General features: G+C 34.5%; 26 protein-coding genes and 2 long non-coding RNA genes across 44 annotated transcripts; 14 read left to right on the top strand and 14 right to left on the bottom strand.

The window, feature by feature from the left end:
* Positions 1-634: 634 nt before the first annotated feature.
* Positions 635-4548, bottom strand: LOC143428728 (uncharacterized). The gene is made up of 2 exons (XM_076903791.1): positions 4083-4548; positions 635-4049 (listed from the first exon to the last, which is right to left on the bottom strand). Exon 2 carries the CDS (start codon positions 3746-3748, stop codon positions 1043-1045), a length of 2706 nt encoding a protein of 901 aa, XP_076759906.1. The 5' UTR covers positions 3749-4049; positions 4083-4548; the 3' UTR covers positions 635-1042.
* A 925-nt stretch (positions 4549-5473) lies between these two features.
* LOC143429266 (uncharacterized) lies at positions 5474-17569 on the bottom strand. Its single transcript, XM_076904796.1, has 4 exons — positions 17427-17569; positions 17308-17348; positions 6501-6647; positions 5474-5873 (listed from the first exon to the last, which is right to left on the bottom strand). The coding sequence occupies exons 1-4, from the start codon at positions 17567-17569 to the stop codon at positions 5542-5544; spliced, it is 663 nt and encodes a 220-aa protein (XP_076760911.1). The 3' UTR covers positions 5474-5541.
* Positions 5884-6876, bottom strand: LOC143428912 (uncharacterized). The gene is made up of 4 exons (XM_076904189.1): positions 6634-6876; positions 6161-6473; positions 6038-6096; positions 5884-5962 (listed from the first exon to the last, which is right to left on the bottom strand). Exons 2-4 carry the CDS (start codon positions 6458-6460, stop codon positions 5884-5886), a joined length of 438 nt encoding a protein of 145 aa, XP_076760304.1. The 5' UTR covers positions 6461-6473; positions 6634-6876.
* Positions 13801-22361, top strand: Ntan1 (N-terminal amidohydrolase 1). Of its 2 annotated transcripts, none has more exons than XM_076904268.1 (7): positions 13801-13929; positions 20691-20878; positions 21012-21077; positions 21239-21421; positions 21508-21716; positions 21915-22076; positions 22193-22361. In XM_076904268.1, exons 2-7 carry the CDS (start codon positions 20692-20694, stop codon positions 22316-22318), a joined length of 933 nt encoding a protein of 310 aa, XP_076760383.1. In that variant the 5' UTR covers positions 13801-13929; position 20691; the 3' UTR covers positions 22319-22361. The 2 variants fall into 2 exon arrangements, with proteins under 2 accessions (XP_076760383.1, XP_076760384.1); XM_076904269.1 differs by lacking the exon at positions 13801-13929 and adding an exon at positions 19680-19958.
* Positions 22362-31709: 9348 nt separating this feature from the next.
* On the top strand, positions 31710-33617 carry LOC143428944 (GTP-binding protein Di-Ras2). The gene is made up of 4 exons (XM_076904240.1): positions 31710-32017; positions 32264-32409; positions 32507-32772; positions 33356-33617. Exons 1-4 carry the CDS (start codon positions 31831-31833, stop codon positions 33576-33578), a joined length of 822 nt encoding a protein of 273 aa, XP_076760355.1. The 5' UTR covers positions 31710-31830; the 3' UTR covers positions 33579-33617.
* Positions 33618-35263: 1646 nt separating this feature from the next.
* On the bottom strand, positions 35264-39054 carry Bulli (regulator of MON1-CCZ1 complex protein bulli). Of its 2 annotated transcripts, none has more exons than XM_076904253.1 (11): positions 38830-39054; positions 38111-38416; positions 37848-38022; positions 37600-37759; positions 37390-37498; positions 37099-37252; positions 36947-37010; positions 36569-36788; positions 36313-36482; positions 35868-36143; positions 35264-35733 (listed from the first exon to the last, which is right to left on the bottom strand). In XM_076904253.1, the coding sequence occupies exons 1-11, from the start codon at positions 38947-38949 to the stop codon at positions 35412-35414; spliced, it is 2076 nt and encodes a 691-aa protein (XP_076760368.1). In that variant the 5' UTR covers positions 38950-39054; the 3' UTR covers positions 35264-35411. The 2 variants fall into 2 exon arrangements, with proteins under 2 accessions (XP_076760368.1, XP_076760369.1); XM_076904254.1 differs by having other exon boundaries at positions 37390-37495.
* Positions 39055-40398: 1344 nt separating this feature from the next.
* Mcph1 (Microcephalin) lies at positions 40399-43427 on the top strand. Of its 2 annotated transcripts, none has more exons than XM_076904423.1 (3): positions 40399-42520; positions 42661-42898; positions 43030-43427. In XM_076904423.1, the coding sequence occupies exons 1-3, from the start codon at positions 40464-40466 to the stop codon at positions 43291-43293; spliced, it is 2559 nt and encodes an 852-aa protein (XP_076760538.1). In that variant the 5' UTR covers positions 40399-40463; the 3' UTR covers positions 43294-43427. The 2 variants fall into 2 exon arrangements, with proteins under 2 accessions (XP_076760538.1, XP_076760539.1); XM_076904424.1 differs by having other exon boundaries at positions 42661-42849; positions 43030-43201.
* A 1265-nt stretch (positions 43428-44692) lies between these two features.
* Tmem63 (transmembrane protein 63) lies at positions 44693-49281 on the top strand. Its single transcript, XM_076904995.1, has 12 exons — positions 44693-44872; positions 45261-45387; positions 45579-45796; positions 45904-46180; positions 46243-46346; positions 46429-46621; positions 46686-46800; positions 46919-47119; positions 47209-47531; positions 47648-47923; positions 48021-48254; positions 48330-49281. The coding sequence occupies exons 1-12, from the start codon at positions 44853-44855 to the stop codon at positions 48528-48530; spliced, it is 2289 nt and encodes a 762-aa protein (XP_076761110.1). The 5' UTR covers positions 44693-44852; the 3' UTR covers positions 48531-49281.
* A 989-nt stretch (positions 49282-50270) lies between these two features.
* Positions 50271-57772, bottom strand: Nsd (Nuclear receptor binding SET domain protein). 5 transcript variants are annotated; one of them, XM_076904992.1, is made up of 14 exons: positions 57290-57771; positions 56519-56795; positions 55750-56159; positions 54916-55669; positions 54675-54841; positions 54265-54583; positions 53882-54104; positions 53577-53769; positions 52907-53336; positions 52760-52822; positions 52549-52699; positions 52145-52365; positions 51844-52067; positions 50271-50709 (listed from the first exon to the last, which is right to left on the bottom strand). In XM_076904992.1, exons 1-14 carry the CDS (start codon positions 57320-57322, stop codon positions 50482-50484), a joined length of 3693 nt encoding a protein of 1230 aa, XP_076761107.1. In that variant the 5' UTR covers positions 57323-57771; the 3' UTR covers positions 50271-50481. The 5 variants fall into 5 exon arrangements, with proteins under 5 accessions (XP_076761107.1, XP_076761105.1, XP_076761108.1 ...); XM_076904994.1 differs by adding an exon at positions 51052-51126 and having other exon boundaries at positions 50573-50709; positions 52549-52822; positions 57290-57772; XM_076904990.1 differs by having other exon boundaries at positions 52549-52822.
* Positions 57773-60222: 2450 nt separating this feature from the next.
* On the bottom strand, positions 60223-62040 carry Dnaaf3 (Dynein axonemal assembly factor 3). Its single transcript, XM_076903855.1, has 6 exons — positions 61793-62040; positions 61481-61670; positions 61208-61378; positions 60936-61118; positions 60605-60842; positions 60223-60539 (listed from the first exon to the last, which is right to left on the bottom strand). The coding sequence occupies exons 1-6, from the start codon at positions 62037-62039 to the stop codon at positions 60243-60245; spliced, it is 1326 nt and encodes a 441-aa protein (XP_076759970.1). The 5' UTR covers position 62040; the 3' UTR covers positions 60223-60242.
* Positions 62041-62391: 351 nt separating this feature from the next.
* LOC143428747 (uncharacterized) lies at positions 62392-66556 on the bottom strand. Its single transcript, XM_076903854.1, has 10 exons — positions 66423-66556; positions 65720-66029; positions 65382-65626; positions 64895-65246; positions 64534-64740; positions 63976-64441; positions 63772-63909; positions 63222-63659; positions 62949-63142; positions 62392-62773 (listed from the first exon to the last, which is right to left on the bottom strand). Exons 2-10 carry the CDS (start codon positions 66017-66019, stop codon positions 62525-62527), a joined length of 2589 nt encoding a protein of 862 aa, XP_076759969.1. The 5' UTR covers positions 66020-66029; positions 66423-66556; the 3' UTR covers positions 62392-62524.
* Positions 66557-68585: 2029 nt separating this feature from the next.
* Positions 68586-72343, bottom strand: LOC143428942 (myotubularin-related protein 9). Of its 5 annotated transcripts, none has more exons than XM_076904232.1 (8): positions 71301-71355; positions 70882-70982; positions 70619-70784; positions 70227-70519; positions 70034-70137; positions 69665-69969; positions 69223-69546; positions 68586-69141 (listed from the first exon to the last, which is right to left on the bottom strand). In XM_076904232.1, exons 1-8 carry the CDS (start codon positions 71338-71340, stop codon positions 68750-68752), a joined length of 1725 nt encoding a protein of 574 aa, XP_076760347.1. In that variant the 5' UTR covers positions 71341-71355; the 3' UTR covers positions 68586-68749. The 5 variants fall into 5 exon arrangements, with proteins under 5 accessions (XP_076760347.1, XP_076760349.1, XP_076760351.1 ...); XM_076904234.1 differs by lacking the exon at positions 71301-71355 and having other exon boundaries at positions 69665-69779; positions 69873-69969; positions 70882-71185; XM_076904236.1 differs by lacking the exons at positions 70619-70784; positions 71301-71355 and adding an exon at positions 72295-72343 and having other exon boundaries at positions 70227-70488.
* Zmynd8 (Zinc finger MYND-type containing 8) lies at positions 72332-78420 on the top strand. Its single transcript, XM_076904244.1, has 8 exons — positions 72332-72538; positions 73195-73660; positions 73761-74082; positions 74163-74343; positions 74490-75902; positions 76713-77297; positions 77393-77685; positions 78226-78420. Exons 2-8 carry the CDS (start codon positions 73233-73235, stop codon positions 78346-78348), a joined length of 3345 nt encoding a protein of 1114 aa, XP_076760359.1. The 5' UTR covers positions 72332-72538; positions 73195-73232; the 3' UTR covers positions 78349-78420.
* A 662-nt stretch (positions 78421-79082) lies between these two features.
* Positions 79083-81167, bottom strand: Rps8 (ribosomal protein S8). The gene is made up of 5 exons (XM_076904243.1): positions 81058-81167; positions 80508-80638; positions 79731-79982; positions 79502-79631; positions 79083-79242 (listed from the first exon to the last, which is right to left on the bottom strand). The coding sequence occupies exons 1-5, from the start codon at positions 81059-81061 to the stop codon at positions 79133-79135; spliced, it is 627 nt and encodes a 208-aa protein (XP_076760358.1). The 5' UTR covers positions 81062-81167; the 3' UTR covers positions 79083-79132.
* Positions 81168-82013: 846 nt separating this feature from the next.
* On the top strand, positions 82014-82419 carry LOC143428948 (uncharacterized). Its single transcript, XR_013102489.1, has 2 exons — positions 82014-82153; positions 82228-82419. It is a non-coding gene; the product is annotated as an uncharacterized LOC143428948 (long non-coding RNA).
* On the top strand, positions 82356-84534 carry LOC143428945 (N-alpha-acetyltransferase 30). 2 transcript variants are annotated; one of them, XM_076904242.1, is made up of 3 exons: positions 82356-82787; positions 82919-83094; positions 83604-84534. In XM_076904242.1, exons 1-3 carry the CDS (start codon positions 82511-82513, stop codon positions 83919-83921), a joined length of 771 nt encoding a protein of 256 aa, XP_076760357.1. In that variant the 5' UTR covers positions 82356-82510; the 3' UTR covers positions 83922-84534. The 2 variants fall into 2 exon arrangements, with proteins under 2 accessions (XP_076760357.1, XP_076760356.1); XM_076904241.1 differs by having other exon boundaries at positions 82913-83094.
* Positions 84535-86355: 1821 nt separating this feature from the next.
* E(z) (histone-lysine N-methyltransferase E(z)) lies at positions 86356-90239 on the top strand. Of its 2 annotated transcripts, XM_076903870.1 has the most exons (12): positions 86356-86584; positions 86658-86971; positions 87068-87304; positions 87386-87602; positions 87795-87818; positions 88038-88138; positions 88217-88394; positions 88520-88894; positions 88966-89256; positions 89350-89532; positions 89610-89775; positions 89841-90239. In XM_076903870.1, exons 1-12 carry the CDS (start codon positions 86449-86451, stop codon positions 89899-89901), a joined length of 2283 nt encoding a protein of 760 aa, XP_076759985.1. In that variant the 5' UTR covers positions 86356-86448; the 3' UTR covers positions 89902-90239. The 2 variants fall into 2 exon arrangements, with proteins under 2 accessions (XP_076759985.1, XP_076759986.1); XM_076903871.1 differs by lacking the exon at positions 87795-87818.
* Positions 90240-90975: 736 nt separating this feature from the next.
* Adcy2 (adenylate cyclase type 2 Ac76E) lies at positions 90976-100759 on the top strand. Of its 3 annotated transcripts, XR_013102481.1 has the most exons (20): positions 90976-91136; positions 92007-92173; positions 92842-93171; positions 93260-93454; positions 93564-93670; positions 93752-93863; positions 94124-94251; positions 94405-94563; positions 94657-94789; positions 95137-95207; positions 95736-95841; positions 96046-96110; positions 96223-96393; positions 96703-96937; positions 97175-97338; positions 98655-98895; positions 98997-99257; positions 99339-99456; positions 100088-100495; positions 100589-100759. XR_013102481.1 is itself a non-coding variant. In XM_076904137.1 (19 exons), the coding sequence occupies exons 1-19, from the start codon at positions 91124-91126 to the stop codon at positions 100351-100353; spliced, it is 3042 nt and encodes a 1013-aa protein (XP_076760252.1). In that variant the 5' UTR covers positions 90976-91123; the 3' UTR covers positions 100354-100759. The 3 variants fall into 3 exon arrangements, 2 of the variants coding, with proteins under 2 accessions (XP_076760252.1, XP_076760253.1); XM_076904137.1 differs by having other exon boundaries at positions 100088-100759; XM_076904138.1 differs by lacking the exon at positions 92842-93171 and having other exon boundaries at positions 100088-100759.
* A 57-nt stretch (positions 100760-100816) lies between these two features.
* On the bottom strand, positions 100817-105162 carry Hexo1 (beta-hexosaminidase 1). The gene is made up of 6 exons (XM_076904910.1): positions 105025-105162; positions 102892-103300; positions 102350-102796; positions 101752-102263; positions 101547-101677; positions 100817-101063 (listed from the first exon to the last, which is right to left on the bottom strand). The coding sequence occupies exons 1-6, from the start codon at positions 105093-105095 to the stop codon at positions 100831-100833; spliced, it is 1803 nt and encodes a 600-aa protein (XP_076761025.1). The 5' UTR covers positions 105096-105162; the 3' UTR covers positions 100817-100830.
* A 369-nt stretch (positions 105163-105531) lies between these two features.
* Positions 105532-106643, bottom strand: Med10 (mediator complex subunit 10). Its single transcript, XM_076904916.1, has 3 exons — positions 106492-106643; positions 106101-106184; positions 105532-105824 (listed from the first exon to the last, which is right to left on the bottom strand). The coding sequence occupies exons 1-3, from the start codon at positions 106611-106613 to the stop codon at positions 105635-105637; spliced, it is 396 nt and encodes a 131-aa protein (XP_076761031.1). The 5' UTR covers positions 106614-106643; the 3' UTR covers positions 105532-105634.
* Positions 106644-106857: 214 nt separating this feature from the next.
* On the top strand, positions 106858-108477 carry LOC143429348 (epimerase family protein SDR39U1). Of its 2 annotated transcripts, none has more exons than XM_076904914.1 (6): positions 106858-107001; positions 107183-107324; positions 107397-107667; positions 107751-108016; positions 108098-108211; positions 108280-108477. In XM_076904914.1, exons 2-6 carry the CDS (start codon positions 107298-107300, stop codon positions 108391-108393), a joined length of 792 nt encoding a protein of 263 aa, XP_076761029.1. In that variant the 5' UTR covers positions 106858-107001; positions 107183-107297; the 3' UTR covers positions 108394-108477. The 2 variants fall into 2 exon arrangements, with proteins under 2 accessions (XP_076761029.1, XP_076761028.1); XM_076904913.1 differs by having other exon boundaries at positions 106858-107121; positions 107218-107324.
* An 883-nt stretch (positions 108478-109360) lies between these two features.
* Positions 109361-111835, top strand: Atg101 (autophagy-related protein 101). The gene is made up of 2 exons (XM_076904915.1): positions 109361-110149; positions 110372-111835. Exon 2 carries the CDS (start codon positions 110380-110382, stop codon positions 111034-111036), a length of 657 nt encoding a protein of 218 aa, XP_076761030.1. The 5' UTR covers positions 109361-110149; positions 110372-110379; the 3' UTR covers positions 111037-111835.
* Positions 111836-112982: 1147 nt separating this feature from the next.
* On the top strand, positions 112983-113498 carry LOC143429351 (uncharacterized). Its single transcript, XR_013102518.1, has 2 exons — positions 112983-113202; positions 113334-113498. It is a non-coding gene; the product is annotated as an uncharacterized LOC143429351 (long non-coding RNA).
* A 448-nt stretch (positions 113499-113946) lies between these two features.
* On the top strand, positions 113947-116136 carry LOC143429347 (prolactin-releasing peptide receptor). Its single transcript, XM_076904912.1, has 2 exons — positions 113947-114982; positions 115865-116136. Exons 1-2 carry the CDS (start codon positions 114014-114016, stop codon positions 116084-116086), a joined length of 1191 nt encoding a protein of 396 aa, XP_076761027.1. The 5' UTR covers positions 113947-114013; the 3' UTR covers positions 116087-116136.
* A 4455-nt stretch (positions 116137-120591) lies between these two features.
* Positions 120592-122604, top strand: LOC143429090 (leucine-rich repeat-containing protein 59). Its single transcript, XM_076904494.1, has 6 exons — positions 120592-121066; positions 121403-121462; positions 121531-121653; positions 121731-121941; positions 122026-122217; positions 122327-122604. The coding sequence occupies exons 1-6, from the start codon at positions 120977-120979 to the stop codon at positions 122602-122604; spliced, it is 954 nt and encodes a 317-aa protein (XP_076760609.1). The 5' UTR covers positions 120592-120976.
* Positions 121348-126476, bottom strand: LOC143429093 (uncharacterized). Its single transcript, XM_076904502.1, has 7 exons — positions 126030-126476; positions 125445-125945; positions 125185-125357; positions 124721-125102; positions 124230-124627; positions 123661-124101; positions 121348-123552 (listed from the first exon to the last, which is right to left on the bottom strand). The coding sequence occupies exons 1-7, from the start codon at positions 126100-126102 to the stop codon at positions 123025-123027; spliced, it is 2496 nt and encodes an 831-aa protein (XP_076760617.1). The 5' UTR covers positions 126103-126476; the 3' UTR covers positions 121348-123024.
* Positions 126477-127417: 941 nt separating this feature from the next.
* On the bottom strand, positions 127418-128558 carry LOC143429265 (pyruvate dehydrogenase E1 component subunit alpha, somatic form, mitochondrial). The gene is made up of 4 exons (XM_076904794.1): positions 128337-128558; positions 127965-128213; positions 127650-127895; positions 127418-127567 (listed from the first exon to the last, which is right to left on the bottom strand). Exons 1-4 carry the CDS (start codon positions 128529-128531, stop codon positions 127418-127420), a joined length of 840 nt encoding a protein of 279 aa, XP_076760909.1. The 5' UTR covers positions 128532-128558.
* A 1115-nt stretch (positions 128559-129673) lies between these two features.
* On the bottom strand, positions 129674-134024 carry LOC143429264 (uncharacterized). Its single transcript, XM_076904793.1, has 14 exons — positions 133847-134024; positions 133101-133406; positions 132850-133022; positions 132669-132771; positions 132272-132561; positions 131947-132194; positions 131478-131859; positions 131257-131349; positions 130903-131175; positions 130702-130821; positions 130328-130430; positions 130114-130243; positions 129788-130022; positions 129674-129757 (listed from the first exon to the last, which is right to left on the bottom strand). Exons 1-14 carry the CDS (start codon positions 134022-134024, stop codon positions 129674-129676), a joined length of 2718 nt encoding a protein of 905 aa, XP_076760908.1.
* Positions 134025-134693: the final 669 nt, after the last annotated feature.

The raw sequence follows: 134693 nt of genomic DNA, 5'->3' as shown, positions 1-134693 counted from the left end.
TAAAAACAAATTTTCAGAGATGTTGATCATCGATTATAAAAAAAAATACGCGACTCGAAAATTTATTCATGTTTCGACAATGTTGTTCGCCGTACATTACGGATGATTTTTAATCATCGTAATGTCCACAATTACAGTACGTTCTTCTGAAGATCACAAACAATATACTTCTTTAAATAACAGTACAAATTAGAAAATCATTAGTATTCTAATGGGGCAAGAAGTTACGCATGGCACGCTAAAGGAAACGTAGCACGTTAATTATTATAAATATTTAAATGATTGCAAGTGTACTTAAACGTGTCTAGACGAGAACGAACTCGTGAAATTAAAGCGTTACTTAAAATTACGTAAATCACAATGTAAATTCCGCCCACATTGCCGCTTTATAATTTGCACAGAACCTTTAAACGTCTATGCATTATATTATATTTATATAGATTTGTTCGTACGAACAACATGGCACTCGATGCAAAACTAATTTATCATACAGAAAATTCGAGACTGATCTTTTTTGAGTTCTACGTCGCAATGTTCATTCTTCTTTCGCGAGGACCGTGTAATAGAAAACTCAAGATTTTATACTGTTCGAAAATATTTCGTAGGGAAAGTGAAACGAAGTAATATGGCGAATAATTTACTGCATTGTTTTTGCAATTACTGTGTTTGCATTTTAGTCTAGCAATTGCAAACATTTATACTAAACGAGAAAACACCGTGCGTCACGCAAGTGCGCGCATTTTTTTCAAAAACACTTACTACTGGGTTTATCATGAACAATAATTGAAATAGTCTACTTTCTCTCTCTCACTCTTTCCCACGCGCACTTTAAACAACTTCGCACAAGGATTGTTCGTTTTACAAAAGTTGGGCAGTCTTGAATATTTAAAAAGCCTCTTTTTTATCGAATTTGATCGTAATATCGCAAGAGCTTGAAGGAAACTTGTTTTTCTGTTAATCTTTGGTATTCGTATAGGCAGATATACGTAGTGCAATGGTAATTGCCAGTTAATTGGTATTATTAAAAAGGTCGGAGTTTCGTCTAAGTAGTGGTAAGCGTTTCGAGAATATCTTGGGGACTCTTATTTAATCTGCGGAAATTCTCCCAATGTTCTTTGGGTACAGTCCATTTTAGAAATATTTCTAGATTCTTGGTGAGAATTTCGAGTTCAGAAAGACCGTTGCTCGTGACGGGATCCTTGCCGGCAGATATTAACGAATCGTGGAGGACCTCGTCGATCAGTCGTTTACCAAAACCTAATTCGTCAAGCCGTTCTTGTTTACTAATCCTCTTAAGGAGTACAGCAAGTAACAACCTCATCCTTTCAACGGTCATTACCTTGAATTTGGAGGGTGATTGCACAGATTTGTCGGCAAAGGCAGCATGTTCGCCGGCAAGCAACGGCACCGTTGTCTGCTGTAGGGTCCTTGAAATCGACGCCGGCATCACCGTGCCCGGCATCGAGTCCAAACTCTGGATATTCGAAACGTCTAGCTCGTTTTCGAGTTCTGGATGACAAGTTTTCTCGTGACACTCGAGATCGTTTTTAATCCTGAAAAAGCTCTTGCACTTTTTGCAAGCATACGGTTCGTTCCTTCCATGTATACATTTCATGTGCTTCTTCCAATGGGGTAGCTGAGTGAAACCAGCATTGCATTCGGCGCACTTGAACGGCCTTTCGCCGGTGTGTCTTCTCGTGTGAAGCTTCAATGCTGTTGAATGCGCGAATGCCTGCCAGCAGACCAAACATCTGAACGGTCTCTGTCCCGAGTGTGTTCTTTGATGAACAGTCAGCTGAGATTTTTGAGCAAACCTTTGGCCACACGTAGCACAACCGTGCGGCCGATCACGCGCGTGCGTCCTCATGTGCTGAGGTAAATGACCTTTGAACGTTTTGTTACAGATCACACAGAGAAACGATTTCACGTCCTTGTGGAGACATTCGAGATGCTTCTTTAGCGCGTCTCGTCGAACGAACGCGCGGCCACAAATTTCGCATTTGTGATCTTTTTGGCCGTTGTGCCGTTTTACATGCAACGTTAGATTAGCAGCACAGGTGAAAGTACCGGAACACAGGCCACAACGATATGGCTTTACCTGAGTGTGCGTATGCCGATGCTGCACGAGTTGCCCTCCTCTGGCAAAAGTCTTATCGCACTCTGGACACTTGTACGGCTTGAAGCCGGTGTGAGTTCTCACGTGCAGTTTCAACCTTTCCTTTAGCGGGAATTCCTTCCCGCACTCGTTGCACTTGAAAAGCGGCCCAGCTCCGTGTACGACCTTGTAATGATTACGAAGACCACCGCTACCTTTAAATCTCGCTTCGCACACTACGCAACAATACTTCTTTTGTTGGTTCTTTTGCTCGGTTTCGAGATCGTGCACAATAATACTACTTTCCTCGTCTTCTCGTCCATCTTCGCTACCACTCACGGTTTCTTTCCTCGAGCAGGACGATAACGAGGTCGTTGATAACGATGTCGTCGACGACGACGACGACGACGATGATGATGATGATGACAATGACGATGATGATGAGGATGTTGACGATGACGATGATGATGAGGATGATGACGACAGCAACGACGACGGCAACGACGGTAACGATGACGAAGGTGAAGTTGAAGATGATGGCGATGACGATGACGATAATGATAACAGCGACGATGATTCAACGACTACGACCATGTTATCAGAAATTTCTGGTCCTAACAAAGGATTCGTATGGTTCTCTCCGATTTTGTATCGATTCGAGCCCATCGAATTGTTGTTCTCGCTGTCAATGAGATAATTCATGGTTCGGATGTTCACCTTTGACTCCTTTATCGAATTCTCGAGCATAGATCTCGAGTTTACCAGTCTTGCATCGAATACGTAGTTTTCTTCGATGACAACAGTGGTAAGTTGTTTATCCGCCTCGTCGATATCACTTCCGTTCGCCATTCCGGAAGAAATCGCCATCTGCTCAAACAACGCGCCATCGGTATTCTTTGAGTAACCTTCGTTTCCATAAGTCTCCTCTGCGTTCTCCGCGATTGTATTTCGTCTTTGTTCCTCATCTATTATCTCACGACGAAATACATAAATTTCATCATTCAAATGATTACTTTTATCCAAATCGAAATAAATCATCGGCTCTACCTGTTCGTTATACTCCGACAAGTAATTTCTTTTATCATCTCCGAGGTAGGTATTTTGTCTAATCTTTGGCTGATACTTCGACTCTACATCCTCGATATTGTCCTGTCCTCCTATCATATCAAGAACCGTTCTTTGCTTCAGTGATTTCGCTCCGCAACTGATTATCGATTTAGCATCAACGAGTTTCTGTTTTCTAACTTCTGTCCTCGACCCGATGAATTTACTATCACCGCTCTTCTTATTCCCCTCCACATGTTTCTTGGACACGTGGATCCTCTCCTCTCTCCTCTTTCGTACTTTATCATTCCGCCAATGTTTGCCATTGTTCTGCTTCTCCTGGCCGCCACTCTGCTCGTCGACTTTTTTACAAAAAGACAAATTTCGCGAGCAAAGTTGAGGCTCGTCATCGTTACAGTTATCAACAGTAGTGAAACTTTGGAGTATTTTTAAAGCATCGGTTGTGTCAGCGTTTTTTAAAATACCATTTTCCCTAATTTGCGATTGCTTTACTGGCAACAACTCTGTCAATTGAACTTCTTCCTGTTGTAATTGTTCGCTTCCAACTACTTGACTTAAGATGGTCTGTTGCATATCGACCGTGGTCATTTAACTCTTACTTTTCAGTATTCCCGCTTCTCTTTTAACTTGTGAGAGACTTCAATGCTCGGTGTCGTATGTCGAATATCGTATATACAGTGAGCTTGAAACCGTTAGCGGAAAGTTTTTGACTTATTTTTTGTGGGAACGGCTCGGAACTAGAGAAGCAAGGAAGCATACGCGTGCGTTCGTTAAGTAACTACAGTCAGTTATCGCATCCTTATCGTTTCGATATTCCCTCTCCTCTACCTCCGCTTTCCTCTTTTGCTTACGTCTTTCTTTCCCTCCTTCTCGCTCCTTTTCTCTCTCTCTCTCTCTCTCTCTCTCTCTCTCTCTTCTCTACTCCTCCGTTTTCCCTTCTTTATAGAGTCTACGTCATTAATTTTTAATCGCCGCTTCAAACTTTAAACAAGTTGTTCTCAATCTTGCTTAAAGTACGGATCGTGATAACTGTTGCAATCGTCGTTTCCCAACCGCAATCTTTATCGAAATAAAGAGAACAAAAGAATCGATGAACGAAATAAAGACAGTTGAACGCATACATTCCTCTTTGTGACTTGCAATTTCAATACACGTTTATCGTTACCAACTTCCCTTTGTGCGTGCGTTAGCTTTTTATAAATACGCGTTTAGTTGGTGCGCGCATTGGAATCACCAAGATGGTAAGTGTTTGGAAGAACACTGGGAAAAGTATAACGAAGCTAAAAGCAGTGGATAAAGGGAAGCGGTTCCAAGTCAGTCGCCGACCAAAAGAACTTAAGCAAGAAAGTCGGTCAGAGTATGTAGAATACGTGGATACACGGAGCATTTACTTTTGATCGACGAAACGATCCAACGATTCGTACAGAAAGGAATAGTCAGTTACGAAATAACCACAGCGGCCATGCAAGGAAACGACGATGAAACGACAGGGTTGTTACTCGTCGATGCTAGTCGCCGCGACGATCGACTGACTGGCTCTTCCTCGCGGTGATACGCTGCTTCTACGACGGCGATTGCGCGCCTTTTTCCACGCAAGCGCAATTAGTGTTCGGTCGATATCCGTCTGAATTTTACTCCTCCGCCCATCTAAACACCCTCTCCGCCCTGCTTCAAAGTTTCCATATTTCTATCGTTCTTCCAAGCAATTCTCCTTCGATTCTTTCCGAATTGTTTGATGAAATATTTTTTCTTGCTTTCCTGCCACTCGATTAGTCGCCAATACAGCTTTCCTTTCGGTAACTGCCATTATCTCTGCCTCTTCCTCAATTTGTTCCTTTCCTCTCCACGAGTTTGTTATTTATCAGAAGACATACACCTTTAAATTCACTTGTAAAAAATTCACAACAATTGCTTCTTCTTTCAACATTAATTACGGAAACACTGCCTATTACAAGTCGTCACAACGATACCGGTCATTACCTCTTTACTTTTCTTTCAAGAGATCAGTCCAGTATCGTTTACCGAACGTTACTATTCTCTTCGATAACGACACAACTACGATTAAAGTACTAATAGGATTGATCGTGCGCGTTTGCACACATTCCGTCGTCTCGTTACAATTTTAATAAGATATTCGATCAACGATTTCTTTGGTAACGCGATTCCCTTTGGCAATCAATTTTAACGGGAACAATCGAAAGCTTATCATTACTTTATTTTGTTCAAATTACCTGTGATCGATCCACGGTTTTCCAGAAACACGATTCTCCTTCTTGCGAAATCTCGAAGGCGAGATCACGATCAAATTCGTGACTCGATCTGCATTATCCTGTTTTTACATTTACACTTGCAGTTTCTTGGATTGATTACATGATCTTTTCTTATCTCGCGCCATAAATTTCTCTTTGAGGAATGAGTCTTCCTTTTTTGACTAGATTGTGTGTGCAGTAGTTTCCCGCGAATAAAAATACCATTGGGTTATCCCCAATTTCATAGCTGCTTACTTCTTTTGTCGCCGTTGTGTAGATACATATATATACATATATATACATATATATACATATATATGTATGTATATGTATGTACGTACATATGCGTAAATTAATATGGAATTCAGTTCCGTCTCTATTAGTAAATGGTGTTAGTAGTTTTAGGCCTCTCCCGTTGAAATTGTTTCCATGGTTAGAGCGAAAAGCGAAGAACCCACCACCATCTGAAAGAAATCAAGAGAAATACCGCGGGTATTTCTTTGCCACCTTTAATCTACTGACATTATCGCCATTTGAAACAAACTTAGTTATTCTAGTTATCTAATCGAAACATTTCGAACGATAGAACTTGTGATTCGATCGTAACTCCATGCGTACATTGGCTTACAAACGATAGTTACATATGTACAATCTATCACCTGCTACGTGTTGTACGTCAACTGTGCGCTGATCATCATTTGCGATTTAAATAAAAGAATCGACAGGCAATAGCTCAGATTATAAACGGCACAATAAATTCACGGATCGTAAATCCCTTTTGTCGGGAAACAAGTAATCGCGTATGTTTAACGAGAGTACTGATTGGGTAAAGAGATAGAAAGAGTTGGTCTTGCATATTAAATCGAAAGTGAGTCGAACCTAGTTTACGTTTGTGTCTCTTACTTAGATTAAGCTTGCAATCTCTCGCAAGCATACAAACACTAGTTTTCGCATGCGTTTGTCCATGAATATTCCCGCCTATATAGAGACGCCCGGTATAGAACTCGTGCTCTTGTTTCATCGCTATGTGACACACGTTTGTGCGCCGCATTGAACTTCCCAGTCTGGAAAGAGAGATGGTTCGTACTTACGTACGTATCGCGTGATTTCGTCGCTCGGCCAGCACGAATTACTAACTAGTTTAAGCCATACCCTGGCGATTGGATCTCCAAGTGTGTTCGAAATTTCGTTCAATTCCTCGTAACTACAATGGTTTTTACTCACCAAGAACAACGAGGCTTATAATTTCAGCTATCACGGCAAAAAAGAGGCTTCTTCACGAAGCGTCCGCTCAACCCTATCCTTATATCGCCATCTTCGAATCACGTTCGACTCTGTCGATGAAATTCACAAGAGTCGAGTAGAGGGGCGAAACAATTCTATTAAAATGCTGCATCACATTTTCCCGACAGATGGCGCGCAAAACTTGAGTAAATTCGTATAAATGTCCGAATTTAAATGCGTGAATACGTACATAACTCGTGCGTACGCATAATTAACATTATTATTATTAGTTTCTGTGAATAAGAATTCCAGTATACACGTTTGTGTGTGTATGCGTGTTATGCACGCGCGCGCGCGCGCGCGTGTGTGTGTGTGTTTCACGTATGGGTCAATACGAAATAAAATCATAAATATTGATAGCAAATGAATTTGTAGCAAATTACGATAACGAGAGACAGAAAGAAAAATTAAAATACCTTCTAAATTGTACTAAATAGAATGATATTTGCATTTGAGTATACTTTGATATTTTTATACTTTTTATGAGCATTGCTGTTTCTACAAAATTTCACTTATTTTAAAACAGTATTTTTTCAGATATAAACAAAATGGTACATCTTATACATGATGTACATGTTATACATTCCTTATACATGATCGAACGAATCACGTGGAAGGAATATTAGTGCCGTCAGTCGACATGGTAGGTTTCTCCCTACATGCCTAAAACCATATCGTAAATGCATACCTATGTACACGTATTACACGTTACACGTGCACATTCGATATCGTACAATAAAATATATTGTACACGTGCCTACGAAATGTTAACAGTGATATAAATTTGTTGGCCTATAGAACAGCATTCGTGGCCATTTTTATAAAATTTTAGTTCTATTATCAAATCACTGATTATGCAGAGTCAGTGATTTCAATGCTTTTAAAATTCCATAATAAAGAGTAACAACGTCTTGTATCTATCGATGAATATCGTGGAGGTATTTCATAACTGTATTTATACGATTTTTCATGATTATATTTTTAATTTAAACGCAATACAGTAATAAGTATAATATGTATATAAAATCAATATTATTCAAAAACCAATAGTACATAAGGCAGTCTTATTTCTTAATCATTAAACGAACTAAAGTATGAGTAATAACTATTAGTTGTAATAAAATAATGTAATGCGTATTTTTATTATGCGATTCGATTTGTTTTGAGGTGAATATATATAATTTATAAAGAGGAATTTGAAACAGCAACGGGCGCCATTGTTGTGCGCGAAAGCCGAAGGATGACGGAAACAGCCGAAGTTAAATTGTAGGAGATGACGAGGTCGAATGCGAACGCGAGTGCCAGTGCGGACGATACAGACGGAATGTGAGCAAGTGTAATGAGAGAGAGAACGTGGTGAACACGACGTATCGCTGATCCTGCTGAATTTTTACATAACTGTCAATCGAAGCGTCCTACACACTCTCTCTCTCTCTTTCTCTCTCTCTCTTCCTTTCTCTTTCTCTCTCCCTCTCTCCCTCTCCCTTTCTCTCTCTCTCTCTCTCTCTATCTCTCTCTTTGTTGAAAAAGTTCAACTATGCTGAAGCGATGATTTGTGAGTGACGCGCCTACTAGGATCATCACATCTTTTCTATCTGTATCTTTAAGCTTCTTTTGTCGCCATTCTTTCGTTTCGTTCGGTTTGCTACTCTCGCCGAGCCGCCGTTGGCCAGGGTCGTAGTTACACCGTGTGTGCTCCAATATATCGCGTGTTTCCTCACGTGAACGACGATAACGACGTTGACTTTGACGATTTTCGCGACGTCGACAACGTCGATGGTGACAATGCGACCACTGACATTTCATTTCTGATCGACTGTGTCGCGTGTGTATACCACCAGTTGCGTATTGCGTAACTACGATTTTACGACTACCGCCACCGTCATCCGATTCAATACAGGTTTCGCATTCGGAGATTGGACACCTCGTATTCACCAATTATTCGTGAAATTGGACGCGATTCAGCCAATCAGCCACTGCAAACGGTAAGTGTTGCCACGATTTTCATGGCGATCATCGCATCAATTTTATATTCTCGTTTAACCTTTTCGAATATGATTATCTAACCGCGCAATCATGTTGTCTTATAAATTATCCATTATTAGATATCTGACGGAAACTACGTGTTCTTTATCCACCTAGACGTCAAATCCCGGACGACAGTCTTCCATCTACCAACATTTCTACTAATGTACTTTTCTACGTGTCCCGATGCGAACTGCACACGAAGTAAATATATTTGAAAATTAATTTTGACATTTTATTACGATACAGACGTGCGAGAGAGATATTTCGTCATTAAATCGCGCGTGTATACATTATTTTAAATCAAAGAAGAGTGGAGTTTATAATTTTACGTTTAATTTATTTACCTTTTACTAACCGGTAAGCAGAATTCGTATAAAATGGAATAAGCCGCGTAAAAATTATTCCCTTGATTTTTCATACTCATTGCAAAGTATGCAAAGATAACATCAAGGAAAAAGTTATACGTACATGTATATAGGAAAATTGCGTCGTAGAACAACTTGCACAATTTACAAGCGTCAACGTGTATCATCAAACTTGGAGTAAACGGAGCTGCGACTATAATATATCCAGTAATTAAGTGTACAACGTTTAGCGATTTCGTTCACGCGAAACTATTTATCGATAAATCTGTTTTCATTCTTTAGATGGTTCTTTAGTACGACGTGGTTTTTTGAGCATACATGAGAATGGATAGTAAAGTTAATTGACACCAAAGTAGCGAGCATGCTTGTAAGGCTTAGACATTCAAGGAAAATAATGTGCGAATCTTAATGATAGCGACTTCATGGGATTATTGATTCGTTCAAAAAACTATCGCACCAGCCAAACATAAATGATCGATTTTTGCTCATAACTTAAATTCGATCTAGATCGATCAAAAAAGGAGAGCTCTGTGTCTAATTTAATTTGGAAAACATGATTGAACTCAATCGGCTTCTCTCTTTGAACGTCTTGTTGACATTTTAGTTAGAGCGCATTCAGTCATGTCAATCCGTTAACGATGCCCTCAACTTATTTGTTTTATAAACAGAAATAAGAATGCTCGTTTAATCGTGCCATTTACGTTTCGAGCCGTCCGGCGAGGATGCTGAAAAAATGACAAATTTTACTGTTTTCCTTCCGGTTCTCTCGTCAAACATAAAATCAAATTGGCTTGTTAAATGGCTCGATGATCGAACTTGAACGTTCGTAAATTACTGATTACGCAATAATATTGTGCGTGTATACGAATCTCTATTCGTCTAATTTTACTATATACTATAACGGAACATGCTTAAAAAGGATAATAATTAAATTTATCAATTGGATTATATCAATTGCCATTGTTAAAAAATCAACGTTCTCGTCAATAATTTTTTAGCGATTGTAATATTAACTGTATCTCGATGTGATTATAGCTTTATATAAATATTTACGATACAGGTAGCATAGAATTATGCAATTCCAGGAGATGTCGATTAACGATTGAGAGTCACTGTTTGTTTGAGCTTCATTAATCTGAACACGGTTCAAGCTTGAGGGCTGTATCTTGTCTACGTGTATCCGGTGTGTATCGCACCCTTTTTTGCACCACACGTGTATTGTACATAAGTGCATTTGGATAAGAGTGCACGACCGCGCATCTGTTAACGAGGACCACCGACTCATCCCGTTCCAATTCGTTACATGTCTGTTTTGAATTATTTATACCATCGATTGTATTTTTTATTCCATCTTCTCACTCTCATCTACCTTGGTCACATCTTTTACGTATTCTTTTTGCAGTTTCCACTCTTATTTTTCTTTTCGGAAAACCCTATCTTCTTAAAGACGTCATTGCAACAGTATAACGTAACTGACAAACGAATTCGTGCAATAAACAGATCTATATCGGATAGAAAATGGATTTACTTTAAATAATGGTCTTAACTATCTTTAATCACACGTTGGTCGTGCCGATTTTGTACATTCAGTATGAAAATTACAATTTCTCATAATTACGTTCAATCAAGGAGTCATTGTACAGCATTATTACTAGAGTTAAGATTATGAATTCAATTTCCTACGTTTATTCCATATAAATATGTATGCACGTTATATTTAAAGGAGAAAGAAATAGATGACATAAGGTATACATGGTGAGATGTACAATTCTTTCAACACTTTCACCACCCTCTTATGTCAAGAACTAAATTGACTTAAAGCACTCTTAAGGCTAGTAGAGGGTGTTAACCTTTTGCCCTCCCGCTAGTTCACCTGTAACTAGCGAGGGGTCTGTGAGTATCTAGACTTAACGTAACGTTTGAATAGATGCGAACGGCGCTCGAGCTCGGTCAAGCTTTCGAACGGACGACAAAACTCGTCGTTAAACACGAGCAACTCAAGACAACATGATCGAGCTTTTAAAACTTCCGAGTATCCGCGCGATTACGATAGCCATTGGTATAAAAATCGGTAAGGGACGGGGAAGTAACCTCGATCAGTGAGAGTTGCGTAACGTAAAGGGACAGCGTAGATAATCGTCTCACAAGATTGTAAACTTTGAACGTGTTCGAGTGTTTTAGAAACATTCGAGTTCTGTCCTGCACGAGTTTATGAAAATTTGTTCGAACGTAGTGTTACTCGTAAAAGTCCGAACAGATTTGAACCGGACGTTGGCTTATTACTATTTATTATAGCTACAACGGGCCAGTTAATGATACATAATTTCATATAATTCTAATCTATTGATATCTACGTGTGTAATTTCTTTCCACTTTAAAAATACTCGCTTAGAGAATTATATTGATAGCATCGACGTGACAATATTCGATGTCTATGATTACGTTATATGTATCACATTACAAACGGCACGCAATCCAATTTGCGTACGTTTCGTGCATATTCCGTTAATGCGACATTGCTAGTACATGCACCCAAATAAACTTGTTCGCACATGTAACATATATTTGCCGTGCTTCTATGCACATACACATTGTTCGAGTGTCTGCGTTTATGTTCTGTAACGCGTTAGATATTCACGTATGCGCTTAATAGGATACGTGTATCACGGAAATCAGACAATTTGGTTCAAGTTTGTAAATTAACTCGAAGCGGAATACTAAACATTTTTCAGACCACGCGCACAGCTTGTGATACAATTTCCTCGCCTTGCAAAGTGGTTCGTGGGGGTAAAATATTTAAAGAACAATGAATGTTACCGCAACGTTGTTACATACAACGAACACAGACTACTCTGAAGATACTGCTGATCTCAGTACAACGATATTTACTTACGCAAACGTGTATGTATGTATGCATTTTTAGGTGCAGGAATAAAGGAGCATAACCGTAGCCTATCGCTCTGTCAAATGACTTGTTATCGATTCGTAGAGATTACGCAATGCGTATACAGAATCCCGGATAGATACGTACAGTTAATTGTATTGAAAGAAGAATGGGTTCTGTTGGAACGAAGCGATCTGTACTTGGAGTTGGTCGAAGCCTCGTAACGGGACGGAAGAGCGTGTCGTTTCGTAAAAATCGAGGGGAAAAGGAAAGAAGGAAAGAAACGGCGGTAACGGATAGCCGCGTGTCATTTTTCTTTCGTTTTGCCGTGGGACTTTCAATTTCGGTCGATCGGTAAGCAGGTTCATATGAAAGTGACGAGAGAAGACGAGAAAACTGAAGAAAAAGAGGAAAGAGAGAGTACACCCGGGTGAGACTAAAAGCGATGTAAATGAAAAAAGAAGGATGGAAGGGTAGAGCTCACTTTCCGCGAATCCATCGGGGGGACTGACTCTCGTCCTCTGTTGCATAACGATTCCACCCCGTTCGAATACATCTTCGAGAGATGCGACTTGAGAGTCACTGGACCGCGTACCGGTTGTTCCACTCGTGGAATGCGGGCTAGCTTGTGTACGTGGTGCACGTGCATACGACGTTCACGTCCGCGTCCGCGTTCGTATCCGCATCCTAGCGATATTCCTTCCAACCTATAGATACACTTGCGTGGTGCATCCAGAGAGTAGATGCTCGCGACTACGCATCTCCTCGATGTTGCTACCATTTCGATAAACTGCCCGGGGAAAATATAGCCTTTGGAAGCCTTGCCCCGTTATTTAGTTCAGAAGCAGCCCGGGAATCGGCGAGGCTGTTGTTTCGCATCGGAGTTGAATGACGTCGTCAAAGTATTCCGATCAAAGTGCGCTTATGCGTATACAATACCGTACAAATATATCTATACAAGTCGGCTGCATAATTTGCGGCCGATAAGTGTACGTGGAAAAGAAATGCGCGAGTTCGTCGCGTCGGGTAACGAATATACGAGAACACATTTATAAACAATCGGAGGAAGTCGTAGCGCATAAATATGTAAAAAGTCTGTTGGTTGCAGGCTTGCCGGGCGACTTGTATGTAAATTCAACCTACCGGTTCTACGTATAAAGTTATACATTGGGTATATATTTTACCGTGCGAGAGCACACGGTGTCGTATACGTTTTATTTTTTCCCTTCTTTCTCTTCTTCAAAGTCACCAGAAAAGAAAGGGAAATAGAAGAGACCGAGAAGGGGGGAAAGACAGGAGAGAAAGACGGGGCAAGAATCGACAGGACGAGGCTTCCTCGACTTAACGGGGGCATAAAACGAGATTAATGCCGCTGCGATTTGCTATCATATCCAGAAAAACGTGCTCTCGTACTTTCTCTATTTTAAATAACCGCCGCGACAAACTTTTCCGTCTCTCGACGATGGTGTCTATTTAAATCCCAATGTATTCGAATAACAATCGAAGTGATCCGCGCGTCGACGCGATGCTAAATCTTCTCTAAGGTGCTTCATAATGCCGAGGCTAGAACGAACATACAATTTACCGTTATTCGCAATGAGTCATTCAAACTGTTTGAACTTTTCGTCGAAAGCGGTAGTAAGAACGAGACAAAAGTCTATTCCGAATTAAACGTTGTACTCCGTTTTATTTGGATCGTTGTTACCGAACTAGCTCCGGTATTAAACAATAACGGGAAAGAGGAAAAAAGACGAAGGCAAAGCAAATTTAGGTCTTAAAATTACAATTCGATTCTTCTTCGTACGTCCTAATACGATATTCTTATTTGTTACAGAAATACTGCTGCAAGCGGTTTAAGGAGGAAGAGAGTGAAACAAAGTCGAAAGCAAAATATTCGTGGAAAATGGCGGCGGGAACGAGTCAATTTGCCTGAAGGGAAATCCAAAGAAACGCAAGGAGGTAAGTGCCACAGCACACTTTTCTTCTCCGCTACAAACTAAACTAGTTGACTGAATTTAAAACTAAATGGATCGTATTTAATTCGATTAGCTGTTCGTGATTCGTATGTTCCCGATCTGGCAAATGTGTTAAACTCTTTCTAATATATCCGGTCACCATTTATCGGATTTCAGTAACTTACACTCGTGTCACCCGTTATCTAACCACGGTTATTATACGCGTTATCATCTCCCGCTTCGACGAGGGAAAAAGCTATAAATTTAATAGCCCTCGCTATAAAGAACGTACAAGCTGCTAGCTATCCTTATTTCAATATGAGTATCTAATTCAATTCGATTCTAGCAGCGAGTATAGGTAGTGGAAATACTAACCGGTGGTTTACGTGATTGCTTAAACTTGTCCCCTTTAGTCTCTTAATTGCACATTTTGTTTGCTCCCTTTCTACATCTATACATACGTAACCATTCTGAACAAATACGAGCATCGTATATTCTAATTTGAACGGTTATAGTCGGCCCCCTTTATCTCTGTTTTGTTCTACAAATCACTGTCGATATTTCTCAGTCGTAACTAGGATACTCGCGTTTTTTCTACGCTAACCTTATCGTTTCTACGATAAGTTTAAGTTTAGTTGTTTATGCGGCGAAGATAGTTGTACGTTGCGTCGGACGGGGAAAAAAACCGAACCCATAGAATCGTTCCAAATCTCCTCTCCACTGGGCTAGCAATTATTTATGTCTGCCATGCTTAGATAAAAACAAGCAAATCGATGAGCTAGAATGTCCTTTGCTCGCTTTCCCTCGATAACCTTTCCGATAAATTCTTTTTACGTATCTCGGATTCTACATACAATACATATACGTACATGTGTACATACGTACCATGCACAGGCACGTTTACCAAAAATTTAGATCCATCGACTCGCCGGTTATCGGTAGAGATCTGGAATTTAAAAAATGCTACGCTAAATGTATGTCACACGTAAACGTACATATAAATTAGACAAAAGAACAGACCTTAGCCGTTGATTCTGACGCCACGTGTATCTTAAGCCACAGCCACATATATAGCCATAACCGTAGCCGTGGCCATTGTGGTAATGCTGGTGTAGAATGTTCATGAATGGAGTAAATAAAACGGGCGCCTATTGACAAACGTAGAATATGAACGGGTATGAGAAGGGACGCAAGAAAGACGTATGCGTATTACATACGACAGAATAAACGAAAAAGCTTGCCTCCAAGTTGGCAGAAACGAATAAAAGCATTACTGTCGTTGACTGTTCTTTCATACCAAACCGTTGGTGATCGTAGCGTTTAGTATTCTATAATAAGCGGGGAATTTCATCGCACTTATCAGCTCTCGATGTACGCTCCAGTATGTCACTTATTTACTACTTTTACCAATCGGAATTTCCCCGAATCAATTAACATTTAATATCCAAATACGTACGAGATTTCGCCTCGTAACGAGGAGGAAGATTTTTTTGTTTCGATTCAAATTACAACAGACAAAAAGGCGCGCAAAAGACAAGGGTACATTTTTATCGAATCGTTGTCGCAACGCAAATATTTGGCCGTGGTTCTATTTTGCTAGAAATAGATAGAATCACTTTCAACTGGACGCCTGTTCATGTTAGTACGGATTATGTAGTAGAGCCTGGATTGCACTGGTCTCATCCGTGCATATGCAAGCACTGTCCACTGAACGATACGTTTCTGTTTCACGATTTCTCCTTTTGTTTCCTTTCCATTCCGCGCAAATAATTCCCCGGTGGATAATTTATCATTCGATTCCGTGACATGTGGAATCGAACTGACGGGATCGACAACGACGCGGAACTTTCCACTGGTCTCGCGCTGTTCTCGCTTGTCGAATCTCAAATACTACCCGCTGTTGGATAATCCATTATGCTACACCTGAATCACGATCTTTCTTATTATGCATCTGTACCATTCAAAATGGAGAGACGTGCCCGTGGAATTGCGTTTGGGCGAATCAATCAATCAATTTTTACGCTTCTGATTACGCTACTGAATACCGGCGAAAATAATGAAACTCTGGAGCTGGTTGCCGCAAACTTATATATCGTTTAACGCGAAGATAAAAATAACAAAATTTGATGACGTTGCCAGAATTCATAACAGAAATTGCAGGACGTGAATTCATGCTAGCGGTAACCAGGAATAGAATTTTAAACGACGTGAATCCACGTCAGTGGTCGCGAATGTGTTAACTGATCTAGCGGACAATATCCATCTTTATGGAGGTCATGGATCTTGGAAGTTATCAACTACGATACCCATATTGTTACGTATCTTGATCTTTGAGGGCCGATTATTCAACGAGATGATGAAACCGATAACAATAATTGGCCGTGTAATTAAATCAGTTAATTAATCGTTAGACCCACATCCTCATATGTCTGTTTGCACGTGTAAATACACGTGTACGTCGCAAGTGTATTGCGTTCGCGAGGAAAACTCGGGGGAAGAACGTACCTGCAAGATTTTCTAGAGAAAGTGGTTTAGGGTGTGAGGGGTCGTAGGGAGGAGGGAAGACACTGTTCGACTGAAAATTCTCGTTTCGCTTGGGCAAATTCGCGTAGTCATTTAGAATGTTCACGGATATCCCCGGTGGTATCACTGGTCATTAGAATACCGGCCTCGGAGAAGACGGTGATTCGAGGAAAGGCACCCGTTAATGACTACGGCCCTTTTGCACGCTTAAATAAATAACTGCGCGGCCGCATCCTAACTGTGTAATTACGTCCCCGCGTATAGCACACTCGTGCACGTACACACGCGTGGATATATGCGTGCGTAGGTACACGTAGCGCGATCGATATACGTGTACTGCGTAGTTGGCGTGCATTCTACGAGTAATCGGTGCAGAAAAGAAGGGAGGAAGAACGGATACGCAGTCCCTGGTATGCTATTTCTAAATTATACCCTCGAAAAGAGCAAGGATCATGGATAAAGAGGGTTTCGATCGGCAGAGATTCGCGCATCAGTTTTCTCACGTACTACCTATTATTGAAGCCTCTCGTGTCTCTTTTCTTTCTTAAAACAACCTGTCCAAACGCGTAATCTCAATTTTGATTTGTCGACATACCACGCGCGCGTAATTCATACACGGTTTCCTTTATTGATTCACGTATGCTTTTTTACGCATTCCCATTTCGAGTGCCTTTCTTACGCTGTTAGTAGCTCTCAATAGTTCTGGAGACCGTAAAATATATCCGGTTACAATACAGAATTAACGTTGCCACTCTTTACAGCTACTTCTTCCTCGAATCTGCAAACTCGATGATAAACGATAAAACGTTGCGAATGGAAAATCTTAGACGATTGCAAAAGGATAGGCGAGTTGACTGACATGTTATACCACGTTCTCTGGCCAACATGCGCATAGCCTCCCTAAGAAAGACCAATAATTAAGGTAATGGCTACTTTTCAAGTGGATTTCCGTGTGGCTCGATCTGCGCGGCCAGTTACCCAGGCATCCAACCTCTCCACCGATTACAGTCACGAACAGCCACGATGTTTTGCTCCATTCTCTCCCTCTTCCTTCTCCTGCTCCTCCACCCTTCTTCCTCCTCCTGTTCTTCCTCTTCCTTCTCCCCTACCGAACTCTCCATCAATCTTTCTTCTTCCCCTTTTCCTTTTCCTCGTAGTTATACATACATGCGTGTATAGAGCTAAATTCAGTACCAAATAGTGTGTGTGTTTGCATTCGGTATTTTCTTGTTAATCATGGTTCGGTATACACCTTCGTGCCTCGAGCCACGTGTAGATCATAGGAAAGAAACGATTTTCTTACGCGAATCGATGAAGTACAAGAAGTTCTGGAAGAAAAGTGTGAGAAGGAACGAAATCGTCGACAAGAACGGGGGGAAAATGTATGCAACCGGCAATTCGATAGTACAATGGGTTTAAAAAAGTATAATTTTCATTGGTAACAATAACTATGTACACCGTAGCGTGTCTTGTGGCGTGCTTTATCGTCATTGAGGTCCCAATTTTGTATGCGGTATGAGAATTCTTGTAAATGTTGTCAAAGAATGCACGCGCAACCGAGGATCGATGAAATCTAAAACATCGCTGATCGGTCAGAATGATACCGTCAGCTGTTACAAGCTGTATTGTACAGATTGTTATTTACTACACTTTGTACGTGTTATACGACGTATTTCCATATACACCTAAACTGAAATGAAAAAAAAAGAAATATATATATATATATATATATATATATATATATATATATATATATATATATATGTATATATATTCCAAGAAATTTTGCTGTTCTCTTTTTCGATTATATTCAAAAGATCTGATTTTTTATCGATTCATTTTATTTGCTACTCATCGTCCAAGAATCCTTCAGGAAATAAACAGATTTTTCATAAAAGATAACAAGGATGTTAAACGTATCAGTTATATCAGGATACGTTATGTGAACCGATCGAGATAAAGGTCATTAAAATACAGTTTGTGTAACTGGGCAGAATCTGACCGTAGCATCCCTATATTCTGATGTTTATCTTCCATTTAAAATTCTTGCCCTTTTTCTCTCTTAACCCATCGCGTGTTTGTAATTTACGTCGCGTCATTAATATCATCAAAGTATCGACAATTAATTCCGGCGGTACGTTTACCTTTCTATCAAACCCTCAGATCATTTTATCGATTGCTAATTTTTATTTCAAACTGTCAAGTACATGACAATATGAATCGACAACTTAATCTTTTCCTTGAAATAGTTAAAGTGCTGTTCTTCTAGACCCAGTTTGAATGTCTGTGCACAGCTTTCACTGTTCAATAATTGTCAAGTTAGAATCGTCGTTAAATCAGAGGTATAATCAGTTACATAGTTGTCGTATCGAAGTCTTTAAACGTGTTCGGACACTTATTAGCAAATCAAGAAACAATAACGCAATTAAACACTACGAACATAGTTGTCATCGATCGATTTAATATATCTGCGAAAACTGCAATGAAATACCTCAGAAACCTACCAAATCACGCGTCTACCTAAAAATCAATGCTGCCATCACAACTGTATTCCTTTCACTCCGTTAACAACTGCGGATGTCACTTGCCCGGAACTTTGCCCCGGATTCTGACTATGGGCAACGGCAGACTGTCGCAGCAACCCTGTTCTAAACGATACGATGCGCTATAAAGTAAAGAAAAAAAATCGTACTGTAAAGAAGATTTCGATTTTAAAAACTTCGAGAAGGGAGGGAGGAGCGGAGGAGAGGATCGAAACGAAACAAACATGTTATTTTCTCATTCGTGTTGGTAGTGGCGGCGACGGCGGCGGCGACGGCGATATCTGATCGGTACCACCCGCTTCGATTGGTCCTGCCTGGATTTTAACCCGTCCCACTAACAGAACATGGATCGCACCGATCAACCAATCGGCATTTTAACCGATAATAGCGCGCCATAATTAACGCGATTTGTTAATAAATCCAACCGAACCTCGGCTACGATTGAATGAAACATCGTCGTGGATGTTTAGTCGTAGTCGTGTATTCGATTTCGGATTGATCTTCTCACGAACGTCTCATCACGATCGAATCGCAATTGATTTTTCTGCCACGTAGGCATCGCGCATTTCTCGGGATCGAAGAAGACACGCATGTATATCGAGCTGGAAATATACCTGGATTGTAAACGCAGTACCGTGCACTGGATCTAAACGTTATTTTTAAACAGGGGAATCACACTTTCCTCTGACATCGTGTGCCTGTGCTCCTTAGACCAAATTTATAACAATAAGACGCTTATGTTACTCGTTTCGACTACGAAACTTTGTTCAAACTGCAGCTCAATAGTTCTCCGATATTATGCCACCGGTCTGGATGCTATAGGATAGAAACGGATGTATCTTTTTTCATTTCTACCAACTAGTACACCATCGAATAAGTTCGTTTTCGACATTTTCTACTTGCTCTCTTCCGTCGTTTCGAGTTTCGAGGACCACGATTCGTCTGTCTTGTAGCATACTCGCAGAAGGTAAGCTTTACACGGGAAAATGTCCGGGTGGGCGAATCATTTACGATGCGATACTCGATGCGAACCTCGTGGTGAAGTAGATTTTAGATGCCGATTAGACGAAGGGAGGACGGTGTAAAGGAACGATAGAATAGAATTGATAAAAAACGTGTTACAGATTGATGAACAGTGGGCTACGCACCACGAGAAAGCTCGCACCAGTCTCATTTCTTGGTTCGTTAGTAATCTCGTTAAACAAACGAAAGGTTAAACGCAGAATGTCATTCGAGGCAAATGACCTTAACCTTTCGAGTAAGTTAGGAGGAGAAGCTGACTAGCTGGTTGACTGGTTGACTAGCACGACTGTTCCGAGGTTTTATCGTTAACACGATTAACGTACGCAGTATAGTCCGAGACAATGCCTGCCGCTGATCTTCGATCTCTCGATCTTGTCGCTAGCTTTATTTTAACTTTGTCCCCTTAGATCACGGACCCGGATAATCAACGGAATAGTACTATCGGAAACGTAGAGTAATGGTAGCGACTTTGAGAATGTTAACAAAATCGCGTCGCTTCTCAAAAAAGGGGTCTCTTTTTTTGTTCGCTTTTATTGCAGTGTATCGCGAACTTGCTATACATTGATGACGCATCGCTTTTGCCCTTTTTTTTATCCTTAACAAAATTTAATCTTATTATAGAACGGACTGTTGGAATAAATTAGAAGGCATCTCTGTTTGTTTGTTCGCTGAACAGGATGGTGCTCGTGGTGAACGGGGTCCTGCAAGAGGACATCCCAGCAGACAGCAGATCCCTGTACGCAGCCCACCCGGTATATCGTGAAACTGCGGCACAACTTCATTCGATGCCAGCGAAATTGGTGGGTCCGATGGGTCTACTTTATGTACGCCAACGGGAGATGGCCGCTACTTTGCCACACGATAGTAAGCATAAGCTGTTCTGAATGTATCTTAATATTCTCGAACGGAGGTGTACGTTGTGTACAACCCCTATGCACGACTGGCGATATTGTAACCAACGATGAATCTAGATTCGTTCTCCGGTTTTCTTTTTCAGAAAACGTGAGCATTATCGGCTCGGATGATATGACTACCTGCATAATTGTCGTTGTGAGGCATTCCGGTAAGCCGTAGAATAAGGATTCGTGTTAGCGGTTAGTTGTGTCATGATTGCATTTACTTACACGTATAGAGAGCTATTTTGCTGGCGTGATGATCTAAAAGTAGACAACGTACGATCGAATAATTGTCTGGGGATTGAACGGTTTTATTTGCGATACGTAGGATCGGGTGCCGCGGCGTTGGCGCATCTAGATGGGGCAGGTACAGAGGACGCAGCGGCAGCGATGATCCAAAGGGTAACCGAGCTTGCTCTTGGATTTCCAGAGGGTCGTTTAGAGCTGCAGCTCGTCGGTGGTTACTCCGATCCCAGAAATTATTCCGAGGAACTGTTCTGTAATATTCTTTGTAAGTCCATCTCCTTCCCCCGTGTCGCCTTCTTTCTGGCTGTTGATAAATTTCAAACAAAAACCACTTTACGTGTTTCGATTTAGCGGCATTTCACAAGCAGCCAGTGGAAATCGATCTGACATTGTGCTGCGTGGGCGAGTTGAACACTACTGTAAGAGGTGGCATTCATTGGCCGGTAATATATGGTATCGGTTTGAACGTTAAAACAGGCGAGATTTTCCCTGCAACCTTTCCCGATAAAGGGCCGGACCAGGCGTTAAGGTGTGCTAGACATTTAACAGGAGGTCAACAGGTGCGTATGCTCTTAAATTGTATGTGATTGAAATTTAGATTGTTGATAGTACGCAGTCCACAAACTTTTGATATTATTTGAATAATTCTAAGCAATAGTAATATATATGCATGTACACGAATAGGATTTCTTTTCCTACTATTTCTCAGATGTATCTCATCATTACATATCTCATGATAATACTCTTTTATTGAATAGGTTCTGGATATTTACGACTGCACGCTTGGATTACTTAGAATTGGTCCGTTCAACTATGATCCTCTGAGAGGGGTTGATCTTTGGCTCGCCCAATCGGATCAATTTATTTTGCAACATCTTTCTACTGCACCAGAAGTAGAACTTCCACATTTTGTATCACAGGTAACGCAATGGAATAAATGCACGTAAGGTGGAACCGTTGGCGCTTAAACAGAATCAATATCTCGCTCTAATATCTAATTGATTTTATTCACGTTTGTTGAACCGATCTGCTTTAGGTGCGGGCAACGCTCAAGTATATTCAAGACAATCAATTTCCAGCTGTCACCGTTTTCCGGGATAACAGACCTCATTATTACCGCCGGGACGAAGCTACCGGTGTGTGGCAACCCATACGGTATTAATACTAAATAAATTTGAGATTTTGCTTGAAAGAAAATATGACATCGCGTGGCGATTCTCAAAATCTTACCAGTGACACGAGATCCAAAAATGAACCAATATCGACGAGAAATTACCGTAATAAAGCAGGCATATGATATGATGTACGAACAAGGTGATTACACCTTATACTTCTTGTCTTACTTGGTATCGTTCATGATCTTTTCGTGAAGTTCAACAACAAAGTATCAATGGCGATACAAGGCAAACATAAGCACGCGCTTATAATTTGTTGTACAAGTTTCCTTCCGATGTGTAACTTTGTTACAATATTTGATTGTTGTCACGTGTAACGATGAGACAAGCAATGACAAATTTGGTGATATTCAAGATTGATTTTAAAACATAATGATGCTAAAATGTTTAAACATTTCTTTATTAGAATAATACCTATTTCGAACGAGCATATACATATATATATACACATTATAATTAAAAGCCGTAGCACAACAATTGTACTCCTCAACGGTTGTTAACTTTTATTTTTTCAACATTTTACTTTTTCGTTGAGAACATTTTCGTGTTAGATATACGAATCGTGATTCCAAAAGTTTAAGTTAGAGGCGCTTTCGCATACCTTTCCTTTATTACTTTTTCCTTCTTTTAGCGAACTTAATGGCAGTTTCAATTCTGAAAACAACAGTTTATCGTTGAAATTAAAATATTCTGAAACAATTTATTCATACCCACGACTTGTACACAATTTTTCCCTTCTTTCTTTTCTCTTCTCCGTAACATAACAAAATTTGCGTATTGAACGCACAGACACGCACATTCCGTATTTGCCATGAAAGAAAGGAAAATTAGAAAAATTGGTCATCGTTATAAATAACTATATCATGATAACATACGAACTTTGCAAGGAAAGAGAAAACTTTGTTAGAAACAATTAAATAAATAGAAGCGGTAAATAAAAGTAAAAAATAACGAAAGGAAGGACAAAAAGAATAGAGAAAAATATGTATCACATTTTATCACTCAACTGAGCCAATTTTTCCTATTATTATTATTATTATTATTATTATTATTATTATTATTATTATTATTATTAATATCATCATCATCATTATTATCATCATCATACTTCATCGTCATCGTCGTCATTACCATCATTATCACCATCATCATCGTCATCATTGCCATCATTATCACCATCATCATCATCATCATCATCACCATCATCATCATCAACAACACTATTATTATTATTACTTTTATTATTAGTAGTAGTACTAGTTTACTGTTACTATTATGAATATTATTATTATTACTATTATTATTATTATTACTATTGTTGTTATTATTATTATTATTATTACTATTATTATTATTATTATTATTACTATTATTATTATTATTATTATTACTACTACTACTATTACTATTGTTATTATTATTATTATTATTATTATTATTATTATTATTATTATTGTCATTGACTTCATCAAAAAATCCCAAAAATTTATACATAGTAAGAATGTGAAATAAAATTCGAACAACACGTTGTTCAAATAATTTTGTTACGAATGCTCTTGGAAATCGGAGCAATTTAAAATATAGAGATTGTTAGTTATATATTGAACAGAAAATAAATGAAAACATTACGCTTATCCTTAGCCGTGGTGTGTTGTTATAACTGAGTAAGAAGATGATACGTTTTAATAAGAAGGAAACGAAACGATCATCGTCATTTTCTATTGTTCTAGTGATAGCGCAATATTAATTGTAAAAAAATTTTAATGAAGTCAGAAAGGTATATTTTTTACTATGTCATACAAACAGCGGCAAGAAGCATTTGTTACAATAATATAACATTAATGGTACCGTTAATGTAATTAATGTTGATGTCAGTTACAATGTATAGCGAAAAATCGTCTGGTACTTGATAAAGAGAACTATGTATGTAAGGGCTAATTCAGACGTTGCGGTTTCTGACCGTGTCGATAATTTCGTCGAATTCAGTATCAATTGTACGTATCATGTAAATGATTGCACACAAAATATACGCATCACCGTAGAAGGCAACAACGAACTGATCTCACAAAATTACCTTTACGATCAAGAAACCACACCGTCAGAAGTGACTCTAACAGCTCACTATCGTTTCATATATTTTATTCATCGCAGTACAGTTCACCGCTTCCACGCCTAGATCCGAAAACATTTTTGATGGTACAGTTACAAGCTTCTACGTTTGTATCCTGCCTCTGGTTATGATTACTTCGCTTTCCTTTCTTCTCGTTGCTAGTACATCTCATTCAGTCTCATTCGCTCTTTTTTCATTTATTACGTAACAACAATTTTTAATTAACATTTTATGGTGATATATTTATACAAATAAAAGGTGAATTGAACATTTCCGTAATAATTCCACCTATCATTCCACTGGGAAACGATCGATTCCGAATGTCCGTTCTTCGAGTGTATAGGCCCTTTCGTATATATATATATATATATACAGTGACTCTTAAATATTCAAGATTTCAAGACACTACGATACTTTAGTCATTATTGCTCTATATATCTCGTCGTCGGTACAATTAAGTTGATGTATTTATTGTTTTGTGATATATTGAAACATATATTCTACTACGTAGAAATGCAAGTTATATTTATTGAAAACGTTTAATTTTTAATCGAACAAATCGTGTGTTAGACAATGTTACTCTTGTGATGGAAAAATACATCTCGATCTATATTCAAACATCTACACGTTCAGCCGATTGTAAGTGAAATAAGCGTCTGCATCCGCGCTTTCATTTCGTCTCAAAATGTGATTACAATCCTTTCTATCTATATCTATGCGTTTACTTAGGATTATACTTTATACACTTATAAATGGATTTTTCGATAAATGTAATCGTTCAACAAACTAAATCACCCGCTAAGTTCCGAATGACGCGTTAAAGTTAATTGATTCGTCATTAGTTGTTTATAACGTTTCTCAAAAGTAATTAATATAATGTATAAGAATAATCCGTGAAACAGAAAATACGAGATTTTGTATAATAGTTTCACTTGAATATGTACATATATATAGTACTTGTGATAACAAAATTGAAAAGTGATAAAATCGCATTTTTATTCCTCAATGCAACCATCAATTTACACCCAACAGTTAGGTATATACAACTTGTATACAACGGCCATTACTCGGTGAATCTACTCGTCGCAAGAATCGAATGGTAACGTTTAGAAGTTTACTTACTTACTTCGGCCGAAGAGTAGAATAAAGTTACGTGATTAATCAAGAAGAAACATATATTTTAACAGAAATCGATTAACAAAATGAATGACAAAGTAGTAATTATGCTACAAATTAGTTGATAAATGAATCCTGTGCTTTTTGTATGTTCTGTGTGTGAGAAAGTGTGATTGGAGGATGCGTCGATATTGTACCACATGATTGATGGAAGTATGAAAAATTTGTGTTACTGAAATTGTGGAATAAAACATGAATGAACTAGGACCAGGGTATGGATCGCTAGAGAAGGTGATTAGTCGGTTTGTGATGTATCTGTGATCCATGCTGTCTGAAGAATTTCAAACATTATGTTGAACTAATCGAACATTTTCGGTAAAGTCATATCCGTTGATTACATAAATTTATTCTAGTTATGCATGCACGTGTTGCAGAGTGAAGGTTTCTCGGTTTACGAAAGTTGTACATGATCTGCGAATAGGTGTATTACTGTGCAATTTGTGGTTACGGTCCGTGTAAAATAAACACGTAGCCTAACTAACGAATTCACACATTAAATTTGTTAACAATTTTGTACATTGTTTGTACTTTTGCTTTTAATTAATCGAGTTCGTAATTTGTTCGATTAATTTCCACTAACACTGCTAACCAAAATAATAAACAAGCTTTAGCCATTTTGATGAATAATGATTTAACGTAGCGCTGCTGTTCGATTAAAACTACCATATATTATCCACTTTTCTCCATCAAGCTAAAAGGTATTACACAATACAATACCGTGTACTATATCTTTTACTTTTTACAAATTGGTAGAATCACATAATAAAAAGGAGAAAAAAATTAATATCCCGTTCTTTAGGCTCGGTCGAGCGCATTATCAGAAAATAAATATTGCTGCGCATACTCCTTGAAGGGAAGCTGGGTTTCGGTAGCATGTACTCGGCGGCTAACGCAAGTCATAACGGAATACGCCGAAGAGGGTTGCTCAGTGTCGTCCCGACAGCGATCGAGATCGGAGTTGGGTATGTCCTTCTTGGTATTATTCTGTCGTGCATGCTGTCCAACAAACGGTCTATTACATTACATCGTAAACCAAGACCTACAACCGATCGTACCTGTGTCCTGGTAAGCTCTCCTTCTTCCATATTTTTCGACTAATCTGCGAAAATAATGCACGATGTATCTTCAAAGCGATCGTTCTCGGCGCACATATGTAGTTTTACAATTCTGCATACAATTCAAGTTCGAGTCGAGTTCACGGTAGCAATTTCGTGCTGCAAATTCGATTCTCGTTTTTCACTTAATTTCAAAGTTTCATGCACCACCGTGACTGTCCAATAATTTTATTCTTAATACGTGAAAAAAAGAAAAGGGAAAATTGGGATTGGTTCAGAGAATAAGATTTCGTATAATTTCGTTTCAACGTTAAAGGCACTCATTATCATCAACCGGTAAATTATTTTGTGACACTCCAGTATATAAATAGTATTTAATGATAGTAACGACAAGTGAAAGAACTGGAAGTGTTGGTACGTCTTCGTTTAGGTTTGCGCAGCTTCCGGTTTTTTCCGTGTACTTTTGTATCATAAAATAAGCATATCGTAATAATTTTTGTACCATTTTACCGACTTTTTGTATAATATATACACTTTGAATAACATGCAAATAACATCGCTGGTTCTTATTTTTTTCTTCCATTTCTGTTTCGAAATACGGAAGCATATGTTTGATTTCTGTATCAATAATAACTTGAAACTTTTGAGGTTATGTATATTTTTCCAATTGCATTATTTATTTATTTATTTATTCATTCATTCATTCATATGTAAATTGTAGAATTTACATGGTTGCGTGCATGTATACTTGTCAACAACGTATCGTTATAGCAAAACAAATATAAAATGATAAATTTATTAAAATTTACTATTTTTACAATATAAATATTGAGTAACATCAGGCAACATTATCCATTAATTGGTAATAATTAATGGTAAATAATTAGTATGTTTGTGCAAATAATCAGTGTAACGTATAATAACGATTGTTAGTACAGTAATTGCTTAATCGACTGGCACATGTACAACTGTTCAGAATCAAAATACTCTCGTACACGTAGGTAACGAAATTTCTTCTTATGAAAGGAGTAGATCAATGAGATACAAGAGTTAGCTACACATGATATCCATCCATTATAATATTTTTGTCTTTCACGTGATGGGATCTATAATCGGTATCGAGTATCAGCTTTTAAATAAGCAAAATCTAATTGTTCTAGAATAAGTTTAACAAATTGTTAATAATAAGTTCCCTGATTATACAGAGTTTTTATTAAATATTGCTTGTTGTTCGATAATTATTATTTCCTTACATTCTTTGAACAATGAATGACAATTAACCGGCTTTAAATATAAATGCCTAATAATTGCAATTTTTACGATTATTTTTCATTCGAAAATACGTTTTACAGCATCTTTTCTCGTAACATATTGGCGTCGACCTTAATCTCGAAGGTTTATCGCTGTTGGTTGATCGACCGCTTTTAACAGCTGCCGCCTTTTTCTATCATACCGTCTTACGTTTCTTCGAGATCTTCTTTTTCTTGAAAGAATCCGCAGAGCTTCTCGACATATGTATCGCACTTTCCTTAGTAGAAGCATTAACTCATGAACGTATTCCGTAGTAATTATATTATGTACATTCGTGGAAAATAAAAAGCGTGCTAAGCCAGCGCGATCTATGCCATTAACGTCGCACATTTGCGCGGCACTAACGAGATAACGCGTACTAAATAATTTTACCCGAAGCATTTTGAAAACATATTTTAATTACCCTGTCACCCGAGTGAGATGAGGACCGACCTTTGACATTAACGAAGAACCGATAATTATTTCCGGTTGCCTTGCGCAGAAGTTAATATCGAAAAGATGGACGAAGGTAATCGGTAAAAAGAACAGGAGAAATATCGTTGGTAACCAAATAAACCCTCGGTATCGTTACAAATCTTGGGATATTTAAGGTCGTTCGCGAGAATGCTGGCCAAGGTTTTCACTTTACCATAAGATCACGTTTGTGGTTCTATATAGGAGGAAGGAAAGGAAGATACATAATCTTGTAAAATGGAATTGATAGTGGTGAATAGAACAACTCTGGCATGTGACAACGCGACAGTATAGGCAAATATTTCAATCTCCGATGTGGTTATAAAAACAGCATTCCATTTTTGCGACGAAGCTTGCCCACAATGTATTACTACATGTGTACACATACGTATACGTGTACGTATATCACCTGCATACATCAAATAAAAGCGGCTCGTTGTTAAAGTCAAAAAAAATTCGACAATAATAAAGCTGCGAAGTCATATGAATGGAACCAAATCCGGGAGAATTTAAACAATATTGCCAATATTGAAAGAATAAGAAAAAAACAGGGCTAGACTTTCGGGAATAGAAATATGGTCGAGGGTAAACTAATCGATCGTGAGGATCGAGCGGAAAATTCGACGTGACACACAACAAGGTTTTCCAATAAATGGGCATTAGGATCGTTTTCGAAGCGACAAAGAGAAAGGAGAGGAGCGATGAAAAAGAGAACAGCTGAGCCATCCGCGATGGGATGAAGGGGAAGCTGCTCGACGTAGAAATAGATCGGCGCCTAGCGGCGCGCGTGTCCTGCCTTTGATCGTTTCACGCTAGATCAGCTTCTACGCTTCCAACGAAGAGTTGTTCGCGCTCCTCTCATCCCAGTGTGCCCTTAAATCATTGTCATACGCGTGTATCTTTAGCATGTCCATTTCTCTATACTTCGAAGCATGACACTCGGTTTACATGGGTGTAAACGTAAAATTGAAATCGGTAGAAACGCAAAAGGAACCAAGCATACTCCTGTTAAATTCTCCGAACTCCTATAACTGATAGAACGCGAAAACATTAGGCAGCTGGTTCGAGGGAGATAAAACCGCTATCAGTTTTCTCAGCAGTCGCAGCGTAGCGTTTCGGTTGCCTTACGTTGCGTGCGAATAAAAGCTTCACACCGCTCGCGCATCGCGTTGTTCTCACCATTCGATCATCGTGCATCGCATGGTAGGACCTGAATCACGAATTTTAGCTAACCGAAAACCGCATCGGCATATACACGTGCATATTTTTACGTCCCATGCACTTGATTGCTCCCAAACAATTTACGAATCGGGTCACTCTTAAAGGAACATCCTGTCGCTTCTTTTTCTTTTCGTATACCTGCCCACGCTTTTTATTTAAATCGTACCCGTATAATTATATCCGTGTTGTATCGGATACGTGTAATATTCAGTAACACGATAATAAGAGGCTGTGATAACTGTTCAATAGCTCACTTCGAAGTGAGCCGTTTATACGGAAATGAGGTTCAATCTATTTCGAGGCTGAGATATTAGGATACCTGCTGGGTTTATCGGGAACATTCCGCAAGACTTGTTTGTTCTTGAATCGAGAGCGACGTACAAATAAGAAAAGAGCGCATCGAACGGAAACGAGATGCATCTGGTCCACAAAGTTGTTTTACGCGCGTAAACAACTCGGTAACTCGGGGATTCGCTCATGTAAATATGTATCTATGGCCACGACACAAAACGGGATGTACAGGTAGTAGATACAGAAATGAATGCAGCCACCAGCTATCAGCCAACAGCCGCCTTTTTCTTTTTTCTTTACTCTTTGTTTGCTTGATTTCATAAATTAGTTTACAATCTCCACGGAACTGGCATTTAATACCAAAGTATAAAATATCGTTAGTCTATAGCTTTTCTTTTCTTTAATATAATATGCTAGTATAACATTGAGATATTATTATATTAATATATCAGTTTATTTTTCGTCGCACAGCCAGTGCATACGTTACGCCGGTATGCGCTTTATATTTTTAATGATTGATGTGTTAATTAATTCTGGTAACTTCGCCGATGGATAATAACGAGTCGAAACAGTTAACGACAGTACGAAACTCGTTCCTACACTACTTTCCACTGCGTTACTGAAACAAATCAATTTTATCGCAGTACCGTTCATGCGTATGTACGTATAATCAAATATACATATAACTAACGCGAAATGGAAATTGTGAAGACGAAGAATAGTCGAGCGCCCTATTTATTTTATGAGAGACGTAAATACAATTTGGAATAGAGAGGAAGGGGAGAGAGGAGAGAAATTAACCGCAGAACGCTGGTTTCACATTGGATGGTACGCATAGCGCATTAACCGCAAACCACGATCCACGAATGATGGAAAGTTTTAGCATCGATAGCCAGAGTGACCGAACACGATGACATTAATGCGATCCCGTCGAAACCACGGTTCCTCGATATATACATAACCGAAGAAATGAAAGAAGGTGAATCGCGAGGGATCATATTGTTACCAACTCTGAAGAACTCGAAGCGAGAGGACTCGCGCGATCGCTTTTAATTGATACGAAAGTGAGCATTGTATGAAACTTTCAATTTCTTAACCCAGATCCTTGTTACCGTATAGTCCGCTTTAATTCCCTGGCGTTGCGTTGGGTGAAACGCGTTTCGATCGATCATAGAGTTTGCGAGACGCTTTCAACCAGTCTCTTTTGTCTACTGTTCAACTTCGTACCGTTGCGGCTCAAATAGAGACTCCATCGAAAAGGTATAATAAGAAATAATTGAACGTAATATCCAGGGGAACGTATCGGTAGCCGCGAGAGAATCCACAACCAAAAGGCGAATCTATCGTTCCGTTTAGTCGAGAACCCGGAATTGTTATCGTGACATTAGCAGAAGTCGATATTTGTCGTTGCTTACCTATTTGCACGCTTTGCCGCTGCAAGCCCGTTTGCGATCGATCGTGTACAATATACGATCACATTTGACACGTTACGATTTAACGTTTATTGCGGTTTCATTTAGTCATTAATCGTTCTCTCTATTGAAGGCGATAGTTACGATATCGCTAATAGTACGGTAAATTTCTTTTCAGGTGAACTCCGGAAACTGGAGGAAGGGATACGATTTGCAATCGTCTCAAGGATCGTCGCTACTTCGATGATTGACGGTGCCAGAACAAAGAAGATCGTTTTGAAATCGTATTTATCGTAACGCTACTTTTTATTCTAATCAAAAGATTGGAAAAGCCAGCGATCGATCTGTTGTGAACAGAACTTTTTCATGCTTTTGCGGATTAAGACTCGTCTACTTGTACTCGTGCTCCGCCCTTGCTCTACCCTGCCTTACAATTGGAAAGCAATCACAAGTCGAAAGAACAGCGCGAGATGGCTGATCACGAAAGGATCAGATTGGTGGTATTGGGCGGTGCTGGTGTTGGGAAGAGCGCAATTATACGTCGTTTACTGGGCCAAGGATTCAGCGAAAGATACAGGCCTACCGTTGAAGATCTCTATTCTAGAGAGTGCATTCTTGGTACACTCACCCTCAAAGTCGATCTGTTGGATACCGCTGGTAAACATGTCCCTTCTTCTTCGTTAGAATCGTTCCATAAGACATGGGTCACTAATAGCTTAGATTCGAAAAATCTATCATAAAACCGAATATTTTTATCACAAACTTCCAACGCGTTCAATAAGGCGAAACTATATCAGCATTCGATTTCCGATTTATAATTAGGGAATTCCTTGTTTCGTGCGTTTATCCTCGAATTACTTTACGTGAAATAAAAAGATACTGACTGTATGTGTACGATTTCAGGTGATTTACAGTTTCCAGCCATGAGAAGATTGAGCATAGCTACAGCGCACGCATTTCTCCTCGTTTATGCCACAACATCTTTACCAAGCTTCGAGTGTGTAAAACGATGCTTCGAGGAAGTCAGGGAACAGCGGCCAGATTTTCAGGTATCGTACAAACAGCATCGAAGTAGTAAGCAATCGAAGCAATCGAAGCAAATAATTGAACACGTTTAGATTCATTCCTCTCGATATTGGTTCTCAGGAAGTACCAATAGTCGTTGCTGGGAACAAGTCGGACCTTGCAACAACGCGAAGAGAAGTACCGATCGAAGATGTGAGCGAATGGCTGTTTTGCGAGTTGCCAAAACTTCGAGCGAAAGTGATGGAATGCTCGGCTAAGGACGATTATAATATCAAAGATATTTTTCGGTGTTTCGTCACTCTGTCCCGAATAGTACCAAAGAACCAGACCGGCGAATCGGACGAGTCAGGCCTCCGACGAAGATGCTCGGCCTATGGATCACGCAGGTATATCCCTCTCATTTTTCTTACCAATTATTTTCCCTCCTCTTCCCCCTGCGCGCCCCATTTACACCCTTCTCTTTTTCTTCTCTTTTTCTTTATCTTCATCTTCTACCCTTTTGTTGCCTCTCTGTTTATCTGTACCCTTGCCATCACTTGAACTCGTTTACCAATTTTCCATCGTTTAGGAAATTTCAATTTCACTGCTCGCAACTCTTCCCAACAAATCATGAACGATGAATTTCAAATTATTGGCCGCAGCTTAACGTGTCACGCATACGAACGCATACAAAATTGAAGTGAGAACAATGGAAAGGCAATTTCGTTCTGTCTGAGAAAACATATCGATTCGTATTTACTTCAAATCTGCTATTATTCTCAAGCCGCGTATTCAAACGTTTCGTATGGAAAAGGAAAATTTCCCTCGGGTTCTCTAGAACGAACAAAATATTCAATTCTGTTCGCCAACTCTGTACCGATGAGCAAACAAGAACGGACTACTTTACGTGTACGCACTACCAGTACTCACTAATTCCTCCCTACCATCTGTAAATCCGATCGCTGGCTTCATCGACTTCGCGTATTACAGAAGCGATCGGAACGGTAGATCTGGCAGTCCACACGGCAGAACCGGAAGCGTCGGCTCTGGTGGTAATTCTCAACAAGTGGTCGCAGCGCAAAGCTCAAATGTCGTCGCCGTCAGTGAAGAAACGAAGAGCAAACCGCGCAGTCGTAGTTTGATCCGACGTACTTCGCGGAAAACCAAACAACAAATTAGGGACACTTACACGGATGACTGTAATATCTCGTAATTCTGCTATTACCATCCCATCTCTTCTTTTGCCTGTCTCCCCCTCACCCCCCCCCCCCCCTCTCTCTCTCTCTCACACTCACTCACCCACTCACTCACTCACTCTCTTTCCCGTTTATCTTCTTCTTCTTCTTCTCCTCCTTCTCTCATTCTGTATCATTTGCACTTTTTGCACTTGATCGTCTAATTACTGTACTGCACTGTGCTCGAATCATGTTTGTTCAACTATTCTGAATTGGTTTCAGTTCTTTCGATCGTGTTTTATGAAAGAATTAAAAACTTTTCAGACAGATTAAACGAACAGAGCATGAATCTGATCAAAGACATGAAAATATCACGATGCCACCTATACTTACGTATGTACGATTACCACTTTATAGGATGGGAACACAAAAGTACAAGTGTTGATGAAAGATTTTAACGATTTCAACCATATGTGTTAATGATAAACGAAGGACCAAGTCATTTCCAGTTTTGATAACGTATTTTCAAAACTGCGCCATATATTCCATGTGCTTTCTTTCAATTTTTTCGTATCGCATTCTTTAAAAAGAATAAGAATTGGACCAACCAAAGTCATTCTTCACTTTCTTTCGGCTATTATTATCTATATATTTGATCCTATTAAAGTATCCGATGTTTTTTAGTTTTAATTTCGACATACTTTGTTTCCTTCAATCCTGTCCGTCCATTTTTGTACGTTACTATTTATTATCAATATATTCATCTACCGTTCAATTATATCTAAAATTTGTAATACCACGTAATTGTACGTGCGGGTGTTACAGATTTTTTCATAAGTTTGAAAACGCGTATACTTAATTGCAATGGCTCGTTATATAGTGTAAGCGAGAGAAGCGTGTAGCAAAAAGTTACCTCCGATATTCGTATGATCTAGCTTGTTGCATTTGCCAAACATCAAAGGATAAATTTAAGAAATAGTTTTCTTCTTAAATATATACGTACATATATTTAACTGTACATATCGAGCACCGTTGTGTCGGACGAGTCATTATTTACTTTTATCATGAATCACATATCTTGCCTGGTATTAACATATCGCTGTAACGATTATGAGTAAACAACACGCAAAATGTGAAATATTTTATATCATTTTATTGTCATTTGCGAAACCAAAGTGTAAGTACCACATGTATACTTTTGAAATAATAACATGATTATGATTGCACAAAACGCTATAAAGTATATACTGCAAATATTATATTTATATAGTTATAAATGCGGACACGTGTATATACGTACATATTATATGTTATTTATGTAAGAGATGTCCGAGAACTCTAGGGACAAATTTTAAGAGATAGTTCTGGAGGAGAAAATAAAACGAAACTCAAGAATAAGAGGTCTGACAAGTTATGTTGGTCTATGCGAAAAGATGTATACGCAATAATTTGCAAAGCCAACGACCAGGAGCTTATTTAAACTAGCAGCTTGATCTGACATAGAGACAAGCCAATATTTATAGAGAGTACAGAGTTTATCGAGCTTCAAGGACATCTTATAGCCATTTTTTTCTTTTTGTTTAACTACTTGCAACTAACGAGTGAAATAATCAAAATTTTTATAATTAAACAATAAAGTGATAAAACAATATATAACAAAGAAACAAAACAATGAACATAATTTACTTAATTCTTGATTTTCGTCTTATTTCGGTTTCTAGGATAATAGTTTAAAATTTATCTAGATAAGGACTGAACATTCTATAGATATATACACGATAATATATAAACATATTTTACAAATGAAAATATATAGAGAATAAAATAAAGATAGCTAACTAATCCTCTATAATTGTAATACGTTATAAGTTTTAAATATATTCGGTGTTGTTCCATGTTACGACAGAATCAAATTGCGTTATCGCTCGTAGAACAGAAGAAACCGCGGTGTCGTTGGAATTGGTATCTGAATTACAACTGTTATCTGTTCCTTCGAATAAATGCTTATAATGCTGAATGTATGGCTGATATCGTTCCCCTTTGGTAGAGGCTGTAGCGTTGTATAAATACAAATTACGTTGTTTGAAAAATTTGAAAACCGAATAAAATAACGTTGCATCCTCGGTTGCTTTCGCTGCTTCCAAAAATTTTCTATCGGACACCTGATCTACCATTCCAACGGATCGGACGTAACTAAAATTAAAAAACAGGATATATAGAAGAAAACGATGAAATAAATGTATATCAAGATAAACAAGCAAATTAATTCGGAGGGGTGTGTATGCGCGCGCGTACGTGTGTATATTGTCACACATGTATTTATTTACCGTAACGCTGGTAGAATATGCCCTTTCGATAAAAGAACTTCGATTATTTCTTCATGAGCATTTCCTAATCGTTTCAGCATATCCAAGGCGAGCTGATGAGCAGCTGAATAAAGATTTTCTAAAGAGAGCAACAAGCACGCCAGGGGTTTCGAATCGGCAACCACGTGATACTGTAATAATTGATGAAGTTGATAATATGCTTTGCGTTGAACCAACGTTGTAATAACCAGCTCATATAAATAATGCTGCACAGGTATTCCATGTTCTGCTAGTGATCTAAAATAAAGATGTATATAAAATGTGACCATTAATATTATAATTATTTTTTCATTCGTTGCATACTGTAACGAAGTGTGCACAAATTCTTTCTTTATTTTTCTACCACTTTATAGGGGAAAACACATTATAACGGAAAAGAAAGAATGCTAGAGAAAGAGAGAAATACCTGATATATTCCAGAAGAACCCATACGATCATTTTCGGTTCAATGGTGTTTTCAGAAAATTTCGATAGTATATAACTGTACATATCACTTTGATCTAATAACAATTTGTACTTGTAATTGTCTACCGTCGTACTTGTGTTTTTTATGTTATTTTGCACTGGGGTACCGATCTGAACAACCATTTTGTAAACAATGAAAATTAATGCGTTAATATACTAAGTAAATCAACGAACAAAAAACAAAATTATACGATTACCTGATTTTGCATTTCTCCTTCTAAATAATTTCGATATACAGAATTCAGTTTATCAAATATAATTGGCATATCCATTAGACTAACAGGCAATTGTGTCATAAAATTTTGTAACACTTGTATCAAAATTTGTTTCGCATTCGTTCGTTGCATTAAAAACTCGACTAATAACACTTTATCTGTAACGAGTTTTGTCAATGCCTCCAATTTCAGTTCAATGTACCTGTACGTATATATCGTCTATACATATGTATAAAATAGTTGAACGTATTATTATATGAGTATTATTATAAAACCAATTTTCTAAATTTCATTTTACTATATGTATGTTGTGTAGATGAGAAAAATGACAGGCTCATTTGACAAAACAACTGTACCTACCAGAGGCAACCTAATTTTGCATCGATTATTATATTCGGCTGAAAAACAACCCAATTTGGAGAATCTGTACGAATATCAAATATTAAGGGAAATAAACAATGAAAAATATTTTATAATATTTAGTGCTTATGTTTTGTTCTAATCAAGGATACACAGTTGACATGGTTGATATGTCTCATTTGACAATGTTGCTCCTGGAATTTTTAAACTGTATGGTTTGATCGGCTTTGCCGGTGCCACACTGGTGTGATGCATTACAGTACCATCACTAACACCAGATAACATAATATCAAAAATCATTGAAGTCTGAAAAGATTTTAAGTGCGTTTGAAATGCTACAATGGCGAACAGTTATTAATACTGTCACCATTATTACTATCATTTGAAAAATTTGTTTCCTTGTTCATTCGTGCACACTTTACTATGCACAATACTTTACTTACTTTTGTAGTTTGGTGATGAACGATAATAAGATTATCTACAACATTAATAGCAAATTTGCCACTAACATCGAGTTTTAAGATATGACTTTTTTTTATGGTTGTCATTCTACTTGTTGAAAGTACCAAAAAAGTATAAAATATTAAGCAGTAAATAAATGTGTATGAGATTGGCTCATTTATATATGTAATAGTATCTGCGAGAATGCATACTTATGTACAGTATATACATTTACAGAAGCTCTCCCTGTTGAACGATTGATACTTGGTTGATGACGTAGCAATATAATACAAGGTGTTCCATATAAAACTCCCAATGCTACATCTCTCTCATAAACAGCTAATTTGCCTGGTTTCGTTGTACCAGCTTCCACTGAAGCAATTGTATCATGGACCTTAATCATAATCGTTGCACATTTTTTGGTATTTGCCAAATCTTTAAATGCCTTGCCTTATCTTACCTTCAAATTTTGGTAATTTATGAAGATTGCCAGGTGTTACATGCAACGTCTGCATTTGATTTCCTACAGTGCCAGATGATAATAATACTAAATAACTTTGTGGACAAAATATAAACCAATTAACACCTAAACTTAAACATTTCACAATCCTGACATTCCGTTTTTCAGGATTTACCTAAAATATAAATAAAATAATACGTATGAATATATGTAAATTACAAACACTGATCATCAATATTTGTTTAAAGTTTTTCCTTTTTTACTTGAAACAATTCAACTCCGTAATCCGTAACAAGCAATATTTCATTTCCATGTGTCCAAACAAATCCCAATATAGTGGCATTTTTCCCTTTACACGACTGAGAATATTCTATATTATCTAATCCAATAACCGGAGAATAATTGATAAATTCGACCGAAGAATTGTTATGTTGTATCGCCAATATATTCATGTCTGGTGAAAATTTAATGGAAATTACTGGACCCTTATCTTCCATTCGAAAATTAATATTTTCAGTTGGTCCTTTAACTAAGACTCCTGTTACACCTCCAGATCTAACAGCGAATACCTAAATTCCAAGCAAGCATTCCATGTTATACGCAATTCTAATTTTACCATTAACACATTATTGACCATTGACAAGTTAATGTGTCTTCATGCTCAAACGTTGCTGATTACTCACGAGTAAACTTATGATGCGCTTTCGTTTCGCATCTGCATCCTTGGGTCAGAAAAAGCAGATATATTTGCAAAATCTATTGCGTACCATTCCAAGTAGATGATTGCTACAATCGTTCATTGTAGCCAAAAGAAATATCACAAGTTAAATATTAATTAAAATTTATTAAAGTTTATTTCTATTGTTCCACTTCCACATTCAATTACGAAACAATAGCCGGTAACATGAGATAAATTCTAAGTAACATTGCCGGTCAATAATGTGTTAAGCAAATGAGGAAACAAGAAAATACAATTTCTAACCTGTTGTTTCGAGTCATCGAAAAACACATTTGTCAGACAACTGACCGATTGAAACCTGATCGGATCAGGAGATAATTCCAAGTAATAGTCATCGTGAGAATCTTGATCCACGGATTCCATTGTACAATCACACAATAAATTATTATCTTCCAATAACTTTTCTAAACACTGACAAATCTTGTACTGAAAGGATGGCTCGTAAACATACAGAGAACGAGCGAAGCCGCCGTCAGAGGGGGACTTGTAGTAAGGAGTGCCTGCATGACGGACAGTAATATGTCAATAGATTGTTAATAGAGAAATGATAAACTGTTAAAACAAGTGATATGCTTTAAAATAGAAAATTATCCCTTATTCGATAAACTTATACATAAAAAAAATCTAAAGTCTACGTGATCGTAGAACCTAACACAAAACAACACAGCAAATCTAAGAGAGAGAAGGATGCTATAAGAACGAGTGAGATAGATAATGTTGACCATATTCTAGAACCCCTGGTGCCATCTCTGTGAAAAGTGCTCAAACTGGTCGCACATAATTATCGACAGCGAAGTAAACTACTTAAGACCTGCTAGCGCCATCTCTTGAAGGACCGCTGAAACGGATCGGATATTAGTTTCAGTACTTTCCGCAGAGATGGCGCTAGTAGTTCTTCAGTTGTGGCGTTACCGACGTTACCGACTTTCTCATCTCAGCAGACACATTCACAGCAATCTACTTCCGCTCCTCGGAAGGTACATTTTCGTTAGGAAATTGTTTCAAAATTAATTCACGCCATCTATAAAAAAAGAGACTCTCGTTTGCGACGTCTTTCAAACTTCTACGTTTTTCAAATTTATTATTCACTTATTTCTGCGCCATCAAAGAGTACATATCATAATTTGCCTTTAAGCTTCTACTTCAGTTTACCTTATTTGTTAAAGATTTGTTGCTGTTAAATAAAATTGTTATATAAAAGCGATCCAACGTGAAAGTAATTAGAAGAAAATATCGTAGTCAACAACCTCCACACAAAGCAGGAAATATACAAGAGATTGCAAGAAAACTACTAAAATATACAATAAATTACAATAAAACTATTGAAATATACATCCCGACAACACAACTTTGTCACAGTGTTACGTTAACACTTTGTCATCCGTTGCCATATCAATAATTTGTTTGGAAAAACGTCACCTTACGATACACCCTACTGCTGAAAAAATTCTTGAATGACCGTCATTGATACACGTGTCGTCCTGATGTTAGTATTGTGCCATTATGGAAGCTGAGGGGGGGGGGGGGGGGCGACACCGTGCTAAGATGGTACTTTTTCGAAGTTACCATGTGATTTGCTGTGTTGTCCTGGGTACTTTTATTTTGTGATACTGACGTGTAAATGACATTCAATGTACTCAAATCATGAATGTGTTTCACGAAAATTATTTCATTAATTGATGTCTCTTATTGCGTGTGATATATTTAAATATTTAACATTATCGTGTATAATTGAAGATATCGTTATTTGTTACTTTACATTGATATCATCAATTGATATATAAATAATGAAATCAACTGATATCAAATTAAATTCCATTTTAAATTAATAATAATTGATAATCTAGATGTAATTAATAGTAGGAATGTGAAGCATAATGATTAGAAACAAAAATAAGAGGATGAGTGTGATGTCGGAGCGCATTAGTAGTCCTAAACATCAACGAAGTTCACTGAATGTAAATTTAAGTTGCGTCTCAAACGTAACAAATTCTGGCAACAATTCACTTGAGCTAACAGATTCTAGTACATATAATGCTGTTCCTTACAATATTCCATTGAAAAATGTAAGCATAGTTTTAGAAAGAATAGACAGAGATGGTAAAGTGTCGACTAGAAATGATGAATTGTTAAAGAACATTGTTCAGAGTAAAACTAAGCAAGAATTCGATAAACAAAGTGAACTATGCATTAAAATGTACAAAACACTAAGCCTTAAAAGAACCAAATGTTTAGACGAAACTACAAATGGTAGTAGCAAATTGTCAATCGAAAGCAATCGAAATCAACCTAGCTGTGAGATACTATTAGATAAATACAAAAATCAGACGAACAAAGTAAATGAAAAACATAAATTGAGAAGACAGCAATTGCTTAAACAGAAAAAGCATTTGAACAATGCAAATACTACAGTGGAAAATGTTAATTCAAAATGTTATACTTCTGAACAGTGTTTAAAACAATTGACAAATAGAAATCATGACGATTGTGTTAGATTAACGAAAAGAAGCAAGGTACCTTATAGTATCGATGAGACAAATAATCATAAACATGATTATTCTATCTTTTGTGAAGATAGATCTATTTCTATTACAGATAGTTCTGTAAGCAAAAATAATAGTTTTACAGCAACGCCAGTTGCTTCTTCTACAATGATAGATAACAATATATCAGATAAAGAGGATGAAGTATACTTTGAAAATCTATATAAATCTGATAGGTATGCAAAGAATATTCAAGAAGAATGTAGATCAAACAACAAACCACGACAGTGTGTGGATACAATAGGAAATACAGCGTCTGTACATATTTCAATGCAGAAAGTACCAGAACATAATTTCAAGTCTGATTCTCCAGTAAAAATATCCTCACGAATGATTACCAACAATACATATCAAGTTTCATATGAAAATTCTAAAATAAAGTGGGCTAATAAAGACACGGAATTGGTTGAAACTGATAGTATCAATACAGTGCAAACTTCTTTACGTGTTAATATGTCTGTTGATCTAATAAATGAAAATAAAAGTAATAGAAATAAATATAAACGTGAAAATGTTGATTGTAGGTCAGAAGAGATGCAATTAGTAAATTCAAATATAATGGAAAGTGTTGATAGTACTCATACTTCTTTGCAAATGAATACATCGTTAGATACTTTAAATTGTTTGCAGAACAAAAATAATAATAGGATTAGCCTTAAGTCTACGATGATATCACAAGATACAAGCTTATTTGAGAAACAAAAGGATATCTTTGACTTAAGTAATACAGAGAACAATAATTGTAATAATCAGCAAAAACACAGTGAAAACGAGACACAGTGTCAAGGTGAAACAGTTCTATCAAAAAATATACGCAATAATGCATGTAATGACAATGGAAATAGCTCAATGACTTTATCTAATTCGGCTAATACTGATAAAAGTCAGAGGGAAACAGAAAGGGATAAAAGTATAAAACTTTCTATAGCAGTCCCCGATAAAAGAAGAAATAAAAAAAAATTATTACCACTGCATGAAAATTCACAATTATTATCATTTTCTCCGGTAGAAAAAGAGTTACATCCTACCTGCCAGGTATTTGAAAATAAAAAGAAAACGAGAAAAAATAAATGCAATAAAGGAATTAAAATTAACAAAATTGTAGAATGTCTTGAGATAGAGAACATCAAAGATTACGATAAGCCAAAACAAAGGAAACCAAAAAAAATAATTAGTAAAAAAATTGTTGTTAAAAAAATTGTCAATGAGGACGTTTTAAGAGGATTAAACAAATGCAACGAAAGATTTAGCCAAATGGAAACAACAGATGGTTATGTTTCAGAAAGAAGTTCATCGAATGATTTCCAATCTTTGAAAGGATCTGTTGCGCAATTTACAAAGAAAAAACAGATACAGCGATTAAATATTGTTACAACAGGCTTGTCTAACGAGTAAGCAAAATTTTTACTTTATATAAAGTCACAAGTTACAAATGTTTAACAAAATATTCTAGTATAATTGCAATATTGTTTTACACAGAAATTAAATAATCATGTGATGCTTATGATATTTAAGTTCTTTTGTATTATAGGGATAAGAATCTTGTTAAAAGTGTTGTTAAAGCTCTTGGTTTTGCAAAGATGGAATCTAGCATTACAAAAAATACTACGCATGTTGTAACAACAGGTGTACGTACTATAAATTTATTACATGGTATTATACGAGGCTGTTGGCTAGTAAGCCTTCAATGGGCTTTAGAATCTTTAGAAAACAATAAATGGTTAAATCCTGAAAAATATGAATTAAGACATTTTTCAAAAGCAGTGTTAGTAAGTAAAATTTTCTTTCGAAATAATAAATTATAATAAGGCACTATCATTTAACAAAGTTATAGACTGAAATGCTTGTGTGTGCACTATTAAGTGTGCAGCATTATTAAGTTATGCTACTTAATTTTTAGGAAAATCGTAAGGACAGGCAACTCTTTGGAAAATTTTATGTTCCAGAATTATTCACTGCTTGTGGATATATATACATAGAAAAAAGTACAACACCACCTTGCAATGTATTAAAAGATCTTGTAAAAGCTGCAGGTGGCTATGTTACTGAGAATATAGAAACAGCTAAAATTTGTATTGGTACAGGAGGTTTAAGAGAAACTTGGATCCTAGATTGCATTACATCGGGTGAATTACAGCCATATAATCAATACCAACAATTATAGATATCAATACAAATATTACAATATATTTAAATTAATGCTGGGTATTATCCAAAATCAAATTGTGTCTACAGGAAAATGATTACAAGCTCAAAGCTAAATTGTAAGCAATTCTTATTATACTAAATTGTATATATATATAAAACTGTATATCTTTCTTTATACATTCAATATTTATATGGTACACTGTAACGATTTAAAAAAGCCTTAGTAAGCATATAGGTTGAAAGGTCAATCTTTCCTGAGATGCAAACACTTTTGTCTGTTAACATTATGATTAACTTGTTTCCTCTTTGAAACTCTTCAATTAGAAATAACATATCTGCCATTTCTTCATTAGAATAATACGCTGATATTATCAGTACAATATTTTTCAACTGTGTGATACTAATAAGATCCACAATAGCTGATACACAACTGACTAACTTTGGATAAAATCAACTGTCAGTATTTTGTACGAAGACATTCAGAATGCAGTTTATGAAGCAAGTAAGTTAATCGTGATACTAACAAACAAAAATGTTTGTATCTAAGAAATGGTTTTTGACCTATATTTACTAAGACCTTTTTATACAATACAGTGTGTTCTATGTACCATATAAATATTGAATTACTTTTTTTTTTTAATGCCTTGTATATATTACCTATTTACCCAGACAAAACAGTGTTGGTATAAAACCGACACTGTGTTACCACCGTAGACAATTGTCAGCACGATCGCAGCACCAACGTGACACATATGTCACCCCAATGTTGTGCCACTATGGGAGCTGGAGGCGACACTGTGCTAACAAGGTGCTGCCACGCATCTACAACATGCCATCGCCGTGCGACACGCTGTACTGTCTGGGTATTTACCTGTATATGTAAATACTTATTAAATACGTATAAATCCTACAATTCTTAAATAGAAATAAAATACTTATCTTTATGTACTATTACTATTTCTTATTTACACATTTTTTGATATATGCTTTTTTCTATTTTATATATATATATATTGAAATATTCCATATGTTACAAAGACACAACAAATTAATTTATCGTTTGCCTAGTATGTCTGACATGTATTTGGATTAGGGAAAATGAGAATTTAAATAATTGTAGAATGGTTTGATAAAAAACATGTGGATGTATAATATTTGTATGCTTTTTCGCTTACTTTTATCGATCTTATTCAATTTACCAACAATTTTATCCATTATTCGGGACAATAGACATTTTTTTTTAAATTTTCGAAAAATTAATTGTATTTTCAAATGTTAAATTAAAATTTAAACAATGGTATGATAAAAGAATTTGCTCTTTTATCAGCAGTTCTCATGGTATGTGTATGTACCTAACTAAGTAGAAAGAAAACTCGATGATAAAGATCTTATCTTTATTGTGCATCATTCTACTCGAGTTAGGTTGGGCTAGGTTAACACATACACTCACCAAATACGTTGGCAGCTACTTAATGCCAGTTCTGTGTATACAATGTGTCACATTGACACATATTTGTTGATATATGCCTTTCTATTTATCTAAATGTATATTAATATATAAATATTTCAACGAATATGGGCTACGCATACTTTCAGTAAGTAGTAAAGTACAGTATTTTACGCATATGATTTCACTGCTGTTTCTTTACTACTATATTTTCTTATACAGTATTTTATTTACTTTACACATTATTCGTTGAATACGAGTAATTTTATTATTATAGAAAAATTTCGCTGATCGTTCTGCTTTTTACAGATAAAATATACAAATAATGATAGATATTATTAAATTATTATTTAATTGTGCATTTGCACTTTCCCACATGTTTAAACAAATGTTTATGTTTATTATAAAATTTCAGTACGAAGAATGCGTTTGTTGTACGCATGTGGTGAATAAAAATAAAAGCATGCTTCTGAAACTAAGTATGTGCAAAGAAGTTTTTACTTTTGTAAAAGGTTATATTGTTATTTAAATTACAGATCGAGTCTGCAAGGGACACCGTCTACAGAGACATGTATTCCAGTTCCAAGGCATAATACAACGCTACTAACCGATGCTTATGCAGGAATTCCTGAGAATTTATTGTTGAATTTTATTGGATTTTTGGTAAACTATACATTTGTATATTTATATTATTATAATTATACGTGATATACATTTTGAAATATAATAATTGTGATATATATAGTTGTAGATATAGATAGATAGATAGATAGATAGATAGATAGATAGATAGACAGGGTTTATTTACTTCTAACGACTTTATCTAATATTATATTACATACACATTGTTTCAGCTGCTTGTTATCTTGTTCGGTTTATTACGTAAAAAAGCATGGAACTATGGACGTCTTGCATTACTGAATAAAATGAATGTTAGATGGATGGAAATATTTTATGGAGACAATGAAGGTAGAGATGCAGATGCTTTGTGCATAGAAACTTCTGTTAATTCACAGTTGTCACAAGTTGATAGAGGTTTTCTATCATGGATCGTCACTGCATTTAAAGTTACGTAAGTATTATATACAAACGTATAATTTGAATAATCTGTTATATAGTACGATATAAATAGTTTAATGAAACTTCAGCTATAATTTATATTTTTAACTATGGTTTTAGCGATGATGAACTGCTGAAACGAGCAGGTCCAGATGGTTTACTGTATATATCATTTGAACGTCATTTAATCATCTTAACATGCTTAATGCTTATTGTATCATTATGCATAGCTTTACCAATTAACTTTCATGGTAACATGCAAGGTGATAATGCAACATTTGGACACACAACGTTATCAAACCTAGATCCAATGTCCACGTGGATTTGGGTCCATACAGTTTTACTTTTATCCTATTTACCAATTGGCGGCTATATTATGAGACATTTTTTGAAAAAGGTATTCAATTACGAATGAATGTAAATTAAAATTGAAAATTACAATATAAGTATACTATACAGGTACGAGATTCTAAACATGGCGGTGAGTTAGCAGCTAGAACACTATTAATAACAGAAATACCAAAGCATCAATGCAATATACAAATTCTTACTGATTATTTCTCGTATGTACAGTCATATTTAAGAATAAAATAAAAATTATTTTTTAATTTTATTTTGCTTTTCTCATGACATTGTTCTGTGTAGGCATACATTTCCTACTTTAACAGTAGAAGATGTTACATTGGCTTATGATATTAGACGGCTTTCAGCGTTAAACATAGAAAAAGATTGTGCTGAGCAAGCTCGTTTATATTGTGAAAACTATGCAAGAAGAAGGGAACCATTAAAGATGTATCCATATCCATGTGGTCAAGTCATTGGCTGTTGTTGTAAAAATGTATGTAAATATTTTGAAAAACTAATATAATACAGTATCAAATTTATAATATTTATTTGCGCAGCAAATTGATGCTCAAACATTTTATGCGAATGAAGAAATACGATTGACCGAATTAGTCGAAGAAGAAAAGAAAGTGGCACTAAATAGACCTTTAGGAGTAGCATTTGTAACTTTAGGTTAGTTACTACCTTTACGAAAATGATTTCCTTTATAAATATTATATATAATAATGTTTAATAACAATAATGATAATAACTACAATAATAATTACAATAATTATGATATGATGATAAGGTACGCCTGGTGCGGCTAAAGCTATGAAGAAACACTTGTGCTCTTTGCCTAGTTTAAAATGGGTTGTAGATTATGCCCCAACACCATCTGACATCTTTTGGGAAAATCTAAGCGTTGCAAGGCCATGTTGGTACTTAAATGCTGTTTTAATCAACTTTGCATTAGGCATTGTACTATTTTTTCTTACCACACCTGCTGTAAGTAATTTATGATCAAATTGATTTTAATAAAATATCTTGAAATATGCTTCTTATAATTACATGACATTTATATTACTAATTTCTAGGTAGTAGTATCTGCTTTGAACAAGCTACCAATTACTGGAGAGATTATGAATCTTAGTCCAGTAGTTTCATCTTTCCTTCCAACTGTGCTATTAGTAAGCGTGGCTGCTTTAATGCCTGTATTAGTGGCAAGAAGTGAATCATTAGTTAGACATTGGACTAGAAGCAGCCTAAATCGAGCAGTAATGACAAAAACATTACTCCTTTTACTATTGATGGTTCTAATATTACCTAGCTTGGGTCTAACCAGTGCACAAGCATTTTTAGATTGGACTGTTAATGCAGCAAATGACACTGAAAGATGGGACTGCGTGTTTTTACCTGATCAGGTAAAACTGACGTAACAAAGTCGATAGAATATAATTTAAAGTTTGAAATTATAAGTTAATATGTATGTTTATTCACGACAAGGAAAGTATGCAAAATTATCACAATGCTATTCTAGGGTGCTCTGTTTGTAAATTACGTAATTACGGCAGCTTTGCTTGGAAGCGGACTGGAATTGGTCAGGTTCCCTGAATTAGCTTTATATACATTCAGATTATGTATAGCTCGTAGTAGAGCGGAAAGAATACATGTTAGAAAAGCAGTATTATGGGAATTTCCTTTAGGCGCTCATTATGCCTGGTTACTCTTAGTCTTTACTATGACAACAGTGTACAGTTTGGCCTGTCCATTAATTACACCCTTCGGACTGTTGTATCTTGTTGTGAAACATTTGGTACAGCATTTGAATTTTTTATACATTTGAATTAAACATATTATACACAAAAATTGAAAATACAAGATTTGTAATAAATATATTAAATATCTTATAGGTGGATCGGCATAACTTATGTTTTGCTTATGGACCCAGTATTGGCGGTGGTCAATTGGCAGGAGCAGCAGCAAGTGCTACCGGAGCTGCACCAATTTTGGCTCAAGCTGCAATGTTAGCTTTAGGTTTAGTAAGAAGAGGACTATCGCCTTTAGCTGCAGTGCAACTTAGCGGTCTTGCTGCAAGTATCTTGGGTCTTGTCACAGGCGCTACTTTACCTGCATCAAAGCCTAAAGTACATATATTTCTTTGAATTAGAATTACCTTGATTGATTTTACATTGTAATTTAATTTTTTCTAATTTTTATAGACACAAACGCAAAAAAGAGATTTATCGGCCGGTCAAAATTTTGTTGCTCCTGTATTGCGACAGAAACAAACCTCATTAGAAGAAGTTGTATCCGCAGATTTGAATTCTGATCTTAATCTACCAGAGTCAACGAATACTAGCCCTACGGTACAAGACAGTCCAAAACTCTATCAAAATTATGGTAAAGAATCTGAGGCTTGATAATCTTCAAATAACAATAGACTATACCGATATTAGTTATGGAAAAAATGCATAAAATTAAACTAAAAGTAACAAATGGTATGCTAGACGAAAATACTTCAAATGCTAATCATATAATGATTTAATTTGTCATAAGTTGCTGTATCGTATATGGAAGTACGATATTAATATCTTTTTGCAAGTGAAAATAAATTTATTTACAACGCATTAAAGAATTCTACATAAAATAACAGCTGTATACATAGCGAGCATGTAAGCTATGTTTAATTTAATTAATAAAAATAATAATAGTTATTTATACTAAATGAAATAAAACTATCCACTATAAAAAAAAAATATTCGTTCGATAACATTTGTTTGATTTAGTTTCAGTAAAACAGTTAAAAGCAAGATCAATTTTCGTTTTTATCTGTACAATAATAACTAATGGATACAATTAGGAGTAGAAACAATAATCTCGCTAATAATATTTTACCACACTAGTATTCGATTGAATTTGAATTAAAAGGATCCGCGTACTCAAATCTAATCAAGTACTTTGTTTAAGAAGTTTACACTTACAAAGATACTTGAGATATAGACTGATGGAATGTAGCGAGTATGGCTTATTCAAATTTAATCAAATAGTAGTATATATGATGTGATATATTTAAAATTAAATATTATGTATGTTACCACAAGTAAATCAAATTTTACTATATGTACATTTTAATTATATTCTATTTAGTAAAAGAAAAAAAAATGTTACGGACATATCATTTTGTGTTCTCCCCACAAAAGGATCATTCCTTCATTTTTATTTCCTTTATTATTGTTGTTATTATTATTAGGAATAACATATTATGCAGTTATTAAATTTTATATATTTTCGTTATAAATGCGGGGAAATAAATTCCATTAACATAAAGAAATGTTCGCATTTAATACTTCATTTGAATTTCTACTGAGAACATACTTATCTTTTAATACGCATATATGTACAATTTAAAATACATAAGGGGAAAATCGCTATTAACAAACTTGTATTACGTTCCTTGTTTTACTATATTCATATATTTATGGAAATTTGTTGTTAAATCATTTCTTATAGCAATGTTTAACAAAATTCCGCGCATAAAGCGCTTCAAAGTGAACCGGTTAAAAAAGCATCAAGGTATGCTTCAAAATATTTTACATTCTGGAATTTACGATTAGGATTTCATTTAAAATTAGTATCTGTAATAGTAAATATCGTTAAAAAAATAACACATATAGTGTGTAATATAAACTTTAAAAATTCATAAGGCAGTGTAAAGATGGTAGTTATAATTTAAGGAATATAGTTATTTTTTCGATTATTTCACAAATACGATATAACAAGAGGAAATTTCGAACTGCACCGTGAAGAAAAAATAATTTGTTTAACTAATGCATAAACGTATTCTACAAAATAAGCGTTGGGACTTTAAAAGTTCATTCGCACGTGTGTTTAAATTAATTCAAGATATATTGAACTAATATAATATAATTCTAAATAATTTAGTGTGTATCACACAAAACAGAATGATGAAATATTTTATGCGTGCGTAGGTGTGCGATGTATATACTTAAGGTCATTGCTATTTTATTTAAATATTAAAAATGGCACATTCCATGTCAACCCAATTAGGTGAACGAGTACACATATACCTATATATATTTGATGATTATTTGATGACGATTCATATTAATTTGATCTAGTATCAGAATTAAGGTTTATTAAAATTTTTTTATTTGTCTAATCTGTTTGACATGGAATGAGTGTTTTACAAACACTGTATACAATTACAAATACTATTATCTCACATTGGCGTTTATAGTTATGTCTCATTTGTCATTGGACAGTTTGTGATTTATTATTTATGAAAAATGAAAACTATGCACATTAGTATATGTTTTACTGTTAAGAGTCCAATCAATGAAAATAAATTGTTCATTCGAATAGGCTGCCACCGATTATGGCCTCCAGTTGACTAGATGTAAGATCACTTAACTTTTCTACTTGATCCCCCTCTCCTTTCAATCTTAGGGATAATCGGTGCAACGTTTTTCTTTTCATACTTTTCGAACTATATTCGCAAGGCATAAAATCAGCGGATTTCATTATATCTTCGTCATCTTCTTTCTGAGATTCTTCACTTTCTTCGCTGCTTGGATGAATCTATAATGCATATTTTATAGTTTTCTCGTTATAAAAATTATATACCTTAATCATGTGCAATGTATAACACGAAATTAATATTTTCGACGACTACATCCTACTGTCCATAAATTTAGGAAGGGCATGATATTTTAGCATAATTTGAAAAAATAAATTTCTAATGAAATTTTGAAGACAAATTACGTGCATTATAGTACAAGTAATATGAATACCCATAATGAAAAGTATAAGCAGTATAATAGGATTAAGGTATCTGTTAAGTACAAGAATAGAGTTTTATCTTACTATGATCGTACAATGAATCATAAGTCCAAAGAGATAATATCAAAAATATACACTCACTTGAACGTACAAACTTAAACAGAACATGTTTGTGTGTTACTACTTCTCACTATTGCCAATGTCAGGGAGAGGATGCTGGGAACAGTGAAAAATAATTTAAAAAAAAAAAAAAAAAAAAAGAGAGAGAGAGATTTAATATGAATAATTGTCATAAATTTCTTTCTTTTTCTTGTTTTGAAAGTATTCTATATATAGTATTATTCATAAATGTTACATTAATAATAATCGTTATTTTAGATAAAAAAATATATATATATAAGTGCAACTTATAATAATATTTAATAATTTCTGATAATTGATAATAATTACAATTTTAGTGGTATGATTCCGTAAGTACAAATTACGGATGTAAAAAAATAAATGTTTGCATAAATAAGTATAATAAAAAAAAAAATAAAAATAAAAATTGAAACAAAGAACGATATATTTATGTTGATAATTGAAGAATGGAATTACTTGTCGTGCAGCTTCAATAATTCGATTGAATAATTAACAAACATTCTCTTATTCAGTTTTTTTTTAAATACTATCCTACACACGCACACACACGCGCGCGTATATGTATATATATGTAATAAAATATTCTCATGCTTACCACCACCATCCTAACTATCTCAACTTCACTTGCCTACTTATTATGTAAATGACATAAAGAAATAAAAAGTAACAACTCTTGAAACGGTATATAATTTTGAATAAAAGCTTAAAATGCATGGAGAAAGAGATCATATTGTTCATCTTTCCGGACAATTCGCAACGCTGATACTTTTTTATAATATAATTTCATCTCACCTCTACTATTGAAACTCTCGGTGATGGTTCACGTGGTATCGATTTCTCCATTGTTGTTAGTGGACTATTTGAATCTGTAGAAGAATATTCTTTGTCTGTTTCAGTATCATTATCTGAATAATCTTTTTCATCTTCACCAGATCTTTGCATGTCTACATTTTCATGCAACTTACAGACAAAGCCACCTTTTTCACTATGCTCAAACAGATTTCCATCAAGATGTACTATATTAATAATCAATTAATTTTTTATTAAAGGTAGAGATATGACACAAATTAAATACACCAGTTAAATTCTTTACCTTGGCAGAAAGCAGCACTACAGAAGGAACAATGTGCAGATGTTCTACGACCACACTCTGTACAATGATGCCAAGGACAACTGAATCTTGAATCAGCATCATCGATAATGACACAAGATTTATGATACTTTTTATTGCATGTCTTTTGATCGCAAACAACAAATTCTTCCAATTTCTCAATTTCTTGCCCACAATTCCAGCATAGTTGATGTTTTCTCGATCTAATTGTGTTAAAATTATATTTATATACTATATATTATTTACATATTAAAATAAAATTAATTGTTTGGAAGATAAATAAATTGCCTTCTAGACCCAGCTACTTTATGCAATAATACAGAATTCCATTATTTAGCTGAGAAAAATTCATACATTATACACGCGTCGTATACGCCAGCGCTTACCTTCGTTGACGTTTTATTTTATCAATTTTCTCGAATTTTTTCTGTTGACTTGAAGGTGTCGTTATTTGTGGTTTTTGTACTTTTAGACCTATAAAGCCGCTACAGTTTGGTGCGCCGCATAGACAAGGCTTTCGAGTTTCTCCATCACAAGCTAAATTATAATTAAAAGTCAATTCTTCGCCGGACTCGATATCGCATAATGCAAACAGACCTATACGCGTATCCCCATTTACTGTCCACTTTTGTGTCTCGCAATTTGGTGAGCATGAATGATCTATAGCAATTTAAAATTAAAAAAAAAAGCATTCATATTCATTTCCTATCCGTTCAGTGTTATTTAGTGACAAAAAATACTCACTCATAAATCGACTTAGATTGCCTTTTGGTTCTGCATCAATCGTTCGATTATTATCTATAGTCAAAAAATAAAAATTCTCGTTCTTTAATTCCTTTTTTCTATGTAGTCTTCGTTTGTACTCAGCTTCATCTATAACTTCACCTACATATTCAATAACAAACTGTCCTGCTTTAATAGACTCTAAACTTCTAAGACCCCAACCACGTCCTACAGTATGAAATGGTTCCATAGCAGGATACTGTCTTCGTACAAATGCCTGATTGTTACATTTAGGACCAGCTGGACAAATTCCAGGGCTACATTCAACTAATAATATTCGATTAAGACAATCTGTTCCGGGTGCACATGGGTCTTCCCATTCGGCATCACAATCACACGCAACAATGCTCTCAACTTCCACTGGTTTTACGTTCCCAACAGGTTTATTCACCTACGTCATCGATACGAATTAAAAGTTTACCAACTGTATTCTACATAAAGTGTACTGAAAATCGTGATATAATCTAAAGAAGGGTAATTACTTGTACAAAAATTAGTTGAAAACATAAAATGAATATTTTTTATACAAAACTTTATTTCCGAGAAAATCGACCATAAGTTTGGATTGTACTACGATTTTCTGTATGTACATAAACGCATACACGCTCGCACACGCACACACACATTATACCTTTAACTTGACATAAGGCGGAGGTTTCAATCCTCGTGGTCCATGATCTTTAGCTGCAGCTCTTTCAATTTTTAAACGTTGATGAATTTCATTGGCTTCTTCTAACGCTTTGCGATAAGTGTCATCTCTATTTTTTTTACCTATTGGTGGTTTTATGTTTGCATCACCATCTTGGTAAAGAAAAGCTCTCCCTCTATGAATAAGAACAAATGACAATTTTCTTCACTATTGTAACCAATATATTATAATTTTTATATGATATAATCAATAAAAAGAAAAAAAAAAAAAGAGTTAAACTTATTTACCTATGAACCCAATGATAATTATTTGATCCTAAAAACATGACACAAAATTTCCCAGGACTATGAGGTACAGCTCCTATATTTTCAGGAATCTCGTGAGGATAGCAAATACGAGATGGCCACCAGCGATAATTACCAAGCTTAACCCATACAACTTCTCCGTATAAAGGTAACCTACCAGTTTCACAGTCTTCACAAATAAAACCACCATCTGGTGCATCAATCCCTAAAAAATTGTCATTATATATCATTCATTTGTATGTATTACATACAAAAGCATATGGTACATATTAAGTTATTGTTAGCCTTAGCTATCATTATTATTGCTAATATTTTTAAGCACGGCATTTGTACTGTACATGATACGTAAATTAAAAAATGATTACCTAAACATTCGAGATGAAAGGATGTTGGACATGTATCGCAACAAATAAGACTTCCGCCTCTTGTACATAAAAAACACCACGCCGCATTCACTGGAGGTTCCGGTGCTTGGTAATGTTTCGGACAAACTATCTGACTGCCGGTTAAAATTACCGAACCAGCGGGTAAACAAGATGTAGATGTATGATAAGATGAAGGACAACGAACGCACCGCGCCAATTTCTCGTTTGGAGCCCTTGAATGACTATCTTGAGGATTATCTGAACTGCATGTATGACATACATGATATGGACAAGTTAAACGGCCCCCCTGCCAATGAGACTACCAACAAGTGAATAAAAACATTTATATCAATCTTAACGTAACACGTTTTAATTTTAAATTATAAGTATTATTTGTTGTCAAACATTACTTGCGGCCATGATTTCAAACAAGACGAATGGTAATGTCTCCCACAGGCTAATACGGAACATCTTATTCTGTCCCCTTCTCTTTCATTACATATAAAACAGGCAGGTGCTACACCTGATAAGCAATCGATACATTTAAATAATTCGTCATCCTGCTCTTCTGTTTTACCTAAAATTAAAAAAAATATTATATATATTTTCAAATGTAATACAACTGATATAGTTGACAAAAAATCCCTATACCATTATTTTCATCTTCGTCATAGTTATTTTGTTTAATCTCCTTTATGTCATCGAGAATTTTATCGTCCATTGTATTCTCATCAATAGAATGTTCTGGACTAGATTCTCCTGGTTTTACACAAGAGAGATGAAAATACGAATAGCAAGGACCTTTACATCTAGTCAATTTTCCAGTCTTTTCACATATTTGACAAACTTTTTCTTGTTTCATCCCTTTAAAAAGATTATAGGGTCTGTTTTTTTTCGTTTCTGAAACACACATTTCTTCCTTTTCAACTTTAATCTTCGACTTTTTGTTATCCTTAGTATTTCCATCTATTTCCAGTAATAAATCATCTTCCTGATCTGATGAATTTTCTTTTATACTTCGGGTATTAGCACCGGTAGTGTCTGACGTTACATATGACCGATATTTTTTTCGAAAGGAAGCGTTCATAGTATCCCAAGTTTTCTTTAAATATTTCTTAATATCGTGCTCCGATGCATCTGGATATTCGTCCTCTAGCATATCTCTGTTTCTTTCGTAATAAACTTCAAAAACACCGTCCACGTCTTCCTCAGGTTTAAATTCAACTTTTTGAATGATAGAAATATCATCACTGGAATCTCTTTGACTTAAAGGAGATAATGGAGGAGTATCCGAATTGAGTTTCAAGTGATTTTTACCATTTTCAGTAATGTATTTCAATAATGTATTTGGTTTTACTCCATCCATTTTGTTTTGTGATAATGAAGATTTATCCAGCTCATCCATCTACAAAATTATCGAGTATGAATACTTGTTTTAGTGTGATATTTTACATATTTCTTATAAACTGTCAAACATATGCTTACACTATCTTCTTTAGTCCGCTTAAGGTCAGGTCCATTTGAGTCACTTGAGTGTTTTCTTTTATTAATTTTATTCTTTTCATCTTTTTCTGATAATGCTTTTGACGACTTATTTTTTATATTTGTTTCTTTTGGTTTAAAAACGCGAGCTCTATCATCATTGCTCATCGATTGGACTTCCATAGCTTCTTCAATAGCACTTTCCCATTTTGATTTTATACTGGGCTTTACAATAAATGCTGCTGCATACTTAGCATCTTTCTTCTTAACTTCTACAGTTATTGATTCTGATAATTTTTTAAAGTCTGCAAGATTTGTAAATGGAATCATAGAATTTGATGAAACCCAACTGTGACGTCCTTTATCGCCAAAGTATTGGACATGTATCATTAGCGTTTGTGATCTCGCAGTAGCTGGTCAAACAAATATACATATATCCATATATAAGTATATATTTTATATATAAATTGCACCAGTTACCTTAAAACTGTTACATTTAAACAGAACTTTTTAACATTGCAAAGACTACATCTTTATATGTATAATAAATATAACAAAATATATAATACTATACACTTATTATGTTTTGAGTGCTGCCAGTTAAATTAATTAAGGATTATATTCCACAATATTATTTTAATTGTAAAGAAGAAAATTATTGTTGAATGAAAGAAAAAATAGAACGAAACAAAATACTTTGCGTGCTATTGCATGCACGCATACACTTTATAATTCTATAATCCAAATAAATTCACAGGAAGAAGAAAATTACCTTTTAATCTGTGGTACACCATTAAAATTGGATCAAGTGTTATCACACATGGCCAAAAGGGAAAATTGCCAACTCTGGCCCATGCTAATTGACCTAAAGTCCAATCACATTGTACAGATGAACCATCTAATTTTGGAGTAGTTTCCTCCATTGTGCTTAAACTAGTTGAAGAGTCACTTGTATCGTCCATATCATTGGTTATATTATTTTCATCTATACTATCATTACTGCCATCAGGCGAATTTTGATATTTTCTATGCCTCAGCATTTTGGAATTCTGCAAGTCATATACATGTTAATGCTATAATAAAGTATGGTATGTTCTCTATCAATATTTTTATAATTTAAAAACATATAATGATATAACGGTTACAAAAAGAAAACCAATTAAACTACAATATATGTATATGTGTATCTATACGCACACATCCATGTAAACGCATACAGGTGCACATACATGTCATGCAAGCAAAAATTATATATTAAAACATTAATGATTACTACATATAGTACCATAATAGTGTTAAAAATGTTATTGATCATTAATCAGAAAGATTGTAATTGATCTTAAGCGGCATAACATGCCTTTGGAGGATCGGCAACCTCATTCTTAGGAGACTTGGGTTTAATTGTTCTGCCGTAACGACTTCTACCAGGTGAAGTTTTTTTTAAATTCACTGTAAAATCCTTTTTATCATCCTGAAAGTTGTTATTCGTTGTGCCCACGTTTGTGCCGCATACGCCAAATTTTGATTCAACAATTATGCCCACCTTGCTATTCACTCTGTTGATAGTGCTCATCATTTTCCGTTTAATTTAGCATCTTTATCTAGCAAGGACGACAATACTCCGATATTGTGAAGCCTCGTATAATCATTAAACAGTTAACAGAATAGAACTTGTAGAACTTGTGTATAAAGGGCTCGCGAATCGAAAACAATGTTCATTATCGCTGAAAATAGCTGCGATGGCCGATTTTCAAAGGCTACTTTTATTTTCTTAAAGGAACAACATGTATTTCTGTTCAACATACAGACGTCGACGCGTATTCTATGGAAGTTTTCAACGGTTAATTTCAATGCTCCATAAACAATTTTCTCTATTAATATTTAAAGATCGTAACTGATCCTCACGGACCCTCTGAACAAGAACAGGACGCGTTTCCCGCGATTTTGGGTGATTCTCATAACCATGCTTAGTCTCGTTTTTCACTATACCTAATATTTGGTGATTTTTGTTTTATCGCTTACTTCGATTTTCAACATGCCCGGAACCTCACTACTACTGTAGTTGTATACACATCTACATATCTATCTATATGTATGGAAATACTGTTATCTTGTAACTATTAAATACCAATCATATATAGTGCATATGTTTATACCAGTGGCGGATCGTGACTAAAATTAGCGGGGCCACAGCTGCAGCAAATTTGTTGCCTCTCTTTTAAAATTCTGCAAAAGGAAGTAAACATGTATCAAAAGAAAATTTACTCTGAAACTTGATGAAATTTTACAAGGATAAAATTAAATACTTTTTTTTCATTTGATCTCTTCATAAAATGGGTAAGTGGCTACCGACATTAAGCTTGAGGATCATATACAGTGCTGGACAAAAGTATTGGCACAGCATGATTGTTATGATAAAAATGCTTATAACTATGAAACAAATTGTTAAAAAGGAAAAATTTGTTTACACGTTTATTTATTTATTATTCTAGATTATTATTTAACAGAAACAGTAATATAAATAAAGTGATATGCGAAATAATAACAAAAACATATTTATTGAGCGTTTTAAGCATGGACAAAAGTATTGGCACAAATGATTGAAAGTACTTAGAAATTAAAAATTAATATTTGGTTGGCCCTCCATTCCTCATGATAACTTCCTTCAATCGTTTTGGCATTGAAGTTACCAATTTTTTTGTAAAATCCGGCTCTATATTGTTCCATTCTTGTAAAATAATAGCTTTTAATTGGTTTTTGTTTGTTATATTATATTTTCTAATTTTTTTTTCTAATTCATTCCAAACATGTTCGATGGGATTCATGTCTGGACTCTGGGGTGGGGTATTTAATGTATGTGCGGTATTGTAAACGATCCATTGTCGTACAATATAGGCAGTATGTTTTGGATCATGGTCTTGTTGAAAATAAAAATCACGCGGGAGATTTAATTTATTAGCACTTTTAAATAAATTTTCCTTTAATATATTTAAATATACATATTTGTCCATAATCTCATCTATGAATACTAATTCGCCAACCCCAGACGCTGCAATGGAACCCCATACCATGACTCCACCTCCTCCATGTTTCACAGTGGCTTGTAAATGTTGTGGATCCATTTCCGTATTTGGCTTTCTCCAAACTAATACTCTGCCATCTGATTTAAATATATTAAATTTAGTTTCATCTGAAAATAATACGTTATTCCAGAATGTGGGATCCTTTTTTATAAATTCTTTTGCAAATTCTTTTCTCATCTTCCGATTCTTCTTGGATATGTATGGTTTCCTTCTTGCGACACACGCAGAATATCCCGCATCTTTTAACACTCTCCGTATAGTTTTCGAACTTACTTCTTTTTTATTTTCTTCATTTAACTTTGCTCTAAGTTGTGATGAGTTTAATTTACAATTTATTTTCACTTCCTTTACAATTTTCCGTTTTTCTCTAACTGTTAACTTTGAGGGACGTCCACTTCGATTCCTACTTTTGAAATCTGATTGATTCTCAAATCGTTTTACGACACTTCTAATAGTGAATCGACTTCTATTAACACTTTTTGCTATTTCACTATAAGATTTTCGCATTTTGTGCAAATTTAATATTATTTTTCTCTCTTCACTTGTAGTTTCTTTCCCTCTTCTTGACATTGTTGCTTGTTATATTTCCTATGTTGCTAATCGACTGAACTTAAGGATGACTGTTAGAAAAAATGACTATCAGGGAATCCCCTACCTATACCATCAAGTGACAATCGGATTTTTTTCGGAGAGATACAACTACACTAAATTTTGTATAATGTGCCAATACTTTTGTCCATGCTTAAAACGCTCAATAAATATGTTTTTGTTATTATTTCGCATATCACTTTATTTATATTACTGTTTCTGTTAAATAATAATCTAGAATAATAAATAAATAAACGTGTAAACAAATTTTTCCTTTTTAACAATTTGTTTCATAGTTATAAGCATTTTTATCATAACAATCATGCTGTGCCAATACTTTTGTCCAGCACTGTATATTGTACAAGTGTAAAGAAAGAGGAGAAGACTCATTATATTAAATGTTTGCGATAATATCAAGTGGAAATAGGAGGCGCTGTAGTATCTATGAACGAGCCGCCTCTGGGAGTGCTGCAATTCTCCAGTGCCTATACACGAATCACCCCTGGTCTATATATATATATTTATATATATATAGTTATATTTATATATATATAGTTATTTAAATAATATCGAAACAATTTTGTGCAAAACATATGAAAATGTACATATGCATTTATATAAGTATGTACGTGCTCAAGTATACAATCAGTGTATACAAATACTTAAAAGTACATTATGATATGTGAAATTGTAAATTTATATACTCTAGTTATACTCATGTACATATAACTATGTCTAATTTCAAGTTAACAATTTTTAACTATTTTAAACTATTTTTAATCTATATCGGACATAGGAATAAAAATAAACAACTTAGATCGCTGTTTATTTGCAAAATCGAGCAATATAATGCTCCTTAATGTTTATATCACTAATTTCACGCAATCCATTGCAATGTGCTATAGTTTTTAATTCCATCATAAAAGTTTGTAGATTATCATCCCGGAAATTCACCAAATATTTTGGTAGTTCCACTAATATAATTTGCCCTTCTTTGAGTAGTGGCACAAGATTGGGTAATTGCTTCATCATATTATACGCTACCCAAATAAAGTCAAATTTATTAATATATTCTGCTTTATGTTTGAAAGTTTCCAGCGAAGACATGGGGTGAAAAATTATCTGAAATTATAATGTAAATTACAGGAGAGTTATTTTATAATTCTCGTGATCAAATATAATAATACTTTATGATTTTTAACATCTATCCAAGATGTTCTATTTCCTTCACACTTTTGTTTTTTTGTTGGCCAAGTTTCATGTTCCATCCCTTTATTAGGCATTTCAGTTATTAAAGTACCATTTAATATAGAGGAATCTCTATGAGATGCGATAAGATCTTCAGATATTGGTTCTCTAGTTCTAATTGCATATATAGATCGGATAATTTCTCGTTCAGCTATATCAGTTGCTCTATGCTTCTTGCTGAACATATTATTATTTTTAGTAATGTTATATGCCTATGATATTAATACTGTTAATAATAATAAAAATCTGTCAGATTAGAATGCATCTTACGCATGGATGTCCTCTGTTTCCTGCAAATTCCAAGAGAAGAAAGGACCATTTACAATATCCCCTAAATAAGTGTAATGTATAAATCCAGGCCCATATTGTATTATATTGTTCAATAATGTTGGATTACTTCTAACTGGTTCGCCCTCTAGCCAAGTGAATGCAATTCCATTATTTCTCCAAAATCTGATGTTAAAATAAAATAAAGCAAAATATAAAAATATGTTTATGCACAAGCATTTGTAAAATATTTTATTCATAATCAACAAACTTACCTGTATTCCTGTAATGTTAAATTTGAAATATCTCTTGACTTTAAAATCATATGATAATCCCAATCGTAAACACCATCTCGATAATCATATCTGCTTTTCAACGATTTCCTAACTCTCTGATCCCAATACTCAGTAATAGGAATATTCTCACATGTTGCACGTTCCCAAAATCTTACGATATACATATAATTAAGACAATAGGATATAATTAATCAACTAATAAACATAATAAGATACAATATACAAATATATTTGATATTAAAAAAAACTCACTTAAAAATTGCTTCTAATCGATCTTTATCCTTATGTCTTAACTGTTCCAAGCTTAACCAAGGACAATTAATTGTATTTGTTGGTATATCAGCCAATTTATTACAGCATCTTATCAAATACTTAGCTGTTGCAGGTCTTATTAACGTATTGCCAAATATCTCTAAATAATATCGAGTTGCTTCTTGCAGTCCTTTTTGATATATAGGTTCAATTTTTCATCTTTTTTATACTATTTAATTTTAATTTAGAAAACAAAATTGTTCACAGAAGCAATTACAACATTTATGCTTCTTTGAAACCTTATATACATACCTAAGTCTGCTTCTAAACAAGTACTTAATAAAAGAGTAGACCTAGCAATTTGTTCCAGTGTTGATTCGATTACATTGTATAAAATAATGCAATCACGATACAAATAAGATGATGCTAATGTCTTCAAAATATGTCTTGCATCGCCAGCACCTACAATTAACACGTCGAAATATTCATCTGGATATTTAGTTCCATGTTTACTAATTTCAAACTGTATGTCTAATGCAGGACTGTATCCCCACCACATATTAGATTCTAAAATAATTCATACGTAATCCGAGCTATAAAATAAACTTTAAAATACTCAATATTATCGTTGTTATAAATAAGGATATCAAGATATGTTATTGCCATAGTAACATCCATTCGCTTGATTGTTTCTCTATTATATATACAGTATGCACCTACATACATAGTATACTGAAAAACCATATTTTCATATTTCATGAATGAACAATTTATTCGACTTTGTACTCCTCGTATTCTTATTTAAAATTTACCAAAATACATATCGCAAAGAAATATGTATGGATATCGTATATAAAACAATAAAGGAATAATATGCATTATATGTTAAAATATGAACATGCTAGTGACAATTATGTTATAGACTTATAAAATCATTTATTTTATAATATAGATTCACAGATAAAAATAACTCCCTCTGAAACCTTGCTTATGCAAGGATTTCTTATAAACATATTCACGTAAATCCATTTCGTACATATTAGCTCATTTATCTCGTTTCTTTTGAGCTCGTTTATTACCGCACCGTTGTAAAATATCTGTAATATGTCCTTTATGTTTAAATATAGTAATAAGCTGCGTGCGTGCTTCATTCATTCCTTCACTAATTAAACTACTACGTTGCATATTTCCTTTGATTAATTCATTTACACGCTCAAGACCATCATCTTGTCTATTCCTGACGTTTTGTTGCGATTCAAGCATGGTTAATGTTGTTTTCAACTTTTCATGTACCTACAAAAATGTGAAATCACATAATTAAAAAAAAATTAAATATTAAATTAAATAAAAAATTAAATATTAAAAATTAAATATTATTATTATTATTATTATTATTACTACTACTACTACTACTACTACTACTACTACCACCACCGCCAACTATTACTATTATGTGAATATTACATACTTGTTTCTCAAGATCAGCAATGTCTTCCATTTGTGCAGTAAGATGGTACACTTTCCAACCATTTAATTTTTGTAGTACATGCTTTTGTTGAGCTATTTCTGCAACTGTAGGTCGTCTTTCCTCTCGAGGTCGAACCTCGCTTGGTCTTCTATAGTGGTGAAGTCTACTGCTCCATCTATTCTTCCAAGATGGCCCTATAAAATTAAATTAATTATCTCTCTTTTAGCGTATACTCCAAACAATTGCAGTTATACGTATAATCATTTCACGTACCTAATAAACTAGGCATAGGTCGTGTTCGTATTGCAACTGTTGGTTGTTGTGTGGGAGATTTAATAATATCGCATTGTATGTTTGAAGTTTGTCGTTTTTCTAATTTTTCCTTCGGTTCCTCTTTAAATTCTTTTTTCATTCTTTCTTCAGTGATGAATTGCATTTCTCCTTCGGTACATCTTGATTCTGTTAATTCTACTCCAGTAAGTTGTTGTTTTCGCGGCTTTTTCCTCGGAGACATTTCTACTGTTGGATTTATAGTAATTCTTGATTGTTCTGGTTCTTCATCGAGCCCAGGTGATGACGTTGCTGAAACTGTGGTAGAACCTGAACTTTGACAACCTCCACCATCTTGATCTCCTCTCGGTGAACACGGAGGACTGGATGTTGTAACAGGAGGTAAAGATGCAAGTACAGGAACTAAATTTTTTGCCGCACCTTAAAAATTCAAAGCCGTTTCATTGATCTTTACATCATAAGAATACATGAAAATAAAGTAAGGAAGGAAAAAAAGAAATAAAGAATCGTGTCAATTTATCCAATTTTGTACCTTTAATGGGTGAATTGTCATGATCCCTCTTTCTGAGTATACTTGGTCTTGGAGATGCATTCGTTTTTGTATGTGGTTCATCATATCCAGGTTCAACAAGTACTCTTACTGGAGTTTGACGATATTGAGTATATGTGCCTGCAACTATGGTTATTAATAACATTTATTTCGTAAATGCCTCTACTTACAACCAATAAAAATTACCTGTAGGTTCAAAGGAGTAATAGGTAGCAGTATGTGGTGGATGCAAATATTGTCCTTGAACCGGTTGTGTAGGTGTCGTATTTGGGTTATTATTCGTACTACTCGCTGAAGAAACTCGGAATCCAGTTTGCTGAGTAGGTTTGATTTGTACAGATTGTCCGATACTTTGTGCCTGCACTGTTTTAACAGGTGCAGATGTAACTCTTGTAGTTGCTAAAGGTAAAGGATGTAAAGACATTCCAGTAATTCTAGCAACAGTAGTTGATGCAGGCTGTGATATTCTTGTTGTGTTTGATGTATTTGCCGTTGTAGCAATTACACGAGACATTGTGTTAAGACCGGACAAAGAGGTTACTGTCTGGACGATACGAGGCGCAGCTTGTGCTTGTGATTGTGATTGTGGCGACTGTTGCTGCTGCTGCTGCTGCTGCTGCTGCTGCTGCTGCTGTTGTTGTTGCTGTTGTATCTATTATATGATCAATTCTGTTCAATATTTAAAGTACTAATGAAGTAAGTTCTACATAACGATAATGCATAATAAAGTAGTTTTATGCCTACTTGCTGAGAGGGGATTACAATCCGACTAACAGTACCAGTTGATGAAGTAGCAACAGAGTTAATTGATAATTGTCTCCCGACCGTTGGCTGAACAGTCACTGAAGTTGAAGCAGTTACTCTGTTTGCAGTTCCAACTACAGGTGCTGTACATACAGCTATGCGATTTACGATGCCCGTGGTACTTAAAGGTCTGTTTGACTGATTAGGCTAAAATTTGATTACAGAATAAATAAAATTTATTTATTCATAAATTTTATTTATTCTATTAATTTTGTTACTATTATTTACAACTACATCTTAATTTAAATTCACTGATTAATTAATTAATCAATTGGCTAATTACTAAAGCATAGTAACTTACTTGAATAGTTTGAGTCGAAGATCTACCAGCTTGTGTAGTTTGTGATATATTCGATACTTGAGATGTAGGCGGTCTGCTTTGTGAAACCGGCAACCTTGTAATACTATTGCTTGCTTGAAGAACAGGTGCTATTAATCTAGACGGAGTGCCAGAAACGCCAGTGACCATTGTAGCTTGCACAGATCTTCCTTGGGCTGTAGGTGTAATCAAACGAGATTGTTGACTGGTATACACAGCTGATGGTGGCCTTGAGATTCGACTAACTGGAGGTGCAGTGTGCCTTTGTGGTTGTGCATATACAACTGATGTCGTTTTAGGTTGCCATTGAGAATTTGAAATAGTTGTATTTACTCTAAAAGATGTAAAATGTCGTATCGATTTCTGCACTACATCTACTTCTGTGGTTACAGAATAAAATAAATTTTGTTTATTCGAATGTTTAATGTTTAATTATCTATCTATAAAGTACATGTGTATATACAAGTACCCTGATCTTGTAGTAGGTATAGTTTGTCCTGTATTCGCTCTAACAATAGGAGTAGCTACTGTTGATCTTGGAGCAGAAATGTTAGCAACTGCAGCTGGCCCTCGAGGCACATGATACGTAGCTGGTATACTTGTCACTTGTTGTGCCTGTTGCAACAATTGCTGAGCTTGTGGTTGATTTTGACGTTCCACTGTATTTAACATACCTGGTGATATTATCCTCACTGTTGAACCCACAGAACAGATCTACAAAAACAGTTATTTAAGTCTGTTATGATCACTGTTAAAATGATTAGATGATAAGATCGAATTCTTTAAACATTGATAAAAAATAATTACCGTCGTGGTTATTTTGTTTGTTTCTGAAGACGAGGTAGTACCAGAGGGCACTACAGGTTTCATTATAGGTAATTTTGTATTTGTATCCATTGACATTGATTTACCTACAATATTAGTAGGTGTTCCAATTGATCCTACTATCGTCTGGGTTGATTGAATACTTTGTATATTACTTTGAACAACACTTTGCACATTTTGTATATTTTGTATAGTAGTTAAATTCTGGGCTATGCTTTGTACACTTGTTTCTGACACAAGTTTATCACCGCCATTGTCGACTGAACTTAACGTTGTATTCATGTCTATATCCCTAAAAAATTGTTTTCTTGAATAAGATACACGCATATATTATTACAACAAATATACATACATTAAATAAAAGTTACTTTATACATAAATATGTATTAATTATTATATTTTATGTTTTATTTACTACGTTTAATAACTTCATATAAATTGAAGGTTATAAACATATATATATATATTTATAATAGAGTCAATATTAAGAAAACTTTAAACCTTTCCAATAAATTTAAACATATTACAACAGCGCGAATATAATAATAACAATGAGAAAGTCATAACAATTATAACATTGAAAAATAGGAATTGTCCTGAATTATTAGATAGTTTTACTCTGTAATTAACAGTTTCGCTCTGTAATCAGTAGTTTTTGCTATTATCATGACAAAAGTGTTCGTACCTTTATAGAAACGGAATTATCTAAAACCATTACCAATTTATTTAAACGCGCACATATGGCATTTTTTAAATGTTTCTGTTTCATTGATGCTTTTTGATAACAAACATTTTACTATCTAAATAGCAGTTTCCCAACACTACAAAACGTATGTATGTACATACACATAGTGCGAGTGAATGTGTCAGGACAAATAAATATGCTATCTGGTCGTTGTGTTTCTTATTTCATAGGAACATTTTATTTAGATTCTACATGAGAATGAATCCATATATCTAAATACCTATATTACGCGATGCTGTTTGGTTAAAGAAGAATAAATGAAAACAAATATATAACGATCGAAATGTAATTAAATAATGATTCTTTCAAATCACTAACTTATGAATATTGTAGAAACAGGAGCATTGATTCTACATTACTATACAATCGTGTATAGCTGTTATCCAATAAGAAATGATCCTATCCTTTAGTACTATCATTTTTTATTGGTCGGTTGCATATTTATTTAATGTTAGGGGAAGTACAAGACCTAAAAAATTGTACTGATGTTTAATACTTTGTTACATATATATATATATTATTTGTGTATATTTCCTATACAAATACATAGCTACACTTATAGTATATTTATAACTAAAACTAATATATGTATATATAACTTTATTTTATATAATGATAGCTTGTGTACGTAAAATTTGAAAACTTTTCAAAATCAAAAGTAATAAATTAGTCGCAGTTGAATTTTTTATTAAGTGATTTAGGTATATCGCTTCCCGTTTTAAGGGCTCTATCCCTAGCATACGAAGAGCAAGATGTAGTAGGTAAAGAGAGGCGCACCAATCCAAATTCCTTTGCTTTTATTCCCCTACCCGCAACTTTTGCAATTCCATTTTAAAATACATCATTCTACTGCACTCTGCCTCGTGATACTGTTGTCGATTAAGACCGTACACTTACACTCTCTCGTGGATATTTCACTGGAATGTTTTTTTTTCACTGACGCTCAACGTTTTATCAAGCTTCAGCATCATTGTTCAGAGGATAGGAAACGGATTTGTCCGATGACCTTAGATGGGTTTGATTTCAGTTCACGTTTTTATAATTTTATTCGTGACTAGATCCACACTCATCCAAGGAAATCGAGCCGATCTCCAGAGACCATTTTCAACATACTTGTTCATTGGACAAAAAAAATGAACTTCAATGTTTTCGAAAAGTTTTGTGCTTCGTCGTAAATGCAAGAAATTAGCAAAATGTACAAGATAAGAGAATATAAAAAAAGAAGTTGTATAAATCTATGTTTATATTTCATCGGTAAATATTCTTTTGTACTAGTGTAAGCAATATATTTTGAAAGAAAAATGAAACACTCATTTTATGTTATTTTACATCGAAATAAATCTGTATGTGTTCATTTGATAATATATATATCTCAAAATTGTAAAATGTATATATATACTCAATTTCCACATACACTATTAAAAAACGTACGTATATAACATAAATATTTTCGAATTTTGTACCAATTGTAGAATTCGGTTAGCTTCTTTTATTGACGAACATCTGCCGTGTATCCCCTCCAATGATTTTTTTCATTACCAAGAATAATCATATTGTCCTTAAATCTCGCCCTCTCTTTTCGCTTTTCATTTTTCCTCTCACATTTCTTCAATCTTTCTTCGTCTATCTAATATAAGTAACAGTAAAAATTTACATATCTTATTTACTCATACGTATAGTTTATTTTTACTCTTGAATAGGGGAATAATAATAATAATAATAATAATATTATAAGGAAATATTAAATTTTCATTAATACTTACTTTTAATATAATATTTATTATACTCCAGTTTCGTACTTTTTTGTTCAAATGCCTTGTACATATATAATATTTATATAATTTCATTGTTTTTTTCATTGCATGTCTCAATTATTTATTATTTATATCTATAGTGAGTATATATTATTTTGCCTAAAATTATATATTTTATATGATTTTGTAAATAAATACTTATACTAAATACATGATAAACTATATTTAAACATAAGTAGTATAATATATAAATAATTGTATGAATACATGATATATGTATTGATATTTATGGATATTATCATATATTTGCCTTATTGTATTGCTATAAAAATTATTTTTAGCACTTAAAAATATTTAAAAGACATTTAATGTTAACAAATACTTTTAATATTGTGATGCATTTTTGGTAAACAAATTTTTACATGTTGACATTATATCATAAATAAAGACAGACAGACACTATACCATTTTGTTTTCTTTTTGAGATTTCTATAATCTACCATATCCGATATTTCATGATTCTAAGCTTAATTGTGCTATACAGGTATGCTCGTCTTGATTCTCTTCTTCATAAGATATATCAGGATTTGAGCGCATTTCTTCTATCGTACGTTTGATCTGAATTTGCAATTGACCAGCAACTTTCCGTACCGCTACATAATTTTGTTTGGCTTGTGTTATAGATGAAAGTAAACCATTCCATGGAGCAACACTTGTATGAGCAAGATAAAGTTCTTTCCATAACTGGATACTAATCGGTGCAACACTGGGCCAAATAACTCCTGAATTTGGTTCATACAAAGGGTTTAACCATTTCTCTAATATTTCTGGTTGATTTATATATGACCATAAGCTACATGTTCGTTCGGATAATTGAAGTCTAACTCCTTCTGCTTCTGAATCACCTGAAATCATTTTGTATGAATATTTATTTAAAATGTCTTGTAATTATTGAAGGAAAAGTAATACTGTTATGTGAAAAATACCTAAAAACGTTCCATAGTTGGAACAATATGCGTGATTGTACAATTCAATCAACAGTTCTACTGTATATTCGAAGCTAAATTGGAATTGATAATGTAGTTGATACAGACAATCGAGGAATAGAAGAAATGTCGGGGCATGTGTTGAACTTTGTGAATTTGATGGATAATATGGTCCATGTCGTGTACGACTAAAAAATTGATGGCCAGCCTGTATCCATTCGCGTTCAATTAAAGCTTGAAGGCCACGTACTGTTCTGCAGTCAGGATTTAATATTACCTGTGCTAAACTGGTTACCACTAAAGTTGAATCTCTCCCAGTACTTCCTGTTCAAAAACCATAATGTTCTTAGATATTTCTTTACTGATACTGTAATTAATATAACTGCAAATTCTGTATTTAATCAATCTCATTGTATAGGTGTATAGATCATATAATACATACCATGAACTAATACAGCTGCGACTTCCTGATGAAGACACTGAGCAGTTACACAAGCAGCATTTAAAGCACTTTGTACAGCGGATAACCATCCACCATTATCGAGCCTCGAGATCCACTGAGAAGTAGAACACGTTATATCATTACAGGCTTCGATTAGTTTAAAAAAGCTATCTGCTAAATCGTGTGGTCGTGGAATTGTTTTATGTACTTTCCGCCACTGTGGATAAGCAGCATCCATTTCTGTACCACCACCCTTAGCTCTGGCATTTTGAGCTTGATTAATGGATCTTGTATCTATTATATAACTGTTGACAAACTTCTCATTATTAATATCAGTTACATAGAAAAGAAAAAAGAGATCCTATTTACCCACGGGTCCCTGGTCCTAACACTGCATTTAGCAATCTCTCATCTTCTTTACACCTTCTACCATTAGTACCACACATTGGTTGACTGCTTCTTAACAAAATACTCTGTAATATGTTAAATGATTAACAACTTCTTAAACATTATATATACTAATAACGTTGCCTTATTGTTTTATACAATATAAAATTCATACCCCTCCTTCATGCCTATAACATAAAACAGGGAATCTTCCGCCATCTCTAAAATTGGCAGATGAAATTATAACTTTATCTTCTATATGACGTGGTACTATAAGAACAGAAGGATAAGAATTGCAAACTTTGTAATCTCTATTTAAATAACTGATACGCCATTCATCTGCATGTGCAGTCAATAATCTGGACCATTCAGATACCGGAGTAAATGCAGTCCATCCGTCTTCTATCGGTACCATAACATTGTTGGTCACTTGTGGTCTATTAAAAAAGGGATACTGTAAAGTTTGCTCTATGGGAAATAGAAAAAAGAAAAGTAGTGAGAATTAACATTAGACATGTTATAATGAATGAAGTTTTATGTATGTGAAAATAAATTTATATGCTTCACCTTGTGATGTTAACTTCTCTATAGATAGAACAACGTTTGTTAAATCATCTGTTGAATTAATATCTAATTGAAGTATACGAAAATCTTTACATTTTAATATGATACTACCACCTGGATTTGGAGTATTTAATTTTTTTTCTATAAGATCAATATTTCGATACAATAACTAGAAAACATTGAAAGAGAATACAATATACAAAATTATTAAAACTAGCGTAAAAGTTGTTATTCAATCATAAAATAATTTTCTCTGTAATTTATACCCAAAATTCTTGTCCATCGCCTTGCCGAGAAGACCAAAGAAGGTGATGACTACTAATGCACAACGTTCCATCTATGCTTTTATTATTTCCATCACTTTTATCTATTAATGCTACATTGTCAAGTTTTGGAATTAATATTAAGTCTCCAAGTTCCATTATATGTTTCAATTAAACACTGCCGATATTAATTATCAATAATTTAAGAAAGAAGAATGTTATTTGTGTTGACAATTTTATACACATAATTGAGAGCAATAATCTTATGTGATATCATCACCATCAAATTATTATCGTAGAGTAAAAATTATATAAATGCAGGTTTAATTACAGATGTTTAGATTCAGTAAGAAATATTTCACATCTCGACTAGATTTTATAAAAAGTATCTATATTCTACGTGATTACATTAATGTAAGTACTTATGACAGTTTCTTGGACTCTTAACGTTTCGTGCAACATTACCTAACCACAGATCCACAGTCAACCAATGGAAACTAGCGTTATCTAGTGATATCTTTTTCGTGAGTCAGTTAGTGTCGTACAAAGTATAGAAATTAAAAAAATTGTGCCCAAGAGTGTCGCAGTGAGTATCTAGATGACTTTAAATAGCATCGCTGCTTCCTATTTCTTGTAGTAATTCTGTAATAAAACCGATAGAGGGAAGCACGTGGACATATCTTCGTATAACCTACAAATAATGAAAGAACATATTAAATTTTGATAATTATTATTTATTCAGTGTAGTCAAGCGGATATATAATGTGATTAAATATTAAACGGTTTTAAAACATTGTCGGTTTACACTACTGTTAATATATCTTGGAAATACAAAATGCGTTAAGAATGTTTCGATGTTATTAGTCAGAAAATTGACAAATTGACAACACGAATCGAAGTCTCACATCCATGAGAGATTATCGGTTTAGTAATAATCAAAGAACTGTAATGTTATTAAGATTAAGATGAATAATTAACGATTCGCATGCAATTACGTAAAACAAAAAACATTTTATTTTTATCTTCTACATATAAATGTATTGTAAAATGTAATTTTCTAATAAAAAAAGGGCCAAAGGATATTATTTCTATGCGAAATAAATATTGTGTTAAACAAGCAAATAAATAAATAAATAAATATATGTATAATATTTAATAATTAAAAGAATTTTAATAAATGAACATATGCAGATATCTAAATGTAATATAATAAATGTACAATGAAGTTCGTACATATGCCTAGGTATGTAATGGTTTATTTACATATACGTATTATTGATTTGTAATATTGCACAAACGAAAAAAAAGAGAAAAAAGAATCGATGAGTGCTGTTTATAATAAAATAGCCTATGTAATGTATAAAAGTACACGCTTTAAAAATTACATAATTTTTTCTAATTAACTACAGGTATTACCGAACGATGGAGACACTGGTGATAAAAAGCCTGCTACGTTGGAAGGGGAAGGAATGTTCGTGCTTTTGATGCAATGTCTGTTGTGTTAGTAAATGATACGTATGTACGTTCCTCTTATCCATGTTTGGAATTTGTATCGAAAGTGACTTACTTGAATCGTTGAGTATATTTTGGAAGTTAAAAGAGTCATTCAAAATATATTTGTCATCTATATCCTTGTTCTCGTGTACAAATTCTATAAATGGTAATTATTTTGTTTGTGTTTCAGATTATAGTGTGTTGTTTGTGCGTGTGTGTGTGCGTGCGCGCGCGCTTAGTGTGTGGATATAGCTTAAAAAGCCTCTGTAATTTTTTGGAATCACATACATATGATACATATACGTATGTTTCCCATACTATTATTAATCAATGTAATGCAATAATACTGTTGGAACAACATTTGTTGCTCTCTTGCACACTTATAAATTGTTTAGTAAATTAATTACAATGCGTTAGTTGTATGCAATTCATATTATAACGAACATAAAATATACAATGTAAACTCAAATAGAAGGAAAAAAATGTTGTGAATAATCCGCTGTTAATTTTAAGTTACAAAATAAGTAAAATATTCTAATGTGTACATATGTGTGTATACTTAAATTCTGAAAAGGCTTTTGAAAGATTCTTAGTTCATTTTTTCTTAGAACTATTTATTTCGTCTTCAACTTATTTATTAATCATATTTTTATTCCATATTCTAACTTAATATCATTGTTCAGTTGAAGTGAACAGCTGGAACTCATGTAGTTATTTATACTTTCTACTTTAACTAAAAAATATTGTAATTTTTAATATACAAATAATTTTGCACATTTTTAATAGATATTCAATTATGTTTTTCTTACTATCAAATTTAAGGAAACATGCATTCAACCAAGTACATGCAATGAGTCAAAATGACATCAGCAGAGACTCAGAAGAATTTTGTGAATTTGTCACAGCCGGAAAATTCATTAACATCTGAATTAAAAAAAGAAAATGAACAGTTAATAAGTGCTGAGGAAGAACAGAATTCTACTGATACCATTAATAAGAGAAAGTGTAAAATTGCTAATACAAATGTGAAAGATAACATTAAAGATGCACCAGACATTATAAATTGTGATCAAAATAAAAATAAAGATGAGGAGGATGTAATTATTGTAGACAATAAGAAAGAAGTAAAATGTAGTATAAATAAAACAGAATGTATACAGAATGCAGGAAATTCAGAGGTAATTCCTTCTGCTTCTGAGAATGATTTAAAGACGAGTAAGAATGAAAATGTAAGAGAAACTGTAGTTAAAAGTGAAAATAATCTAAAAAGGACAAGACGGAGTTATATGTAAGTGTTTGTATATTATCTAAAAGTCTAAATTTTGTTAGTAACATTAATAGTATATTATTTGTATAAAATAATGGATTAAGAAATTACTTTTCTTTAGTACTCAAGAAGTACCAGATGTACTTTTAGAGGAAACTAGTTCAAGAAGTAAAAGAAAGAAGAAAACTACAAATGATAGATTTTGTTGGCGGTGTCACAAAGAATCTGTAGAAGCGCATTGTAGCGCATGTCCTAGATCATGGCATCGAAAGTGTATAGGAATGCAACAATCAACTATTCAAAATTGGATCTGTGGAGAGTGTGCAGCAATTTTGCGTGCCGAAAATGCAGAAACACGTTCTACAGCTATGGCACAATTATCCATTGATCAGTTATGCTTATTATTGAAACATGTTGTTGCGAGGATCAGAGAACATCCTGGTGTATGTATTAATTTTATATTTGTGCTTTTGTTTGTTTAATATCATTCCAGTAAAATCAAATTGAAGTATTCTGATCATAGTCAGAACCATTTTGGAAACCAGTCGAACTTTCTGAAGCTCCAAATTACTTAGAATATGTGGTAAAACCAATGGATTTGAGTCTTCTGGAATCGAATGTTCGGGCAAAGCTATATGGTAGTACGGACGCATTCATGGCAGATGCTAAATGGATACAACATAATTGTATTGTATTTAATACATGTACGTGTATAGTAAATATGTTATAAATATGTTATTGATCTCTTAACCAATGAAGCAAGTCTCTGAAGACTTTTTTCCTCGTATAAGGAATTAAATTAACAGAAAATTATAAGATTATTTACTGATATAGCATTTAAATTATGCAGGTGGAGGTGTATACACTGATACATCTAAATTAACAAATGCTGCAAAGCAGATTATTAAATTAGCACGTCAGGAGGTATCAGAAATTGAAGCATGCCCCGATTGTTATGCTCATGGTAGAAACTTACCGAGACCGCAGCCAGCGTGGTTTATCGAACCATGTCGTCGACCTCATCCACTTGTATGGGCTAAATTGAAGGGCTTTCCATTTTGGCCAGCAAAAGCTATGCCTCGAATAAATTCTCAAGGGTTTGTAGATGTGCGTTTTTTTGGTGAACACGATCGAGCATGGGTTTCACCACGAGATTTATACTTATACTCGGAAGATCCACCTGTTCCATTACCACGAAAGAGGAAGCTAGATATGGAAGAGTGCGTTAGAGAAATTACTCGCCATTGTCGAAAACTTGAGCTTGTCTTTGGTCAATTTAAATTCGCCCCTCCTAGAGTACAATACAATCCGCATGATCCAATGCAAATAAAACTAATGTTACCAAATTATGATCCTATTCAGTCTAACAACTGTGTACCTGCACAGCTCCTTACATCAAAGAAGGCAACATTTTTCAAAAAACGGTTCAATGCTAAAACAAATTTACAAAGTGATTCAGAGAAAACGGAAAATTCTGACACTGAAAATAAAGTATCAAATGAATTTAACTCAACTGCTAAGCGGATTAAAATTGAAAAGAAATCATTTGAAATAATACAAGAAAGTGATAAAGCTCTTCTAAAAGCCAATTCAGTCGCAGTTACAAGTGGTAATTCAAATGAATCAACGGAAAATCAAAGTAAAGAGTATACACAAATTGATGGAAATGTATCGGTGAACTCCAAGCTGCAGATGGAAGAAGATATGAAACCAAGTACAAGTAAAAGTAATACGAGTAACAAAAATAGTGAAAATAGTAATGCAGTGAAACAGCACGAGGTGAACAAACAAAATAAAGTAATGTCGAAACAAAATAACAAACCTAAAAATGTAGTGAACGCTAATATAAAATCTGTTGGGAATTTATCAAAGCAAAATATAGTAACGTTTCCAAAAAAGAATACGGTAAATGATGTTCCAACATCTAAAAGGGAATGTCTTTTTAAAGCGAATATTAATAAAGAAGATACTAGCCAAAATGCATTAAATTTGCAGAGGAACAATTTTAAAAACACTAAAAGCACGTTAAAAGTTTATAAACCAAAAACCAGAATAGTCGATAAAATGAAAGCTGAAAAAGCTTTAAACTCTATCACAACTGAACAAACTAAAAAAACAAATATGATAGAATCAACAATTTCAGCTAAACAACAGGACAATTCAATATCATTGAAAGATAATTCTGAAAACTGTAGAAATAATAATTTAATATCAGCTGTTTTAATGCCTACCCATAAGATGCCAGTCGATATCGATACCGATGCCAGTACTGGTGCCGATGCCGGTGCCGGTGTCGGTGCTGATACTGATACTGATGCCGATGCCGATGCCGATGCTGATGCCGATGCCGATGCTGATGCCGATGCCGATGCTGATGCCGACACTGATGCCAACACTGATGCCAATGTCAATGTCAATATCAATGTCGATGCCAATGCCGATGCCGATATCGATGTTAATACCAATGTCAACGTCGATGCTAATGTTGATGGTGATGCTGATGTAGATACTGATATCGATGCCGATACCGATACTAATGCCGATGCCAGTGCCAGTGTCGATGTCTCTCCCGAGCCCGATCCCGATCCGGATCCCGATCTTAATGCCGATACTGATGCAGATGGAGATGTAAATGCTGATACTAGTGTTGATGCTGGTGTCGATGTCGATGCCGATACCGATGTCGAGGCCGGTGCCGGTACCGGTGCTGCTACCAATGATGATGCCGACGCCGATGCAAATGTAGATACAAATGCAGATGCAGATGCCGATGGTGATGGTGATGGTGATGGTGACGGTGACGGTGATGGTGACGGTGATGGTGACGGTGATGGTGACGGTGACGGTGATGGTGATGGTGATGGTGATGGTGATGCCGATGCCGAATCCGATGCCGATGCCGATGCCAACACTGATGCCGATGCCGATGCCAACACCGATGCTGATGCTGATGTTGATGCCGATGCCGATGCCGATGCTGATGCTGATGTTGATGTTGATGCCGATGGTGATGCCGATGCTGATGCCGATGACGATGACGATGACGATGGCGTTGCTAATGCTGATGACGATAGTAGTGTTAATATTCATAAAAAAAATGTTAAAGATCAATCCCTAACGCTACTTTTTGTTGTAAACGATGATACACGTAATGCGGTAAAAAAATCAACCGATGATTTAATTGTCAAGAATGAAAAAAGAAACGACGTGTCTGTTGAAATTAAACCGAGCTTAAAGGACTCGTCACAGGCATTGCATCAACAGACAAAAGAAAGCAAGGCCAGAAAATCATTTTCTAATAAAAATCGTAATTGTTTGCAACATGCTCCGCGTTCGTCAATGAATACACTGTCCAGTTCAATAGACTCTATTATTAATATACCTGTTAATAAAGCTGAAAATTATGTCGAATATCAAATGATACCACCAGAAGCAGGACCTGTTAGTGCTCGTTTGTATTATGGTGCTCAAGATTTAGCCAGAAAAATGGCTAAACTAATGGAAGAAGCATACAAAGAAGCTGCGCAGGAGAATGAAAATGGTAAAAGTGGTACTGTATCCGAAAATCATCAGGCAACAGTTCATTTCTTAAGATTACAAATAGAACGTATGAGGTGGCAACATGAACAGCAATTAGCCGAGTTGAAACACAATACTGGTATACTACATATAATTATATTTTTATATATATCCGATTATGAAGGAAGAGAAAAATTGTTTATATATACATTTTGTAATTATTTTTCGTTTCAGACAGGATATTACGAGAAGTGAAAACAAGTTTTGAAGCTGAACGATTACGTGCTATCGAAGAAACACGTAGAGAAGTCGAAGAAGAGAAGCTAAGATGTATCGAAGAAATCAAACGCAAACAGTGGTGTGCAATGTGTGGCAGAGAAGCATTATTTTATTGTTGTTGGAATACTGCATATTGTGATTATCCTTGTCAGCAATCACATTGGCCAATGCATATGAGAACTTGCGCGCAGAAACCGTCATTCACTACTATTGTTACCAATTCCTCTACAAATTCAAATCTACAGCAGGTGATGCCCAGACTTATGATAAATACACAGCATGCAACGTCAAGCATGTGGAGGGCCTAGAGCACATTGGTGTAGATCTCTGAAACTGAAACTATAAGTTTAATAAATTATAGATAATTATTCTCTAAGTTTTTTAACAATATCCTCGTGTGTCTTATTCCATGGCTAATCGCGATTTATGTTTTTACATAAGTGTTATTGTTACAGCGTTAGAACAAAATAGTACTTTATACATCAATTTTTTTGTATTGTAAAAATGCAAATAAAACAAAATAAAGAATGTGTACTTCTGGAATAATACCTGCTGCAACAATTACTTTATATAAAAACAACCAATATTATTTTATGTATATTAGTTGATTATATACCGTATTTTTAACTTACACTGAATATGCTTTTGGACCCTTCATGCTATCTTGGTTTCATCGTTGGTTACATCAATACTTTAAGCAATAGGAAAATTTACAATTATGTTTTTATTGAACTTAATTTTTAATCATAAAAGCACAAAGTTACAATAAATTTCTCTATATTTTTCAGAACCATTACATCAAAGTAAAGAATCCTGCTGATAGGATATATGAATTATCTCATGCTAAACTTAACAAGATATCTACATCTCTGTTACTGTCTTGCTCTAAGACCGAAGAAAATACATCTTAATGTGTACATAGGTATATATGGACTATTGGAAATGTTTTTAATATTGAAAAAATAAAAATATCAATTTAATTCGATGTCTTGTATTTAACGAGCGTATGCGATGTGTAATTTAACAGAGTGAAAAAAAGAGAAAAAGAAAAATCGAAAAACTAGAGAATAAATATTAAAAAGAAACATACATTATAAATTGAAATTTATAAATGAGTATTATGTCTGTCTAAAATGTAATCATTTTTTTAATGACCTAATGTGAAAGAAACATTTATTAGGTTCTATGTAGCTATCACTATACACATTTATAGTATTAAGTACATATTATTGTTATAATTTATGTTCATTTTGTGTAAAAAATTTTATCATTTTGTACAAAAAGAAATCCATTATCCCTGTCATTTAAATAACCATAAGCATACTAGAATTCTTATCCCTTAATAATATTGGAATCAAAGTATCTGTATTTTTTAATAGTGTTCAACTTAAATAATTTAATACTTTCCTAGGAAATTACGGAATGCATCGAAATTAATACACTCAATATGTATTATCCTATTTGAAGAAACAAATTGATTTTTATGCGTACTCTATACCATCATCTTTCAAAAAGCTATTCATCAAAGTAGTTTTCTCTTTTCCATGAAGGTTTTATGTGTAACATGTTTTATATCAACGAATTAAAAAATGATTTGAATAATTATTTTGCTTATTATAAAGGTGTTAAACATACGCAAAGAATGTACTAGATATTTATTATTATTCGTTTTATTTTCTTGTTGTGGTTACATGATTATTTAGCTTTTTTACTTTTAATTTTTCTCATATAAAATTCAAGTTCTTTTCCTTCAAGTATATAACCATCAGCTCGCCCGCACTGTCCAGGCCTACTTGCTATACACGCTGAAATTTAAATTGGTATTTAACAATCTTGTTGTCAAATATTCTTTGTTTTCAAACATTGTTATATACTATTATAATCTATTGTTATTTTTGTCAGTCAAAGATTGAATATATTAAATAATAACATGATACATTAATGCAATTAATGAAAATCTAAATTATTAATGTCAAAAGTAAAATTACAATACACACAGATACAATAGATTAGGATAGTACGTTATGCAAGATGAAAAGTGAATATATATTAAATTTTGCTTACCAAGTACACGACCTGTGGCAAATTGTTCTTCTAAAGCAGGTTCAACTTTGGCAAATCGTTGTCTTGCTTTATACTTTGCTTCTGCCTTTTTTGAACGTTTTTTGTTTAAAACTTCTTCCTCAGCTTCGGTCTATAGATATTTATTTATTCATTAGTTACTGTTAGTCTGTTGATTGAATTTTTTAATTATCTATTAATAATCATGATTAATAAAATACCTAAAACTTACCAATTTAGCGCCTCGTTTACGACCCAGTGGTAAAACATAATGACCTTCATACCATTGTCTGAAAGGTGTTGCATCAATGGTCACAATTGCATTCTTTACAAGAGTCTTAGTTCTCACCAATTCATTATTTGATGCATTATAAACAACATCGATAATACGTGTTTTTCTTGTAGTACATTCCGAGCCCCACGAAAAGTTTCCTGTATCCAAACGAAGAGCTCTATATTTTTTGTTCCCACCTCTTGTACGAACCTGGTTTAAATAACAAATAATCTAGAATGATTATGTGCGTTTTGTAATAACCAAATATTAGATGGTATTTAATAGCATTCAGTACGCTGTGAGATATAAGTCAACACAACTGTTCAGAGTAGGTAAAGGTGGTCATCATTTCATATTGAAATACTAATTTTTTACAAAAGATCAGTTCTTCTTTCTATCAAGTAGTATCAGATATGTGTATACATAACATTATATGTATATAATTAAAGTTTATATGTTCAAACAAGCAATCTGTAAGATACATCAGTAGGAGCAGTAATTATGACCTCACCAACAGAAAAGCATGATGTAAATATCTGAGGAAAACTAATGACACTCGCTATAATCACACTCCTTTTGATGGCTGCATCATGCATTTATACTAGGGTCATAATTACAGTTTCTGTTTATATAACAAATAATAAAAACACATTATTAGACATTGACATTATTGGACAATTGAGATAACAATTCTCATTTACTGCGATTTATTTTCATTAGAAATTTTAATAATACCGTGTGAACACGTCGAGCTCCAAGTTTTGTATTTGCAGCTGGACGTCCCAATTCGAATTTCCTCTTCTTACGGATAGGTTTCCGTTTTCCACCAGTTGCTCGCCTTTTATGCCAATGATCGCGAGAAATACCTGCAATCGATGAATATTCTCGTTTATAGGCGTGTATTTATCAACGTGCACTTTTCTATGCTGTCGTACAAAGACAACAGTTTCATCTGTGTTTCATCTACAACTTATACTGTACATTTGAAATAAAAGAAAACGCTTCAAATTTATAATAAATAATAACAATCGATAAATTGAAGGATAATCGAAAAAGATAATGAAACAGACTATGAAGAAAATGTTAAAGTAATGGGAACGCAGAAGATGCCAATATATGATACATTTTTAAGTCTTTCGGTTGTGCTCATCGAAGTAATATATATTCGAGCAGAAGAAGCTAATGTATTTATAAAATGCCAATATCTATTCAGTAATAATCCTTAACTCAAAAACGCTGATTTAAAGCGATAAAAGGAAAAGCTACATCGACTCAAATATCTTACCCATCGTGTCTCGATGAAAAAGAACCTTAAACCTATCTGATATTAGTTGAACTTCGTTATGCTTCCGGTGTTGTCCAAAAAATCCAACAGCGCCATCTTATAATGACCACACAAACTATGCAGTAATACCTAAATGACAAAACTAGCATTATTTATTTTAAAGCATGTTTTGTATTCCATATTAATTAATAACTAATACAACTTTAATTGCATCCAAACAAATTTTGTTAACACACGCTCATTTTATTTCGATAATACTATAAATATTTCATATAGATAAGCATATAAAATTCTACTAATGAAAATAATACAATAAAAAAGGTGTGATCACTATTTACGTCTTTGACAATTATCTTTCTAAGCAGATGTATGGAAATGATTGTCTAATTAGAAATAATAACACTAGTTTGAGCTGTTTTCTATTGAACAATCATCGACTTATGCGAGTTAGTAAATCCCCTCTCTCGGTCTCGCGGGAGATGTTTTGAAAAAAGCATCATCTATAATTCGAAGATACAGTAATTTGATTTAGGGTTTAACAAAATTTTTGCAATTCTAACATTGATAATAATATTAGTGCAATAACAGTACTAATATGAGTATAATATTACATAAAGAATATGCATGTATTATTGAAAAATTGTATTAGAAAAGAACCGCTTTTATCACAGTAGAAAGTTATATATTTTTAAATTTTTTATTAAAATCAATATTAAAAATTAATATTCTAAGTATCTTTTTATACACGAAATATTTAATATTTAGGAAATCTGTTTTTAATGTTATGAGAAACAGTCGTATATATTTTAAGCAGAATTTTTTAAAGCAACGTTTACATTTAGTCGAATACAGCAGACTATACGAATATTTCTTACGATACCATACTCGTATTAATATCACTTTGGCATTAGAATGTTTAACAACGCTGAAAGTCGAAAAAAATGTATTCGATTCGAAGTAAAAAGTTGGGAAATGTTATAAATTAATTTTCGAATAACTATGCGCGCGTCGTTGGAATCTAGACACAGCAATTTGAGTGTAGATGCGAATACCGTTTTTCGTAACGTTGCTTGGGAATTAGGAGTGGGGTTGACAGGTACCGTGAACACCGGTGTATGTATTTACATTATGGTTGCTTCTCGTGCTACCATTGTTTATGTTTGCTTATAGCAATCATCGCAGAATATTCAATATGGTGTCCGTCGGTCGAAGGGGTACGTCGAGATTCAGTGTTTCGAGATAAAATTATCGGTAACAAGTCATTTTGATAGTTGTAATTATGAAAATTCGATTGAAAACTTGGTGGGATATTTGAAAGCACTTCAATGCCACAGCAGTACAGTGTGTAGAAACTGTTATCTTCGAAATTCGTCATTCAAATCCTTACCGTGCTTTGAGAAGAGAAATTCGGATATTTCAAAAATAGAGAAATTGAAAGGAGAAAAGGGAAAATATGGAAAAAGTTAAAACGGAGAGTCTTGCGGATGGGAACGAGTCCGAGGCTGAGCAAAATAACGTTGAAGGGAAGAATGAAAACTCCTTGACAGATATTGCCACTTTAAACATTAAATCTCGACTTAGCCTGAAAACAACTGAAATATATGGTGAACCACACACGAATGGGATATCTCGAGTCAATGGTATTTATAATTCACCCCAGAGAATTACCAATATGTCTTCTAATCTTCCGCTACCTGAAGTTACGGAATCTAGTCATTTAAGTCAACACGGTAGGAGAAATTCATCTTGAATTAATTTTTTTTAATGACTGCTCATTCGAAATCAAAGCCTATAAATAATCAATTGTGTTCTTACAAATTTTTATATACGTATGTATATATATACATGTATTTAGGTACAGCATTATCATTGGAAACATTATCGTTAGAAAGTAGAGACAACATCCAATATGTCAGTTATACGAGTGAATTACAAATGCCTGACATTATGAAGTTAATACAAAAGGATCTAAGTGAACCATATTCAATTTACACATATAGATATTTCATTTATAACTGGCCAAGATTATGCTTTCTGGTATGTAAAACTATTAAATTTTTAAACTATTATATTTATTGAAATGATTCTGGTAAACAAAGATATATTTACTTTTTGTTATCTACCTTCTTATGGTTCCTTTTTTTTAATCCATTCACTGCCAACTATGAGATATTGTAGTAAGCGTATGTACTAAAACTGCTATCCACAAGATATGTTGTACTTTGTGCTACAAGCTTAGATTGATTGCAATTGGTTACAGAATAAGTTTATAACCGTTTGAGTCAGAAATAATTAGACAAGATGACTTGTAGATGCCATTTCAGTATTATATCTGTAACTTAATATTATTAGATTTTGTGAAATTATATGTTTCCTGTAAAATAAAGTCTTGGCACTTAAGGCAAATGAATGAATGGGTTAAGAAGCTTTTAACATTGTATTAGAAATAATAAAGGAATAAAAGAAACTGTTAGCCAACTTTGGCTGGATTCTTTTGTCTTGCAGGGGTAGAATTTACAGTATACTCTTGCTTTTTGTTTATCAAGGCAATGCACGGTGAGGAATGTGTTGGTGCCATTGTCTGTAAGCTGGACATTCACAGGAAGGTTATAAAACGTGGGTACATTGCAATGTTAGCAGTTGATGTGAAATATAGAAAACGAAAGATTGGGTCAAATTTGGTAAGGAGAGCCATTCAAGCAATGGTGGAAGATAATGCGGATGAAGTAGTTTTGGAAACAGAGATTACTAATCGACCAGCACTACGTTTGTATGAAAATCTTGGCTTTGTGCGAGATAAGCGATTATTTCGTTATTATTTAAATGGTGTAGATGCTCTTCGATTAAAGCTATGGCTTAGATGAAATTGATCTACATCAATAAATGATCGTTTTGATAAACTCTGAATCTGATTGAGATCTAATTGAGATCTAATTAAGTTTAACAACGCGCGAGAAAGATATCGCGTCAATAACGTTCAATAAAATGTCCGGAAATACACAACGTTAATGTCAGAGAGACTACTATCTACTATATGCGCACAATAAAATTTTGCAGTGGCATGAAAAACAGTATATTGAATCGCATAGCACATTCCTTTGTTCTACGCTTAATTATGTTTATCTGTTATTCAATTCTGTATTACGATACATTTGATTGCATTATATAGGTATGTCAAATAGTATATCACTCAAAGGAAACTAGTAAAACTTATAAATTGATATTTATTGTTACTAATTTTATTGTTAATAATTTTAGTGTTGATTCTCTTTCGCATTAACGTTTGTTGTAACAGAATATAATTGTAGTTTGAAAATGAAAATGAGAGAAGAAATTGATAATGCGGACAAATATGGAAAATGCAAAATGTATTTTGAAAATATTTAACATATTCTTTGGTGCTTATCATACTTTGTAGTATCAAGTACCAAATCTGGCACAATATGTTAATAAAATATTTGCAAATTTATGATGAAATCATTCGAATAAATTTTCGAGGGACGACTCGTTCATGAATGAGTTGAGTGTAAATTTTCAAAAGTTGGCTGAATGTTACTGCTGATCATGATAAAATTTTAACTATATATTGTCATATTGTATACTTATTTTAACGAACATTATTTTCAAATAACCACATGTGCCGTATTTGTTTTAATTAAATCGAATATAGTATCCTTTTACGATATATATGTTATATCGATTTGATGTACAGTAAAATGTTACATATTGATTTCATTACATAAACACATACACACGTGTATGTGCGCACATCTTTCTCATAAGAAAAATATTTATAATTGAACATTTTTAAATACAAAATGTATTAACCTGTGTATACATGTACATAGCGTACATTGATGTGTATGCTTACAAAGGTAGAAAATGAGGGGGAAAACTACAATTTTTCAAATTGAAACATTTCGAAGAACGATTACTGACGCATTAAGATTAACGCAGGGCAAGATTCATTACTGTTTACTCAACGTATTATATCTTTGTATAAAATACATGCGAGGTACAGATCATAATATAATTATTATTGAAAGAAAGTGTAAAAATGTTAATAAAAAAAGTATCTAAATGTTTTTATAGTTGACTATTATTTCCTAAATTTTATGTAAACAAATTTTTAACATACGTTTGAATAAAGAAAAAAGGGGGAGAGGAAACAAATTTAGAATCTCAATAAATTACAGTTTGATCCTAAATTTTCCTTTAGAACTGTAGGAAGAGTGACTCCATATCTATGGGTTCATATTGGACTTTTATTTTGCAATCAAAGACTGCCAATATATTCTATGAGCAGCAGATTGATCTCAGAAATTGAATAGATTTTGTCAGCATAATACTTTTGCAAATATCGCTGATAAGTTATAGGACTAACCAATTACCTAATACATTTATAAGACTGTGCTATATTATTACATATATATATATGTGTTAGAATATTTCATATAATGAATACTTTAGCAAGGGAAACAGAGCACTGTCACTCCTGTAGTACCGATCCTGGCATTCTGGTGGATTTTTTGGAGCAGTAAATCCATTAATTTTAGCTACGAGTCGTTACTGCTAATTAACTAATGGTTTCTCCTTAGTCTTATATATTATAAGAATTTGAAGAAATCTTTTTTCTTAATTAGTAGAATTAATTAAAGTACATGTTTTCAGAAGAGAAGAGAAAAAAAAAAGAAAATAATGTATTGCATTATTTATTTTGTATCATTCTATTATTATTATTATTACTAATATTATTATTATTATTATTATTATCATCATCATTATTGTTGTTGTTGTTGTTGTTATTATTAATATTCTTTTTTTGCAAATTGTTATACATTCTAGTGTACATCTTCTCTTTTTAGATTTTATAACAGCAGAAGTATGATATATTGTAAGTCTATTATTAAAACAAATTGTTTAGTTATAATTTAATTATTTATCAATTCATTGCGCGGTGGAATTTATGGAATGAAAAATGACCTTATATAATGTTATAAATTTAGATGAAGTTGCTTCTTTTATTGAATAATGGTTCAACGTGTTTATTTTATCTGATTCTTAATCGTTTTATTCATTTAAATTAATACTTATATAATTGCAGTGTGAACAAATTCTAGTAATAATTTAATTTACTTACTTAATTAAATATAAAAAATAAGTTTATTGTCTAACCTCAAGCTACTTGTTTAAACGAAACGAGTGCGTGGACTGAATTTTAAAATTGGCGCTTCACCATCACCATCGCTACCACACCACGACCAATATCTACTGTGGAATAACGATAAGTATACACTTACAGTTTACAGCGTCAGTTGCAATGGATTTACGCGAAATGTTTTCTATTTGAAATCAGCTCGTACATGATAACTAAGTTTATTTTTCATTGTAATGTCGAAAGCAAAGGTGTCCGCAGAATGGAAGAAACGCGTGAAATCAGAATATATGCGTTTGCGACAGGTGAAACGATACAAACGGGCAGATGAGGTGAAAATAGCTTGGAATCAAAATCGGAAGGTTATGTCTGGTTAGCATCCCTTTTTTAGCTACACAATTCTAGTTAAGACGAGATTCTTTTCGTGACCCCCGTTACTTTTTAGAACTTCTAATGACCGAACAGAAACGGTGGGCAGATGGGAAAGCAATGTGGCTTGCTATGCAAGACATACCGCCGCATGTATCTTGTATGAAAAAAGCAGAAGTTACTAGTTCTGACGGTGATGCACAAACTTGCCCTGTTAAAATCATAAATGCAGTGACTCCTATACCGACTATGTATACTTGGGCTCCGATACAACAGAATTTTATGGTTGAAGATGAGACTGTGCTGCACAATATACCCTACATGGGAGATGAAATTTTAGATCAGGACGGCACATTTATAGAGGAACTAATTAAAAATTATGATGGGAAAGTATGTATGGCTACAATTAAAAAGATAAAGATCAATTTCAATATTTCACGCGACAACCTAACAGCTAAAGAGTTAAGTCCACTCAATTGATTGTAGGTGCACGGAGATAGGGAATCTGGTTTTATGGACGATTCAATTTTTGTGGATCTTGTAAATGCTTTGGTACAATATGAGAAGGAGGACAAGGAACGTGAACAAACAAAAAAAGGAAAAGAAAGAGACGATGATAAAGATAGGAAAGATAGCAGTATTAAAGCAGAAATGAAAACTGAAAAGTTATTGGAAGAGATTAAAACTGATAAGAATCCATTTCCATCTATGCATATATTTAATGCAAGTAGTATATACAGAATCATTTTATTCTTATGTGGAGGCACTTCTAACATTTATAATGTCTTTATGTTAACTCTTTAGGCAATATCTAGTATGTTTCCTGACAAAGGTAGGCCAGAAGAATTGAGGGAGAAGTATATAGAATTAACAGAAAAGTCAGATCCGAATATCCTACCACCAGAATGTACACCAAATATTGATGGAGTAAATGCAAAGAGTGTACCTAGGGAACAGACAATGCATTCTTTCCATACTTTATTTTGCAGAAGATGCTTCAAATATGACTGCTTCCTTCATCGTGAGTATAATAATAGTGCATAAAAATTTCGCTATTCCCAAAGTGCTTACATCACTTTATTTATTACTATTAATATACCGACAATGAAATACAAGTTATGATTACTATGTAGAACTATACACCATGCTGTATCTCTGTTTTTAATTGACTTTCTGATAATTACAATTATTTATGATTCTTGATTTATTGTAGCAGCCAGGGGAGTGTCGCCGCCAGGTAAAGAACAATATTGCATACAAACGATCAATACTTGAACGAACGCTTCTTTTTTTTTTTTCTTTAGCATGGAGACGCCGTCAAGGACACATCGGCATTCATATTTTGTTCGTCGATCGACGCTAAATATGTCTACATATTAAATTTTATATAATACTCCATACGTGATTACTTTTATCTAGGAATAGCATTGTGCTGAATTTGTATTGTTACTTGTAGGTCTGCAAGTTTGTCATCCAGGACCGAATTTGCAAAAACGAAAAGGACCCGATCTGAAACCTTTTTCTGAACCATGCGGAACAGAATGTTACATGCATTTGGTAAAAAACAGATGTATCGATAGTGATATTTTCAACAGAGCGTATACCATACTAACTACGAATAATTTTGTTGTCTAGGAAGGAATGAAGGAAAAACTTGCTGCGCAAGCAGCTGATATAAAAGACGAAGAAAGTGATGAAAAACGTGGAGGGCCCAGGAAAGTACGGAAACAGGCAAGTGTAGATTCCGGAAATGAAGCAAGTAGCGAAGATAGCAATGACAGCAATAAATATAGTCAGGGTAGTGGTTATCAAGGTAATAACAATTAGTCAATTAATTTTTTTTATCAGAGGAAAAACGCTCGCACTTTCACATTTGTATGCGTATGCACAAAAGGGTCGAAATTTTATTAATAGATTTGTATGGTATTCGCGTATCAGATTTTAAACAAAACGTGAACAAAGAAACGAAATCTGAAGAATCAATGGAAGATCAAGCACAGCCAGAAAATCAAGCACCATTCACGCTCTTGGGGCTTGATAAACGTGTAAAAACAGAAAGTGAACTTTCATGGACAGGTTCAGAACAAAGTTTATTTCGAGCTCTTCATAAAGCTTTCCCTGGGAATCCCTGCGCATTGGCGCAAATAATGCTGACTAAAACTTGTCAGGAAGTGTATCAGTTTGCACAAAAGGAAGCATCAGATATTCCAGCAGTCGAAAATTTAAAGGATTTCACACCACCGCGAAAGAAAAAAAAGAAGCACCGTCTTTGGTCGATGCATTGTAGAAAAATACAGTTGAAGAAGGATTCTGGTAAATATTTTAAAATATGTATTTTTTTGTTAACTCACACACATTACCTCTTGAGTTTTTTTCGTTTCAAGGTGCCAATCACGTGCATAATTTTGCACCATGCGATCATCCAGGAAGACAGTGCGACAATTCATGTCCATGTATCCAAGCTCAGAATTTCTGTGAGAAATTTTGTCAGTGTAGTAGCGAATGTCAAAATCGTTTTCCAGGATGTAGATGTAAAGCTCAGTGTAACACAAAACAGTGCCCCTGTTATTTAGCTGTAAGGGAATGTGATCCAGATTTGTGTCAAACATGCGGTGCTGATCAATTCCATATTACTAAAATATCTTGTAAAAACGTTAGCGTTCAACGCGGTCTCCGTATGTAATAATTTTATATTTTAAAATGACAATCTCTTGATGTCAAAACGTGATGTTAACTTTAATTACGATTAAATGATACTAAACTTTCAGATAAACATCTTTTGATGGCACCGTCTGACGTAGCTGGATGGGGAATATTCCTCAAGGAATCCGCAGCTAAAAACGAATTTATATCAGAATATTGTGGTGAAATTATAAGTCAAGATGAAGCTGACAGACGGGGCAAAGTGTACGATAAATACATGTGTAGTTTCCTTTTTAATCTTAATAATGGTAAATCTTCTTGCAATTTTTGTATGATGCGTAAAAAATAGTTAAGTCTCTATTGAAGTTAAACTTTTAACTTTTAGACTTTGTCGTGGATGCTACACGAAAAGGAAACAAAATAAGATTCGCCAATCATTCAATAAATCCTAATTGTTACGCGAAGGTAATGATGGTAAACGGCGATCATAGAATAGGCATTTTTGCAAAAAGAGCTATTCAGCCTGGCGAGGAATTATTTTTTGACTACAGGTAAAGTTGTTGATTTTTCGTATTTACTGTACGTTATAGTTACTTTCTTTTCTCCCCTTTTACAGATACGGACCAACAGAACAATTAAAATTCGTAGGTATTGAACGTGAGATGGAATTCTTATAACGAGAAACAGGATTCACTGCACAATGTTATATATAAGAATGAAAGAATGGCGCAGGGAGTGAGAGAAGGAAGGATGGGGAGATAGAGAAAGAAAAAGAGAGAAAGTGAGAGAAAGATTGAGAAAATTGATGAATAACTGAATGAAGATGAAATATGAGGAAAATTAACACATATCGAATATTTATCATTTTGGGTGCCTGACATAAATTCATTGAATCACTTTTACATTTTCCGTTACAGAAAAAAAATTACAACCAATAAACTTGTCTATTAAGACAGTGAAATATTTTTATTTCTTAGTATAATGTCAATTAATAAAATATATTTTTAAATGTAAACGTTAATGTTTTTTTTTGTACGCTACGTTTATGGACCTGAGTGTTTTTTAATTTGTTTAAAAATGTTAAAATGAAAAGTGATATATAATAAAGTGCTGTTTTGTAAGGAAAAATTGGTTTCTCGAGAATAAAATTTGCATTTGAAACAAAGAATAATAAAAACAAATAATTGTAAAAAGTGAATAAAAAGAGCAAATATATACACAAACATATCTGTGCTTTGGTTAAAAATATATATGTACATACATATGTAAGTAGATATATTGTAGGTCGCAATAGAGTTATCCTAAATGAATCATAGGAATGCTTTGCGATAAACTTGGCTTGTAAATTCAGCCACCAGTTGCGATCTTTGTGTCTATAAGAGTGGTTACTCGAGTAATACGAGTACATATTAGTCATATGTCATTGTAATCGGTAAATTTTAAAACTCACAACAAAGTATTGCGTGTTTCAAAGCGCATTAATAAAATTATTTCAACGTCAACAAATATGGAAACATGTGATTCATAAAAACGGTGTACATATCGATCGAAACCTAATTTGTCTCCTCCCAAACCCCTTCCTGTGTTGCGTTAAATAATTTGAAATTGTGCAATTGTGATAAACCAACATATAAAACGAATCCCTAACAATAAACTTATATTTTTTAGTAAACGAACATATATATATATATATTTTTTTTTTCTACACTTATAGTTGATTTATACATTAAATAAATTTTCTATTAACCAGCAAAATAAAAAGGAAAGAGATTTTAAACGGTTGACGAGTAGAATCGAGAAAGAGACGAAAAATATTTAATAATTGATTATTGGACGAAAAAAATCTGGCAGTCGGAGCGATCGAAATTGGAAAGAAGATCGGAGTATTTTGTCGGTGTTATGTCAGAAGAAGGTAATGGTTTAAACTTGCAGGATATTGTTTCTTATTGCTTAATTCTATTTAAACAATAACATAAGTATTTTCTTCAAATACTATACATAGATTACGAACAATATTAAGAGTTGTTATTTAGAGTGCTTTCAAGTTGAAACATTTTTACACAAATGATCTTGAACCATAGTTAGTAACAATTGCCATTGACCTGTTCATGAATATGACCGTTTGACCCTTATTGTGTACGGACAAGGTAATAATCCAGAAAGAAAGTATAATTTTGTTTCGCAAGAGCCACACTTTACACCAAGCTAGAATTACGTGCAGAAATGATATTATTATGTTTAAAAGGAGAAAGTCAAACAAATTTCTGACGATGTAGCTCGAAAATAGTTCGTACTGGCAAACCGCCAAAACGCTCTGGAGTTAATTGCGTTGTGAAGAGCTGAAATCGCTTCTTGCTTTTTAATAAAAACAAATACATTTTATCCTGTATATATTTTTATATATTACACATGATCGTTCATTAGTTAATTTTATTATATACGTATAGATGGGAGGGGTCTCCATTGGCGATATTAAATGGGGAAGCTACCAAATAAATGAAAATTAGCTACGCAATCTAAGGGAACGTATGAATTCTGCAATGACTTTCTTAGCATTCTGACGTATTTACCTATATACGCAAGGACAGACTCACATGCCGCTAACGCTCATAATGCCTTATTGACTATATTGACAAAAATTCCGATCAATAACTCTTAAACAATAGCGACGATGGCATTCCTATATTATTGTTAATGCCTCTCTCTCTCTCTCTCTCTCTCTCTCTCTCTCTAACAATGCCATTTAATTCATACAATATGCATACGTACGTATACGTTTTAGAAAAATCAGAAAGACATAATGCAAGCGAAATTGGCGTTGAAGAATTGGAACAACTCCGGGACAAATACGAGGGGAATCTGACAGCATCCCTTTACGCTGGCACTATGCTCGTCGCTGTCATTGCGATAATTATCGCTCTAGGAATTTTATACGCTAACAACTACCAGGTAAGTTTGATGAATTTCATCATTATTTTTACGATTCGATCAGGTGTTCTTCGCTTGTAAATATACATACGCAGGGTGTTTCCTGAGAGCGATGGAACATCGTGCGAAGGACTAAACGTGCGCGGTATAAAGGACGGTTGTACATGGAAACGTGTTTCTGCAAAAATTGCTTGCTTGGTATAAAGGATCGATTATACGGTATACACACATACATATGTATTCTTTGTAGGTGAAATAGTAGGTGGGAGAAAGTTCAAAGTGAAGTTCAGTTTTGTTTTTTTTAAATACCTAAAACTCTATCGTTTTATTATAGTTATGAACTCGTAGAATTTTTTGTGCAAATTGTAGACTGACGCTTAGCACGCTGTTTGCTACGGATAACGAGCGATATCCCTTTGCAATTTACGCATCTTAAGACATTTTACTTAGAAATTTCGAAGGGAATCACGATTAGAAAAGGTATCTTTAATTACTCTGTCCCACTGTAATACAGAAAATCGTTGAATCATTGAAACCTGTAGCATACGGCAAAGTTGTCGACATTGCGTATAAAGTACAAAGGGCCATCTCCGTAGTATTGGCTGTAAACTTGAGAGATGCGAAGAAAGATAATAAGATAGGAGGCTTGTTATCAATCTTTTCTTTCCTTCTACTTTCTTTTTTTGCAGGATTTAGCTAAAGTGACTGTTCCTACGTCGATTTTGACGATATTATTGGTCTCATCGTTAAGTTTACTGCTTATAACGCAGTTACCTTCAACTTTAACGTCAGCTAGGACTAGACTTCTTATAGGCTTCATTGCTTCCGGCATCATAGGTGTTGGAATTGTGGTAATTCGCGCCTCCGTGCCCTTGTTTACTGCAATTCTTGCAATGATTGCCGTATTACCGCGGGACACTCGACAAAAGCCAACAATGCTTGCGATTCTACTAATTGTTGCACACTTGGCCGTACAATTCGCATTTTTCGATTACTCGGACTACTATCAGATAGCCCAGGTGTGCATCCTGTCTACACATTCGTTCTTCGTCTCGATGTTATTTACTGTATACTCGTATAACTGTTTCTTTTTGTCGTTTAACGTAGACATGCAGCGAAACTATATTTCTATTAGCTGCGGTTCTGTCTGGTTCGTATTATAGCGTGTTAACGGCGAAAGCGCACAACAGGACGTTCTCCAGGACGAAGACTGTAATCGAGTCCAGAATAAAATTGGAATGCGAGAGGGAACAGCAGGAGCAATTACTGTTGAGCGTCATTCCAGCTTACATCGCCGCTGAAGTGAGTTCACAACCGTTTCGCCTACATTAGCAATTTCGATGAGTAAAATGTAAAATAAGCCGCGTACTTGCGCGCATACACGTCTATATATGTTAAACAATTGAGATAGGTGAAAAGGAGTATTATGTTGAAAATGGCCGATGCGTGCCAGGAGGCTAGTATGCATCAACAAACGAGATTCCATGAAATGTATGTGCAACGGCATAACAACGTTAGGTAAGCTGAATCTCGTGTAGGGTCTAATAATGTAAAGAAGCCGAGTAACGGGAGAACGATTACGATTTATACTTATTTAAGCATTTTGTACGCGGACATTGTCAATTTTACACCGCTCTCGGAACAATTGTCAGCTTCGGATCTAGTGAAAACGCTGAACGAGTTATTCGGACGATTCGATCAAATTGCTCAGGTGAGATCATAATGGTTATTCCGCTAGATCTTTTTCTCACTATTGAACACTTCTGTTGATTCGAATTGTATTTTTTATTAAGAAGAAATCATACGGTAATCTGTTTTGTTAAAATTGAATATTTATATTTTTTAAATTAGACCAGATCGATAGAATATCTCGTAAGAGACTGAAGATATTAAACAAACGATTTGATAAAAGTTATTGTTAATTTTCACATGAAAATAATGTACGCGAAAAACATTTGGTCGTACTTTCAGGATAATCAATGCATGAGGATTAAAATTCTGGGAGACTGTTACTACTGCGTTTCAGGATTGCCAGTGTCACGACCAAATCATGCGTACAATTGCGTGAATATGGGCTTACAAATGATAGATGCGATCAGGTGAGGGAAGCAACGTATACAGGATCTACCGAAAATCGTAGTACGGGATATGAGGTCCCGTATGGAGTGGTTTCTCAAAGCTACAACTATGCAAACTGATCCTTCACAATAGTATATGAATATATTATCATACAAACAAATGCGTGTGTTTAGATTCGTTCGTAAAGCAACGGGATTCAATGTGGACATGCGGATAGGAATACACACAGGAAATGTCTTATGCGGCGTTCTTGGTCTACGCAAATGGCAGTTTGATGTTTGGAGCGATGATGTCACACTAGCCAATCATATGGAAAGTGGTGGTTTACCAGGGTAATTTATAACATGATATTACATAGATATATTGCATCGTGTTCGATTTCTATTGTTGTAACAGTTCGAATTGGCCTCCTTTCTTCCTTCAAGGAGGGTACACATAACTAAAGCCACCCTGCTTCAACTTGATAACCGTTTCGAGGTTGAGCCTGGTGATGGGGGGTCACGGGAGAGTTATCTTGCCCAACACAACGTTGAAACATTTTTGATAGTGCCACCAGAGGTTAGATTCAATCCATAGTTCTACTTCGGTCTTTCTAACAATGAGAACAATGAATATTAACTATGGAACTTTTATATTTGCACTTGACATTCGTAATGTCAATGTCTTAAATATTAACATCTATATTCCATTGTAGTCGAATGTTTTATTCAAATCTTAAATAAAAAATTAGCTAAGTGCAATAAAATCAAATGTATTTTATATACACATTTTTTAACATCGGGGAAGTGAAATTTTATGGTGAAGCGTCCGATTTCATTTTACTTGATCGACCGATTTTATCTCAATAAGAATATTACACACTTGTTAGACATTAAATTCAATAATTGTTCTTTGTGTTGTATTAGAAAACCAACCAAGAGAAACGCACAGATGATAATGGTGAATCTTCCCGCGGCCCTGCTTCTATACCATCAAGGTAAATTTGGCAAACATCATTTATCTATCTTATTCAGGGTGACAAATTTTTACAGCTGATACTACACCCGAAAAGCAATAAAAAAGTTCATATAAACCTAGGTCCGATTTGCAAAAATGGCAGAGGAAATTGGGATTTTTTTTTTTATTCAGGGAAACAGCAGTTTCATTCATATTATTGATTGTATCTTCCAAACGTTCCAAACGTGTTGTCACATGAGTAGTGAATCACCCTGTATTATCTATCTTATATTATTATTTATAATATATATATTATTCCTCTAATATTATTTCGTTCTATATGTTAAATTTAATTCAAAACCGTAATTAATATCTAGTTTCTCGAGACTCTTATCTGACTCGAATTCGCGAACGACAGTAACAATAACCCGGTTAATGCGTAAATTGCGCAATAAGATCGTCGAACATTTATTTTCAATTTTCAAATGATTAGAAAAGTAAATAAAAAAACGAGAAAGAGGGGCAATAGGGAACGCATGCGTTTCAAGTAATGTTTATCTCTAAACAGATTAAGGCCAAGCAGTAAAATGACTAAATATGTTGAATGCTGGGGTGCCGACAAACCTTTTGCCAATATCGCAGAAGCCACACTTGCTAAGAATATTGGTCTAACGGTAAGTTTTTGTTGAAATGATTAACGAGTTATAATAAATTCCTCTAAAACCTGAAGGAAGAGATATACTGACATATCATCAGGTGAAATTGATATTAAAAATTTGTAATTTCTAGACATTTGATAAAAATTTCGTTCAACTGAATTGGCTGACTGAATATACATGTGTAAGAACGAAACCGTTTCAATATTTTATTTCTTTCAGAGTATCGCCATCATAGAATCAAATCTTCTGGTAAATAATAATTCCAGCTGTTTTGTCGATATAAAGTGAGTAGTTATCCTTTCCTCTCTTCTTATCATTAGGTTTCGCAATCCTGCTCACCATATAATTGTCCTTATATCTGTTATTCATTCATGCACGATTATTTAAACGCAACAGGCAATGGTGTCAAGGCCACGAGGGTATGTCACCCCTTACGTACCGGTTTACTGACCGAGACCAAGAACTTCGATACTGTCAACAAACTGATGAACAATATTCTTGGTATAATTTTGCTTCAACTGCATTTTACTTTATGATATTCTGCATTCAAGTTATTTACTTACCGAGGTAAGCGCGTGTTGACCATCTAAAAGCCTTCTACTTATTGTACAGAGATGAGAAAATGGTTGACAAGACGCTTTAGCATTTTTTTAAGCAAGTGAAATTGCTGTAACACGATCTGATTCGTAAATATTATTGATAATCGAAATAAATATGTTCTGGTATTTATAATTTTGTAAGAGAATATGGATCTACATTAAACTCACGATCGATTAATCTTATTTCTGTGCGGTTTTCTTATAATCGCGAGAAACCTTTGGTAATTTTTGCGAACATTCAGTATTTAATAATCAAAAGCGAACCTTTCCTTTGCAGAAGCATTGCAGTTTACAGCTGTTTCCTGCCTGGCTTATTATTTCTCTCAATTTTTTCTCTCTTATTTTGGCTGAAAAACAAACCTGAGATTGAAGACGGATTGGGTAGATTAACTTCGAGCGGAGGGATCAGAATAACAACGTACTTGATCACTGTGCTTTTGGCAACTGCTTCGTCCATTCTTACAATTAGCCTAATAGATACCAAATACATAAACAAACACCATATCATATCAGTAAGTATGTAATCCATATGGTTGGAACTATTCTGTTTATACTGATAATTATCGTATATTTATGCATACCTGATATCTCATGACCAAGTATTGAATAATAATATCGAATCAATGTTACGCTTTTCGAGATTGTACATACAATATCAACAAGATACATATAACTCCATGTAAGCATATAATCAAATTTTAGATAAGACAAGGATGTAGCATTAATATAAAATTATTCTATTATTTCAGTTACACTTGTATACTGCGGTGATGTGCATGATTGTAGGTTGGACACATTTGCGTATCGATTTTCTGTTAAAATTTTGCGCAATGTTTCTCTCGGCAACAATGATCATTGTTGCGTTCTCGCAAACACCAACAGCACAGCTATATTACACGATCGAAGTTATGGGGTAAATAAAAATATTGGTGTCATACGAGATATTAGAATTATTACGACAAGCTGTACTTTACATACATACGAGCCGTTTATTCTGAATGTGGTCAAAGTACATTTACGCTCAAGTCGAGATATTTAAGGGTTTGCGTTTGAATAAATTTCAAACTATTGGTAGCTAACAAAATCATTTGTAAGGATGTATAATTTATCGACCCAATTAGCATTAATAACATTGTTTAAAAAATAATACATTTTCGATAGCTATAATGAACTTGAGGCACTTTGAAAATTAATGAAATAACTTTTCTAATTCCTAAAGAGGCAGCCGTCCGATTTAAAATAATTATGGTGTGCAGGCGATATACAGTCTAATAAATTCATTAAATCGTTGTATTTTAGGCTCTGTTGGGTATTTTTTTTGGTTAGTATTTTTAATGGTTGGCTTAGTTAAGATAAGATTTTTTTCTATTAATCAGCTAAATGAGATCATTCTATTAATTAGCTCCTTTTCGCTTTACAAAATCTTAGTGATTTTAACAAATATATTATTCACAATTTGCCTCAAAATGAAAAGATAACGTAGAAATGCAAATACTAAAATAGCCAGCTTATTTTTTGTAAAAAATGGACTTAGACCACTTTCAAAATTAATGGCTCACACAAAGATTGCTTATAATTATTTGAATAGCAAAAACTCGAGTATATGTATAATTTACTTTAATTCCACTATAAACGTGTAAATGTCTTGTGCTATTATTATTAGTATAATTTACGTTCTATTGAAATAATTAAGTAGGACTACTCTTTCTGCAACCAATTTTTATTACTGATATTAATAACTTCTTGTAAATAACAGTCTCGTTTCAGAGACCAGTTACTTCCTTTTTCACTGGCATGCAGAATTTGTAAACAGCGATAAAAAAATTATTTTCCAATATAGATTACACGAAATCTTGAACAAAAATCATTTAAATGTGTAGAAATATTGTTTTATTCATATATATTTTTATATAAAATGGCTATTTCGCCGACGATGACAGTTTTAATAAAACGACATTTTAATACACTTAAAAAATTGGTTTCCTTCCAGAAGTGGAAGTGATCGGTTTCGCATCGAGTTCTTAATTTTACATAACTTAAATTATTGATGCAAAGTTTTACCCATCAACTCTTGAAACGCTTCAAATTATTATCAGCGATGGTGTATGTATGTACATGTATCACAACTCTTCTCACTAATCATTTGCTTATTGAATTCTGAAACAATGAATAATGAATAATGAATAACGAACAATGAATTGATCGTAATAGATGGAACTTATCTTGCAGATACTATAATATTAATTATCACTTTCAAAGTAGTTGTCTCCTCGCACTAGTATGCCTTATACTCCATATCTTGGACAGACAAATTGAATACACTTCGAGGACAGATTTTTTGTGGCAAAATAAACTGAAAATAGAACAGGATGAAGTTGAGACAATGAGGGGTATAAATAAGATTCTTCTCGAGAATATACTGCCTGCTCACGTAGCAGAGCATTTCCTAACTAACGCCAGAGCAACCCAGGTAAATTCCAATTTTCCTAATCATTCTCTTTTTAACAGCAATCAAGAAAAGATGAATTAAAAATTTTCTACAGTTTTTATACTATTCAATTATTTTCATAGGATCTCTACCATGAAAGATGTAGTAGTATTGCTGTAATGTTTGCATCCATCCCAAATTATAAAGAATTCTACGACGAAACTGACATAAATAAACAAGGATTGGAATGTCTGAGACTTTTAAACGAAATTATATGTGATTTTGATAAACTGTTGCTTAAACCAAAATTCTCCGGAATTGAAAAAATTAAAACTATTGGTAGTACTTATATGTTGGCTTCTGGTCTTACAAATAATCCAGAGAAAGAAGATTCAGGCAAAAAGGTACAATGCACGATCTATGAGTCCTATCTTTACGATCAAAATCAAAATTACTTATAAAAGCTTTTATTTTTCAACTTTAAGGACCCTTCGAAACAGCAAAATCACAACGTAATTATTCTTGTAGAGTTTGCTCTTGCTTTGATGATGATTCTAGATCAAATTAATAAAGAATCATTTCAAAGATTTCAATTAAGAATAGGTGAGTTTTATCGAGATATACATAAATGTGTATCTATTGTCGTATTGTGCAATTTGAACATCTTTGTAACAGAAAAATTGCTTGAAATTACTTTATAAATCACTCTTCAAATGTTGCCTGTCAAGTATCGGAACACCGTACATATATATGTATATGTAAATTTTTCTTTTCAATGTTCGAAATTCGGAACCGGTTGTTTGTCCTTGTATATTATAGCTAGTATAATGAACGCTTTAGAATCGTATGATGACACGATGAAGAATAAATAGCAATCTGTGAATGTATGTAAATAATTTTATACGCAATGATATTAACATGTAGTTAATTATCAATTGTTAAAACGACTGCATATAAGGTAAAAAGTGTAGACGAACATTAATTTATTATGCAATGAACGAGAAAAAGGGAGATAGAGAGAGAGAGAGAGAGAGAATGAGAGAGGGAGGGAGAGCATGAGAGAGACAAAGAAGGCGAGAGAAGGTGAGAGAAAGAGAAAGGGAGGGAGAGAAAATCATAATAACAGGAATGAAAACAAACTGAATACGAAATAAGAAATAGTCAAGATTTTTTAGAAATTTGGTAAGTGAAAGATAAAGATATGTATATAAAGATATGTATATTTCTCGGAAAGGTTTGAATCACGGACCTGTAATAGCGGGCGTAGTTGGAGCTCAAAAACCCCAATATGATATTTGGGGTAATACCGTAAATGTAGCTTCAAGGATGGATAGTTGCGGAGAAATGGGAAAACTTCAAGTTACCGAAGACACAGCCAAAATTTTAATCTCTGCTGGCTACGAATTGACGTGTCGTGGTCCCACTTATGTCAAAGGAAAAGGAACCTTGATAACATACTTCGTAAGAACACCATTCGACGATAAGGAAGAAAATTCTTAATTTGAGACACTTTCATTTTGGTATAATTAAACACCGGAGATCTTGACGAAACAAACAGAAGGTGGAAAAATAAGGAAATGACTTTTGGTTTTGTGATGTCGTGAAAGACGAATCGAATACAAGCTTACATTAGTTCATATGCGTAGGTTACTTCTATTTGCTTTGCTTGCCATAGCCTATCTACTTTTATAATCAAATGAATTTAATTTTATGATTTACAATTATTATTTTACAGCGATTACATAATGACTAATTGCCACGTATTATACCACTACATAAATGCACGTAAGTAAATGATTCGGAAAAGAGTATGTGTAACCGTTTGCTCGTTCATCGCCTTATAAATAAGAACAAAGTATCGATTTTTAATACGTTTCTTCTGGCTGTAATATTTACATATGCATGTGTGCATATATATGTTATATGAAAAAAAAAAAATATATATATATATATATATTATATGATAAACAGATGAAATTATGCATAACAGTGACCCTGATTTTTCAAACACCACTCAGGTTGTAAGCTTTCAGCAGCGATTCCTCTTTTTACGAATCGTTCTCTGTGCCTAAGCATTCTTTGTTCTGCATGGATCCAAGTTGAATTTGGTTCTGCCCACAATCTTTCAGCAAGTGCTGCAGATCTAGGCCAAATCTTCGCATCGACTGTCACGCTATCGACTTGTTCTGTCCAAAGTGCTGCTTCACCTCCTGCAATAGGCATGCATACGTATACATATACGTATATATGTACATATAAAAACAGTTGCTTCGATTTTGGCTAATTTTATGGCCAATAGTATGAATACGATCGACGAACAAAAATGATAACTGCAGGCAATACCACTTCCTATCGGTTAACCGTCACCTTAGATAGAGCGGTTCCGAGAGAAATGGATTACTTGTTCTAAAAGTTTGGCATCAAAAATGTTAGGTAGCGAGGAAACCCGGTAAATTTTGAATTTACAGATTATCTCAATAACTGGTGGCTTGCGTGATATCATTATAAAGTGCTGTACTTACGTAAGTAGTGTCACACGAAACGCTAAAATCGTTGTGCCAGTCTATAAGACACTTACTAGTATCTTCATCAAATGTAACGATCCAGCTTGTTCCTTTTTTATTAAACTTCTTGCTCTTACAACTTAGATACGTCGAAAAAGAATTAAGTCAACATTGTAGAAAAATATTTACCTAATATAAGCTTCCGTTTACTTTCGAGACGTTGTGATCTAGCTATTCTCAAAGGAGAATTATCGTAAACGGTCTGCCATCCTTTGTAAGGAGCGCACCAATTGGTACCTTCACCTATCCAGGCTGAAAAGCTAAAAAAAAAGAACAAAAACAAGTATATACTAACGGAAAGTAGAAAAAGCCAGAATCAAAATTATTCACTTACCCACAGTCTAAATAGAGAGCATCGTAATTCGAAAAAATTATTTGAAAATTATTTCGCAACAATCTACCAATTGTAGGATCATCTTTTGTTGTCCAAATTTGAACGATGTACTTCGAGGGATCTAAATATTTAATATTTTCTTTATTAGTTAAGCCACTAGTCCATAAAATAACGGGTATGTCCTTTCCACCATTGGCGATTGTCAATTTCTCCAATGCTCTTCGTTGGAAGTAATCCCAAAGCCTATAGAAACTTGATTCCGTTAGATTCCAGCCATTGACAGTTCTCATCCAATTTGTAATGTCAGCCGAAGAATTCCAACAGTTTATATTAACTTCATCTCCGCCCATATGAAATAGATCTGGCTCAAAATCCTGTATCATGTCCTTGTATATTCCTTCAAGAATTTCGTATACTTTTTCGCTAGTCGGATTCAATTGACCACAAGGCGGTTCAACGCAATAACTTCTCCACGGTTCCGCTTTGAAACAGATAACCGTATTGTTTCCGACCTGAAAATGACAGAAAACAGGAAAATGCAATTTTTTTATGATATTTAACTATGATATTTGGTTTTGACAAAGAGAAAACAAATTACCCATTGCCATCCTTCTCCCACGTGGGCTGGAGCGTCAAACTCTGGTAATACTCTAATGCCACGGATAAGAGCGTATTCAACGATTTCTTTCACATCTTTTTGATCGTAAACTTTGTCAATCGCATAAGAACCGAATTTCGAAAATTTCGGCCACGTTTTACTAACATAAGGGAAGCTCTGTGAGTCAACGATATGCCAATGTAGTGTATTCAATTTGGACATAGCCATACCGTCGATCGTGCGTAATATTGTTGCCTTATTAATAAAATTTCTGCTAGTATCCAACAGCACACCGCGATAAGAATATACAGGTCCATCAACGATCGAGATTTCGTTCGGAATTTGAATCTGATTCCGTAAATTATCGAAAACGATCATTTGACTCAGAGTTTCCAGAGCATGCCGTACTCCAAAGTATGACTTCGCTGTAATCGTTGACTCCAACGTCTAAATATTACAACGTAAGGACAAATGGAAGAAACAAAATCGCTTATTCTTGAAGAAAAACTAGAATAATTTATTCTTCGGTGAGTGTCGCTTACCGTTTTGTCCACTTGTACTACAGTTAAAGTGTAACTTTCGTCCGTATCCAATGTTAATTTAACATCGTTAGTTTCGTTAAAACCCGTGTATCGAATGGACATGCCCACGCCGCCAGATTTTGCTAGTACGCCGCCTGTACTCCTTACATAGTTAATTAATAAAGCTACATTCTTCTCGAGTAGGTATTCGACCTTAGTCCCAGAATGTGTGGAAACCAGTAAAATTTTATCAGGATCAAGTTGAATCATATTCCTACTCAACGACAAATGACCAGTTGGTTTTGGCCATAGTGAGCTGGAAGAGTCGCAGAATAATTCGCACACTTCCAACGAGAATGGTGCAGTCACTTCTTTTGTGATCAATTCCTTTGTACAAAGACCACCCTTGCATGTATAATGCCATGGTGAACTGTAAGTAAAGTCAATCAAATTTTATTTGATTTCTTTTCTATACTTTTTCTTTCTTTCTTTTTTGTATTTAATTTACAGTATATTTGTGGTGAAAAATAAAAAATTTTTGGGCATTATTTTATTACAAATGACACTACTTCTTCTGTGTCATTACAAAGAGGTATATAAAAGTCTGTGCGTGTATAGGACTGAATAATTAAAAACATGAGTTTTTTTTAATTAATTAGAAAGCTGCATAATGGTACTGGATGGTTTTTAGTGTAAACTTCAAGTGTTACTTACAAAAATATTCTGATACTTTGCAAATTTAAATTAAAAAATGAAAATAATAATTTCTTTAAAGAAGTTATAGTATTTATGATACCCTTTAATACACTCTTGCTATTTTGTTTACTCGGAATAGAAAATAAGATCACATTAATGTAAATAACTGCATATACAAACGAAAGCTATATATGGTTTCCGCCATCGTCATCGTCATCGTCATCGTCATCATATAATGTAAGAATGATTACAATGCTTCCCGACACAAATACGTGATTTGGATATTCAATTAAAAGTTATGGCATTAGGTGTGTTTATCCTAATAAATTAGAATCAAAACTCTTTACAAGTGCACACTAAGTACTTTAAGTGCATACTAAGGTATTTAGTTGCGTTAATTTTGGCCAATTATGTGACAGCAATATGAAATAGCAGGAAACGCAAATCAATGATCATCCAACAAAAAATGATTTTATCTAAAGTCGAAGCTACTAGCCTTGGTCATCTGTTCAAGGTCACCTTTCCTTTTGGCTCTTATGCTTATAACAGAACGAAAAAGAAACAGAAAGAGAGACAGTGAAAGAGTCATGATTGTCTATACATATCTACAGAGTGTCCAATAAGAAATATCTCTATTCAAATAATCACCAGATTTTATCTTAGTCAGCAATCATTCGGAAAGAGTCACTTCTTGTTGGATCGTCCTCATTACATGTTTATATTATATATTTGTAACAAGCTTCATGTAGTATACGTAAGTACGTAGACAGAATTAGAGAAAATCAAATAGTTATGCGTATACTGAGAGAAACAGATTGCTTTGATACGTTCTGTATTAACATGAACGCGCTATCGGTCCTAAATAAAGTATTACGCGCTGCATAAATTTTTAGTACGTATCGGAACTGCATATTTTTTACTTCACATATACAAAGTCGTTGCCACAGTTTCTACCACCTGCGATAGAGCGGAGTTAATCAAAACAACATAATGTACAATTACTATATCTATCTGCCTGTCGCTTTCACCGCGACAAGTTAAAATGGAACAGGTCTTTCTCTCCTTCTTTCTTTGCGTGTGTTTCAATTTTTAACAGAGACTGATTACAACCATTAATATCCCTTCATCTCGTGCAGATTTACTTCGCATCTTTACAGTAATTTATGATATTGATTCACGTTTAAATAATACGTATAAAGAACTCAGATCTCGTTACTTTTAACATGTCTGTAAAATACGTTATGCATCGACAGAGTTGAACACATGGATACTTCTAAATATCAACATTTTAGTGTTATGAACATTTTTAATCAACTTTTTAACATTTATGTGTGTGTGTATAGAGGGGGGTAGTGAAATATAAAGAAAATATAATAATTGATCTTTATTTAGAAACGAGTAAGACTGTTTAAAATTAATTAAATTTTCGTTAGTTATAAAAATTTATGTACATCTTACCTAAACGACTCTTCGGCATTTTCACTTGTTCCAACTCGAACAACAAAAATAATAAGTAGGAAAGTTATCATGTTAATATTTCATGTTTCACATTCGCGCAGATTTGTCTTTCGAATGACTGACGTCGTCTTTGTTCGAATGATTTTATTCGCCTACTTAGCAACGAGAACGCCAAATCCACATTGATTGGATAGAAAATTTTTTAGGTGGGGGTATTAATGAATTGTCGGTTACTAAATTTTAATTTTATATTCCTTCCAAGGAACACTATTGATACCAAACGATGAATGTATAATTTAATTTATTCACTCAACCTTCGTAAAATAATACATAGAAATCATCCACGAGATCGTGATACGATTCGGTAATGTACTATTCAAATTAGTTTTCACACACTGTATCCTAAAATCATTTTTCGTGAAGGAAATTAAATAATTTATATTTGACAGTCAATAATACATGATCTTATGGGGCTCATTTAATATAAATATACAATTTTTTATAAACTTCTTTGCTTTAATAAATATTTATTATACAAACTTGTAATTAGAATTAAATAAAAACATTGACAAAAAGTACAAATGTATGTTATAGAATTTATTATGTTAGTTCATTCGTCTCCTCGTATTGCTCTATATTTAGCCAACTCGTGTGGAAAAACTCTAGTTAGTTCTACAAGCATATTCGCTTTAAATTTTCTGTAAGCATCAATCTTTCCTTTTACTTGCTCATTTTTAGTTAATGCCTTTTCTATACAGTCCTTGGTATATAACTGTGGATTTCTTCCTTGGTCAATGTAACTAAAAAGATACATAGTAAATAGTTAAAATTTAGCTGGTATTTTGTTAGGAGTATTAACGCTTTAATGGCCGCTCACACAACATGCGTGTGATAGTTGGAACAAATGTTAGTGTCTGCTAGCTAGTGGTCCTATAGTACCACACTCCCTGTACGATTGATGAACTTAAACAATTGTAGATATTACTATTGTCTTCGTATTTAATCACTACATCTTTGATTTTTGGTATAACAAGGCTATTAAAGTGTTAATGATTTGTTAACTTCTGTAAACTTACTCAAACACCTCTAGAGGCACATGAACATCTTGTACTTGTGACTTAAGCTTGTCTATCTCTTGTAATCCACTTACCAACCCTTGACTAAAATGAAAAAGTACGAATGTACATCGATCCATATATAATAACACATATCAGAAAATTTGATTGAAAGTTTCAATCTTTAAATATTATTTTATATGTGATAAATCTTTAGTATCAATCTTAATAAAATATTCATTTACAAACAATTATAATTAAAAATAATTACAATCGATACTTTCTGCTCAATCCAATAAGTGAAACAGAATAACTACTATTAATTTATTGATGCAATGAATATTTAATATGAGCATAAAGTATCCAATGTATTTGTATAGTACAAAAAATATGTTATTTGTAGATTACTCACATTTTTTGATTTAATACATTTTGTCCTTGAGGCTGAAAATCGCTCACTATAATACGTATTTGTCTAACATTTTCAATAAAAAGTTCCAGCTGCGTCTCCAAGTTTTCCAATGGAGACGCCATCTTTCACATTTCATAATATGGATATATTATATACATTGATTTCAATGTACATATGATTGATTGTATGTATATATATTCTAAACGCTTAGCAATACTGCTACCAACTTCGGCATTTCCATTTGACTTAAAATTCTATACTGTAGAATGTCAAACAAGTTTATGATTGACCAATAGAAAGCAGTTCTATATACAATAGTACTATTTGTTACTGCGAAAAAAGAACTAAATGATCAGTCATGCCACTATTCTGCTGTGTTTTGATCTGCAAGAAAGTTGAACATGGAGAATATATACTTGTATACAATTCGTCGAGGATAATATAAATATTCAAATTGTTTTATCGTTTGAAAGAGGATATTTTTAATTTGTGTTTACTTAGTAATCAATGGTAATGGGATGTAATTAATTACTGCATTGATAAATTATTGGACAATTATATTAATTTAAAGAGGATACATATTATATCTTTATTTTTACGATAATATGGCGTCAAAACACGTAGTTATAGGCAAGTTTTTTGTCGCTTAAAAAGTAGATAATAAATATTCGGAAATGATATCGATTAATAGGTTACGTTACGGATGAGGTTATGTAATTGTCCCAGGTGGTGGTACAGGATTTATCGGAACACACATAATAAATTCATTATCACGTAAAGGTGTTTCCTACACATGCATTTCCCGCATGCCTGGACCTAATCGAATATCATGGGTAAGATAAATTAATTGATACATTCGTACTATGAATATTTGATAATACCTTAATGTTATATCAATTTTATAGCATGATGTGGAATCTAATGGTTTACCTCAGAATACGACTGCTGTAATTAACATTGCTGGTCAGAATATACTCGATTTAAAACAACGATGGTCGGAAGGATTTAAGCAAAATGTTATAAATAGCAGAGTAGAAACAACAAAATCCTTGGCTAATGCTATAATACATACCAAAGCTGAAGCTTTTGTAACAATTTCTGGTGTATCTTATTATAAACCAAATGATACAGAATATACTGAAGGAAGCAATTGTGAGAAATATGATTTCTTATCAGGTATCTAATATAGTATTAATTCTCATATACATGGTATATTATCATAGATTACTTCAGTATAAAATAATTACTTTTCATATTAGAACTTTGTCATAAGTGGGAAGCAGCTGCACAACTTCCAAAAGATAGCAATATCAGACAAACTACAATTAGATCTGGAGTTGTATTAGGAAGAAATGGTGGTATGATTAAACAAATGTATTTACCATTTTTCTTTGGATTGGGTGGTTCTATTAGTAATGGAAATCAATACATGCCATGGATACACATAGTAGATTTGGTCAATTTGTTTCTTTACTCGATTGAAACAAACAATGTGCATGGTATATTAAACGGAGTTGCTCCTCAGGTAATTAGTTAAAATTGAAACTAAGTTTAATAAATAGGTAAACGAAATAAGCATAATTGATACAATATATATTGTTCATAGATTGTGACTAATAAAGAATTTACTAAAGCATTTGCACGTGCGATGCGAAGACCCGCTCTTATTCCTGTACCAAGTATTGTTTTGAATAGTTTTTTCAATAAAGAACGTGCAAAGGTGAGTGCAATATATATGTGTTTTATTGTTTCTTATTGCATTTGGTACTTATAACAACTACCTTTTAGATTATGCTGGAAGGACAGAAAGTTGTGCCCAAGCGTGTCAAAGAATTAGGATTTCAGTACAGATATCCAGATATTGATTCTGCTTGTGCTGAATTAGTTGGTAAAAATACTTAATTGTAAACCATGATTAGGTACTTAGTTATAGTAATATGTAATTATATTTTAAAACTAAAACTGACTTTTGATTTGATTAATTTATTTATTGCGTTCTTAATACATTATTGATTGGTGCTTTTTCTATAGAAATTCACTCGTGTAACGGGCGATTTTTTCTAAAGTAGTTACAACAGGTACTTTTATAAAGTTTTCTAAGTATCGTAAAATATTGCTTTCAATCTAGTCTTTTGTGTAAAAAGAAGAATTTTCTCCAGCATCATGAAGGTTTTCTTCATTTTCCTGGTCAATAACGCATGATTATCAAAATGTCATAACGTCTCCGATCAATAATGTTTTAATTGATGGAAAAACAATTGTGTCCATATATTTCCATTCCCATATGTAAGACATGCAACTATGTATCTCATTTTTTTATAAAATTTCCCTTGCAGATATTCAAATAATTTACTTTTTCATATTTGCAAAAGAAAAACGAATTCATTTTATTGGAAGTTTAAATGCATTTTGTATTTTATTAACTTTTGTTACAATACACAAATCATATAAAAATATTAATTATACTTAAAATTAAGTTTCAAGTATTCATAAATTCGAGATAAGTTTTATTTTTGATTAAATATCAATTTTTTTATCATTTGAAATTATAATTTGATATTTCATAAGCGCATAAACGTATTTATGTGATTAAAATTTAATGTGTTTGTAAAATATAAAATATTTTTCCAAATCTATACTTTCTTTAATAAAAATTTTGAATCATTGTACATTTTTTTAATGATATCTATATTATTAATAATTAAAGTTGATATCTATATTATTAATAATTAAAATTCATTATTATTAAGAATTAAATTAATGACATTTGTATATAATTTACTAAAAATACTCATGTACGTAAAGCTTACACGAAATTAATTGTTGAAGTAAAATTATAACTGTCAGTGACAATAATTCGAAGAAAGTATAAAATGGCGCGGTGTCGCAGGGACAGCTGTTATTTACTAACAAATAAAAAAGTACCAATAGCAATTTGGTTTGAATCAAATGATAGCGTGTAATTTTACGCGTATAAATTCTCGTCGAAGATAGGCGATACTTAATAGAGCACGAAAAGAAAGAATTTAAAGTGTGGTAACAAATTTCTTTCAATTACAAAGCGATTTATACGTATAATGGTGGCAGTAGTATGTAATGTGCGATAATTGCGGACATGGTTGTGCAAGCATTCAAGGTGGTGACTAAAAGAAATTCATTACGAAAATATTAGTTTCGATTGTTACAGCACGTGACTGATGTTAATGTTTTCTTCGAATTAAATTTTTGTACCCTTTCTATCTTAAAGAAACAAACAACTAAGATATAATGGTATTCAGACGGAGAGTTGGAAGGAGAGAAAGACGAATTACAGAAACAAGTTAAAGTTGTGCTAAAAAATCTGAACAACGTTTAATTTATAAATGTATAACGTCTTTCAAATGGTGCTTAAATAAGAATAGAAATAAAATAATCAAGGGAGCAGTAATAAAGCTGTATTCCGAAGATTTCACTTTACTTCGATGCAGCTACATACATGTCGGATATTTCGTTTTTGAAATTTTCAAAAACTCGAATAACTTCTATGATTGTATACAACGGTTGCTTAATTGTATTTTCGAAATATTGGGCAATTTGTTGCAACTGAAAGATGACCAGATATCGTCTAGTATTCCAGCAAGTCTTCAGTGATAATCATTTCTACCACTGCTTTTACGAGGTTAGAATTATCGACGCAATTATATTCTTTTTATTTTCATCCATGTCTCTTATTTATTTCGAAAATTTTCAAAATTGTACATGCACGTAATTGTATCTGTTATATTGATTTTAGAAGAAGTAACTTTACAGTACTTTTACTTTGAGCAGTTTACTTTATTTACTTTGTGTTAAATTCTGTATTAGGATTTACTAAAACAGTTATTGACATTTTATTGAACAGGAATCGCCATGAATGCCAGAACTCAATTATTTGAATTAAGCATGGAGGGCAGGCAAGTGGACGAAGCAGTGGCAAGTATCTTCCACAGTGTTCTTTTCCATCGAAGTCTTGGTAAATTTAAGTACAAGCAAGAAGGTAGCTATTCAGTAGGTACCGTCGGATATCAAGATGTTGACTGTGACTTTATCGATTTCACTTATGTCTGTTGTTCATCGGTGCATCTGGATAAAACTTTGAAACGTGAAATATCAGGTTTTTCTGAAGCTTTACGTTCCACCGATAGTCCAGGTTCTGGCCAAATATCCTTGGAATTCTTTCAGAAGAAGAAAAATCGTTGGCCCTTTCAACCAGAATGCATACCATGGGAAGTATGGACAGTACGCTTGGAACTTATCAAATTAACAACAGAACACGAGCGACAGATTTGCAGGGAAAAGGTCGGAGATTTATTAACGGATAAGATTCTTTACATAACGGAAGTAATGAATCGACATGATTATATTCCTAAAATGCCAAATCAAGATGAACTAGATTTGATCTTTGATACATCATATCCTGACATACAGCCTTATCTGTTCAAATTATCGTTTACAACATCTAGCCCATCAAGTACAACCATGGGTAATACAATGAAAAAGTTGATCAAAGAAACGTTATCCATTTAGTTGTTTATCATTTGTATGGGGAGTTTTTAGTGCAATGCATATAGCAATATAATCCAAATCAATTCATTTTTGGTTAAAATAATATTAAACAAAATATGATCTTCTTTCTGCGTTCACATCTACATACATATACATCACGTTTTGTATCTTCTTTTTAGTTTCCTTTATTTGTAATCTATAAATATTTGTAATCTATAAACATGTTTTTGTATGTATTAACTTATAAAAAGGACTTGAATCACACGAGGATGGATAATGTTAAATGTATGCAATATTTGAAATGAAGTGAGATAAAAAGTTATATCTGATGCGTATATTAAAAGCGCCGTTTCTGACTAATTAATGTCTACGCAAATTCTGTGCCGACAATACTTGTCAGAAGAAACGAAAAAAGGTGCAGGCAAATACGTGTGTTACAATTGTATAGACCTGAGATATTTGTAAAATTTCTATAGTACAAAGGAACCAATCGTGTATAGCAGTTACTTTTTGCATACGTACTATTCAAGATATATCGTCCATTGCATAAATCTTCTAGGTAATCAGTTATACATTAAATATTAAACGGTTCTTCATATAACATCAAATTTTATTTTCTTTCTTCACTCTTGTCGACATGGACGATATTAAAAAAAAAACTGTCAATGGAGTGAAATATAAGAATTCGTTTCTTTCCTCATTTTCTTCCACAATAGCAAAGATATAAATAATGATTGTAAGCACATCAATAGAGCAATGTAATATGTTTATTTAACAAAGCGAAATTTAAAATGAATAAATTTATCTTACCATCTATAAAGTTGTAATTACTTGTTTTTTAACAATTGTTTGTATATGTTTAAAAATGTTTAATATATGGCTGGAACCTAGACTTATTATTGTAAATAAACATATAAACGCTTATTTCAATAGTTTTTATTTATATATCTTCGTGCGTTTACTATAATATATGTTATATTTATACATGTATGCACGTGCACGTGTCAGTATACGTACATTATGCAACTAAAAAATGAACTTCGGATATGACTTTAATAACGAGCGAGAGGGAGAGAGAGAGAGAGAGAAGGAATGAAATAATTGTAATAATTTATTGTAGTATAGTATATCGGAAATAACTTTTAAAAATTTTAAAAATGATTTATGGATGCTTCGAGACACTTGTTTCCGAGTTAAAGTTGGTACTTAAACGAAAAATTATTTGTAGGATAGTAACCGTGTTAGATTAATATGAACAATATTATGTAGGTAAACAAAATATCGATTCAATCTGTAATTTGCGTTTCAGTATTTGAATCAGCATGTTATTGTAGTCGTCAACGTTACGCTTGCGGGTACAGATGGTAATGCGAACGCCTGCGCAGGGAAACGGCGCCTTGTACAGTTAGGTTTTGCCACCAATTTTCCATTTTTAGTTATCGGTGGAAAAGGCCGCCCGTCACTTCGAGAGCCCTTCATTATCGAATATTGTAACACGTTAAACACGGTGCTTGTTTTGTTTCATTTCTTTCATTGAAACGAAACGTAATATAAAAAGCGTTCAACTTTCTTTCGCATTCTTACGAAATACAACGCGTTTAAATAATCCGATCGAAGAGTCACAAACGGAACGATTATGAGAAAAGAACACTTGAAACTTTAAAGAATAGTGTACAAAGTGATTTACAAGATATCTTGAACGTGATTTTCGTTTGACTAATTGTCCATCAGCATTCAATATGAAATTTTTACTATGTATCATCTTTCGACTAAGTACATTTCTCAAAAAATGTTATGTCATTGCAATTGTCCAGCCTCAGTTGTGATTCTGTTTTTCTGAATAACTTTTTACGATCACACGAAAGAGAGTAATGTTAATTCCTTAGTACATATTCGGTAATCTTTTACTCTGTAGCGTCCGATTGCTTGTTTTGCTTATGCTTTACGGCTTGCTTACAAGCAAAGAAAAACAAAAAAAGGAAACGAAATCGAATATCAAACATAAGTAAAGATCAGTGGTGAAAGTCATCGATAGGTAGATTGAAAGCAAACGTTGGTATTGTATTTTGTGAACGATTTGTCCGATAATTGTAAATAGTTGTACAGAAAAATTGACTATAGTGTCGCGTTCCGAAGTATCTTGGTAATGTGCATAAAACCGAGCCTGGAATTGTCAATCATGAACACGTAAGATAAAAGAAACTATATTTAAAAGGAAATGTGTATCTGCTGGGTCTACGTTCTTTTATCTACGGACTCCTTATTTCGCTGTCGGACGGTTTAATTACATTTTTTTGCTAACTGGACAATTTGAGGAGAAAAAATTTCCGGTAGCTGGCACCGATTGAAGGGCAATTCGAGATCACGCAATACCGTTCTATTTTTGGGAAATGTTTTTAACTCGATAACCTCGAGAGATACCAGATTTCACTATTTTTAAAATAGTTCAATTTGATCGAACCGGAAGCGGGAGAATTTCAAATGGGATGCTAACTTTATGTATCGATAGATATATGCGATATGGTCTTATATTAGCTACGAAATATTAAAACGTAAATTTATAGAGACGAAGATGCACGATACAATCGTTTAGATATGCATATTATGTTAGATATAGATGTTGTTTTTCGCACACGCACACACGCAAATGCATACGTATTATTTTTGCTGCTATTATTATTGTGAGTGAAGCAACAATGTTTTAAAGAAAGGATTTCATATTTATCATCAAGAATTGTTATTTGATCATTACGTGTTGAAAAATAATAAGTTTAATAATTTTTCATCAGCAGTTGATCATGCTCTGTTTCTACTTACAATACGATAAAGCGTACACTTCTGAACGTGCTCAACGTAATCGTGAATGATGGACTAGCGATATCGCAGTCTAAAGTTTTTGAAATATTTGGAAAGGAAAGTGAAGCGAAAAGAAGAAGAGAATAATTTGAACGTGAAGGGCATTGAATCCAGCGGAGAGAAAAATCAGACAGATCGAGAAATGGAAGATGGATTGGTTTTGCCTAACGGGAGCGTGGACATCCAATTAAGCAATAACAATTCTGCGAACAGCTTGAAAACCATAGAAACAGATGTAATCTCGAACGGTTTAATACAGTTAATCTTTTACATATTTTATGGGAACATCTTTGCGTTCGGTCTGTTCGGTAACGTACTGGTATGCTTTGTTGTCGCACGAAATCCTCGGATGCAAACGGTAACGAATCTGTTTATCACGAATTTGGCATTGAGCGATATGCTACTTTGCATTCTGGCGGTCCCATTCACTCCGTTGTACACGTTCCTTGGGGGTTGGATATTTGGGAGAACTCTTTGCCATTTGGTGCCATACGCTCAAGGCGCGAGCGTGTACATTAGCACGCTAACATTAACAAGCATTGCGATCGATAGATTCATGGTGATCATATACCCGTTTCACCCTCGTATGAAAATTGAAGTTTGTTTAAGCGTGATCATTGGTATTTGGATAATCGCGTTGTTGGTTACCTTACCCTACGGGCTTTTCATGCATCTGGAGGAGCCATATACGTATTGCGAGGAACATTGGCCGAACGAGCGATTTCGCATGATCTTCAGTTCCGTCACGACGATACTGCAATTTGTTTTGCCCTTTGTCGTGATTGCTATTTGTTATACTTGCGTCTCGATCAAGCTGAACGACCGAGCTAAAACGAAACCCGGTAATAAAACCAGTAAGAGAGAAGAAGCTGACAGGGAGAGGAAGAAACGAACGAACCGGATGCTGATCGCTATGGTTACCGTGTTCGGCATATCTTGGCTACCATTGAACATCGTCAACATTATCGACGATTTTTATTCGCGAGCCAACGATTGGTCTTATTACAGACTCTGCTTTTTCATGACGCACTGCCTCGCTATGAGTAGCACCTGCTACAATCCCTTCCTTTACGCTTGGCTCAACGATAACTTTCGCAAAGAGTTCAAGCAAGTACGAACTTACTACTTTTTATACATTTTTCCTCGTTATGCTTGTGAAAACTTGTGCCGATTCGTCGATCTCTTTACTTGTTTCTTTTCCCGTTTTTCTTCTCTCGCTTTACAGAAAAATGAAACAGGTGTTACAGGTGGAACATTTTATTATACGCGAGCATTTCCTAGTCGGTTTTAGTATACATTAATAGTATATAATGGGGAGATATAATTTTTTAATTTCACTTTTTTATGTAAAATATTGTGCCTGTTTCGTGCATCTATTTCTCTCTCTCTCTCTCTCTCTCTCTCTTTTCCTCTCTCTCTCTCTCTCTCTCTCTCTCTTCCTCTCTCTTTCTCTCTCTTTCTCTATCTATCTGTTTATCCATCTATCTTTATCTCTATTTATCTATTTATCTATCTCGCTCTCTCTCAAGTGTACGCTTGTGTAAATGGTTAAACAGAGAATTATTATTCATTGAAAATTATCATCTGATTCCCTTCACCGTAGTTGTAAGAGAAAAGTTTGCAAGAAGTACTCTTATTTGCATCGCAATGCATAAGTTCGATTCAACGGCCGAGTATCGAATTATATCATTTTAAATTGTTATTTCGCGGTTATCCTTCAATTTGATTATGCAAATCATAAGTCCACGTTGTAAATTAGTTAAAAAAGAACGAAAGTAGTATCGATATATGTCACAAAGGTAAAGTAATACATAAGTATTGAAATATAGTAGTATTTATATGAATCGTTTAACGTATTCGAAACGTTTGTATATTTTCTCTTTTAATACCCGATTTCGAGCTTTCTACGCGCACGCATTTATAATTAGTGTCATTGAAATGTCACGATTATAGTTTCTCGTTCCAACTTTTACACCTTTCAATTTTTTTAAAGGTACTCCCATGTTTCTTAAATGCAACTATCGACCAAAACCCACGAAGCAACGAAGAATTTCCGAATAATAATGAGTGTAACGGAAATAATACGCTTCAGGAATCTTTGCTGCCGAATGAAACACGAATAAGGAATACGAATCTAGAAGATTTCGAATTGATCGTTCTCGAGGGAACCACTAGCAACACGTCGAGGGACTTGAGGGGAAAGGAAGAATTCTAATTTTACAGGACTAAATCGCGAATCGATTATTGTGAGTATTTACTTTTCCTTTATGGGTTGAAAAATTATACACATATATGTAGAATTACGTACGGTATCATTATCGTGTCAGCGAATTACTGTTCGTCTCTATCGATTATCGAATAATCTAAAACGATGTCCTTCCTCGAAACCGCTTACGTTATCTACTGTATGTACACAGTTGGATGTTCCAATTAACAATATAGACTATGCACAAACTGGAGTTACATTATATATAACAAATTGGTAATTTCAAATTTAATATATCATCATAATTGTATACATACCTGTTGTACATGCATATACATATAGCTCGTGTTCTTAATTGGAAAGTAAAAAAATCAAAAAGAAAAATGTAATATTATCGAGTTTTGTAGCTCTTTCTGATTTTCGAAGAAAGAACATTGAATTTGATGTTATTTTACATTTCCACTATCTGCAACTTAAACTGGGCTTGTTCTCACTCGACGTTTCCGTTAAAAAACATTTTTTTCTGATTTTGCTCGAGAGCAAATCTGCTGTCGACGTTTAAGTAATGCGATATTCTCGATCCAAGTAATGTAAATTTTAAAATAAGTCGATAGTCTCGATGCAATTCTTAAAGTACGCTATTATAAATTCAATATGAGAGTAGATAGGTGTATACAGGTACAGTGAAAGGAGAGATTGAAAATGTCATTCAAATAGTGAGAAACTTAAGAACTCTGGGGTAATTTTCCTATAAATAGAGCCTTGAAAAATCGATATTCTAACTAAATGTGCAGTTTCTTCTTTCCCTTTGTACGATTTTGTACATTTTGCAACTGAAAAATAATAAAAAACTTTACCTTTTAACAATAATTTACAGCATCGTTCGCTATTATTATTTATTTCACTAAAGGTCGAACGAAAATAAAAATAAAAATAAAACTGAAGTACAAAGGAAAGAAATGCTTGGTATGATTGAATGAGACGCTGTGTAGGAGATAGGTACATAAATCGAAGATGCTGCTACAGTTAGTGGCTCATACCTACAGGGTATCTATTACAAAGTATTACGAGTCGTTTCCTTCGAAACCCTTGCAGGCATCGAAGCGAATTTCTTGCTACTTAAAATCTGCTAAGGCTTGTCGAATTTGAGGCATGATCATTTTTGAAAAGTTTCATTTAAAAATAAATTCACTTCGATGTCTGCGGTAGTTTTTGAGAGAACCGTTTGTAACGCTTTAACTAAGGCACCCTGTACGTGTGCGTGGGCACATGTACATATCACTCGGTTATACGAATTGTACCAGCGTTTGCCATGATACATAAAGTAGTACGTATATATGTGTATGTACGTTTTCAATAGGTTGCCGCGTTACTTCCGCTTCGGGATCGAGGACAGCCGTTCTTTGGCCGTTAACGTCGATTTCATTTTAGTATTAGTGCCCCTTCTATCGCATCTTATCCAGAAATTTGTAGGACTTTCTATATCGGCAGCATCTTTTTTCTCAATTTCCCTCCTTTCAATCACACGCCTATACGCGTGGCTCACCGTATCTCCCTTGTCATCTCTCTTTTATTACCTTTATTGCTCACCTTGCATACGTATACATCCATAGTCGGTACCAATAGATTGTGTACCAGCTGTACGTAATATTTGCTTCTGTCAATGTTTACTCTACTTTTTTGCTTGTAGATAGATACTGATTTTTGTTACGCATTTCAATTTCAAGCCGCCTGTGAAACCGTTACACGCATCGTACATGGTAATTATATTATGTATATTTAGATCAGATTTTGTTTCGCCGCTTTCCATTATTTTCATCTTTCTCACTTGTTATAACTACGTACATGCTATTCACACGAATACGGAAAGAAATGCTACCGTTTAAAATATAATAATATTGTTACAATAATTAGCATCTGTTTGCATTATCAATGAAAAGAAACAAAAATAATGTTACAAAATGGGATGAAGAAATAAATTTCCACCTCTGTGTTATCTCTACATATTATGTTACAGAAATGGCTGCACTTTTTCTGGAAGCCGAAGGCTACTTTCCACAGGCGCGAGTTATATTTCGCACTAATTATTGTATGAACAGGAGAAGCAGAACGAGAACGGTAACAGTAAGCTATGGAGGGAAAAAGAGTCGACGAGGTTGAACGATGAAACACAGTGAATGATACAGATATTTAATTCTATGATAAAATTAACAATTAATCGGAATCGATTCAGGTTTGTTATAAACGTTAAAGAAGAAAGAATAAAGAAATAAACATTTGCTCAATTTCATTGTCAGTTTACATATTTTATTTTAATGTCTCTAGTATATATCCAAATTTCCTTCCTGCATAGTAGGTATTTTATATCATCCTTTCGAATATTTCCGAATACTTGCAAAATATATTATATATAAACATAATACTAAGAGACACTGACAAAAATACAATACATATAGTGGTGAACACGTATAACAAACCAAATCAGAACGTGGAAGTTTCAAACTAAAAAGTATATCAGTGCGTCACAGGTTTATTCAGTTCGACATATGTATAATATGTAGGTATATGTAAGCATTACGTACTTGCTATAGTACAAAGACATCCTAGATAAGAGAATACATTGCAAGGGTTGGTTCACTGATAAATGCTGATAACGACCTCGTTTCGATCGACCACTCTATAGATGGTATTCTCCTCTTTTGCTTGTCTCCGGTTTCAATTCCGCAATAACTGTTTGTTATCTTAGGAAATTATTGCGGTAATCTGAGTACGCATCCTGAGAAATGATGCCTGTCGAGATATTACCTACCTATTCTAGGTCCTACTTACAAGACATAATATCGAACATATTCGCTATTAATATATTTAAGCATGTATATATATTTACTCAATTTATATAAGTGCACATATTTGTACTGCAAATGAACTTATTGAATTGTTTTATCGACTTTTGTCATTGCTACATATCTATTTATTAAGAACATACACTTTCAAAGCCATTTTTTTTTTTTTTTTTTAAAGCTTTGAATGCAATTTTAGTAATGAAATCACATTTTGTGGCGGATAGTTGTAGGAGAGCCCAATTGTGGAAAATATAACAAACTTGGTTCACGTTTTGACTACTTTTTTATTCGTCTTTAATCGTCCGTTCATCCGATGCTTCGGAAAGGAATAGGATAAGCTTTTCCATATTTTTTCTTTCATATTGCTTTACAAACTATTCTTAAAACTATTCAACTAATCCCTGTGCGATAGGGATCAGAATACACCCACCGTATCCCCTGCTTGTCGTAAGAGGCGACTAATAGGGGAAAGAAGGAGTTAACGAAGATGTAGAAGAGGATAACGAATTTTATTTGAGAAACAGAGTAATGTATGCAAAGATATTAAATGTGAAAAGTATGCAAAGCGAAAAGTATGTATGTAGGGATGCATACAAAGGCAAAAAAAGATTGGAACGTTTCCCGTTGGGCAAAATATGAGCGTAGCGCTCTTCACAAACACCATCTATCGGCTATAAAAGACTAATTTGTAAAACCAGTAGAAAATAATAAATCGCGAACTATTCAACTATTACGTACAAAAAGATTATTTCTTATCCTAAGCTTAAATTATCTTAGAACTAAACTTAAACTATTTTATTCTAATTTGCTTATTCTAGCTTAATCTAGATGGCACTGCATAATTTTTTTGGTACCGGCCGCTTCAATTTATTACTAACCATCCACCAACATCGGTCACAGGTCGTTATCGACAGAGAACTAAGCTACTATATGCCACCCAGCACCAGAAGTTTAAACTTAGCATAAGAAATAGTCTACTTTTTACCTAGTAATATTTGTATATGGTAGTTGGTAAGAGTAGTTTGTAAATCATGTAAAAAATATAAGAATGCTGGGTCTATTCTTTACGAGAAGTCAAAGGGTGCAGGCGTGCAAAAAGAAATACAGGTACTGATACTTCCCAAGTAACTCTCAATAGGTTTAAGTCGTCGATTATTGTTTATATAAAAGTTATTAACAAATGACCCCATATGTTACCCTAGAGTGGCGAAACAATTCGCTATCGCGTGCACGATTGCGGTACAGATTGCAATTTGAACATAACAATATATGCAAAATAAGTAAGTTGCCCCATAACGCCATCTGGACTGTTTTCTCATTTGTTCTTTATTTTTTGCTCCCTTTTTTTCTTAGCATTTAAAAGACCGATTAATATTATGACACATTTATATTATATGTTACATTATAACGTATATATTTTGTTTTTTTATTTTTCAGTGTATTAGAAATAATATATTTATTATTTTTATTAAATTTAGATTAACTGGGTGCGAAAATAAGTTGGAGAGACATAGAAAGAGAACTAAAAAATAAAGAGCAAGTGAAATAGAAGTTAAGGTGACACTACGGGACAGCTTATTTTGCACATGCGCATTTCATTTTGACCAGCACTGATATTAAAGGCGCCGACATAGAGTTGCACTACTGTTATGTGGTGTGGTAAACTGTGGTTTGAGTGGATCATCTTATAGGTAGTTATTGTGTCGTTATTTCACTAGATCATCAACCAAGTTCCGACAATAGTTGTTTAATTTTCCAAGTTGCTAAATTGTAAGACAGATTTTTGAAAATGACACATTCATGTTCATGTCTTGTTGATCATTCACCACGTGTACATATTCGTTAAATATCTGTTCACTTTTATTATTACGGAATTTGTTGTCACTCGAATGAAAGATCAAAAAATATTTTATCATTGTGTCATCTGATGTTAGTTCCATTTAACTTTACAGCGATATGTTCTTTATCAGAAGGTGACGTCAGGAAATAACACGTACACGAGACACCTTTCCCGTTTGTTAGAATTTTGTTTAATTGATTTTCTTACACTATCAGAATGAATTTAAAGTCTGTTAAGGATAGATTGAAAGATGAAACCCTGGACCTTAGCTTGTGTGACCTGAAAGAAGTGCCTGTCCGAGAAATCGTACGTTTAAAAACCCATATTTGGTACATAATCTGTCACATATTGATTATAGAATTTTTATTTCCAATTTAATTTAAATCTCTGTATGCTACTTTTTACTTCAATACTTTCAACATAAATAATGTCGTACAGTTATAAGTAAGCTCGCTTAACAGATCATACTTTAAACTACTGATAGATTCTTCTGTATATGCAGCATAGACATCTTAAATTACGATGATGATAAGATATTAGAAAATGCTGGATGATAATAAAATTGAAAGTATTAGAAAGTACATGAGAATATAACAGGAATGTTATAAATTAAAATGTTACAATATGCTCCATATTTTGCAGGCAACTATTAAAAAGGCAACACACTTGGACTTGTCCAATAATCTATTAACTTCTTTGCCTGTAAGTTTTATTACTTTGATTACTCTCATTTATGCAACATATCTATTATTGGTTGTATTTTATTTCAGAGTACTTTCGTTGATTTAAAGCAGATAGTTAAACTGGATCTTAGTAGGAATATGTTGACAGAAATTCCTATAAATTTTGGTGAATTGAAGCAATTAAAATATTTGGATCTGTACGCGAATCAAGTAAATACAAAATACCATGCTATAAGTATTTTAAATAGATCTACTTAACCTATAATGAAAGAATCATTATGCCACAGATAAGTAGGTTACCGCTCAGTTTAAGTGAATTAAAAAACTTGAGATGGCTGGATTTGAAAGAAAACCCTTTGACACCTGCTGTGGCTAGCGTTGCTGGCCCTTGTAGCAATTTAAGCGAATGTCAAGCTTGCGCGCGTAACATTGTTAGTTATTTGTCACACATAAAGTTGACCATTGAAGAAGAGAAATTGCGAAGATTAAATGCATTGGGTAATGTTTTAAAATTGAGAAACAAGATAAAGCAGAAATTTACATAGTTCGCATGTTATACATTGAAAATAATTTTATTTTTAGCAAGTACAGAGACTGATACTGGATCAACGAAAAAGGGGGGGAAAAAGAAGAAAAAAAAATCAATAGACAAACAAAATTTAGATATGAATGAAAGTAATTCCATAAGAGAAGTGCACCAAGTTGAAAATAAAGTGAATTTTCCATCATTCGTAGATAATAAAAATCTGGCCAATAAAGGACGCTTTCACAAAGGTAACAGAGTATTGATATACATTATACAGATTGATTTTCTTTTATGTTGTTTCATTCCATTCTAGTCTTTTTACTAAATAGGTCTATAATATTTAAATTTATGTTTCAGAAAATGCACATCAATTCTTTATGTCTATTTTCTTTTGGCTTTCTTTTGTTGGCTTAGCAATTGCACTGATAGTTGTAATTCTACCATTGTATTCAAAAGAATCGGAATTGTTTATAAAATATATTGAAATGAATACAGGTGTACCTTTGAAAGCATTTCAGAAACATAGCATCGATATACTCTATACCTTTACGCAGATTATAATGAAGACTTATGACGATTTGTACTATGCCTACGAGATAAATTTTGAAACTGGCGCGAACACGATTAAGAAATGAATATCATTAGCATTTTATGGATATTATAATACTGTAATACTATATATATATATATAAGACTCTTGTGTACAGGAATGGTAATTTAAACGATAAAATATTAAATTCATTGGTGCATATAATCACTTCTTACAATAACAATTTAAAGCTAACAAACGAAAGAAGTCATCGTCGGAACTTCCAAGTTACATCGGACAAATCGAATTTTGTATAATATTCGAAATGCGACTTGCTGAAATTTATTTTGAAAAATAAAAAACTTATTATTACAGATTTTATGTTATCATAAAATTAATGGGTGACGGATTAACCACTATGGATGGATTAATTACCTCTTTGGTTTGTGTATACTCATTTAAACATTCGTTACTGAATGTTACTCTGTAGTCGCAGTCGTGTAGTCTACGCATATTTGTCTGAGTGTTATGGATTATTGGTCAGATTCGTTTTATTTGATAATGCTGATGATGCTGTTCGAGCGGTTGCTTTACCAAGAGAATTTTCCATTCTACTAATAAGTTTCATAAAAGTGTTCATTCGCGTTGAACCGTGCTGTTCTGCCATATCGTCCGATGGATCTGCGATCGTATTTAAAATATGGCCGTCCGTTTCAGCAACAATTGAATCAATCGTTTTCGATTTTCTTCCACTAACAAATCGATTCCAAGATCTCTTTTCCGGGTTGACTTGTGACCTCGTTATTTCTTCATTATCCTTTTTATTGGAAACTTCCTTTTGTCGCGCTGTAAAGTCTGCGAGTATAGCGATATCGTCGTATAGATCGTCTGTTTGTGGATTGATAGAACGCGATTCAATACGCGGCGCTTTATAATGCTCTTTATCTTCGAATAGTTGGTGCGAAGTATCGATGTTTTCGCATGAAATGAGGCACGGGGCAGGGCTATCCATACAGGCAGGATCGTGAAGGTGCTTTGGGTTTTTAAAAGTTAGCTGCAAATTTATCAAGCAGTGAAACGATGGTGAAACCTGTCTCCGAGCAATGTCAGAAAAATGAAAAGGTGAAAAATGAAAGTAATAATGCGATTAAGTGTTTCTTACCTGGTCTAGTTTAGGCGTCTCGGGATCATTTTTAGCTTTTTCTCGGTACGTGGTAACATCGTCGTAAAATTTGTGCGCATCGATCACGTCAATGATTACCGACGGTTTTTCATTGATTGGCTTGGGTGGTGGTGGACACGTGTACTCTGACTGTTCTTCCACAAAACGATTGACTTCTTGCTGAATATTCATCAGATCGGATACGTCGTCATAATAAGTTGGTTGTTTTTCATTGTTTATAGGAAGAGCCGGCGATGGCGGTGGCGACGATCGAAATGGCGGTGTCTGAGATTTATGCTTGCTTTTCTTCTCGTATTTCCTCGGAGATTCCTTTTTACTTCTTACCCTGCTAAGGAACGATCTCTTTTGCGGTGATTTCGTTGATTCGTACGATTTATCTGTTGCTTGACTCTTGATCGACTTTTCATTCGAAATCATGTTCTGTGAGACAAAATATACAAAGTCGAACATTGAACACAGACAAATAGTTACATAAAAGACAGGAAAAATATAACCGTATATGATGGGGAAGAGAAAGATTTATGTGCAAAATAAAATTATACAATCACCTCAACATCATCGTACGATGCAAACTTATTGTGCTTGTCGAAGGCTCGATTTTCTTTTAATATAGTATTAATGGTATCGTCGTAAGTTAATTCGCATCGCGAACCAACCGATTTTCTTGTATCGATTTCGAGATTTTCTTTTTTTCGTATTTCATCAGACATATATCTCTTTTTAATGCAAACTCGAACATCATCCTGAGTTACAATAGATTCTTCAATGGTCGTTTGTATGTCGTTCATTTCAGTTTGAGACGTTTTTACGACATTTTCATACGGTGTAGTATTCCTAAAGTCCTCAATCTTATGATAAATATCGTCTTCCTCCTCGTCGGCTAATCCATAAGACGTATGTTGGACAGGTACGGACGGTAATCTTCGAGGGGTTCGAATGGGTAACGAAGGAGGAGTAGGAGCAGGAGCAGGAGTAGGAGGAGAGGAAGGAAGAGGAGAAGAAGGGGAGGAAGGTAGAGGTGGAGGAAGTGGAGGACATAGAGGTGGATGAGATAAATGCAGATGTGAAGTAACAATAGCATTATCAGAGGAAGTGGAAGAGGATGAAACATTGTTGTCGAGTTTACGAAATTCATTCGTCGGGGAAAATTTGTCTGTTTCTTTTCCAATTTCTTCGTTGATGGTGTTTGCAGCAATAGAAAGCTCATTAGGAAGCTTATCAACGCCTAATGATCCTACATCTTGATATTGCTCTTCTCTATGATTTGAATCTATTTGATCATTTGGCAGTGTAGTGCCGCTATTCGCGGTATCATTTTCTACGCTTTTTGAATATTCTTTATGCTTGGCTTTTTCCTTGTTTACTAATTCGCAAATTTTGTTTATCCATTCTTCCATATCATTGCGACTCCTTGCAACGAACTAAAGTAATATGGAATTTAAAAACCATTCCTTTTTCCATCCTTTTCTACATATAAACGAGTATCGTGGTACATCTTTTTACCTGAAACGTTCTGCTACCAGGGCGAAAGAGTTCAAAAGTAGTTTCGCTTCGACGTTGATCGCGTGGAATCGCATTCGGAGCAGCTCGAGCCATGTAACCCCGAATCGGCAAAACTAAGGACGGACGATTGTCTCGATCATTTCCGTAAATCAATAAATGCAGTCCAACCAGGCCTATGATATTCGCAATGAAATTCTTATTACATATAGTACTTTACATGAAACTATCGACCTTGTATCGATGATGATCGAATTACTTACCAACCCAACATGAACGGTATTGTTCAAAAACGAACAATTTCTTTCCCTCCTTTCTATAAAGACAGCCACACATTTGGCAATTACTTTTGGTTTGCGTTGCTGAGAAACTTGCGTATATATTCATTAGTTTATTTTCTATTTCCTCGTCTTTATTTTGAAACTGATCAGCTGTTTCGTCTACCGCGAGTGCAGTATTATTCGTCGAATCGATTTTTGGAAAGGTTTCATAATAATCTTGCTGTTGCTGTTTTTGTAGTTGATGGTGTTCCTCTGCTCCTACGTATTCTTGCGTCTCAGCTTCTGTTTTTAAAGTCGCCATTAAACCTTTCGATCCGGCTGCATTCATATTTACATACGACTCCGGAGAAGCAGCTCTCCCAATTCGCTGCACCGTGAACATCGTTAGCGTGTCCTTCGAACGTATCAATAAACTGTCCCGAATACTCTCCAAAGTAATCGGAAGTTTTACTTCGCGTAGGCAGTCTAAAAATTGTACTACATCTGTAACGAATAAAAGGAATTTCCCAAATTAATTGATATTAATTAAAAGATAGCCAAGAGTCAAATGGATGATGTTTCATTTACCTCGTAATATAGCCGTGAACTCGACGTTAAGTCCCATCGTAACGTCGTTCGGCTCGCTTCCTCGCGTCGTCATCTTTTGATTTTACGAACGACAAAATATGCATGTATGTATAACTCAGCAATTATTTATGGGCCGAATAACTATAACTTTGCAATATGTAGCAGGCTTTCATCTCGCTTACTAAAATTGACCAGTACGCGGGCAGATAAGATACGTAGACGTCTTACTGATTTATTAATTCTATTTTCATCGTCTATGAATCCTAGCTTGTAATTAAATACGATCGATCTGCCCCATCTAATTTAATTCAATGCGCGACTCACTATACCATACACACTCTTCCTCTGCATGTTTAAGGCATTCGGCACTTTTTTTGACGTCACCAAAATGTACTGATGTCGTTTAACGATATCTCTAAAATGTTTACATCCGTCCGGAAATTTAAAGAGAACCCCTTCGTCGATCTACGATTATCGTCGAACAATATCACACGTCAACTTTATACTACTTAGTCTTGTATTTCGAGACCCGTCTCGAACTATCGTGTTGCCTGGATTAAATAAGCGACACTTAATTCCTATTTATTTTTTACGACAAACATTGGATTGTAACTCTCAAACAGTATTTGTAAACCTTCGTTGTACGATAATTCCAACGATAACATTACGCTCGACGAACATTTTTAAGAAGAACACGTAAATTTGCTTCTTGATTTCGACTCGTTAAGATTCTCACTGCGTCGAAAGGCACGTGGGAGCACTAGGAGGCGACTCCCGCAAAGACTGTCTCACTGTCAGTATATACTGTGTATAATCACTGGAATCTTTTGCCTTCTCTCCTCTCTCTCTTTCTTTCTTTCTCTCTCTCTCTCTCTCTCTCTCTCTCTCTCTCTCTCTCTCTCTCTCTCTCTCTCTCTCTCTCCATCTGTCTATCGTTTCATTCTCCCTTCCTGTTATTCTCTCTTACTCTCACGCCTTCTCATCCACAATGTTTCTAGATATGAAGCGAACGATTGACTCACTCCTTATGTCCAAGCATTCTTCTCTTCTATCCTCGTCGCTTTCATAATATTCTCCTCTCCTTATACTCTCCTTTTCTCGACCGCGATCTGACACAGCACGACATGTTATAATTGATCATTCCAATTGACGAAATAAAAACGAGAAATGCGAGCGAGAGACGAATACAGTCGCCTATCGTGTACTATATGTATACTGTGGTTCGCCTTTTCTTGCACAAGTTTCATTCAATTTATTTCTTGCCTTCCTGCTTTTTTATATTTACGCTTCAATTTAAAATGCTTTCAGATTACACTAAAGTTTATTCTACGATTTTCCGAGCGTGTACAACGAAGGCAATATTTATCAAAGACAACTGAATGGCGATTTCAATGAAGTTCCCAGGGCACTTTGCCGCGCGTTTTTTCCAATGGCTTTACGTAAACGTGCGACGCGATTTCAGACATCTCCGGATATGGATCGTTTTTAGCTTGTTCCAATTCCGCATCTACCGCTTTGTATGTGCTATCTCGTATTTCCTGACAAATATTTTACGTAAAAAGGATGAGGTGTTAAAACGAATGAAAAAGTATTAAAGAGGGGGTACGTGATTGATCTTACTTGAATTTCTGCTTCAGTTTTTATGCCATTCTCTACAAGCAAGTTTGTCAACAGCACGATAGGATCTCGCTCGGTTTGCACTGATTTCACTTCGTCTCTGGAACGATACGAGATACCGGGATCGCTCATACTGTGACCAAAGTATCTATAGGTGACCATTTCAAGGAGGATAGGACCGTTTCGTAACGCATAGTCCCTGGCAAATTTTATAGCTTCGCGAACATCCATTAACTTCATGCCGTCTACCTAACGTATAAAGAAAATGGTAGATGAGACTCGAGCTTAAAATTTGTTTTTCTCCTTTCTCGAGCTCACTTTTATTCCCGGTATCAAGTCCCCTCGAGTGTAAAAATTGGTGTTCGCCGAGTGCCTATTCACCACCGTCCCCATTGCGTATAAATTGTTCTCGCAAATGTAGACCACTGGGAGATTCCATAATTTCGACATGTTATACGCTTCATGGATTTGACCTTGAGATGCAGCACCATCTCCGTAGAATACCCAGGCTACTCCACCTGTCCCATTGTATTTCTGAGCCAATCCCAAACCAGCACCGATCGGTACCTATTATTATTGAGGGATGCAATTTTGGGCCATACGCCATTTATAATCAACTACAACGTTTTCACAAAAGAAGAAACATCGTTGTTATGCCCGTTATTAGCTGAAACTCGTTCCTGACAACACCTGACCGCCAACGATCCCGTCGCCTCCGTAAAACTGCTTCGCGTACATATGCATAGAGCCACCTTTTCCTTTCGAGATTCCGGTATAACGACCCATCAATTCCGCAAATATTTCTCGCGCTGATACGCCAAACACCACCGCAAAGCCGTGACATCGATAAGCCGTGATCAAACTGTCCTTCTCCGATATTGACATCTTCGTACCGACAGCAACTGCTTCCTACGCAAATACGCTTCGCTCTTTTCTACCTTTTCTCTTCATTCCCTTCGGCCTCTTTGTTTCCCTTAATGTCCGGTTAATCCGGCTAATCGCAAAACTCTACCTGACCGGAATATAAATGAAGGAAGCCGTTGATCAAGCGCAATCTGTATAATTCAGCTGCCTTGTTTTCCATTCGTCTGATGTAGTTCATCGTCTTCAACGCATAAGTGGCTTCCTCGTCGTCCATCACGACTTTCTCGGACGGCCCGCTCTCCAGACGGTACAATTCGTATTTCTACGTAACGAAACAATCGTTCGAAGCAAAAATATTGGTTAGAGAGAAAAGAAGATGCAGAAGAAGCGTCTCAAAATAAATTCTCTACATAATTCTTTTTCTACATGTATTCACAGGCTATTTTCATCATCGATGTTATCGTTACAACGATGTTGTACAATTTTTATTAAATTAATTCAGAATAGTAAGTTACAAGTTACACCAATTTTACCGCTTCTGCTGTTATCTTTTTAGTCATTTTCCTATAACGAGGAAAGGATAGACAGCGTCGATATGCACGACTACGTAGCAATTTCAAGAAATACATTCTTCTTCTAATTAGTTCACTCGACGTGTGTTAAACACATTACAGTGTTTTATCGATCGTTGCTCGATGTATTTGGAAATCCTTCAAAAATTTAATGCTCTCTTCGATTTGCAGTCATTTTCTATATCACCTCTTGTTTATTGATTGCGTTGAATTTAGTCTTCGATACGTAGCGAATAGAACATCGATATAATTTTCTTTTGTTTAGGACAACTTTGTACGACAATATTCATAATACCATTCGTACAAGGGAAAGTCATAGAAGCCTGTTGAATTCTAACGCCTTCTGTGACTTTAATTCGAAACTAGTTGATTAACACAAAATGATGCCATTAGGCGAAGCCCCTTCAAATTTGCTGGACGTCAATCAGTGCTTCTGTATTGGTGTTAGTCTATCATCACCCGTATACTATCAATTCCTCTGTTAATTATCATTTACAGAATTCTTGCCGACAAAATATATATACTGAATTCTTTACTGCTACTTTACTAATTCCGCACAGGTAACGGGGTACCCGAATGTGTACTACTTTATTAGGTCCCGCACAGATAGATGAATATGTAGATATTTTTCCGAATATTTGTGGAAGGTCTAGAACTTGGAGATTTGCCGTATACCTGTAAAATGTGGTAAACTTTCTAGGCGACATCAAAGAGCGAATCGAGCACATTCGACGGAGAGCCAACCGGATGCAGAAGTCGAGATGTTTTGCTCGACGTCCAATATTGGTGGCCCATTTTTGATGGCACTTTGATATATTTGTTCTCGGTTTCCACATAATCCTCGATGTTGATGCTTTCTAGTGGAATAGGACGCGCCGCTCTATCAACAATGGGCGACGTCAATATAGTACTCGATGAAATAGCGTGGCTCCAATCTTTGCTATTTATAAGAACGATTCGACGAAAACGATAATAAAATACAGACAAAGACATGGTACTTCGTGAAGATTAAAACTATATAAAATAATTACCGTTGTAGTGGTTCGACGTTAAGGTAGTCGGTTAACACGGACCAAGTTTCTTTTCGTTTCGGTTCTGTTTGCAAGATGGACAGTTTAGATCGTGGTATTAACATCGAGCGTGTCGCTCGCGACTCGTGTTCTAACATAGATAAATGCCAATAAAATGATTGCGCGATGAGAATTTTATACAGTTACATTACTTTATGCAGTTGTATGTACTTACTTGCTTTTCGCTGGTTTGCACTTTTCTTCTGCTTTTGCCAGGTATTCGACGAAGAGATGAGAAAGCTCGATATTGTAGCGTCAAGCTTGAAACTTTTCGATACCTATGCGCGTGTGCACAATGTTAATTAAACACACACAATTAAATTGGAATGCTACGAATTGAACATATCGACTAGCTCTAAATTAGTTTCTTTATAATCTAGAACCAGATTAATCTTAAAAAATAGATTTTATCACGATATCGTACACTTTTTCAAAGGTTTTTATTCATACGACTCGAACGGTAACGTATACGGTTTCATTCATCGTTTCTCGATTATGAAATTGATTAGTTCCGAACATGATTACGTTTTCTTCTTTTCTTTTCAGTACCTGTAACTCAGTTGTTTCTCCGCAACTGGCGCATCGTTCGTGACGCGGACAAATTCGATTTTCTTGTGTGCTTCTCGACAATGAGGAATAGGTATGAGCCATTATTCGATCGATTTCGATCTGTGCAGACGAAAAAAACGGAAAGATAATAGCTATTTGATGCAAATCGTTGAACGTTGGACAGAAAGGGAAGAAGCAAACCTTGACACGTTTTGGTTGCTTTCGTGCACTGGCCTGCGTGGTTCGTCGTGGTGATCGATTGGAAACGGATTCGTGCTTTGACAGCTGTTGTACCCTTGGATTACCGAACAATCCCTTCGATTCTGCCACTTTAATCATGAACAGCGAGTCGAATTGCATCATTTCCTTTCGTTTTATTATTGCAAGAAAGCATCGTGGGTCTCGCATGTAGCTAGTATTCTCTCCATAAACATCGTCAATGTTACCCAGCTCGAAAAGGTCGCTGTTGGGAATCTTGAAACGTTTGGTAAATCATTTTTTAACGACTTCGCAAAGTATCAAGAACAGTGCGTGCACGCAGGCTATACGTCTTACAGTAACGTTCGAAGGAAGTGTAAACGGCTGGTCGTAGCTTTGCAATTCTACGTCCACTGTTGCCGATTTTGACGATTCTTTAGTGCCTTTCCTCTTCGACCGAGAAAATCAAAGCAAATCATGTCATTTGAAGTTACGAGTATAAACAAAATTTATTATTATTTACAAGTTATTATTAGAACGGAGGTAACGTAGAAGCAATAAACTTGTTCAAGTCTTACCGGAAGCTCCCGACTATATTTTTCTACAGCCATCCGATTTACGCAATCTACTACCTTCTGAATCATTTCCGTAGTCTCCGAAGGTGACATCGTATGCACCTCGTATATAAGAAATTGCACGTTTGGTCTGGTTAAAGCATACTTCAGAGTAGACATTTGATCATCCAAAAACGTTTGCCACTGCTCACGATTGTCATGGTTTCTTTCGTTTTCGTCATCAGTCTCGGCGTAGACGTTCGTCAACGATTCGAGCAGATCGATGTCCCCACCGCGTGCTATCGCAAGGTCGACAATATCTCTGACACCGGTATAGCTGCACGATGGCATTGCAAGCACTACCGTAGCTCTTTCTAACTCGTTTGTTGCCAGATGAGAGGCGTATCTAATCACAAATGTAAGAATCTCGTTATTGTCGAATTTCTTAAGAGTTAGCAGTATATGAGATAGAGAGAGGGAGAAAGAGGTATACTTCTCGGAGAAAATGTGACATTGTTGCAACGTAATGCCTAGATCTTTTAAGTACGACTCGTATTCACAACGACGATCACCAGCTCCAAAGGCCAAAAGTGTTCCAGCGTGTTCAATATCGGCTAGCAGTCCGGCCAAATATCCTGTATGTCGAGGTGCGAGAGAATGCGTTAAAACGACTGGACCGCAAAGGTGACTCGCTCGGATAGCTTGTACCAATGCCGCTGCACCCAAGCACAGCGATCGTTCCTATTCATTTGGAAATAATCTTTCGTTTATCGAAGACCTATCGAAGAAGACTTTCATATAATTGCTCGATTACTTACTAGAAATACGAAACGATGATGATGAACGAGACTAGAAACGGCCAACAATTCTCGCGCATTTTCATGCAAATTGACGACCTTCGGGCAAATCGGATCGAATGTGTACTCGTTTTCACCAAGTTCCATCTCTGTTACGCTTTCGCAGTAAACCATTTTCAGTTTCGACATTTCTTCCAGAAATTCTTCCTTGCTAGTGAATTTTACAGTATTTATCCATCCCGAAGCGATCGTAGCTTGTTCACCCCAAGCAATTCCTCCGATGACGCGCAAATGAGTTGGCAACAACTCATCTTTCAGGTTTTATAACATATACAATACAATACGCACATGTTTTATTTGGTTAGACAATATGTACCTTCTCTATCGAAGTCTCATCGTATTAAATGAAAATATTTACCGAGATTTAGGGCAGAACTTCGGATACGCAATCGTGAGATACTAGCAGCAAGGTGGGTCTTCACCTCCAGAAGAGAGTTCTCGATATCTGCTAATCCAGCATCCTAACACGAATATAATTGTACAATATTGGAGTTTCAGTAACGACAGAAAGAAAGAGATATAGAAATTTCAAATCTTACCTTGAAAAGTTTTTCGCGTACTTCAGAGGCGGAAGTTTTGAATTGCGACCTATCAAATTTCCTTCCCTGCATGTCGTACAGCAATAACCAAACGATCCGTTCTTGGTCCTTGATGGCTGCGTTATGTCGCCAAAATCCGATATCCTCTAAAGCGCGGGTGAATATCTTTTTGTCTGGAGAATATGAAAAGACAAAGGGAACGGCATAAGTAAATTTATATATTATATAATAGATAAAATTCCTCGACTTACATCTGAAAACGTCGTAGACAAGTCCAAACACTCGACGCATCTCTGCCTCGTCCGAGTACGTAGGAGAAGGTTGAACTTTTCGAAGAACATCAGCAGCAAGCAAGATATCGCGAACACGCCAACCCGGATGAAACCGCGTTTCAATCGTCGATCCTTCCTCCGATTCTCCGTTTCCATGCTCTCTACTCTTAACCTTTAAACCGTACACCTGCCTCTTTGGCTCCCATTCCCAATCTCTCTTCTTTCGTTCCGCATTCGGTTCCGCTTCTACTTCGGTTTCCGGTTCCAATCTAGCCTCGTCGATACATCAATTATTATATTCGGATACGGTTGCACCGCGCCTTCTACTTACTTCTGCGATACTATCATAGTTTTTATCTGCTTGTCGAGAAATCAAAGCGTACAATCGATATTGAAAAGAAGCCAACTAGGTAATTTGATTTGCACATTTTTGATCGCATGGAACAATCATTACGATTCAAAGGCAGCGATCAAGAATTGGGATCCAGATACGAGTGCGTATTTTTATAAAACTGAACCGTGAAAGTATCGAAACAGATCGATCGTGATAATTTAAGAGTTTAAATTGAAGGAAAGGAAAGCAATGTTCGTATTGTTGACACGATTTACGAACGGTACACATCAATGAAACTAAAATTTAATGAATGATTCGTACGGCTCTTCGGGAATATTCTAGGTCGAGATACGAAAGCATAAAATAACTTTAAATGTACATTATTACCTTTGATTTGAAATATCAGCGTCAAATTCTCTCTGCAATTCAACCAGCTTGTAGTAGACACGACAACGCCAGTCTTCGTTGCTTGGTAAAATCAAATCTCTGATTCCACTTAGTTCATTGTCGCGAACTTGGTTGCAGTTCGCTAATACGATTTGAAAAATCTTGGCGTACTCTGCAAACATGCTCTTTCCGTAAATAAAGTTTTTTTTAACTTCTCGAAAATATATCTCTGATCCCACGTTCATCAATTTTACTGTACAAACCACACTTCTTCGTAGTTAATCAACTTCTTTTTTCTAACAGCGAAGTGTGTATTTTGCATGGAATATGTGTATGTTATGTGTAATATAAAAATTTTATCGAACATCTGTCGATTTTTAAGAACAGAAATGGAAAAAATGCAAATTGAAGCAGGGCGAGAAACGTAGATAAGAATGCATTTGATTTTGCACGCGTCGGGAGAAGAGCAAAACGATTACTAAGAAAATAAGAATGTTTCGCGACATCGCGTGCTTTGATCACATCTTCCACAAAGTCGCGTCCAATCGGTTATTTGATATAAACACGCAGCACCGAATATCGTGTGATTTGTAATGAACAGTTTGAGCACTTTTCGAAGAGGTGGCGCTGCAAGTCATAGAATTAGATTTTAAATAAAAATTTGAAAAATTATTCACAAACAATATATATACATCTGTATATAGTTTAAACTACTGAAATATACAAAAAATTACAATAAAACTAATGAAATATACAATAAATTACATTAAAACTTAATTTTTATATAATACAAATAGTTATCATATAATATTTCTTAGAACTATCGATGCAATTAAATAGCCTAAGGTATA

This window comes from Xylocopa sonorina, chromosome 11, assembly GCF_050948175.1.
Source record: "Xylocopa sonorina isolate GNS202 chromosome 11, iyXylSono1_principal, whole genome shotgun sequence".
Classification (NCBI taxonomy): domain Eukaryota; kingdom Metazoa; phylum Arthropoda; class Insecta; order Hymenoptera; family Apidae; genus Xylocopa; species Xylocopa sonorina.
This window is presented reverse-complemented; position numbering and strand designations above follow the sequence as displayed.

What these genes read in the sequence shown, in the direction of transcription:
- LOC143428728 (XM_076903791.1), bottom strand. Translation starts at nt 3,748, where the DNA reads ATGACCACGGTCGATATGCAACAGACCATCTTAAGTCAAGTAGTTGGA.
- LOC143428912 (XM_076904189.1), bottom strand. Translation starts at nt 6,460, where the DNA reads ATGCGGCGCACAAACGTGTGTCACATAGCGATGAAACAAGAGCACGAG. An exon ending in TTACGATCCGTGAATTTATT is followed by an intron (nt 6,097 to 6,160) that starts GTGCCGTTTATA and finishes AATGATGATCAG; the next exon opens with CGCACAGTTGACGTACAACA. An exon ending in TACATATGTAACTATCGTTT is followed by an intron (nt 5,963 to 6,037) that starts GTAAGCCAATGT and finishes TTAGATAACTAG; the next exon opens with AATAACTAAGTTTGTTTCAA.
- LOC143429266 (XM_076904796.1), bottom strand. Translation starts at nt 17,569, where the DNA reads ATGGAGAGTTCGGTAGGGGAGAAGGAAGAGGAAGAACAGGAGGAGGAA. An exon ending in TGGAGAGGTTGGATGCCTGG is followed by an intron (nt 17,349 to 17,426) that starts GTAACTGGCCGC and finishes GGTCTTTCTTAG; the next exon opens with GGAGGCTATGCGCATGTTGG. An exon ending in CGAAATCACGCGATACGTAC is followed by an intron (nt 5,874 to 6,500) that starts GTAAGTACGAAC and finishes GATTTCTTTCAG; the next exon opens with ATGGTGGTGGGTTCTTCGCT.
- Ntan1 (XM_076904268.1), top strand. Translation starts at nt 20,692, where the DNA reads ATGGTGCTCGTGGTGAACGGGGTCCTGCAAGAGGACATCCCAGCAGAC. An exon ending in CGCTACTTTGCCACACGATA is followed by an intron (nt 20,879 to 21,011) that starts GTAAGCATAAGC and finishes TTTCTTTTTCAG; the next exon opens with AAAACGTGAGCATTATCGGC. An exon ending in TGTCGTTGTGAGGCATTCCG is followed by an intron (nt 21,078 to 21,238) that starts GTAAGCCGTAGA and finishes TGCGATACGTAG; the next exon opens with GATCGGGTGCCGCGGCGTTG.
- LOC143428944 (XM_076904240.1), top strand. Translation starts at nt 31,831, where the DNA reads ATGGCTGATCACGAAAGGATCAGATTGGTGGTATTGGGCGGTGCTGGT. An exon ending in CGATCTGTTGGATACCGCTG is followed by an intron (nt 32,018 to 32,263) that starts GTAAACATGTCC and finishes GTACGATTTCAG; the next exon opens with GTGATTTACAGTTTCCAGCC. An exon ending in TCGGCCTATGGATCACGCAG is followed by an intron (nt 32,773 to 33,355) that starts GTATATCCCTCT and finishes CGCGTATTACAG; the next exon opens with AAGCGATCGGAACGGTAGAT.
- Bulli (XM_076904253.1), bottom strand. Translation starts at nt 38,949, where the DNA reads ATGGAATCCGTGGATCAAGATTCTCACGATGACTATTACTTGGAATTA. An exon ending in TTCATCACCAAACTACAAAA is followed by an intron (nt 37,253 to 37,389) that starts GTAAGTAAAGTA and finishes AAATCTTTTCAG; the next exon opens with ACTTCAATGATTTTTGATAT. An exon ending in AAGGAGAAATGCAAAATCAG is followed by an intron (nt 36,483 to 36,568) that starts GTAATCGTATAA and finishes ATGGTTGTTCAG; the next exon opens with ATCGGTACCCCAGTGCAAAA.
- Mcph1 (XM_076904423.1), top strand. Translation starts at nt 40,464, where the DNA reads ATGATTAGAAACAAAAATAAGAGGATGAGTGTGATGTCGGAGCGCATT. An exon ending in ACAACAGGCTTGTCTAACGA is followed by an intron (nt 42,521 to 42,660) that starts GTAAGCAAAATT and finishes TTTGTATTATAG; the next exon opens with GGATAAGAATCTTGTTAAAA. An exon ending in ATTTTTCAAAAGCAGTGTTA is followed by an intron (nt 42,899 to 43,029) that starts GTAAGTAAAATT and finishes CTTAATTTTTAG; the next exon opens with GAAAATCGTAAGGACAGGCA.
- Tmem63 (XM_076904995.1), top strand. Translation starts at nt 44,853, where the DNA reads ATGGGCTACGCATACTTTCA. An exon ending in TGAGACATTTTTTGAAAAAG is followed by an intron (nt 46,181 to 46,242) that starts GTATTCAATTAC and finishes TATACTATACAG; the next exon opens with GTACGAGATTCTAAACATGG. An exon ending in ATTCTTACTGATTATTTCTC is followed by an intron (nt 46,347 to 46,428) that starts GTATGTACAGTC and finishes TGTTCTGTGTAG; the next exon opens with GCATACATTTCCTACTTTAA.
- Nsd (XM_076904990.1), bottom strand. Translation starts at nt 57,322, where the DNA reads ATGATGAGCACTATCAACAGAGTGAATAGCAAG. An exon ending in TCAACAGAGTGAATAGCAAG is followed by an intron (nt 56,796 to 57,289) that starts GTGGGCATAATT and finishes TATGACTTGCAG; the next exon opens with AATTCCAAAATGCTGAGGCA. An exon ending in CGAGAGTTTCAATAGTAGAG is followed by an intron (nt 50,710 to 51,843) that starts GTGAGATGAAAT and finishes TATGCATTATAG; the next exon opens with ATTCATCCAAGCAGCGAAGA.
- Dnaaf3 (XM_076903855.1), bottom strand. Translation starts at nt 62,039, where the DNA reads ATGTGGTGGGGATACAGTCCTGCATTAGACATACAGTTTGAAATTAGT. An exon ending in TTAACATTACAGGAATACAG is followed by an intron (nt 61,119 to 61,207) that starts GTAAGTTTGTTG and finishes TTTTAACATCAG; the next exon opens with ATTTTGGAGAAATAATGGAA. An exon ending in TAGATGTTAAAAATCATAAA is followed by an intron (nt 60,540 to 60,604) that starts GTATTATTATAT and finishes TTATAATTTCAG; the next exon opens with ATAATTTTTCACCCCATGTC.
- LOC143428747 (XM_076903854.1), bottom strand. Translation starts at nt 66,019, where the DNA reads ATGAATACAACGTTAAGTTCAGTCGACAATGGCGGTGATAAACTTGTG. An exon ending in ATACCTACTACAAGATCAGG is followed by an intron (nt 65,247 to 65,381) that starts GTACTTGTATAT and finishes TACATCTTTTAG; the next exon opens with AGTAAATACAACTATTTCAA. An exon ending in ACCTATGCCTAGTTTATTAG is followed by an intron (nt 63,143 to 63,221) that starts GTACGTGAAATG and finishes TTAATTTTATAG; the next exon opens with GGCCATCTTGGAAGAATAGA.
- LOC143428942 (XM_076904231.1), bottom strand. Translation starts at nt 71,037, where the DNA reads ATGGAACTTGGAGACTTAATATTAATTCCAAAACTTGACAATGTAGCA. An exon ending in GCGATGGACAAGAATTTTGG is followed by an intron (nt 70,785 to 70,881) that starts GTATAAATTACA and finishes AATGTTTTCTAG; the next exon opens with TTATTGTATCGAAATATTGA. An exon ending in CGCAGCTGTATTAGTTCATG is followed by an intron (nt 69,547 to 69,664) that starts GTATGTATTATA and finishes GTTTTTGAACAG; the next exon opens with GAAGTACTGGGAGAGATTCA.
- Zmynd8 (XM_076904244.1), top strand. Translation starts at nt 73,233, where the DNA reads ATGACATCAGCAGAGACTCAGAAGAATTTTGTGAATTTGTCACAGCCG. An exon ending in AGGACAAGACGGAGTTATAT is followed by an intron (nt 73,661 to 73,760) that starts GTAAGTGTTTGT and finishes ACTTTTCTTTAG; the next exon opens with TACTCAAGAAGTACCAGATG. An exon ending in CAAATTCAAATCTACAGCAG is followed by an intron (nt 77,686 to 78,225) that starts GTGATGCCCAGA and finishes TATATTTTTCAG; the next exon opens with AACCATTACATCAAAGTAAA.
- Rps8 (XM_076904243.1), bottom strand. An exon ending in GAGCTCGACGTGTTCACACG is followed by an intron (nt 79,983 to 80,507) that starts GTATTATTAAAA and finishes TATTTAAACCAG; the next exon opens with GTTCGTACAAGAGGTGGGAA. An exon ending in GTAAACGAGGCGCTAAATTG is followed by an intron (nt 79,632 to 79,730) that starts GTAAGTTTTAGG and finishes AAATATCTATAG; the next exon opens with ACCGAAGCTGAGGAAGAAGT.
- LOC143428945 (XM_076904241.1), top strand. Translation starts at nt 82,511, where the DNA reads ATGGAAAAAGTTAAAACGGAGAGTCTTGCGGATGGGAACGAGTCCGAG. An exon ending in TAGTCATTTAAGTCAACACG is followed by an intron (nt 82,788 to 82,912) that starts GTAGGAGAAATT and finishes ACATGTATTTAG; the next exon opens with GTACAGCATTATCATTGGAA. An exon ending in GGCCAAGATTATGCTTTCTG is followed by an intron (nt 83,095 to 83,603) that starts GTATGTAAAACT and finishes TTGTTTATCAAG; the next exon opens with GCAATGCACGGTGAGGAATG.
- Adcy2 (XM_076904137.1), top strand. An exon ending in GATTCGATCAAATTGCTCAG is followed by an intron (nt 93,864 to 94,123) that starts GTGAGATCATAA and finishes TCGTACTTTCAG; the next exon opens with GATAATCAATGCATGAGGAT. An exon ending in CAAATGATAGATGCGATCAG is followed by an intron (nt 94,252 to 94,404) that starts GTGAGGGAAGCA and finishes GCGTGTGTTTAG; the next exon opens with ATTCGTTCGTAAAGCAACGG.
- Hexo1 (XM_076904910.1), bottom strand. Translation starts at nt 105,095, where the DNA reads ATGATAACTTTCCTACTTATTATTTTTGTTGTTCGAGTTGGAACAAGT. An exon ending in TGGGAGAAGGATGGCAATGG is followed by an intron (nt 102,264 to 102,349) that starts GTAATTTGTTTT and finishes TGTCATTTTCAG; the next exon opens with GTCGGAAACAATACGGTTAT. An exon ending in TAAACGGAAGCTTATATTAG is followed by an intron (nt 101,064 to 101,546) that starts GTAAATATTTTT and finishes TGCCTATTGCAG; the next exon opens with GAGGTGAAGCAGCACTTTGG.
- Med10 (XM_076904916.1), bottom strand. Translation starts at nt 106,613, where the DNA reads ATGGCGTCTCCATTGGAAAACTTGGAGACGCAGCTGGAACTTTTTATT. An exon ending in AATGTATTAAATCAAAAAAT is followed by an intron (nt 106,185 to 106,491) that starts GTGAGTAATCTA and finishes TTTTCATTTTAG; the next exon opens with TCAAGGGTTGGTAAGTGGAT. An exon ending in GTGCCTCTAGAGGTGTTTGA is followed by an intron (nt 105,825 to 106,100) that starts GTAAGTTTACAG and finishes GTATCTTTTTAG; the next exon opens with TTACATTGACCAAGGAAGAA.
- LOC143429348 (XM_076904913.1), top strand. Translation starts at nt 107,097, where the DNA reads ATGGCGTCAAAACACGTAGTTATAG. An exon ending in GTCAAAACACGTAGTTATAG is followed by an intron (nt 107,122 to 107,217) that starts GCAAGTTTTTTG and finishes TAATTGTCCCAG; the next exon opens with GTGGTGGTACAGGATTTATC. An exon ending in GAAATATGATTTCTTATCAG is followed by an intron (nt 107,668 to 107,750) that starts GTATCTAATATA and finishes TTTTCATATTAG; the next exon opens with AACTTTGTCATAAGTGGGAA.
- Atg101 (XM_076904915.1), top strand. Translation starts at nt 110,380, where the DNA reads ATGAATGCCAGAACTCAATTATTTGAATTAAGCATGGAGGGCAGGCAA.
- LOC143429347 (XM_076904912.1), top strand. Translation starts at nt 114,014, where the DNA reads ATGGAAGATGGATTGGTTTTGCCTAACGGGAGCGTGGACATCCAATTA. An exon ending in TTCGCAAAGAGTTCAAGCAA is followed by an intron (nt 114,983 to 115,864) that starts GTACGAACTTAC and finishes ATTTTTTTAAAG; the next exon opens with GTACTCCCATGTTTCTTAAA.
- LOC143429090 (XM_076904494.1), top strand. Translation starts at nt 120,977, where the DNA reads ATGAATTTAAAGTCTGTTAAGGATAGATTGAAAGATGAAACCCTGGAC. An exon ending in AAGTGCCTGTCCGAGAAATC is followed by an intron (nt 121,067 to 121,402) that starts GTACGTTTAAAA and finishes CATATTTTGCAG; the next exon opens with GCAACTATTAAAAAGGCAAC. An exon ending in GCGAAGATTAAATGCATTGG is followed by an intron (nt 121,942 to 122,025) that starts GTAATGTTTTAA and finishes TTTTATTTTTAG; the next exon opens with CAAGTACAGAGACTGATACT.
- LOC143429093 (XM_076904502.1), bottom strand. Translation starts at nt 126,102, where the DNA reads ATGACGACGCGAGGAAGCGAGCCGAACGACGTTACGATGGGACTTAAC. An exon ending in CTGGTAGCAGAACGTTTCAG is followed by an intron (nt 125,103 to 125,184) that starts GTAAAAAGATGT and finishes ATATTACTTTAG; the next exon opens with TTCGTTGCAAGGAGTCGCAA. An exon ending in AGACGCCTAAACTAGACCAG is followed by an intron (nt 123,553 to 123,660) that starts GTAAGAAACACT and finishes ATAAATTTGCAG; the next exon opens with CTAACTTTTAAAAACCCAAA.
- LOC143429265 (XM_076904794.1), bottom strand. Translation starts at nt 128,531, where the DNA reads ATGTCAATATCGGAGAAGGACAGTTTGATCACGGCTTATCGATGTCAC. An exon ending in ACGGGATCGTTGGCGGTCAG is followed by an intron (nt 128,214 to 128,336) that starts GTGTTGTCAGGA and finishes CAATAATAATAG; the next exon opens with GTACCGATCGGTGCTGGTTT. An exon ending in AAACTGAAGCAGAAATTCAA is followed by an intron (nt 127,568 to 127,649) that starts GTAAGATCAATC and finishes AATATTTGTCAG; the next exon opens with GAAATACGAGATAGCACATA.
- LOC143429264 (XM_076904793.1), bottom strand. Translation starts at nt 134,024, where the DNA reads ATGTTTGCAGAGTACGCCAAGATTTTTCAAATCGTATTAGCGAACTGC. An exon ending in TGACGCTGATATTTCAAATC is followed by an intron (nt 133,407 to 133,846) that starts AAAGGTAATAAT and finishes ATAATAATTGAT; the next exon opens with GTATCGACGAGGCTAGATTG. An exon ending in ATCATCGTTTCGTATTTCTA is followed by an intron (nt 132,195 to 132,271) that starts GTAAGTAATCGA and finishes CCAAATGAATAG; the next exon opens with GAACGATCGCTGTGCTTGGG.